At 33.2% G+C, this 144,179-nt stretch overlaps 8 protein-coding genes and 1 long non-coding RNA gene across 14 annotated transcripts; 4 read left to right on the top strand and 5 right to left on the bottom strand.

Moving 5' to 3' along the window:
- Nucleotides 1-9,782: 9,782 nt before the first annotated feature.
- LOC123193139 (probable beta-D-xylosidase 6) lies at nucleotides 9,783-13,556 on the top strand. Its single transcript, XM_044605933.1, has 6 exons — nucleotides 9,783-10,585; nucleotides 11,194-11,360; nucleotides 11,462-11,559; nucleotides 11,662-12,012; nucleotides 12,368-12,784; nucleotides 12,876-13,556. The coding sequence occupies exons 1-6, from the start codon at nucleotides 9,824-9,826 to the stop codon at nucleotides 13,469-13,471; spliced, it is 2,391 nt and encodes a 796-aa protein (XP_044461868.1). The 5' UTR covers nucleotides 9,783-9,823; the 3' UTR covers nucleotides 13,472-13,556.
- Nucleotides 13,557-15,540: 1,984 nt separating this feature from the next.
- Nucleotides 15,541-16,277, top strand: LOC123216847. The gene is made up of 3 exons (XR_006502360.1): nucleotides 15,541-15,725; nucleotides 15,916-16,000; nucleotides 16,105-16,277. It is a non-coding gene; the product is annotated as an uncharacterized LOC123216847 (long non-coding RNA).
- Nucleotides 16,278-22,433: 6,156 nt separating this feature from the next.
- On the bottom strand, nucleotides 22,434-28,706 carry LOC123218069 (glycine-rich domain-containing protein 1-like). Its single transcript, XM_044639281.1, has 8 exons — nucleotides 28,417-28,706; nucleotides 27,917-28,034; nucleotides 27,580-27,834; nucleotides 26,803-27,258; nucleotides 25,711-26,249; nucleotides 24,612-24,813; nucleotides 23,801-23,956; nucleotides 22,434-23,717 (listed from the first exon to the last, which is right to left on the bottom strand). Exons 1-8 carry the CDS (start codon nucleotides 28,578-28,580, stop codon nucleotides 22,632-22,634), a joined length of 2,976 nt encoding a protein of 991 aa, XP_044495216.1. The 5' UTR covers nucleotides 28,581-28,706; the 3' UTR covers nucleotides 22,434-22,631.
- Nucleotides 28,707-51,712: 23,006 nt separating this feature from the next.
- On the bottom strand, nucleotides 51,713-55,137 carry LOC123208649 (uncharacterized protein At4g37920). Of its 5 annotated transcripts, none has more exons than XM_044626187.1 (8): nucleotides 54,808-55,137; nucleotides 54,263-54,543; nucleotides 53,831-53,996; nucleotides 52,844-53,088; nucleotides 52,349-52,536; nucleotides 52,013-52,227; nucleotides 51,894-51,937; nucleotides 51,713-51,809 (listed from the first exon to the last, which is right to left on the bottom strand). In XM_044626187.1, exons 1-6 carry the CDS (start codon nucleotides 55,025-55,027, stop codon nucleotides 52,017-52,019), a joined length of 1,311 nt encoding a protein of 436 aa, XP_044482122.1. In that variant the 5' UTR covers nucleotides 55,028-55,137; the 3' UTR covers nucleotides 51,713-51,809; nucleotides 51,894-51,937; nucleotides 52,013-52,016. The 5 variants fall into 5 exon arrangements, with proteins under 5 accessions (XP_044482122.1, XP_044482127.1, XP_044482114.1 ...); XM_044626192.1 differs by having other exon boundaries at nucleotides 51,713-51,803; XM_044626179.1 differs by having other exon boundaries at nucleotides 51,713-51,937.
- A 10,507-nt stretch (nucleotides 55,138-65,644) lies between these two features.
- LOC123208732 (ABC transporter G family member STR2-like) lies at nucleotides 65,645-68,447 on the top strand. Its single transcript, XM_044626251.1, has 3 exons — nucleotides 65,645-66,127; nucleotides 66,642-67,384; nucleotides 67,468-68,447. The coding sequence occupies exons 1-3, from the start codon at nucleotides 65,645-65,647 to the stop codon at nucleotides 68,444-68,446; spliced, it is 2,205 nt and encodes a 734-aa protein (XP_044482186.1). The 3' UTR covers nucleotide 68,447.
- A 2,111-nt stretch (nucleotides 68,448-70,558) lies between these two features.
- LOC123194366 (nodulation receptor kinase-like) lies at nucleotides 70,559-76,654 on the top strand. The gene is made up of 15 exons (XM_044607557.1): nucleotides 70,559-71,248; nucleotides 71,603-72,119; nucleotides 72,682-73,163; nucleotides 73,245-73,395; nucleotides 73,472-73,543; nucleotides 73,665-73,733; nucleotides 74,001-74,072; nucleotides 74,182-74,247; nucleotides 74,356-74,528; nucleotides 74,667-74,890; nucleotides 74,995-75,121; nucleotides 75,205-75,273; nucleotides 75,362-75,551; nucleotides 75,635-75,767; nucleotides 75,856-76,654. The coding sequence occupies exons 1-15, from the start codon at nucleotides 71,152-71,154 to the stop codon at nucleotides 76,213-76,215; spliced, it is 2,802 nt and encodes a 933-aa protein (XP_044463492.1). The 5' UTR covers nucleotides 70,559-71,151; the 3' UTR covers nucleotides 76,216-76,654.
- A 7,176-nt stretch (nucleotides 76,655-83,830) lies between these two features.
- Nucleotides 83,831-84,672, bottom strand: LOC123194385 (protein BRICK 1). Its single transcript, XM_044607577.1, has 2 exons — nucleotides 84,413-84,672; nucleotides 83,831-84,161 (listed from the first exon to the last, which is right to left on the bottom strand). The coding sequence occupies exons 1-2, from the start codon at nucleotides 84,543-84,545 to the stop codon at nucleotides 84,037-84,039; spliced, it is 258 nt and encodes an 85-aa protein (XP_044463512.1). The 5' UTR covers nucleotides 84,546-84,672; the 3' UTR covers nucleotides 83,831-84,036.
- A 1,778-nt stretch (nucleotides 84,673-86,450) lies between these two features.
- On the bottom strand, nucleotides 86,451-112,311 carry LOC123194351 (transformation/transcription domain-associated protein-like). 2 transcript variants are annotated; one of them, XM_044607536.1, is made up of 35 exons: nucleotides 111,994-112,311; nucleotides 110,897-111,621; nucleotides 109,886-110,011; nucleotides 109,711-109,796; nucleotides 108,440-108,548; nucleotides 107,313-107,408; nucleotides 107,135-107,197; nucleotides 106,974-107,033; nucleotides 105,772-105,840; nucleotides 103,213-103,294; nucleotides 102,982-103,034; nucleotides 102,807-102,905; nucleotides 101,497-102,729; nucleotides 99,975-100,976; nucleotides 99,568-99,903; nucleotides 98,388-98,655; nucleotides 98,066-98,288; nucleotides 97,569-97,956; nucleotides 97,256-97,405; nucleotides 96,947-97,168; nucleotides 96,585-96,806; nucleotides 95,686-96,321; nucleotides 94,871-95,131; nucleotides 94,430-94,777; nucleotides 92,968-93,380; nucleotides 92,465-92,894; nucleotides 90,637-91,935; nucleotides 90,096-90,356; nucleotides 89,723-90,013; nucleotides 89,163-89,642; nucleotides 88,451-88,882; nucleotides 87,930-88,208; nucleotides 87,150-87,701; nucleotides 86,854-87,057; nucleotides 86,451-86,759 (listed from the first exon to the last, which is right to left on the bottom strand). In XM_044607536.1, the coding sequence occupies exons 1-35, from the start codon at nucleotides 112,049-112,051 to the stop codon at nucleotides 86,640-86,642; spliced, it is 11,676 nt and encodes a 3,891-aa protein (XP_044463471.1). In that variant the 5' UTR covers nucleotides 112,052-112,311; the 3' UTR covers nucleotides 86,451-86,639. The 2 variants fall into 2 exon arrangements, with proteins under 2 accessions (XP_044463471.1, XP_044463478.1); XM_044607543.1 differs by having other exon boundaries at nucleotides 98,388-98,646.
- Nucleotides 112,312-130,027: 17,716 nt separating this feature from the next.
- On the bottom strand, nucleotides 130,028-143,927 carry LOC123194376 (probable cytosolic oligopeptidase A). The gene is made up of 17 exons (XM_044607568.1): nucleotides 143,472-143,927; nucleotides 143,023-143,190; nucleotides 142,610-142,733; nucleotides 142,129-142,205; nucleotides 141,204-141,347; nucleotides 140,875-141,105; nucleotides 140,718-140,808; nucleotides 140,025-140,146; nucleotides 139,450-139,557; nucleotides 139,109-139,354; nucleotides 138,583-138,728; nucleotides 131,846-131,963; nucleotides 131,505-131,664; nucleotides 131,381-131,412; nucleotides 131,154-131,219; nucleotides 130,455-130,526; nucleotides 130,028-130,298 (listed from the first exon to the last, which is right to left on the bottom strand). The coding sequence occupies exons 1-17, from the start codon at nucleotides 143,910-143,912 to the stop codon at nucleotides 130,212-130,214; spliced, it is 2,433 nt and encodes an 810-aa protein (XP_044463503.1). The 5' UTR covers nucleotides 143,913-143,927; the 3' UTR covers nucleotides 130,028-130,211.
- Nucleotides 143,928-144,179: the final 252 nt, after the last annotated feature.

Raw genomic sequence — 144,179 nt, 5'->3', positions numbered from 1 at the left:
TGTAAAATCAAGGAAACGAGTTAATGAAAAACCCAATATGACGAGGAAGATGAATCATCTCTCTCTTTATCAACGAAAAGATGAAGATTATTTAGTTGTCTTCGTCAACAAAGTGATGGAGATGAAGACTTTGTCGATGAAGAGAGAGACAATTTGTCTTTGATAAGGGTTCATTGACAAAGACAACTAACACAAAGAGAGAGCCAACGGAGAAGATGGGTGGAAACACTAGATCAACTGAAGTGGAAATTGCCATCAGAGAAGGAATTAAAAAAAAAATCTTGAGGGAAAAAGTTAAGTTTTTAAAATTTAGGATGTAAAAAAATTGTTAATTTTTTAAATTTAAATGAGGTAAAAGACATAAAATTTATTTTTTTAATATTATAAGTTAAATAACAATTATACATTTAGAACTAACAATTTTTTGAAAATTAATAAGTATGAATTTGACAATACATTAAATTTTGGATAAAAATAAGTCTTTTGACCTCAAGTTTAAATTTCCCTCCTCTTTACTCTTGTTGATGTCTTTTTTATTATCTAGTTTACCATACTCCGATCATATTTCAAACTCTAATCAATTCTTCAATATCTATCATAATTATTTTAACCAAACATTATTATAATATGTAATTAACAATTCAATTCTATTATTTCTGTTATTATTATAATCATATTGTTAACCTTCAATCATTTCAATTGTTGTTTCAGAAAATTGATAATTTTCAATACAATTGTTAAGTCAATACAACATAATATAATATAAAAAATTTGGGTTAGTGTTGAGTTTTTAAACAAAAAGATTTAATTCGAGTCAACTCGATAGGATTTAAAATTAAGTTAGGTAGTGTTTGAATTGACGCAAAGTTAATTTAAGTTAACTCGAATTAATGCAAATATGTAGGTAATTTTTATTATAATAAAATTTGTTAGAGACAGATTGAAAAAATATTAAAAGACGAATATTAATAACAGTTAAATTTTTTACATATTATATATAATTTTATCTCTGTATAGTTATAATCATTTCAATTATTTTTGAATTTATCTATAAAAAAAATATATTAATTTTTTAGTAGTAAAAATGAGATTTGGTTTTTAATATGTGCTTTTTTAGACCATTTGTAAATAAAATAAAGTGATATGTATATTTTGATAAATAAATTAAAATGCTAAAAAAACTTATAACATAAATAATAGACAATTTTGAGTTAATTTAGATTGTGTTAGATCAATTCAAATATAGTTTGGTTTATATTAAAGTTGTAAAATTTTGACTAGATCATAATTTAAAGTAGATTAAAAATCTTTAATCTGAAAATTGAAATGACACGATATCAATATGACCGGATGAGATAAACTACCAACCTTAATATACCCTGCCTCTTATGATAGGAAATTCATCAACAAACAAGAATCCCTTCTTCATGACATCTTATTTAATTATTTAATAACAAACAAAGATTAAAAATGAAAAAATCAAGGCCAAAAAACTTCTTCCCACCCAATGTTTAGTGTATTGTCAAACTTTCATCCGTTAATTTTAAAAAAATTTAAATACTTATCCATTAGTTGTTAAAATTAACAAAATATATTGTACTAAGTAGGGGTGAATGGATCCTAATACCCTGCACAAATTTGAGGAATCAAAACTGATCGATTTTCAAATATAGAAGCTGAAACCTGAAACCTATAAAATCGATTCCTATCCAGAAGCGACCTTATAGATTTTGAGTCCTAACCAGAATTTGTGTTATGTCAAATGGTCTAAAGTACTTTGATTTTTATTGTATAGATATACACAATAATAGGCTTCTGAAACTTAACATTTGTTAGATATTTTAACATTAACCATTAAAGCAATACGTCAATCCACCAATTCGGTGCTTGGCCATGTAGATGGAAGTGGCATACTGCTTTTACATTTATACAAACTTAATTTCAAGTCTTCTTCAAGGGAACTCATTATCCTAAAATGCGTGATGCCTTTATCAATGCATCCTGGGGGGATTTTAGTTTATTCGCATCATATGGGCTTTATTCGGCATCCTCACGGCCAAGAAGTGTTCTCCATGCATTTTTGAGTGAGCTTGATTTCATCTTTTATAGGCAAATTGCAAATTTCAGCTTGAGTGGAAGGATTCATAGCATGTATCTTTCTGTTGTGTAAAAATATTTGTCTTTAGATTTGTTCAAAATAAATTATTTATATTAATTTTCATGTAATGACGGGATATTAATTAAAATAGACACGAAAGTTTCCGCCTAAACCTTTTTAGACAAACTTTGAGTGATTTTTTTTTTTAAACAAATTTAATTTGTATTTCGATAATACCCCTTTTACCTAATTACGTCAGTTTGGTATAGTTTTTCTTCCTCTCTATCATCATATTGATAATATGATATAGTTGATAACTTATGATCTGAATATTCAAAAACTTATTCGAATACAGATAATTTTTGGTGTAATTGTTGATATTTACATATTGTAATGAAAAGATGAACATAAATGCATAGAGTGTGTGCGGGTGCAAAGAGTGCATGTAAGGTGCGGAAAATTGCGAGCGAAATTGCAATACAAAATTACATCCATTCATGCATAAGAAAATTGAAAAATTGAATAAAACTGTTATAAAACACTTGTCATTAAATAATTGCATGAAAACAATTTACATGAAGACAATTGATTTCATTCATTAATGATTTGAATGAGGTAGCTTTAGAGGCATATGAAAATATTTACTATATTAAAACACACTTCTTTACTTGTTTTATTCTTTACTTAATTGATTTTAAACAAACCATATTTCACTTGTTTTAATTGATTAATTAGAAAAAATGGTAGGAGTAATATTTATGCTTGAATTTAGTGGGCAATGGTGCAATGAAGGTGGTAATAATTTAAAATATATTGGTGAAGTTTAGACATTAGTTTTAGTCAATAGAAAAATCAATTATGATAGATTTATAGAAGCAATATCTTTTTTTTTTTGGGTATCGATCAAAGTTATAATAAGAAAAAAATTTATATGCCAAATTTAATGGAGTTCAGTAATTTACCATATTTATTAAAAAATGACTATGATATTTCGGTGATGATGAAGCTATCTAGGTTACGTAGAAAGTCTTTCTTATTTCTTGAAATAGTGACACATCAAACTAAATTTCAAGCTAATTATGAACAACATCTAGAACCAGAACAAAGGATTCACCAAGGGTTCATCAAAACTCATCCACTGAAGTTCACTCTATTGATAACATATATATGCAATTGGAAAGTGTACCAGAAAGGAGAAAGGTAAATGTAAACTTTGGTCATGACAATATTAAGATTAATGTTGGTTGAAATCCTTCTCAAGATTGGGCACATGGTGAAAAAGGCCTAGAACCACCATAAGGTACACTTGAAGGATGTTATCAAATGGGTGATTTACCAACAAATAATTTTCACTCCGATGACGAAGATGAATATCGCGGTTGTGATGATGATGGCGATAGTGATTATAATGGTGACAGTGATATTGGTGGTGTTTAAGGGGGTAATGATGTTATTGATGATGCAAGGGTTAGTCTATCAGGGATAACGCATGAAAGTTCAATTGACGTTGCTCCAATGCATCATGGTTCCAATCTATTTTTTGGTGGTCCAAAGCCTTATAGAGATGTAGAAAATGAGGGAATTGAAATTTACACAAGTACACCACGAGATAACATATTCAAAGTGAAAGATCAATTTGCTTCTAAACAAGTTTTAATAGATACCTTATATAAGGATGCATTGAAAAATAATTATCAATTCAGGGTTTCAAGTTCAAATAAAAAGAGATAGGATACAAAATGTGTGCATCAACAATGCAAATCAAAAGCAGAAGGGGTGAAATTAAGTAACAGTGACATTTTTGTGTTGTAAAAGTTAGGAGCATACACTTGTCATCGGGATGTCATAAGATCTCATCATAGAGAAACAGAGAAAAGAGCACTTGAAAAAATATTACAAATATTATTTACTATAGGTGACGATGTGTATAGGCCGAAAGATATCCTAACGGATATGGTGGATAGATATCTAATTGATATCTCTTATGCACAAGTTAACTTGTTAAGAATTGAGCTTTGAATAAGATAAGAGGTTCATTGAAGGAGTTATTCAGACTATTATCGATATTTTGTTACAATCTTGAACAACCAAACTCTGATACTGTTACACAAAGATACATTGACGTGGATAATCAATTTTATTTTGTCTTTATGGCTTTAAGATGCTCTATTAGAGCATGTCGTGATTATTGTCGTCTTATTATTTGTATTGATGGGGCATTCTTAAAAGGTTGATATTAAGGTACACTTTTTATTGTAGTGGGTAAGAATGAAAACAATCAAATTTATCTATTAACATTTAGTGTTAGAGGAAAGGAAGAAACGATAACTTAGACCCTGTTCCTCTGAGCGTTACATAGGTGTATTGGGGACCTCCTAGATTTAGCAATCATCTTAGATAGACACCACACTATCACTTGTTACATGAGAGAAGTGTTTCTAAATACACACCACGGTTGGTGCAACCATCATATAAAAGGGAATATGCATAGTTCGTATAAACAAATAAAACATATAGAAAGATTATTTTAGAGAGCCGTAAAAGTGTATCAAATAAAAGATTTTGAAGAGGTTTTATGAATGGTTAAAGTTGAAAATCCTACTGTAGTAGCTTATTTGAAAAGTATTGACTATCAATAGTGGGCTCGTGCTCACTTATCTGACATCCAATATAATATTATGACCATAAATATTGTTGAGTCATTTAATGTTTAGGCACAACATGCACATAAGTTGCTTATGATGATGCTCTTTGAATTTCTATGTTCGACCTTATAGAAATAGTTTTATACTCATTGCAATATGACATGTTCGATTAATTTTGTGTTTGATATTTGATGCTTATACAAATGCATAAATTACTACTATTTCTATGTTTAATTGATTATGCAGATGTTTGTACTTATCCTCTGACTCTGTGGACTGAAGAGAAGTTGGCTGGTCATAGTTGAAAAGTAGCCAATATGATTGTCAAGCCAATAATCGGTGACAGATATGAAGTGCATGATCAAGGTAAACTTGTTGCTAAAGTCAACCCTGCTACAAAAGAAAACAGTTGTAAGAAATTTCAACTATCACAAATAACATGCACACACGTTGCAACTATTGTCAGATTTTAAAACCTCTGAAATTGTTATCATGGGTGAACAAGTACTTCACAACTGAATATTTAAAAAAAAGTTTATAACAAGAGTGTATAGCCATTGTGAGATCCATCTGAATGGTGTAACTTAAAAAAATATGTATAGTCCATCTACCTCAAATAGAACGTCGATGTTCCAGCTGTCTTTTTGAGCATAATAAAAGACCATTGCAAGGGGAAGAAATATGTCAAGTTGAATGCAGTTAATGTCATAAGAAAGGTCATACACGATTGGTTTATACAAATCCATTACATGAGACTACTACATCTTCATCAGATGTCGGGTCTTCAAGAAGAGTATAATTTCAAATAATGTTATATTTCAAACTTTACAAGAATAAACATTAGAGAAGGTAATTTTAAAATTACTAAATCATGTATTAAATTAAGTGATATATTATATTATTATGTTGGCTCTGCTTCTTCTATTTGGTTTGTTGTTTCTGCTTCTGCTTATTCAGTTTGTTTTGTTATTTCTGCATCTTCTGTTTGAGTATATAAATGATTGTTTGGGTGTATAAATGGCTTTTCGATTTCCTGCTTTATTTCTTCTGTTTTATTATTAAAAAAAATTTGATAGCATTTCCCCTATATTTTTAGCATTTTCCTTCTTGTATCAACCAAATAACAAATAAAAAACACTTCAATATATACATTCAATCAACCCAAACTTCAACTACATCCAAACATCAACAAAATAACAAATAAGAAAATACTCCAATATATGCATTCAATCAATCCAAATGTAAACTTCATCCAAACATCAACCATAAGCAAACAAAACAAATATGAAAATGAAAACCATAATATAAATAAAAAACAATAATATAAATAAGTATAATATGAAAAATCATTTACAATGTGAATTGTCCTTATACTTCCATATCTTCGATGCTACAATGCAACACATGAAGGTAGCGTTTTTTGCTGTAGAATTAAATACGCGTCCAATGCAAGATACTCTAAAATATTAACTGTGAATATCCCACAATCATTAGATGTTGTGCCCTGTTGGGGTACATTCGTACATATTTTGATCGTTAATGGCTACATCTTTGGCTCTACACCTTTAACCTCCCAATAATTAGTCACACTGATAATGGATGGAAGGTGAAGATAATATGTCATCACTTGAGAGAACCTCTCTATAAAGTCAAAGAAAATCGTTGATGAGTCATAAACAGTTAAAACTCATGCATTTAGGTCCAGCTCACAGCATGCCAAATGCTAACAATCAAAATTGATTAGAATGTATACTTGTAAAAATAATAATAATTTCCTTATCATTGTGACTAATATGTGTAAAGTTAATTAAATAATATATTAATCAATTCAAATGTGACAAACCCTATCCCTATGAGCCCATTGGATATGACTACAATCTAAGGCTAAATTATTTATTCCTTCGATCGAGTCTAATAGTAATCGCAACCATTAATAATTATCGAGTCCATCATCTTCCTAATTCTTTATTTCACACAACTACCCATCGAAGGAAGTCTTAACGCAAGTCCATTTGGCCGATGGAAATACATGTCGTAACATGACTAAATAGGTATCAATGTGCTGCAACAACAATATTATAAATATAGTGAGAGAATTAATAATATAATAATAATATGATGAATAAATAATCCCATGTGTGGGTTTAAAATTACATACCTGATTTATTAGCTATTTGTTGTTTTCACATAACGTCTTCTACCATTCATTTTTTTTGCATGACCTATACAAAAAAATGGTTGCTATGGTGTCTTCAGAAGTGTCCCTATACAAAAATTCCATTATATTATCCTGCATTAAACGAATCCCAATCATCAACTATACTTAAGATGCGTTCTAATACGATTTTCCTATTATTTGCTCCCATTAGTCTGTAATGAAACAAATAGAGCACAATTATTTTCACTGCATCATCATTATTGCCCTATACCTTCTTTTTAAAAACTTTTCCTAGATCATCGTAGGATACATGTTTGACACTTGAAAAGTACCTCTCTCTTAACTGTGATTTTCCTACCATATCATTTCTATCCATCTCTTTACCAAATTTCAACCTTATTATTAGAGCAAACTTAACAGGGCCAAATCTACAGTCTACCCTATTCAGTCAAAACCAAAATTCCTCTCTTAGCACCCTCTTGTTAACTTGTCGAAAGAGTATAAAATGCATCAAATTGGAGTTATGTTTCAGAATTTTTAGATTCAAAAATTGTCCAAAGTAACTTTTTCTAAATAATTCTTTCTGGCCACGATTAAGTATACTTCTTATATGCTTAACTATTTCTACATGACTTCTAACTTTTACTTTAGCCATAAAACTATATGTATCATTATATTATCTTTCTCCAAACTGATCATTAATTGGAATTCCCTGAAAAATCCCCTGAAAACAAAAAAATTGCAATATTAAATCATTTCAACCCAAAACAAAATAATCCATCCAAAAAAAAATCTATCATGTGAATGCGAGTGTGACAAGTGCCTTTGGTGCAAAGAGGTGCGTGTAGGTGCGAAGAGGTGCGATGAGTGCATCCAGGTGCAAAAAGTTGTGTGTAGGTACGAATAATGTGTGCGGGTGCGAAAAACTGTAAAAGTGTGCGATGAGTGCAACCAAAAACCTTTCTTCTCCGTCAACAACAACACAACACAATCAAATCCAACAAAATACACTACATGATAATGAAACCTACAACTAAACCAAAATAAATCACAACTTACAACTCTAAACCAAATGCAACAATATAATCGAAACCGAAAATAATAACCATTTCAAACATCCCTAAATCGAGGAATAAAAACCTATTTAATCTTAACAATACAAAGAAATTAGACGTACCTCAAATGACTTAGACGACATTGCCAAATAGTGTTTGTTGACGTTTGTTATCTGAACATGAGTCGACAAAGTATTTCTTTGGTAAGAACAGATTGGTTAGTTTTTTTTTTATATATTGGGTCAAATGTCTTTTTAATCTCTTGCACCCTTCGCACTGAAATTGCACTCTTTTGCACTCGCTTTCACCCACACACACTGCACTCACCTGTATGCACTGCACACACTTGCATGCATCGAATGCACCCTCATGGATGCATACCCATTCTTCGTATTTATGTTCATCTTTTTGTTCTAATCTGTATTACACCAAAAATTTATTTGTTTCCGAATAAGTTTTTGAATATTTGGATTATAACTTAACAAACATAGAGTATGCTCTGGAAAGAAAGGTTGGCAAAAACAAACTATATCGATCTTATGTAATTAGCATAGAGGGGTATTATCGAAAACAAAATTAAATTTGCTTAGAAAAATAAAATTACTCAAAGTTTGCTTAAAAAGGTTTAGGCAGAAACTTTCGTGCCTATTTTAATTAATATCCTAATAATGACACTCATGTTGAGAGAAATTGTACCTATGAAGTATGAGGGTGAGTCATTATTTTTTCTTGACTGAAATAATATTTTGTTACTGATCCATAGATTTTTCACGGTATAAATTTGTAGATCTTGGTTTCAATTTCGGTTTCGGTTATTTACAAAGTGGAATCGAAACCAAAACTGAACATGGTCAATTCCAAAAATTAGGAACCAGAACCAAAAATCGAATAACCACGGTTCTGACTTCGGTTCGATTTTTGCTCACCCTTAGTATTAAGGATAAATTATCATTTAACTAGTAAAATTAAAAAAATAAAATTTTATCTTATTTCCTCACCTTAGTTTTAAAAACTTATAATTTCTCTTTAGTTAAGTTTTGAAAAGTTATATTTCCCCCCTAGAGTTTATTTTACTTTTCTATATTTTTCAACCACCAAAACCGTCTTTGGTCGTCTTCTTCAACGTAATCTCTTTCTCTCTCTTCCTGTATATCCAATAATATTCATGCTTCACCTATAACTTCTTCATCAATGCCAAGTAGTACAACTTGTAAAGCTTCGAGAGGCGTTTGATGTGCTGCCAGTGTCGCTTCAAGACCTTGTAATGAGAAAGGAATTTGGTGAAGGAGAGCATCGAGTTGTTGTCTGTCAATTCAGAAGAGGTGTCCTTCGTTAGAGGTGAGGACAATAGCAAAGGTCATCCATGACTAAGTCTGGAAACCACCGATTCAATGAATCAATGAGTGGAAATTTGTTGGCTTAAGGTTTTAATTCATGCTGGATTGGAGTAATTCTAATCAGAGAGAGAGTGTGTTAGCAGGGAGAGAGACTGAGCTTAAGAAGGCGACCAAAAATGGTTCTAGTGGTTGGAAAATATAATAAATAAAAATAAATTTTAAGGAGAAAATATAACTTTTTTAAAACTTAGTCTTAAGAGAGAAATTGTAAGTTTTTAAAACTAAAGTAAAAAAATAAAAAAATTATTTTTTAATTTTATTAATTAAATAACAGTTATTAATATTAATAGAATTTATTACCTCTTGTTAAGTGGTGGTTAGATATTTAAATTTTAAAAAATTAGTGAACGAGAGTTTCACAGTAAACTGCGATGGGGTGAGAATAGTACTTTTCCATTATTTAAACACAGCATAGTATGTTGGTCTTTTCTCAACTGTGAATTGAAAACACAATATCCCAACCACCATTCATGACTCCCAATCAACTTTTCATTTTGTTGGTGTTCTTCGTCTTCTTCATATCTTCCTCTAGTTCAATCTCCCAGACCCTAAAAAATCCCAACTTCCCCTGCAAGTCTCGTCAATTTAGCTCTTACCCATTTTGCAACACCTCTTTGAGCATACCCACCAGGGCCAAGTCTTTAATAACTCTCCTTACTCTCCAAGAAAAGATCCAACGACTCTCTGACAATGCCTCCGCAATTCCGAGACTTGGCATTCCTGCCTATGAATGGTGGTCTGAATCTCTACACGGAATTGCCATCAATGGCCCTGGAATCAACTTCAATGGCACCGTGCCTTCAGCCACTAGTTTCCCTCAAGTTATTGTTACTGCAGCTTCTTTTAATAAGACCCTTTGGTCCAAGATTGGATCAGCTATAGCTACTGAGGCTAGAGCTATGTATAATTATGGCCAAGCTGGGCTGACTTTTTGGGCACCAACTATTAATCTTTTCAGGGACCCCAGATGGGGCAGAGGCCAGGAGAGTCCTGGGGAGGATCCTATGCTTGTTTCTTCTTATGCTATTGAGTATGTGAAGAGTTTCCAAAGTGGGCAGTGGGAGGGTGAGGGCGGTGATGAAGGTAGCTTTGTATTTGGTGAGAAGAGGGTGTTGAAGGAGGAAGGCGATGAGAGTGATGATGGGCTTATGTTGTCTGCTTGTTGTAAGCATTTGATTGCTTATGACTTGGAGAAGTGGAACAATTTCAGTAGATATAGTTTCAACGCTGTGGTAAGGTTTTCTTCTTCATTTTCTATGAGACTAAATTTAACTAATTTTAGTTTGTTCAGATTAATTTATTAATATTCTGTTGCTCTTTGAAAAATGTAAAATTATGTTGGTTATGTTTATCGTATCCATATTTATAGTTTTTGGTCAGTTTGGGATCAAAATTTGGTTGTAATATGACATTCATTTGAATAGACTGCAAGCTAATAACTATGCTTGTTATGCCTCAGCTAGTAGGCCATTATGCCAATTCTGATTGTGGTTTGACATTTTTTTTAGCACTACTGTGTACACACAATTGGGTAATCAAATAATATATTATTATGTGATTGAGATATTTTATCCTTAATTCAAAATTAGTTAATAAAATGATATATCAACTGTGTACCCAATTGTGTACTCAAAATTATGTGTATATAGTTTTATTGTTTTTATCCTTTTAATCATGTGCTAGCAAAATTTTGATAGGGGTTTTGTATGCTTTATCTTGGTGTCCGTAGATTTTAGAGAATGTATTTAGTTCTATATAGGCCCTTTTCTAGTTATTTTCTTTAATATCATTTACTTTGAGTTAATTTGTTTTAGCTTAATCTGTTTTCATTTTGTCATAGGTTACAGAACAAGACATGGAGGACTCATATGAGCCGCCATTCCGTGCTTGTGTTGAACAAGGCAAGGCAAGCTGTTTAATGTGTTCTTACAATCAAGTTAATGGAGTGCCTGCGTGTTTGAGAGAGGATCTTTTTCAGAAAGCTAGAGATGAGTGGGGTTTCAAAGGGTAAAATTTTTTTATTACTATTCATACAATAAGATACGATAAAACTGAAACTTGATTATATGTAAGACTTACATGTAGACTTGTTTGTGACATGAAAACAGTTACATTACCTCAGACTGTGATGCTGTGGCTACAATCTATTTTTATCAGAATTACACAAAATCAGCAGAGGATTCAGCTGCTGATACTCTTAAAGCAGGTATATGTCATTATTTCATTTCTTTTGAATTTGTTGACAGTTTTAGCATTGAAAACAAACTAGTCTCTGGTTTAAAGTAATAATTTAAATAATTGTCTGTAGGAATGGATATTAATTGTGGAACATTTATGCTTCGGTACACACAGTCTGCTATTGATGAAGGAAAACTGCAAGAGGAAGAGATAGACAGAGCTCTTTTTAATTTGTTTTCGGTTCAACTTCGTCTTGGACTATTTAATGGAGACCCCAGAAAAGGAAGGTTTGGAAAATTGGGTCCTAAAGATGTTTGTACCTCAAAGCACAAGACTCTAGCGCTTGAAGCAGCAAGGCAGGGAATTGTGCTCCTAAAAAATGATAAGAAGTTTCTGCCACTGAATAAGAATGAAATTTCTTCATTAGCAATCATTGGGCCAATGGCAAATAATGTAAGTCAAATGGGTGGTGGCTACACAGGTACAGTTCAATAAAGTTTAAGTTTTTAATTTCATTTGGGTTTCTGTGCTTATATTGATGCTTGTTGCTTAGAACAATATGGTCAATTATCATCTTGTTTTGTTATTTGTATTTGAATCTCCATTTGGTCATATATAGCTTTGTTTATCACTCATATGAAATGTTTATCCCCCTTTCCCCATCTAAAGTGAACTTGTAACATGAATTGTTTCAAATAATTCTGAGTTATAAATTTATTGCAGTAGCTAATAATGATATAATTGCACTAAAATTTGGGTGATTGTGCATTTCACAATCTTTTAAAAGGCCTTACTACCAAATTTTGCTATAACTGATTTGAGTTTCTTTCTTGTAGGAACTCCATGTAGTCCGAAGAGCTTTTTTGAAGGACTTAAAGACTATGTAAAGAACATATACTATGCTTCTGGTTGTGTGGACGTAGCTTGTCATTCTGATAAGGGGTTTAATGAAGCAATTCATACTGCCCAAATTGCTGATTTTGTTGTTGCGGTTGCTGGGCTGGATTTGACGCAAGAAACGGAAGATCTTGACCGAGTTAGTCTTCTCTTGCCTGGTCAACAAATGGCCCTGATATCCTCTGTTGCCAGTGTTAGTAAAAGGCCAGTGATTCTAGTTCTTACTGGCGGTGGACCCCTTGATGTGTCATTTGCAAAATCAGATCCAAAGATTTCAAGCATTATCTGGGTTGGATATCCTGGTGAAGCTGGTGCAAAAGCACTTGCAGAAATCATCTTCGGTGATTTTAATCCAGGTTGGTGATGAAATAATTTTTAGTTTCATATCTTCAAGAGAATATTTTCCTTTTTGGAAATTTAATGCAACACTTGCTTATAAAATGACAGGTGGAAGACTTACTATGACTTGGTATACTGAGTCATTCACCAAGGTGCCCATGAATGATATGAGCATGCGACCTGATCCTTCCTGTGGTTATCCTGGAAGAACCTATAGATTTTACATTGGTGATCGAGTATACAGATTTGGAGAAGGCTTAAGCTACACCAATTATAGTTACAAGTTGTTGTCAGCACCAAGTATACTAAGAATAACAGGCTCTTTCAAAGCTTGTTATGGTTTAAATATACTACAAGAACGGTCAAGACTTGATTATGTATACACAAATGAGGTAAAATCTTGCACTTCATCGAGCTTTTATGTTCAAATTTCTGTGTTGAATGAAGGTGACATGGATGGAAGCCATGTAGTGATGCTGTTTGCTAGATTTCCAAAAGTTGTTAAGGGTGTTCCGGAAAGACAGTTAATTGGATTCGATAGAGTGCATACTTTTAAAAACAGATCAAAAGAAATAAGCATCTTAGTTGAACCTTGTAAACATTTTAGTATGGCAAATGAGCATGGAAATAGAATATTGCTGTTGGGTAATTTTAGTCTAATTTTAGGTGATCTGGAGCATTCTGTAACTGTTGAAACTTCTTGATGACATGGTGAATTCACACCCCATTTATATATTTGCTGCATTAATAAAAGATTCGCACTTTTGAAGTGTGTTTCTTGTTCCTATAGATGTTTGAGCATAGAAATTCATAAATACTGAATATCCAAGCTTGGAAATACGGCAAACTATCGTTAATGTGGAAATAGAAAATCAAATCAAGGGGTAGCTTTTGAGATTACAACAAAAGCTATGAGGGGGCAAAAAATAATCCCATATGGTAAAAAATCACACATCAAACCACGGGCTTCATTGATGCAACGTCAACACATATTTTCTTGCAGAGATGTCAACATTAAGACAATGAAAATAAGATAAAAATTGCATAGAAGACAAAGGTGTTTGGTGTTGGTGAGGCAGCCTACATCACCAAAGTTTTGTGGTTTAGGTAGAACAGGCCGTGAGGTTAATCCCAGTAATTAAGAATTGTTGCCCGCTTTAAAAGCATCACATTTATATAATATAATTAACTAGTAATTAAATTATATGTATATAGTATTGGAAGCTATGGTGAGCTATAAGTATAGATTCTTAAGACAGATGAGGAAGAAGGAAAAAATTAACTTCAAAGCTTTTATTTCTATATTTTTTCTTTGTATATACTCACACATAACAACTAATTACAAGTCTTTTTATATACTAAAACATCAGTTATTAACCATTAAAAAAATGTGTAGAATAAAAATATAATTCTAAACAGTAGATATTATTTCTGTATAGCCTTTAATAAAATAGTTATAACTTTTTTTAGAAAACTTCAATGAACCTAAAACTTGTGCCGTTTAAAACTAGACTTAATAGTTAACCAAAAATGACATCCGTTTGCCTTCCCAAAATGTCTCTTACATCCACCACAAGTTTCTGCCCATTGCTGAAGACAAGAAGTCATGTTTAATTTTTTGAAAAATTCTCAACATATAGTTACTATAACTCCATTGGCTTATTAAACAAACTAGATTTTACCCCATTTCAATATATAGAAATAGCTAACCCTGCATTGATATATATATCCCTTTGAAAAATGTATACTGTAATCGTGGGATTGCCTCACTGTCAAGGCTGAGATCGTTGAAAACTTGCCTTTCAATTACTCTATATTCCTCTCAAAATCCTTATACTATATCTTTTTATTCTAGCTTTACGTTGAAGCTTCATCTTTTTATTTGCAAATTTATGGGGCGAATAGAATATAATACCTTTCTTACACACAGAGGAAAACTTTAATGTCTCTCTATCACGGAAGCACAACTCAACTTGAAATCAAAAGATTGAATTGCCGTAGCATAAGGATAACTTTGTTTCAAGTTCTCTACCACTCCAATAATTACTATAAACAAAAAAAAAAAAATCAAAATAAAGTAACACTAAATCACATTATGATATATATAAATATATATCTATTTATATACTCAAAATAGGTATACATAATATTGCTCTTTAAAATATTATGTTGATGTTCTTCAAATATTTTTCCATTTTCGGTGCTATGGCTAAAAGGGTATCCAGCACCGAAAAGCAAGTTTTAAAGATAAGGGCAATTCCTTGGTTACCAATTTAGGAGTTGAACTCATTTGGCTTAATGAATTGTGTCAAATTGATGGTATTATTTGATATATAAGCATCATAAACAAATATTCCCAATCGATAAATTTGAACTTTTTTTCAGTTTTCTGTTCCAAAAATACGATGAGACATTTTGATTCTCTACCTCGTTGAATGTACAATGGCATGAATATAATGAAATAGAGATGGGATTTTATTTTCTTGATTCATCAAAAGTGTTGAAATAAAAAGTTTGACAAAATGCAGAACAGAAGAGCATTGTCAGTGAATAAATAAAGAGAAGAATAGGCATGCAAACAGATGCCTCCTGCACTTTTTGACTAATGGGGAACAACCTTTTCACATAAACCATCAACGAAAAAAGTTTTACAATTTGTGAAATACAATTAGCTTCTGATTTCCGAAAGGTAATAATAAAGGGAGTACCATTAAATTAGTAATAGCATCACATAGTGCGATTTGCTGAGCTGTTAGTAGGCCTGCTAATTAAGCAACATTCAGGCCCACCTTCTTTTGAAAATCAACAACTTTTGGCAGTAAATTCTCCTTCACAGCAAACTCTTCCCTACAATTAAATCTCTTCAACCATCTAGGTGCCTTTAGTAATCAGAGGCAAAGCTTGTTTCTTTGGAGAAGATGAGTGACCCCAAATATGCCTATCCTTATCCTGCTCAAGGTAACCACTTTGCATGTGTTTCAATCCCTTTTGTTATACTGTTAAAACCATGGATTTTTGTTGATTTTCAGATTCTCAACTTGGGTTTGGCACTTTAATGTGTTGATATCCTCTTTTTATGGTAATTTGCTTGTGGGAGTGTTTATTTTCATTATAATTTTGAGCTTGACTGTTTTTTATGGGTTTGCAGGTTATTATCAAGGGCCTCCAGTGATGGCTCCTCCTCAATATGCTGCTCCACCACCCAGGAGGGAGCCAGGTTTTCTTGAGGGATGGTAATAAAATTATATAAATATTCAACTTTTCTTTTTAATTAATGGGGTAAAATTAATTTTGTGACGTTTAGTTTAATATTTTATATATATATATGTTGTTGCAGTCTGGCTGCTTTGTGTTGCTGCTGCCTTATTGATGAGTGTTGCTGCGATCCCTCTATCATCTTTTACAGTTGATGATAATCATGTAATTTCACTTGTGTTTATGATTATGCTATGTAATGCCATTATCATATGGTTTAATGCCTAAATTAAGTTGTTGTTTTGGGTTCTTTTTAACCTTTTAGTGTCTATGTTTAAGAGTACTAATTCTTGGTAATGTTTATGATGTTTGCATCTTTTGATGTGTTAAATTGATCAACTGATCTATTTTAGTACTTTTTACATAGTTTCTGTTACTTGCAGCAAATACCTTCTTATCAAATCGTTTTTTCGCTTGTAAAAGATCATGGATTTGTAGGTTAGATAAGAATCTTAGTAATTCACCACCGGAAATTAGCCCTGGACTGTGGAATCAGCGCTGGGAAAGACATATTTGGCATCGGGACAGGCCTTTCCTGATGCGCACTTTGGTGCAGGCCTAATTTCTGATGGTGTAAGCATAGAAGATATGCAAATTTGTTTCATTTAGAATGGAAGATGAGTAGAGAAAATGACTTACTAGTGAATTTTTTTCATCCTTGTGGGGGGGACTGGTGATCACTAATTTCTGCAGTTCTGTGCATCCTGATGAGATCCTTTGTGGCCCAAAAGAAATGAATAATTCAACAACTTGTAAAAATTGAGCTAGCTGTCAAAGCCAACAATCTTTTTTTCCTTGTTAAGTATTTGAAATGGGTAGGGGGAAAGTAACATTGAGCTTTCTACAAGATTTGGCAGTAGGTTTCATTAAATCAAAGTATGGACTTTTTGTTTAGAAATACGTTGGAGACTTTCTTCAAGCGCATCTAAGTTATTTGATTATTTACCTGTAAAGACGGTTTGGACAAGCTTTAAGCCTAAATTACGCATCTAGGCTTCACGGGACATTTTAGCGGTCAATCAAATCAAATTATGTACGTAATTTTATATATAAATAATAATATATTATTATATAATTATATAATATTTTATCTTTAATTTAAAATTATTTAATAATATAATAATATATTATTATTTATGTAAATAACATTATTCTTTAGAATATCCTAGGAAGTGTATTAATTAGACCTGATAATTCGTGTCATAGTGTCATATTCATATCATGTCAATTTAAGTTTCGTGTCAAAGGCTTTTTAACTCTAATCTGATCTGAATTAGATACGTGTTAAAATTTTTTAAACTTTATCCAACCATTTAATATTTGAATTGACCCGAGCCAACCTAAATTGACATAAAATTATCTATTGTGTTCACTTTCTAAAATGTTTTTATTATTTTAATATATTCACCAAATTACTTCACCCTATCATTAATAAAACACACACTATAACAGTTTATCTTATCGACAAATGATATAAAAATTTATATAATAAGATTTTTAAAACATATCAATAATTTGACTAACCAAATCAAATTCTTACTATTTGATAATAAAATAAAATATTTAAATAAAAACAAAAATAATATGAGTAATTATAGTTATACAAAGATACAATTATATGTAATATGTAAAATTTTCAAATTTTTACTATAAAAATATAATATATAATTATAATATAAATAAGAGACTAATCAAATAAAATTCTTATTACTTAATAATAAAATAAAATATTTAAATAAAAATAAACAATAATATGAGCAGTTATAATTAGATAAAGATACAATTATATATTATATATACAAATTTCAATTGTGGTCGATTTTGTCTTTCAACATTTTCATAATTTATTTATAACAAATTTTATTAAAGTAATAAATCTCTAAAATATTTGAGTCAATTCAGCTCATATTGGGTTATTTTCGTACAAATCTTGACACTATTCAATTTAATTTTAAGTCGTATTGGGTTGATTCGAAATAAATTTCGTATAAAAATTTAACCTTAACTTGATATTTTTTGTATCATATAATTTTGAATTAATGAATCGTATTAAAAATTTTTTAGCTCTACTTATTAATAATAGTTGATTATTTTTTAACACAGGTATAAAAAGGATAGATTGAAATAAAGAAAATAATATCTTATTTCTTCAAACATTAGTTTTTGAGAATAATTCATCATAGTAATTTGAGGAATATATTTTATTTATATTTTCAATAAAATTAATATCAATAAAATTATATATACAAATAATAAAAACAAACTTTAATATAACTAATAATATATTTGTATACGATTAAGAGATTTTCAATTAAAAATAAAATAATAACTGAGTATATGGTGATATATCATCGATAGTATTTAAATTTATATATATTATTTATATATATAATTTTATTCTTTCAACATAAATATTTAAAATCACGTTCATTTACTATTCTAGTTAGCAAATATAGGAGTAAAAAAATGAGTAAGGAGATTATATCGATATGATATAATAAATGATAAAAATTATGTCCGTAAAAATAAAATCACAAAATTTGGAATCTTAATGTCTACATCCTTAAAACCTTCCAATGAGTAGGGCTGGACTCAAACCGAATTAAATTATATATTTTTTTAATTTGGTTTGATTTAAAATTTTTTCAAACATTTTTTTAGTTTATTTTTAAAAAACTAGAAGTGCACCCTTACATATTGCTTTATCACTTGTTTTTAAAGAGCAATTAAATTTTTTTAAGTAAAAATCAACTCTATCTTACACATTTGCATGCTATTATCTAAGTAGAGCCAAATCGCACCTTATCAGTATCAACCTAATGACGTTTGTCTACTTTAATTCTAATTTTGAACAATAGCTACAATATTCTTTGCTTTTAGAAATAGTAAACTACATGTTCCCATCCATGGTTTGACCTAAAAGACTTTGCCACCCCAAATTGACATAATAACACTTTTTTCACCCAAAATCAATTTCTATTGAAAAAAAAACTAATAGTATAAGGGTAAAATAGTAATTATACCATGTATTAATTTAAAAAAATAAAAAACTCTTTTACAGATTAGACCCAAATTTTCGAACATGACTATTGAACCCTGAAAAAGGTTTGAAAACTTATAAATCAATTTGTGAAATCTTTCGAAAACCTTAATTGTGTTACTGTTTTATCAGAAATTATTTTACTCACCCCATAAATTTTGAAAATACTAGTTTGGCTTTAATAGTTAGTAATATGATATTAACCTCTAATTTGTTTTGTTGTGTTGTGTTCAACTCTTTGGGTATGTAATTGTCATTTTTGAAACAATCAAGCATCATATCAAATTTTAAAAATTTATAAAACACCCTATTTTTTTTTGAATTACCAAATCCCCCTAAATTGCCAATTCACCCTCATATATTTTGAATATTGTTATTGTGGCTCTAACAGTTTGTAATATGACATTAACAACCATAATTTGTAGTGTTTTGTTTAAATTTTTAGGGTTGTAATAATCATTTTTGAAACTACAAAGGGTCATATGAAAATTCTAAAATTTTTTAAAACACTCCAAACATTTTCAAAATTTCAAAAACCTCAAGAAATTTTTATTAATACCCTTAACATTTTCAAAAACAGTTTGCCTCAACATACAATTACATATTGCTAATTGAAATCCTAAATTATGTCTAAATACTTTGGAATTTTTCCTATAGAATCTCTTGCTCTTTTAGCTCTTTCAATAAAAATTTTGTAATCGGATGTGCTCTACAAAATTCTTAAAATTCTCAAAACGGCCTATCCTCACTATAAACTATACTAATTGGAATCTTAATTTCCTAGGATACTTGACTTGGGATTATTTTGGAACTTATTTTACTTTAATAATTTGTTTCTGAATACCTTGCTATGTCCCTTCTGTTTTTTGTGAAAGAATTATGGACATATGACAAAAAGATGAATTTCCTTAAAATCGGTATTAGTTGTTTCTTAGTGTAGGTGAATTTTGGCAAGATGCTAGTTTCTCAGTCCAAAGGCAAATTAAGTTATTTAAGCTTCTTCTGATTTCAAACTTTTATGTAGATATAAGGCCAAATGACTATTTCCCACCCAAAGTATCCTCTTAACTCAATTCCCACTTCTTAACTCAATTCTCACCTTTTAACTTTGAAAATCTCATTTATTCACTTATGGACGGTTAAAATTAATGGAACTCTAACCCTTAAAATTTTATTTCTTCCCACACCCCTCACTCCCCCAAACCTTAAAAACTAACCATTTTCCCATTAGACTAAGTTTTAAAAAATAATATTTCCCCTTAAAGGTTTAGTTTTCAAACTCTGGTGTAATTATTGGCGGTCTCTCTCTCTTGAAGCTTCATTTCCCTCCCGTGATCTCTCTCCTCTCAATTGGATACCTGATTGACATCGAATGAAGTTGAGGAGATGAAGCTCTTCATCTAGAAAGATGATCGTTTTCTCAGAAAAAGACGTCTGGGAAAACAAAGAGCTTCGTCTCCCAATGAAGCTCTCAAACGAAGACAAAGCTCTCAAACAAAGGCTAAGATCTAGTCTTCATTCGGAAAGAGAATCGTTTTCCCAAAAGGATACGTCTAGGGAGATGAAGAGCTTCATCTCCCAATGAAGCTTTTTATCTTTCTACATGAGATCTTTATTGATCAATATTCCAAAGAAGGGGAGAGAGATAGTTGAAGTACGGTGATGCGTCAGAGAATCTCTGTCACTAGTGATGACATTGAATTTGACATCGGGGATTGAAAACTAAGTCCTAGGGGGAAATGCATTTTTTTTAAATTTGACCTAGGGGGCAAATTTTTAGTTTTTAGGGTTTTAGGAGGCAAGGAGATTATATTTTAATTTATTTTTAATATAACAGATGAAATGATGATTTTGCCTTTGAAATTAACAGACTTAACCCTCTATGGGTGAGTGTTTGAAATTTTCATAGTTAAAAGGGTAGAAACTTGAGAAAACAAAATACTTTGGGTGGGAATAAGTCATTTGGCTTAGATATAATTATATTTCTTTAAAATGATGCAAAAAGTTTCATGAATTTTTAATGAGAAACGAAATTATTTTAAATTGTGTCATGTTGTGTTCATCTTGGTTAGTACTCACAATGAATGGAAAATTATGAATTAGGGTCAAACTAAAATCTTTTGCATTTTGGGTTTTTGATTGATATGGTTGATGTAAATCAACTCTTACCTTTGGGCATGAGTGTGTATTTTATGAGAAAACCTCCCTTGTACTTGACGTGATAAAATAACTCATATATATGGATATCAGTATCTTACAATATATGATATACATTATATAATACGATACGATATGATACAGATAAAAAATAATACATACCATAAGGTGTATTGTAATTACGATCAGTAGATGTATTGTATGATATGATATAATATATATTATTAATATGAATCGTTACACTTTTTAGAGAAAATAATGATGTAGTAAGACTATATATAAACAATTTTAAAATTTAAAAATAATGACGTGTAATTATATTTTTTATTATTTTATTATTTTATTTCTTAAATATTGCATTATACGATACGATATTTGATATATGATATGTAAAATTATATTTTTAATATACGATACAATATACGATTTGATTATTATGCTCATATGTGTGGTAAATGAGACTAAGTGATAAATGAATGAAGGTAAATTCTAATGACTTTGTTGTGTGAAATATAAGAAATGTGCATTAATTATGTTATGGTTTTGAATTCATGTTTTGGTTTGGATTGTTCATATTTTTCTAAAACAATTAAAACCGAGTCACTGAGTTGTACTCATTAGTTTATTGTGATTTTTAGGTTAGCAAGAGGTTTGGTTTCGTTGTGGATTTGGCATTGGTTGACACCGTTACGTTGGTTCCTTTTATTGCTAGAATTCAAGACATTGAGATTTTTCCTTGTTAATTTTTACCTAAGTTTAACTTGAGTTTTGAAAAGAATTAGAAGTTAATGTATTATACAATACTATTTTGTGTTGGAATATGTTTTGGGGAGTGATTCCAAAAATATATAAGAATTCATAATCCCTAGCAAGTTTTCCAGATCATATCTCAGTCGCAGCAAATTTTGCCTTCAGTTGCAATTGAGTTGAGCCTATACAAAAATGAAATGGCACATGTAACTAACTCAAACTGAAACTCTTTACCCAGCCTAGAATTGAACAGCATACACTAAATCTTCTCCAGTATGGTTCGATTCATATATGTTTTCCCACCCCATTCTATTGTGGTATCTCATCTCTCTGATTGTCAACTGTCTGACAATTCCTTCATTCATTCTGACCACTTTCAAGAATAAATCACTCTTTAAATAATTGACCTACAATCTTTGTACGAGCGGGAGAAAAAGGAAAAAGTAATAGTCTAAATTCCAATGTGAAGAATAGAATGGATGTACTAACTTATTAACCGAAATTCGTCATTCATTTCACACCGCAGTTGAGAAACAGAATTCATTTATTTGATTAAATCTTAAATTCGGCTGGATAAGAACTGGATAAATAACTAACACGAGCCTTGATGGGTTCTGTTAAGATGTCTTTACTTCTTGCAGGCTTCCCAATATGAATAGAGATCAAGCAGCTACTGCCTCATTTGTGTAGATAGGTGTGTTGTTTAGCTGTTCATCTCCATCTCCACTCTTCATCATGTTTCCACAGCCCCCACCACAACCACCTCCACAGCCACTACTCTTCTTCATGTTTCCGTATTCCCCACCACAACCACCTCCACAGCCGCTGCCACAGCCACTACTCTTCTTCATGTTTCCGTATTCCCCACCACAATCACCTCCACAGCCGCTGCCACAGCCACTACTCTTCTTCATGTTTCCGTATTCTCCACCACAATCACCTCCACAGCCGCTGCCACAGCCACTACTCTTCTTCATGTTTCCGTATTCCCCACCACAACCACCTCCACAGCCGCTGCCACAGCCACTACTCTTCTTCATGTTTCCGTATTCCCCACCACAATCACCTCCACAGCCGCTGCCACAGCCACTACTCTTCTTCATGTTTCCGTATTCCCCACCACAATCACCTCCACAGCCGCTGCCACAGCCACTACTCTTCTTCATGTTTCCGTATTCTCCACCACAATCACCTCCACAGCCGCTGCCACAGCCACTACTCTTCTTCATGTTTCCGTATTCCCCACCACAACCACCTCCACAGCCGCTGCCACAGCCACTACTCTTCTTCATGTTTCCGTATTCCCCACCACAATCACCTCCACAGCCGCTGCCACAGCCACTACTCTTCTTCATGTTTCCGTATTCCCCACCACAATCACCTCCACAGCCGCTGCCACAGCCACTACTCTTCTTCATGTTTCCGTATTCCCCACCACAACCACCTCCACAGCCGCTGCCACAGCCACCTCCACAGCCACTACTGTTCACCATGCTTCCACACCCTCCACCACATCCACCAGTATGCTCATTATTAGCCTCATCCATGTTTAACTTTGCTTCAGTTTCAACAGACGTTGTCATGTTGGTTTGCACACCCTCATGGAGACCATTGACACACTCAGTTTCACAATTCACCACCAAATTTTCATTATTAGTTAGGAAATCATCAAATCCTCTCTTCTTCAGAGTATTATAAAGTATAAAAGCTGATATGATTGCAGGCAACACAAACCATTCTTCCTTTACCTACATTATTTTAAACGAAAACACGAACTGCTGTTAAATGAATTCTTCTTTAAAATTTTATAAATAACACGTTTAGATTTTACCTTGATGACTCCAGTTTTCAGCTCAAGCAATGCAATTGCTTTGCCATATGGATCTTCCGCAGAAAATTCAACTGCAGTCAAAAAATCTTCTTCAGTTCTCTTCTTCTCAGAATATTTAGGTTCATAGTCCAGCTTTCTACCCTGGAAAAATTTTATCTGTTTCAAAGAAGATAAAACCAGTCAAAAAGGTTTAAAGTCTTGGATGGAAGATCCACAATAAGCATACAAGTAAGAGCAACCGTGCAACAAAGCAAAGTGATAAATGAATTGACAGTTAGCAAAATTGGTAGAATACTAGAACTTCGAGAGAGAAGGTTTAGATTCGAGCCCTGGAGATTAACCATCCAACCAATCTGGATCGGGATCCCCAGGTATGGAAAAAATAAATAAATAAAAGTAACTCCAACCGACAAGAATGCATATAACAAAAGCTTGACTATCATATACCTTTTCATAAGAGATCAAAACTTAGCCGGTTAAAATAAAAACAATGAACAAAATAATGTGATTTAGCTCACATTTAACAGAGCCTTGCATGATTTCAAGAATGATCAAGGATGGTGAGTAAGCAAACTTTATAAGTACAAACTTATTTATCAAATGATACCATTTTGTCGTTTCTAATAAGCCTCTTAAATATATAGTGATCAAAAGTTCAGATTATTACTGCACAATCAAAATATTTGATATGTCAAGGAGATGATCTTGGCAAAAAGGCAACTATCAATGAAGAGTGAACTTCTAAAAAGTTAAAAAGAGCACAAAATGATGAGGCAAAGAGGAGAGAAAGAGAGATATGATCCATACACACCATTCTCCTGCCTCTGAGCTCAAGGATATGATGATATTCTTCACTGGATTTCTTTTTAAGCTGAAGACAGCTGAGAGAATCCATAAAAGACCACCCATTCTCAACCATCTCTGCAAGAGTATGTGTTTCCCCTGACTCTGTGATGCTGATGACTTGCTTTCTTCCAGTGCAGCTATCTTTTGCCTTCTCGATCTTGGTGTCCCTTAAATGCAACCAATGCCAGCAAACAGTAGGCTTCAGATCATCACATGAATGCCATAAAATGATGAAAAAATGAATGGTAAATGTAAATAGTGGGAAAACAGCTTCTCATGAATTTGACTATAACAGAAATAAATCTCTCGATCTAGGAACTATATTAATATCCCGGTAATATTAACTAATATATTCTTAAGTTAATAACAGTCTACAGAACTTTCAACCCTGTTAGATTAAAAAAAAAAATGATCAATTCTCAGTGGATGTATGGATCTGAAAACCATAAGATCCTTGAGGGAGAGTTCTTTCACAATTTTTAATAATTTTCAGTGGATGATGTAAAACTTTATATATTAGTAAATTTCAGAAGCAAGAGATAATATGGTGGAACAAACAAATTGAATACTCCAAGTGCAACTCGCAACCTGCATTGGGCTGTATATATACACTACACATTTGATGTCCACTAAGAATTTACCTTTGAAATATCTATAATACCTCTTTTTTGTATTCAGGGCTTCTCAAGAAGCAATTCAGTAAATGCTAATAATTCCAAATTGATTAGAGCCATAATACTCTCTCAAATTTTGTCCTATATTTTTTATCCTAAAGCAATTTGCCAACTGAGTTGACACTAATTTAAATGATGAGATGCTTTCATTAGTAATAAGAAATTGGCATATCAATTGCTACGTCAACTAGATAAAATTTGGGAATATTATTTGCTTGATTAATAATAATAACATGGTCATGATTCAACAGACTTGGATTTAATCATGCGACAAAACCACATGCACAAAGAACCTACAAATGTATGTGAAGATCCATAGATCATACTCAAAGACCAGGAAGGTCATATTAACAAACTTTCTAGCATAAAATGAATGATGAGTAGGCATACCTCATATGAAGTCTGATCACCTCAGAGTTAGTCTCATCAATGACACAGGCCCAGCTCTTTGGATGCTGAACCCTTCCAGTAATAGGGAAAAAGCAAGAACTCTTCGATAATGGCCTGGAACGAACCATGTGAAGCACATGAGGTGCCAGGGTTGGGAGAGTGAATGAGACAGAAATACGCAGACTGACTGGCTTTGAGCTCATGGTTCCAGAACTGGGCATTAGGTCAAACCATTTCTCCACTCCAAGTTTAGATACTGGATCCAGGAAGTTTTGCAGAGAGAGTGAAGTAGTACCCATAGTTTTTGATGCCCCTACTACAGGTAACTTAGAAGTTGAATGTGATGCAAGTTCGAACAAAAGTTCTCCTGTAGGTTCACACTGGAAAGAAGCAACTTGTTTCACCCCAGACTGAGACAAAATAGTGAGTTTCCGCTTGACATTAAAGAAAGCATCAGGCTGTGATTTGCTAAACAAAACAAAAAGGCTTCCCTTGTGACCCTCGGGTAAGTTTTTGACCGCAACAATCTCCAGAAGGACCTGACAATGGTATGGAGAGCATTATAGGAAGATCTTCAATGATTGAAAGCTAGCAATAATATTGATTCAGGTTGCATATGCTCATTCATTGATGCCTATAACGTATAAGCGGTATACTGTTTCCACCAAATTATATTTCTGACCAGCAAAGAGATTCTGCATTCTATTAATATAGACCTTCTTCAAAAAGATGATTGAGATTTCAACTTAAATATACCACAGTTAAAGCTACCTTGTTTTCAATTTAATCATGATGCTGTCCTCACTGACAACAAAAAATTGTTTTAAGCATATATATCTTCTTGTAGGAAGAACGTTCTACTAGGATACTACAATTCCCTGAAGCAACTTGTAATGAAGTAGCTTCTGAAATGTGGGTCATGAAACTATACATGTTAACCTTTGAAGTTTAAGATGGCTAGATATTGATGTCCATTTTCCAGGGTGATAATACAACAAAGGCAAGAGAAAATACTGACGTGTTTTTGAGCATGCAGCGATATAAATATAAGGATGAGTTATTAGAGAGATTGTAAAGGTGATCAGAAACTACCTCCATGACCTTCACCTCTGGAAGATTGATTATCTTCTTGTACGCTTTTGATGGAATTACCTCCATGTTGACAGTGTTAGATGAGAAGGGAACTGTTGTGAGTGCAGAAGGGGCAACACCTCTATACATTGCCCCCGCTTTCCAATACGTTAAACCATATGTCTCTTCCCACTGCTTAGTAGTTCCAGAAAACCCAGTATCAAGCTTCTTCCCTTTAGTTCTATCTTGGTCCATGTCATCATGCTCCAATACCTTGCCAAGCACTGCACTCACATCCATACAGTACGAAACAGGATGCAACTGGTGCGTATGCCAAATAAGATCAATGTCATAAGTTGGAACACAAAAGTGTCTGATTGATCTCTCCTTGTTTCTCTTAATAAGATACAGAAATCCCTTATATCTGGCCACTGCTTCTTCAAGAAAGATATCATTATTCACATGGGATCTGGATACCTGATACAAACAAGAGTAAGGAAAAAAAAAAAAAAGAGAGAGAAAGAAAAAGGAAGTGATGATTTGGAAGACAGAAATAAAAACGTTGAGTATGTTTTTGTATCAGGAGCAAATAATGTCAAAGGAAATAGAAAATGTTAAGAAAATCAGGTGCCAATAGTATATAGGAAGTCGGATGCACTTGCATGATAACGCTAACAATATTTATTCATGTAAATCTATAAACAAAAGTGGCAAAACAGTAGGATTTCAGCAAAATTTTATTGAAAACTAATCAGAGTAAACTCAAACATCGTGGCTTAAGAAGTAGCACCCATTTACCTGATAAAAGAAAGGCCTCTGTCTACTGACAGCTGAAAATAGATCATATTTTGTGTACTTTTCAAGTCTGGAAAGTTCAGGTGAGGAATCCCCCAAGAATGCTTTTGTCAAGTCCAAGTCATAGGGCTCATCTGGATACAGCCTATTCCACAATTCTTCAGTTCCTTTCTTACAACTACCTTGAATGGAAGATACAACATTGAAGTTGTCAAGGATCCTCCCATATAGCTCCTCACAATCAGTTTTGTACCTTACCTGAAAAAAAGAGCCAAGAAGACTGCTTAATGCCCAACATTACCTAGCAAAGAAACGTGCATGATCCAGTCAAAATACTTACAGGATTGAGTCTGTGACAGTGCCAAATCCATTCACAATCAAGAGGAACAACAAGAAAACCTTCAGAAATTTGTGATTCAGAGTGTTTGGCAAGCAATGGAAGCCAACAGGCATTGTACCTGAAATTAGCATTGCCAAAATTCGAATTTAAAAATAATTGATTTGATAGGCATATAAGAAGAGAATCCATTAAACAAGCCTTTTTAATTTACCGAAGCTTTCATAGTAATGAAATAACCAAAATCTATACAGTTGATATTGAGGATTAAAACCAAAACCAGTAGAAAGTTTCATCCACAATGCCATTTTAGATGTATGAACCAGTAATACGAGAATTTTCACAGTAATCATTTTCATATACCAAGAGATGCATCATGTACATCAACAGCCAGTTCTACAAAGAATAAAACAGAATAAAATTGATTTTATGGTTGTGACCGTCTACGGTTCCAAACAACGAATAAGCAATTTAACAAACTAATCAAATTGTAGAGTGATTACCGATAAATGGCCCTCTGGAGGGCAGGGCCTTCATAGAGGCAACGGTTCTTATCAACAGCAGCGAGAAACTGAAGCTGGCGTTTGGCTGCAGCCACAAGATCTACACTTATCCCAATCTTTTGCGCTTCAAGCCACTCTAACTCTTGTTGCTTCTCCATCTCCATGACTCACCGAAGAGACAATCTGATTTATCAATTCAAAGATTATCAAGTTCATCATACATATATATATATTCAGTCTTTGGAATCAAGTTATTAGCCATTTAGTCTTGGAAATTAGGTACTAGTTTTTACGTGAAGCAAAAGAAGACCAATATTTCGGTACCATTTGTCCACTCATTAATCAGTAAAATAAAGAAAGAATTTACAAAATCAGACGTTTATAGATGGAAATTAAAAATGCTGATAAGAGAAAAAATCTAACGATTGTTGCGATGAAAATGACAAGTCAACCAGAGAAAGAGAAAAGAAAATCCTTTCTTCAATCGTGCCTGGTGAGAAAATTCTAAACGAGGAAAAGTCAAAACATAAAAATGGATATAATTTTCCCGCAGAGAGAGAGAGCAACCAATAACATCATGATAAAAAAGTGGTAAAAAGACAAATACCAGAAAGTGCTGAATGCAAAGTGAATGCCACTACTGTTGAATCGTGGGTATTTATAGCTGATGTCTGATTTGTGCAATTACTAGCTTGCCCTCAAATAATAATAACTTAAAGCGTGTGTTAATCTTTTACCACAAAAAAACTGTGTATTAATTTGTAAATTAATGATGTGGAGTAGATAAAGTACGGTTAGTACATAACTTATGCGCAGTACAGAATAAAAACAGTTGGTAGTACATTATTGGCCTAAAAACTTATCCCGGACCCAAGGTTTAGCCGACGTGTAAAGTGATTTTTAAATTTTAAAAATTTAAATACTTATCTATTATCTAAATTTTATTAATATTTGTTATAAATTACAAAGATAAAAATATTATTCAATTAGTAATACTAAAAAAAAAATTTTATTCTCATTTCTTATTCTAATTTTAAAAACTAATCATTTTCTTTTTAATCACGTATTTTTCAATTAAAAAAATAGTAACTTCCCTTCCTCTTTCTTGTATTAGAGTTTTATCTTTTTTTAGTTTTTTAATTTCTCAATTACCCTCAAATTTTTTAAAAATTTTGTTTCACCCCAATGGTTTGTACATCCTTTTTCAACGACCAAACTCCTCCATATTAGATTACCTTCTTTGTTTGAGATTACGTTGACATTAACCTTACTTTCACTCCAACGCTTAAGCTTCTTTCTAATGAAAAAGTCACAGCAACACAACAACATGATTTCCTCTTGTTTCGTTGTTGTCATACCTCTTTTCGTCATTGACAACACAACTATATAAAGAGTGTTTCATGTCATTGTCATCCCCCTGTTTCGTCATGCCTCTCTTCATTGTGAAGAAAATCTTTCTTTACAATTCCAAAGATTTTCTAATGCAAAAAGAGAACATCAAAGAAGATGTTGATCTGTACAAAAAAAAAGTATCAGAGGAAATAAGTGATAATAACAGAGATAGAAAAGAATGTCGATAGAGATAGTGAAAAAAAGATAAAACTCTAGGATGAAATGTTAAGTTTTCAAAACTTTAAAATTTTATTTTTTAAATATTATTAGTTAAATAAACAATCATACTTTAAAACTAACAAATTTTTTTAATTTTATAGTTAATGGGTGTATTTGAGTTTTGAAACTTATTTGTTGTCACTTTAAAAAACTAAACATTGGGTGGGAATAAGTTTTTTGCCTACATAATTTATGCGCCGTACGAAACAATATCAGGCGTCAGGACATGACTTATGTGCCGTACCAAGACATACTCATCAATTTCGCGTGAATTCATTATCTTTTATAAAGAATTTCGGAAAATTAATTAAAATAGTTTAGAAAATTTTCATCCAGGGAAATTATAGAAAATGCCCAAAATACCCTCCCACTAAGCAAAAATATTCAAAGTCACTATTTTCAAGTAAAAATGTCCAAATTTACTATTTCTAAGCAAAAATACCCATGAATTTTTCTAAAATACCAAAATTACCATTTCTCTCATTTATATAAACCTTCCTCACTCACTAAGAGGGGTTAAATAAAATTTTATTAAAATTAGGGGGTATTTTGATATTAAACATTATAAGGGCATTTGATATTTCTTTATTTCATAACTTTTTCTAAAATGTCAAAATTACCCTTCCCCTCATCTATATAAACTCTCCTCACTCATTTTTATTACACACACTTCTCATATCACTCAAACACTCACTCTCATTCTCATTTTTATTTAAGATCAATTAGTAGAGTTTCGTTCAAACGGAAGAAGGTCGTATTTTTAAATTCGATTCGAAAAAAGACTATTTATCAAAAAAAGGTATTTATACCAATCTTAGCCTAAAAACTTAATTTTATTTATTAAGTTTAGTTTATATGTCATAATATAAGGGTTAAAGGCAATGTTAGACAAATATAGGGGGTTAAATGTAATTTTAGATAAATATGGATTTTTTTTTATATTATACAATATATAAATGATTTATATAATATGTTAAGAATAGATAGGTATTGTTTTGATACAAGACAACATACAAGGGTGTTAAATAAAGAAAAAGATAATTGAGAGGTCAAATGAAATGTTATTAAAATTGGAGGGCATTTTGATAGTAAACATTGTAGGAGCATTATAAATGAAATTTTAGGTTTTTTCGAATTTCACCGTTTTATGATATATCAACTCGTGTTTTCCAGATTTTTGAAGAATTTATCGATTGTTGTCATTCTAGGATATTTCAACTTTTAGAATTTGAATTTTAATTCCGTTTTTTCGAATTTCACCGTTTTATGATATATCGACTCATGTTTTCTAGATTTTTGATGAATTTTTCGATTGTTATCATTCTAGGGTATTTCAACTTTTAAAATTCGAATTTCAGTTCTATTTTTTTGAAAATCACCGTTTTATGATATATCAACTCGTATTTATCAGATTTCTAAAGAAATTTTTTATTGTTGCCATTTTAGGGTATTTCAACTTTTAGAATTCGAATTTCAGTTCCGTTTTTTCGAATTTTACCGTTTTAAGATATATCGACTCATATTTTCTAGATTTTTGATGAATTTTTTTATTGTTGCCATTCTAGGGTATTTCAATTTTTAGAATTCGAATTTCAGTTCTATTTTTTCTAAAATCACTGTTTTATGATATATCGACTCGTATTTTCCAAATTTCTAAAGAAATTTTTGATTGTTGCCATTCTAGGGTATTTCAACTTTTAGAATTCGAATTTTAGTTCCATTTTTTTGAATTTCATCGTTTTAGGATATATCGACTCGTATTTTCTAGATTTTTGATGAATTTTTTTATTGTTACCATTCTAGGGTATTTCAATTTTTAGAATTCGAATTTTAGTTCTATTTTTTCGAAAATCACCGTTTTATGATATATCGAGTCGTATTTTTCAGATTTCTAAAGAAATTTTGGATTGTTGCCATTCTAGGGTATTTCAACTTTTAGAATTCGAATTTCAGTTTTATTTTTTCGAATTTCACTGTTTTAGGATATATCAACTCGTATTTTCTATATTTTTGATGAATTTTTCGATTGTTATCATTCTAGGGTATTTCAACTTTTAGAATTCGAATTTCAGTTCTATTTTTTTGAAAATCACCGTTTTATAATATATCGACTCGTATTTTCCAGATATCTGAAAATTTTTTTGATTATTGACATTTTAAAGTATTTCAAAGTATAAAATTTGAATATCTATTTGAAATTATAGATATTATAAAAACATTTTAAATGGAACGTTAAGAACAGATAGATGCATTTTGATATAAGATAACATACGAGGGTGTTATATAAATTGTTAAATAATTATAGGGGGTTAAATAAAATATTAAAAAAATATAAGGAGTTTTTTTTTTATATTAATAATTGTACGACTATTTTACATAGTTATTACAGATTTTTTTATTATAAATGAATAATTATTTTCAAAAACTTGTCATTGCAGGATTGATAATTAAAATAGATGGTTATGTATCGGTTCGTTATCAAGGAGAATGGATTCAAGGTGGCAACAACACAATGAAATATGTTGGAGGAGCCAAACAATTGATGAAAATCCCTTATGGAACAACATTCGAGGGATTTATTGAGCTTTTGAAGGAGTCTTGCGGTATTGATCCATTGAAAAACTACCTTCAACTATCAATAAAGCCAAGAAAAATTGAGCTCGACTGCCCCGTACAGATCCAAAATAATGAAGATGTCCAAGGACTTATTGATATGTCCTAGTACTTACAGGAATGTATTATTGTTTTTGTTACATGTACCACAATTGAAGGGCAGAAGGAAGAAGATGAAGAAGAAAATAGTGGGGTTAAAAAAGAATACGATTTGGAAAACTTGACTGATTTCAATAATGACCTGTTGTACATTGCAAACTCATGGGCTCATAGAGAAAAAGATAAAGTTCCCGACTGGGGTGACTTTGATGGAAATGATTTGCCCGATATTCCTTCGGAAGATGTAAAGCCTAAGTATATGACATCAGTTACCGAGGGTATGAATAGTTTACAGCTTGAAGATCCTATTTCAGGTGGTGGAAATTATTTTGGGCCATTTTTTGACAATGCCCTCATTGATCCATTTAGGTTGCTTCCTGATTTTCCTCTACAGCCATCAACATCATCAGGTGATTTCAGATCGATCCGAGAGGAGAATGGTGTAAAGGTTGGTGATATTTTCCATAATAAAGTTCAATTGAAAGACGTTGTGAAACAATTCGCCTTACTTAAAAGATTTCAATTCAATGTAAAAAAGTCTGATAAAAAATGATGGGAAATTAAGTGCAAGGTTGAAAATTGTAAGTGGTATATACATATAACCAAGTCCACAGTTGGTGACTTGTGGGGGATCAACTTTATAAATCCTACCCACACATGTTCAATTGATCAAATCATGTCACATCATAGATAAGCTGGGGCCGAGCTTTAGGTTAATTAATGAGATCAAAGTTTGTGATGATTGTTCGCATTTATCGTTATTAATTAACATTGCTGAGTCATTTAATGCCCTTGTCAGACATGCACGAGGCCTACCTATCACAATGCTCCTGGAGTTCATTCGTGGTACCATGGAACGATGGTTTACGAGAGAAAAAACCATGCAAGTAAGTATCAAATCGTTATTAATTAAATGTTTTTTCTCGTGTACTTTTTCCTCTTAGTTTTGGATATTACCAAATGTGTTGCTAATATTTTTTCAAATTATAGACGAATGTCCTAACTTTGTCACCCCTTGGGCAGAGAAGAAGATCAATAGTCGTCTATCAATGTTTGCACGTTTGGAGATTTAGCTGATTACACAGACTCGGTATCAGGTTATCAGTTTTGATGGATTCATGGGTATTATAGACTTCGGTGAAATGTCTTGCACATGTAGAAAGTTTCAGCTTTCACGTATTCCGTGCAAGCATGCCATCACCGTTGCATGACATATGAGGCTCACGAATGTCAATGCATGGGTTCATCCATTCTTTCGGACCGATATATACAATGTAATATATCAGGAACCTATCAATCCTCTTGGAAATCAATCTGATTGGTTGCACTCACCAAAAGGAATGGTTATTCTGCCCCCCTCCTTGATAGTCGTCGTCCGGGTTATCCCTCCAACAGAAATCGATGTCCTTCGCAGCCCGCAGCGTTCATCTAAAAAAGGCAAAGGGACAAGATCTTGACATTCGGTGGAATCAGTTTTGTTAGATATATGATTCATCATTGTTGTACTTCAGTTATATGTAACCGATGTATTTTTATTATTGTTTCAAATGTGTAATTGTATTGATATGTGATATAATAACTTTAGTACAAATTATTTCTTCATTTTATATTTGTTAGAATGAGTTGTTTGAGTATTTCTTTATTTCATCTAACATTTGATAGTAAAGAAATAGAAAACAATAAAAAAAAAATCAAATAAAGTACATCATACCCATTCGCACATAAAGTACATCATCCCCTCACTCTCACTCTCATTACATACATTTTTTATATCACTTAAATACTTACTTCCACTCTCATTTTTATTTAATATTAATTACTATGGGTTAATTCAGAAAGAATAAATTCATATTTTTGAATTCGAATCGAAAAAATCAATTCGTGAAAACTATATTGAAAATAACATGTTATGAATAAATAAATATATTGAAATACCTTAGAATGTCAATAATAAAAAAATTACTCAAAAATCTAAAAAACAGATCCAAATTTATAAAACTGCACGTTCAAATAGCTTATGAACGAGAAAACCAAAAAATCGATTAAAAATTTCGTAATTACATCGTAAAACGTATCTGAAAAAGCACATCATAATTACAAATATTAAATTTGAAAATGTCATATGAAAAAAGTCTAGTCCAATCACAAACAAACTCAAAATCATAAAAACCGAAAATTCTAAATTTGATAAAATAATAAAACTGCATAATACATATTGAAACAGTTTTATTTTGGCCTTCAAATTCGATGCAATCGACAAAGCTATGGCCATTCAAAGTCTCGTTTCGAGCTCCAAATTTGGTTATCGTTATAGAGCTTGAAATGAGCTTCGCGTTGATATATTACAGGCCCTGTAACTCCTCTCGGATCAAAAGTTATAGCCATTCAAAGTCTGTCTCATATAAACCCTATAGTTTTAAAAAATTTAATTTCCACCCAACCCACGGTTTTCAAGGCTTGCCCACTGTTCAGTGTAAAATTTCACATGGACCCCCGTAGATTTCCCCTTGTTCCCCTTCCCCTTAAAATTTTGAAAACGTTAAATTTTCCCCCCATCCCACAACAACGTCGCAACAGCCCACTGTCACATGGCAAATTTTAAAAACGTCCACAGTGGAATGAGGACTCTCACACAACTCCCTAATATTTTGAAAACACTAATTAAGCCCCCTAACCTACTATCAACAGTGGAAGAAATCGTCCGACAGTGGGAAACACTATTCCCACTGTCAGACTGTCGAACATTTCAGAAGGGATTTTCAGCCAAAATTCGTCGTTTCGGCCTCCAATTTCAACACAAATCAAATCTACATAGGCTATAACACAAAACCTCTCAACGAAATCAACCAAGAATCAAAACATTTTAAGCATAGTTCAAAATCGAAACCCTAAAGTTTCAAACCGTAAAATCTCACTCAAATCTCAATAATATGAACAATAACTTGATTCAAACAAGTTGACGGAAGATATGCTAACGTTTTGTGCCATTTTCGGTCGTTGAAAACGATGAAAATCACTAGAAATCAGGCTGACAGTGGGATAGGGGAAAATTTCGAATTTCCCCTATTTTTGAACAGTAAACTTACAGTGGGGACAGAGGGAATTTGTTGTGTTTATATATGGGCAATTTCAACATTTCACAAGAGTTAGACATTTTTGCTTTAATCTGAATTTTTTGGGCAATTTTACTTAAACCCCCTTACTTTTGCCTATTTTTTATAATTTCCCTTTTCATCCAAACCTTTTTTCTTTTTCATAAATCTTTAGTGATTTTATTTTTTAAAATAAATTTAATTTTTATTTTATTATTTTATATTTGGTACGATTTTTATTAGATAATTTTTTTCTTTTGTATCATTACATAGAGTATATAAATTAATTTTAAATTAATTTTTGTATACTTATTGATATTTACGAATTAAAAACAGATTAATTTCTGATATAAAAGTTGATATTTATAAATCATAACAAAATAAAAAACATAACTACACAGAGTATGTATAGGTGCAAAAAAGTGTTGTGGATGCGTGCAGATGTGAAAAGATATACACAAATACGAAAAGATATAAACATGTGTGAAAGGATGTATAAGGGGTATGTGCGATATATGCGATATTATATATAATATATAATATATAAATATTATATTATATAATATATATAAAATATAATATAATAATATAATATATATAAAATATAATATAATAATATATATATATATATATATATATATATATATATATATATATATATATATATATATATATATATATATATATATATATTATGTTATGTAACTATATATATCGTTTTCACCCTTTTATATCCACACGTACTCAGTGTAGTTATATTCATGATTTTAATAACTGAATCGGACTGACTAGTGGAATCGGACAAACTGTGAATTGGTGGTTTAAGCAATTTTGTTTTATAAAAAAATTGCTTTTACTTAAAATTCGAATTGAACTGCGGTTGGACCGACGATTATCTCTGGTTCAAGGTTTCAACCGGTTCATCTTTGGTTTGCTTCAATGGAAACATGAAATGGAATGTGCAAAATTTATGGAAAATTTTCCAGTGCACAAAACCCAACTTACCCAGTAACCTTAAATAACTAAACCAATTCACATTCTTCGCAGAATTCAGCCTTAAATTAAACGCATCCAGTTGATTCAAAATTCTTGCATTCAATTCAATTGGAACTTGAGAACTATTGACAAAAAATCTTATATCCAGCCGACGAAAACCGTTTGCCTCTTCTTATTGAAGTGTCGATAACCTCACTGTCACATGCATGGATGACTTCTAACAATAATGACGACGACGACTTCTATTGATAATAGTGATGATTTCTATGGGAGATTCTTAATGTTGATTAATTGAATATAATATAAATTTGTATTTTGATTTTTGGGTATTTTATTTTCAATATTTTAACATGTAAAGTGCTTTGAGAGTTAAGAGTGTTGTTTTTTTACTGGTAGTGTATTCATTGAATGTATATGTGTGAATTGTGTTACAACTGGGGTGGTGCATTTTGTTAAGGATTAGTCCGGTAAGAAAAACTCTTCATTTGGGGACCTTTTAAAAACATCCAATGCAATTCTCTCTGGCTTTAATATTTTAGTGTCATTCTGACATAAATTTATCAATTGAGAAAACATCATGCAACACAATATGTAGGATGTTTCGAGCTAGTAAATTTATCAGTGATAAAGCAAGAAAGAAAATGAATAAATTAGCAATTAAACTTGTAATTTATTAGAATCCAAAAATTTGAAGTTGCAAAAGTTATAAAACTAAAATTCCGGTTAGACCGGCCTATCAAAATGACTTGACCAGTTTGATCGGAACCAAACCTCAAAATGGTTCATCATCTGATTTAGTTCTTAAAACCTTTTGGTTATATTCATTATTTGGTTACGATTTGTAAATATCAACTTTTACATTAGAAATTAATTTGTTTTCTATCCGTAAATATCAATAATTTGATGAAAATTAATGTAAAATTAATCTATATACTTAATATGATGATATAAGAAAAAGAAGATTGTCTAATAAAACTATGTTGAATATGAAGTAATAAGGTAAAGGGTATTATTAGAATAAAACTTAAACTTGCTTAAAAAAAGTTTAACAAAAAAGGTTTAAGTGAAAAATTTTATGTCTACTTTAATTAATTTCCCAAGAATTTCCATGTTGAAATTAACGTTACATTGGTTATTACTAAGGAAAGGGTGCATCTTCCACTATCTCAATACACAACCCTTAAGAAAGCCAAACAGATTAAGTTTCTATTTGATTAACTGTGATTAAGTTTTTGTCTGATGAAGATAAAGGTGTAACAATATGTCAAATCTCATCTTATCACATATTTTTAGTGATACCACTTTGTAAAATATACCACAAGTTTTTTTTTTTAAATGAAGAATTTCATCCAAATTGAATTATATTTTTGGAACTAAATTAATCACATTGAGCAGATAAAATCTCAAGTATAATGATTGACTTTACAATTATGGTTAGATTTGAGCCAAGTTCGAGCTTGCTTAAACTACAGCTTGATTCGATTTAGTGGAGCTAAGCTCGAGTGCAAGCTTGAGTTTATTTCAAAAGTGTTTGACATATGCTCGTTTGAGAGGAGTCGAACTCTAATTTGAGTTTTGAGCTTGACTCGATAACTAAAACGATATCATTTGTGTATATTGATTAAAACAATGCAATTTTAGTTGATTTGTATTTAGTTTTTCAGGGTTGCAAGCTTTGTGAGCTAAAATCTCTAAAACTCGAACTTGAAAATATTAAAATCTCAAACTCAAGCTCACTTAAGTCAACCTTGTGTCGGACTCATTCAACCAAGCTTGAACTCAAACTCGAATAAGTTTAGTTCGAATCCAGTGTTACCCATAACAAACTAGATACGTCAAGAGTTTGATAAATATATCACAAGTTGATAAAGATATAACTGCAATATTATATAAACCAATGTTTTTAAAATTAGATCGAACTAACCAATTCAATCTGAATCTGGCCTATGATCAATTCAATTTTCAATAAAAACTAGGTTGATATAAGACACAATTAAGTCATGTCAAAATTGGTGAACTGATCAAAACCGCTAAACTCAGGTTTGACAAGTCTTGTTGCCTTAATTCCTGATTTTAATTTCTATTTTATTTTTAAAGGGGTTTTTTTTTTTTGTTTTAATGAATTAAATCTATGTTTCAAGAAAGAAAATATACTTTGTTGTTATTGATAATTGTACAAATTTATTTTTAATAAACTTCATATCATTTATGTTTAAAATATGTGTTAAATATTTAATTTCAATTAATAAATTTATTATAATTTGATAATATGATACATTGACTAGTTAACCGATTAAATTATAAATTAGTGAGACCATCAATCTAATCACTGATAAAATTTTAAAAATATTGGTATAAACCCAATGTTTATTTACAAGATATTATGTCTGGGTCCACCTATGGTGGGTTGATTCGATCTGGTTTACTTTAACTATCAAGGACAGTTGTGTGGAAGTTATTAATAGTTGAACATTTATTTAAATTTCTAAATTGCCTCCCCAAATGAGATGACGCTATTTTTAATAACAGAAGAAAAATTCTTCTTCTCTTTGAACCCAAAAACATAGAAAGATTATGTCTCTCAAAAGAAATATAGTATGTGGGCAAATGGGGTTGTGAAAATGACTTATGTCAACACCTTATATCATGTTCGAATGGATTTCATCGCAAACTCCAAGTCGGGTACACATATTTATATTTACAGAATTTACAGTATTCATAGAATATTATGTTTGACATGTTTAAATTACTTTCAACATTGGTACCAGAACCTACATTGCAAATATGTCATGTTTTTTGTGAATTAAATTACGTATTCTATTGAAATTATAATCTCAAATTTTGATTTGTGATTAAAATTATGTTTAAATTTGAATTTTGGGCTTGAATTAAATTTGGCCAAAATTACATGAAATTGGTGATAGAAAACATGTTGGATAGTTGCTTGGAATTGTTTTGCATGTTTTAAATTAAGAATCGAGTTAAAATAACGTTAGAGTCGACTGATTTAGAGCCAAATTCGAGACTAAAAAGGCATGTTTTTCTAGTCACTGTATCGCCAAAATTTAACAACTTTAGAGGATGTCGTTGGTCTAACACAAATGGCTAACTAAAGGGCTACAAAAGCCCTATGGTCTTATCATCGAAAAATCATTGAAATACAGTTAATTCAATGGCCAAAGTTGTTAGGGTTCATGCACAAATCCGATTCATAATTAGGTTGGAAAAACATGATTGTTGGACCTGTTTAGTCAACGAGTTGACTAGACTAAGTGGTCAATGATCAACCAGTGGTCGATTAGGTACACTCGCCTATTTAGGTCAAGTGATTGATCAATGGTCAAAGCTTGACCAATCACCATTGATCGACATATATGAGTGAGTGACATTCTTCCCTCGAATCAGGTTAGAAAAACATGATTGCTTAACCAGTTTAGTCAACGGGTTGACTAGACTGATTGGTCAATAATCAACCTGTGGTCAATCAGGTACACCCGAATTGGTCAACACCTACTTGGGTCAGGTGATTGATCAACAATCAAAGCTTAACCAATCATTATTGATCGATATGTGTGAGTGCGTGACATTCTTCCCTCGGTGCATGACGACACGTGTGTCTCAGTCCCAGCATGTGAAGGCGCATGTAACATCGATTTGATGTGTGAAGGCGTTTATGGCCATATTTTGGCATGTGAGTAACGCTTTCCAACATGTTTTGGCCTTGAAACCATGTTTCGGAGCGTGACAGTTGTGTGATGCTTAAATCTGTTCATTGAATGTGTTTCATAGGTTCTACAACACGTGAAGACATATAATACCTTATACTAACTTCTGGAAACAGATATTGGTATTTGAAAATACATGTTTCTAATCATGCAAGTTTGTTGACTAAGGACCATCACATTATGTATATGATGTGATTATCTGATGATCTAATATTATATGTTGAGACTATATATAATTAGTTGTACTTTCTTAATTGGAAAAGATAGTACATAGTCTAAAAATATCTATGTATGACTATTAGCCCTATAATTAATGATTTTGTTCGGGACAAGAATTCAAAAACTTTTGGGACTGAGTGGATATACTATAGTTTGCTAAAGAGCGTTACTTAGTAATGTACAAGAGAAAATCCAACGCTTTGGTGGTATTCCCAAATTAACAAAATATAAGATATTTGATACCGCAAGTTTTATAAAGACTTTTTCATGGATAAAGTGACTCTGAACAATACGAGTTGATAAAATGGTCCTAATCATTTTAAATGATGCATTTGTTTTATCATATATTTTATATATGTTAAATGTGAGAATTCTAAGATTGCTAGAATTTAGTGAAATTTTCATCCAAAATTAATATTGACATAATTAGATTGAATTTTAAAATGTTAAGTATTTGATCATGGAAGATGATTGGAAACATAGTAAACTTTTGATTTTGTGTCTTATATGAGATATTTTAAATTTTAATGTGTAATTGTGACAATGATATGTATTTAGTTACATTGATTGAGTTGTGTCAAATATATATCTTTGTAATCTAGTTAACCATAACATCCTAAGGCATGATGGCTGATTTGAATGAGAATGATATTGAATAGAGATAATTCCAATGTGTGACATTTAAATTGCATAATATCCTAGATAAGCAAAAGGCTTTAGAAGCCATCAATCAGGTTAAGATAAAGTTGCGACTGATTGAGGGATAAAAACCCAAATAGTGCTTTACACAAACGTGATATGGACGTATATGACGCATGTAATAAGCAAGACTCACTTCGTGTGATATCTTGACTTGTTCCATGAATAATGTTTTGTATACTAGTACTAGTAATGTTCAATTATGTATACCATAAGTATGGTTTTGATTGAAAAGTTTGGAGGAATTACAATCCCTAAATAAAGGCAGTTGATTGTTAAATTTGATAGAATGTTAAATATGATTATGAAATTGAAGTCAGCTAGATGCAACCTGACAAATGAATAATAGGTTCATTTAATAGGGCAATCTCTTCCTGAAAAATGAATGCATATAAAAGTACATGGTATACATGATTACCAGGTCTAGTTACCTTAAGGGCCTTTGTCCTTTAGTTTTATATGGCAAAAACTACTAACAAAAGTCCTTATATTCTCATTATAGGTCATATGCATGCTTCTATTGTAATAATTTATCTTGTTTTTATCTTTTCTTCTAGTGCTTTTGTCACTCTCTCGTTCAATTCCTTGTTCTTGTACTTGTTCTTTGAGCATTATACAACTTTTTTCCTTATTTGAACTTAAGGCAAAAACAAGAACATAAAGTGATGAAGAAGAGACAAAAGCAATGAAAGTTATTTTGCCTGTGAATGAATAGAGCTGAAAATGATATTGTCTTATTCTACATAAAGTGATGAAACTTCATTTTCTAGTACTATGATATTAATTGAGTATTTCCTTTGTAGATTATAGACTTAGAAGCCTTTGACCAAGTAGTTCATGATAAAAGATCTTTAGTAGATTTCTGCTGAATTCCAAAGAAAGTGCATTGGATGTATGTAAGCAACAATATAAGGATTATAGTAAGAGGAATAGCCACAAGCAAATGAGTTTTGCGAGGTGCTCGAATTCTATACTTATATGAAATCCAATATACTCTAAATATTCGATGAATCTTGGTCAAAGTATTTATTCTTCTTAAACTAGGATGTACTTTGAATTTCTTTGGGTGTTTTAACAAAATGCAATAGAATTGATTTTTATGAATTTAGTTTGTTGCTTGAATGGTTATACGGTGTTTGTCATCCTTCATTAAGATAATTTTAGTTTTTCGTTATTTGCTTCCTTTATATTTATGGATATGAATGCAAATATATGACATGCAAAATCAAGACACGTTTAGCTAAAATGGATTGAATAAATTGGCCAATAAAAGTTTATTAGGAATTTTCACATAAAATATAACTGTCCATGTGTGTGCATTGTCCACTTGGAAAAACTACTAGAAAACTATTTGACAAAACTACAAGAGTTTGACTTCTTTTGTAATTTATATACTTAGACATATGTTTTCCTATAAATGTAAAGTTTGATAAGGTATCTCATATTCATTACTTGTGTTGATGACAATGCTTGATTTGATTTTGTCTACTTTATCTCTCATAAGTTAAAAGCAATGGACTGTTTTAGATACTATATATATAATTGAGGTTGAAAATCAATTAGACAAAATGAATAAGAGTGTGAAGAATTGACCGAAGTCTTGAGTAGTTTCCCGAAAAGTTTGAGGAACTGTGTAATAAAAAAGAAATAGTATAGCAATTAGTAATTCTAAGAACTTCGCAATAAAACTATTGTGGTAGAGGAGAGTAATTGAACTCTATTGGAAATGGTTAGGTCAATGATGGTGCAAGTAAAACATCAACATCACTTTGTGATGAAATGACATTAACTGCTACCTATGTACTTAACCAAGTGCCTACTAAATCAGTTGCTCCCACTCCATATGAGTTATAGTCAGGGAGAAGCCCAAGTTAATTGATTACAATCTTAGTGGTTTAGCAATGTTTACCTATAGCTTTTCTTATGAGTTTGAAAAACTAAGAGGACAAAAAAGAAAGGAATTTATGTTTTTCAGATACGTAGAGCACTCTAAAAGGTATGTGTTTATTAGGGAGGATTCCACTGAAAGATTAACTGAAATTATATTATGAGATACTATATTCATAGAGAGTATTTTTCTTTATAGAGATGTCGTTGATAAAGGTTTTATCTAAATAAGATAAGAGAAAAATGAAGATAGGTACATCTTAGTGACCATTAGTTGAGACTTAAGAGATTATACCTACACTTATTCCAAACAGTGGAAGTAAACGCAATTAAGCTCTAACCTATTGTTGATAGTGGGAGTAATGATTATCGATAGCTTGCTTCATCCATTTTAACCTAATGAGAGCATTGAGATTAAGCTTTAATCTATTTTTGATAATGGGAGCGCTAATCCTCAATTACATAGGAGTGGACGTCCAAAAGTATTCTAGTGATGTTTTAAATTGAAAATGAGATTTTCGCATCCACTCCTCAAGAAGATGAAGAACCTAAATTCATAAAAAAAGTTAACTCATCTCTTCCTAAGAAAAATGTTGAGATGCATTGAAAGAAGAGATGAAATACGTTGAAAACAAACTAATTCTAAAGTTTGGTTAACTCAGGGCTAAGTTGAAAACCTATTGGGAACAAGTGGATTCCTTGAATTAATCGTAAGATGAATGATTCAATAATAGATGTAATTTCATTTTATTACAAAAAACTATACCCAATAAGTAGATATAGATTGTGAAGAATAACGTTTTTGTCATTTATAAGATATACTTTAATATATTTAATTTTAGCTATAATATCACATTTGAATTTAGAATTACACCAGATGAATGTCAAACTAACTTTCTTTAGTGAAGATCTTGACAAAGAAATCTGTGTGAAACAATATATAGATCTTGTTATTATAGGTTTGAAGCATAGAGTATGAAAGCTTCAAGAATGTTAAATAACCTAAAACTATCATCCAGACACTAGTACTTCAAATTTCATAAGTGTTAATACTTTATGACTTTAAAATGATTAATCAAAATCACCATGTCTATATAACGAAGTCTAATGACAAATTTGCAATTTTATCAATGTGTGTGATGATGTGTAAATAACTAGAAATGATTTAAAGTAAGCGATAATCATCAAAGTTTGGCTTTGTAAGTAAAAAAATACATTAGTTTCTTATGAAATACAATAATATATTTAAATTACTATTGAAAAATTGCATTATGAAATTAAAATTTTTAATTCAATTTAATTTTTTATGCAAAATTTGCTTTGAATGACACCATATTTCACTTATGACAAGTATTGAAAAAGAACAACCACAAAATCAAATAAGGTAACGACCTTTTTTTTAATGAGAAAAATGAATTTAGAGAAGAGTGGTGTGCAGTTGTGAAAGAGTAAAGCATCAGGTGTTGAGTAGAGAATAATAATAGTTGACTATCATTGAGTTAGGGGCAAATAAATGATGACAAACAGAGTAACTAAAACCAGAAGGTGAATAGGAGACAAGGGGTTGTGTTCGATAAGCTCAGTTTAAAGTTCTAACTGAGAGCAGCTCAAGCAATTGTGCACAGTAGGTTCTAAGTTCCAATTCGATCTTGGCATGTTCCATGTGAGTTGACAATTGACCATGTAGATTTAATTTGTTAGTTTTGCCACCTGGATTAGAAGTAGTATAAAAGGTGATGTAAAGAAATTTTTGTTGAAAAATTTTTCAACTCTTGAATAAAAAAGAAGAAAATTTTAGTCTTTTTGTGTTTTTGGTTGTCCACAAATATTGAGCTAGATTTTGTAGTTTTCTTTATAGAAAAAAAAAAGCCTCAACATTTTTTTATTTTTTCTGGGTGTACCTACGGGTACACTCAACTCGCCAGTAAAAAACAAGGTTGTATAGGTATATGTTAAAAAACTATAACCTATACCCACGAATAATACGGGTGATATGTTTATTTTGCCAGGTCTAGTTGTAACGTATCCACATAATCCCAATAATTTTTTATATTCTTGTCCCAAACAAGATTATGTATCACAAGAGTTTAATGGTTAGACATGAACATAAATAGACCATATATTATCTCTTTTCCAATAAAGAGTTTACAACTTACTCTTAACTCTAAATATTTATAATATATATAGTCCTAACATGCATCATTGGACTGTCAGATGCTCACATTTTATACTTCGTATAATAATCCTTAGTCATCAAATTTGGATGATTTAGAAACATGTGTTTTGAAACATTGTTATGTGTTTGTTTAAGCCAAAAAAAGGTTTCATGCATATTTATGCATTGTAGAACCCACTAGATTTGTTTCATGAGCAATCCGAGCATGAAAAAGTTGTCACACATAGTAAGAAGGTTTCATGTGCTCTCATGTATCGAAAACAAGGTCCCATGTGCCTTCACACACTGAGATAATCTCCTTATGTGCCATCACACACCGAAACCATGCTACACACACCGTCATGTGTTGGAACTAAGCCTCACACATCGTCATAAGCCTTCACATTCTACCATGGGCCATTACCGAACTTTAACCATTAGCTAGCCATTGACCAAACTTTGTTGATCGTTGACTAGTCATTGACCAACGATCGATCAACCATTGACTAGTTAACCAACTTGTAAGTGTTAACCGGTTCGGGTTACCTGATTGACAATACAGGTTGATCTATTAACTAAACGAGTTGGGTAATTAGGTTTTCCCAACCTAATTGCAACTTGCATCGCCATGAAGAACTCTCATTTTAACTAGTTCAATTTGTTGTCTTCCAATCATTGATCAGCCACAAAAGGATAGGGCTTTCGAAGAGCCCACATTGACAGTCCCAAATGGTCCAAGTTCTAGCTACAATGTGATTGGAATCCCATGGAATCACATCATAAGAGTCACAGTTTGGGTTTTGGTTTTGGCCTTTGATTCCATTGATTCAAGGTTGTTTTTGGTGCGATTTTCAATTCAAAATATGTAGAATAATTTTAGGCATCATCCTAACATTTTTCTAACTTCCAATTTCATGCAGTTTGTTTAAATTAATTCAAACTCCAACATTCAAATTTTGAATAATTTTAAGCAAAAATTTCATAGAATCATATTATACATATACAAAATAATAGGCATAACCATTAACCTAAGCTTTGATACTAATGTTGAAAAAAAAAAATGCCAATTCTGTAAATTCATAATACAGTAAATTGCATACCTGGATTTTGACTTTATATTCCAAATAAATATAATTCAAATGTGATCCGAGATTTGATGATTAATCATTTCCACATCATGATTTACCTGGGTATTGTATTTCTGGATTCTGTATTAATTTCTCTATATTTGGGAGATTTTATCTCTTTTGTTTTGCATATATGAGAAGAGAAGAAAAGAAAGCTTTTGCATTTTGTAAAATATGCATTAGTTGGGAATGAGACAATATTGAAACATTTAAATATGTGCCCAACTACTAATAACTGCTCATTCAACCTAACTGTTATATGGGTCGGGCCGACCTATCATGGGTAGACCTATACCTCATACATACAATACCTTTAGTTTACAAACTTTGCCAATTCCATTTTTCTCCTTAAACATGGATGGTATCCTCATGTATATCTTCTCCTCGAGCTTTTAAGAAGACATTTGATATACAATTGGATAAAGTCTTAATCAAGATTAGTTGTAATAGATAATACACTTTGCTACTAGTGCCAAGGTCTTTTCATAGTCAATCCCATAGGTTTGTAAAAAACCCTTGGGCTATCAAATTTGCTTTTTATCATTATACCACCATTATATTAATAATACTTAACAAATAATACCTATTTGTACCCCACAATTTTTATATTCTCAGACAAATCCACCATTTCTCATGTACCATTAAAAAGGATTTATATAGACCTAATGTAAAATTTTATAGTAGAATACAAGGCCAAAATTAATTTGAGACAAGATCCTATTGAAGTCTCTAGATCAAAGATTGACTTATACATAATAAGATGAGAGATTCATAATTCACCAATCTTTGACGACTCCACCAATATAGAAACTCTATTTCTAATCTCCCGCAAGTCCTTACAAGGTAGCAAGGCTCCTATTTGTCCACATGAAGGTGTCAAGAAACCCTTACAAATATGGTGAAGCTATTGAGGGACACACAAATGCTAGTTCATGTAAGATTAGAGAAATATGTGGTAATATTGTGTAGGGAAAATAGAAGAATAAAATTTTTTTCTTTTTTATGAACGTTTGCTCCAACAAATAAGTGGGATAAGTGTTTAATTTATATTAAACACTTGACCCTAATTGCCCCTTAGAAATATTACTTCCAATCCCCAATTTTTTGGTTATTATCATTTGACTCTTATAGACTTAAAATCTTACACTTAGGTCCAATGATAAGTATTGAATCCATTGGTTATAAATTGAACTCATCCAACTCATTAATAGAGATAAAATTAACATAACCATTTAAACTCTACATGATTTACTTTATATGTAACATGCTTCAAACTTCTCAATCTTGGTAAACAACCTCTTACTGTGTGTGATCCGAAGGTTCTTTATTATGTTGGTAGTGAAACAAATCATGATTAATCTATAATAATCAACCCTCTATTCACAAACTATGAGCGATCTCTAATAAGATATCATGGTCGCTTAAATAATAGAGACTTAACAAATTATTGGTTTTACTTTTCAATGATACGGTTATAATGCAATCAAATAATCTCATCAATTGATGTTCTTCAAGGATGATGCACAAAAATAAAGTTTACCTCAGGTCATCTTTGAATTTTATATATGATTTTTAAGGCAAATACCAATTATGATTAGATTTAGGCAATAACCCAAACTCATTGTAGTAATAAATTCTGGTAGTTGTAGTCATCAATCAAATTATGCTTTAAGATATCTTATCCCAAACTTGAGAGTGATAAATCTCATATTGATCTACTATAACTTTAATATACTTCTTGACATAACCAATTACTATCGTTGTAATTTCTCAAGTATGACATAAAGAGCAATTATGGTATTTTTATATATATTTATTTTTTAAAAAAATGGATAAGGATGGGAAAGCCACGTTTTGAACAAGCAATTGCTAATAATTTTATTTAAACACAAATTGTTGAGATTACGAAGATTTTCTTTTAACCGTGGTTTTTATCTATTTAGAGATAATTTTTTGAGAAAGAGAGAAAGGTATAAAGGAGCAAAGAGTGATTTTTGAAGGATTTTTTAGAGATCAAGCTTGCATCAAATCTTTTTGTTGGAAGAAAGGTAAGTGGAATATGCCCTTTTAGTAAATATTGTAGTGTCAATCACGTGAAATTATTGGTGTAGATTAATGATGATTACTAGATTTAGTGAGGATTTTAATTTTATGACTGAAGTTAATGTTGTTCTGTGACCTAGGTTTTATAAAATATTGGAGCATAAGCAAATATTTAGAATAAATTAATGCTTTGGATTATTAAGCACAAAATGAATAAGTTCGACCATTTGACTATGAAATTGAAGTCATTGTTGTGAGGGGAATAATATAATATAAATTATTGTATTGGAATGCTTGCGATTAAATTATGAGAAATTGATGAGAGGTGGCGGAAATTTTTATGCAAAATTTAGTTGATTGATTGATAAATTATTGAGAATTGATGTGAAAGAGTATGAAATTGGATATTGTTTCGCTATATAATATGTTATAAAATGCATGAAGTAAATATTTGGAAGGTTAATGTATGAAAATGATGGCTGAATCTCATTTAATATGCTGTGTTTTCTTTAAAAAAAAAAAAATTAATTGTCATATTCTGCAAAAACACAGATGGTTACAGTGTTGTATGTAATATCCCTAGGTAATTGTGAGAGGCATTTTAGTCATTTCATTTTGGTTCAACACTATAACTATTGCTTTATTTGTTAGTTATTATTATTATTTTTTTTTTGTGTGTGTGCCTATATATAAAGATTGTATACACTCGAGCGAGCTCGAAGGGGTGATGTGGTCTTTATGCTCAATGTTATAGGAATTTAAAGTTGTGATCTCTTGATTTTAACATTTGGATAAGTATAGGTTGGTGTTGCATGAACTTTGCGTTATATTTAAGAAGCCAATTGCGCGTTAAAGAAAAATTGACGCACCCTTTTTCATAATATACGACACATAGAGCAAACTGGGGAGAAAGTAGTAAGTTTTAGGAACTATGAAAGGAAGGAGATTGTCGAAAATCTAAAGATACATGAAGAGCCATGGTTCATCGGAGGAGAGGTAGGCATTCTCTACCCTCTTTTTTATTTTTATATTATATTTTAGGAATTATCTGTACAAATCATGATTTGGATCGTCGTTTGTTGCTTGGGTGATTTTGATTCAATCTTATGCCATGAAATTTTGTTAAATTGATTTTGGATTGGGATGATTGTTTTCTGGGATTAAGTCATATGCATAGGAACCTTAGAAATTGTAATTGTGTCTGTTTCAAACTAATAGTTGACAAGAGGGCGATGTAGCAGATGCTAGAACACCTGTTCATGGGAGGTGTTTGACTATGCCTTCTTTGGGTCACCGCCCGACATCGTGAAGGGCCAGGCCTACGCACTAGTGCCAGATGTGCAGCGCGCATGCCAAACATGTGTATAGCTAGGAGGTGTGTAGCATGCATGCAAGGCAGGGTGCAGCTACCAAGCATGCAACATTCATGTCGAGCATGCGTTCAGCTTCCTGGTGTGCAACGTGCACAACAACATAATTTGTGGCTGACCCGTGCGATCTATGAAGCACCCAGGCTACCTATGGCACACTTGTGTGCTCAAGGTACTCGACAGTGTGAGTCAGGTAGGCGCTCATGCACCGTGAATCTCTGGCACACTCATGCCTGAATGTGTCATGTCCGTGTCAAAACCCTAGAAAGTAACATTCACCTTATTTACAAGTATAAGGACAAGTTAGGTGACCGTAAGGATTCATAAAGGATTAGATTCAAAAACATAGTCATAATTGTGTACATAGATGGTTACAAGTTATGTTGTAAGCCAGTTGATAAGATCTCTCGGTTTGTAGTAGTGGATGTTGAGTTAACTTGATAGACAATGATGATGTAAGCAACATTTGAGACGAGCGTCCCTTTAGACCATTTCCACGGGGGAGGTAAGCGACACCTAAGATGGTGTTCATCCCAATTATAGATGTAAAAGGCATTTGAGATGAGTGTTCAATCCGACATACATGGATGTAAAAGGTTTTTGTGATGGATGCCCATTCCAACATGAAGGCATAGAAGACACCTAGGACTCGATCAAATTCATCTGGGACACGTACGATAGTGAAACTTTATCGAGGATATTTATAAAGAGCACCAAACTTATTGTGAATGTCTACTGAGAGTTACAACTCATGTGTTCTTGGTTTTGCAAGTAGATGAAACAGTGGGGCAAGTGGGGAAACAAGCAAAACAACACACTAAGCTATGTGCTCAACTATACTTATGCATTTGAGTTAGATTTCTTAGATTAAATGTACATTAAGATTTACAATAATGTTTTTGTATTATTTCCGTAAAAACATCTGTTGACATGTTTTTCATTAATAACAAATGCATGATGTTCTTTTATTAATTTATATTGACAATATATTTTCATATTAATTAAAACTAGATAACATGTCATTTCGGTATTTTGACCGTTTGACACAAATACCTAGAGTGAGATGTTACATTATATTTTGCTTCTAATTATAGTTTGGTCTACACATAGATGTGTTCTATGTTATACTTCTACTTGTGTCTTATGTCGCTTAGATATACGTGTGATGCTTATGCATCCTCTTTTTTGAATAATTCTGTAATTTTGTCATGATTTTGTGACCAAATTTCAAATTATTAATATTTGACTATGATAAATTAAAGGTATGAAGAGTATCGGGTCATGTTGCACGTAATTATTCGTGCAATTGAAATAATGTATATACTGCTAGATTAGGATACACTATTAGAACCTGAAAATGGAATTATAATGGTTTGATTTTGAATGAATGCATGATTATGTCATTTATGATGGACTGTTCATATAAGAAGATTATTTTTGCATATTAGTGCATAGAAATACTTACGATTATACGTCCATTCAATTTTATTGACCGTCTTGAAATGAATATTATGATTATTGAATCAAATTTTTATATAAATATGATCGAACTCAAGATTAGACATAAAATATTGTTTTCCACTCCACTGCTAATAAAGGAAAGGTCGTTTACCAAATCACTGACTGCAACATGCTTCTTTGAGGTAAAATCCAAGGAGGCTAAGCTAATAACATTTTTCTCATAAATTATACATTATGTTACACCATTCCAATCTGCAATATTTCTTGTCATCAAAACAACCAATACGCACCTACAACTTCAATACAAAACAAAACTGTGGATCATCATTTATGAACTCCACTCATGAAAGCTCCACCAAAACAGAACAAAGTAAATTTACCTCATCATCAATGAGGCACTGTGTTTTTGGCTCACAACCCAAAACTGTACCAAGAAACAACTTTCACCCACACTGCATAGGCAAACACAAGAGGTATTTTTAAGGAGGATAGGACATACTTTATTAAAGACTGAACTCTTCTGTTTGCACTTTTTGATCTTGATGTGTGTTTTTTTCCAAGTATTCTTCTTCAATAGTTTCCTTGAGGATGAACAACCTTTGGATAACTACTGGTTGAGCCATCTGCTTAGCTTCCCTAATGTCAGTTTCTTCCTTGTTCAGATGGTACGCATCAAGCATTATTGTAATCCATTTATGCAGCTCCTTGGGAGTGCTGCTCCAACAGGAATAAAAACAAAAATATAATGTTGTAATACTACAAAGACGTGAGTGTCAATTTTGAAAATCACCAAAAAATTGCAATTATAATTTGAAGAAGAAAGGGGCTTCCTTACGTGTATAATGCCTTAAGGTCTTTGGCTTCAGGTTCACTGCCAGGTGAAAAAGCTGTTGCCAATGCTGAGAATCGTTCTTCAGGGTCTGTGATGTTTAGTAAATACTTGAGTAATTTTATTTCCTTGGGCGCAATGCTCCTAAGACTGCTCTTTGTGGCTTTGTATAGGCAATACATAATGTCTTTAACCTGCACTTACATGACCAAGCAAAATGTGAATAACAAAAAAAATATCCCTTACAAATTTGTGAAGCCAAAACAATGAGTAGGTTCAAACAGAAAGCCAATGCTCAACATCATGAAAAAAGGTTTCAAGGGGATTTGGTATCTATATCATAAACAAACAAAATCAAGCAAAACTAGATGCTAGTACCTAAAAAAAGTTTCCAAATGCTTGAATCAACATAAGTCTCATGAAGTCACTGCTGATTTATGCTCAAATTCACAGCAGCAGGGGCACGTCAACATAGCATTAATTAAAGATGGATATCAATACCTCGTTCTTCATAGTTGTGGATTCTTTTGCAGAAGCCCAAGCACTATTAATCAGTAAAATCAATGAAGAGTCAAGTTCCTTTGCCTTGGCAAGGCTTTTGATCTTATCACAAGCCACATCTATAGATGGAGAGTTGAGGATATCATCAAATTTTGCCTGGGCAGCATCTAGTGTATCCACACTTTCCAGTGTGTTATCGTAAGCACTGACGGCAGACAAACATCTGGTTGCCAGTCTGGACACAGCTGCTCAATCCAATGAAAAGATAGAGATTAAACTTCTTTTTGTGACATTCCAAAAATAAAAACTGGGGTAAATGGAACCCCAGTTTTTTTCATTATACTAGTAAATTTCTACTGCTGTACTGTAAGTGCTACTTAAACCCTGGCTTCTCAAAACAGATTATGGATTAATGCAGTCCACACAAGGATGCTGGAAGAGTGGCATATCAGGTTTAAAGGTTGTTTCAGGCCATTCTTCCGGTTATGGTTGTTATTGTGAAGCCAAATCATAAAGTATGTCAAATTCATTCCTACAGCATTGCAGGTTTTAACACTATTAAATTTTAAGTCTTATTCCAGAGTATGACATATTTTAAGTTGACAATATGTATGCTTAACTACTAATACTAATACAATAATATACTAACTGAAAGATTTTAAAAAAAAAAAAAACCTTCAAATATAGATATCTTAGTAAACTTGATAGAATATCAACAATCTGTTGCATGAACTCTTTATTCATAAAAATTCACACAAGATGGACACCAGATGATACAACAATAAATACAAGATCTAAGAATATAGAAACTAAAAGAAAAGTCAAGAATTATATAAAAGCTAAAAAAACTTCACTAATTGCTATACTTCCACAAGCATAAGAGAAATCATATCAAAAGAGGCACTTTCACAGCATATTTATGTCAACAATTCATCATATTCCATTAAACTAACCCAATTATTGGATCATAAATTCTCAATCGATTACCATCACGATCTTCCAGACTGTCATTGGATTCTGAAAATAGAATCAGGTAGCGGAAAAAATCCCCTGTAAAGTCTTTGCGTCGCCTCGCAACTACTGCATTTATGTCAGTAGGGTTGTCTTTTATCTCCTTAAGAAGATCACTATGCCTTTCCATTTCATCATCAATCTGCAATGCTTGGTACCGATTACTCAAAACCGGAAGATACAAACCCAAAAGAGTTCACAACTTCAATCTTATATCCTTCACTTGCTAAAATGACAAAAAGTAGCAAGAGAAATGACATTAAGTTTGAAGAGGTTCACAATCATGCAAAAACAAAATTACACAGCAAAAGATTATCGCAATGCCTTTAATAAATTTATGTGCAGCAATTAAAAAAAAAAAAAAATCAGTTAATGAAATGACTGAATATTTAAGGAAATTTGTCGTACCTTCTTCACTTTGCTAGCCAGGGTGACCAATTTTTCCCTCATAGTAGGATTGGTTTCCTCGTCTGCCCGTGTTTGACACCGGTTATAAAAGCTCTCTCTATACTTGTTCCACTCTTCTCTAAACAACAAATACTTTCTCCATTCTTTAACTCTAGGCTTCTCATTCAAGAACACATCAATCATCTTATCACAAAATTGAGTTAAAGTGTAACCCTTAGCAACTTCCTTTTCTATCTGCTCCTCCCCCACTTCAGCATTAGCCACGCTAGATACATTAGTACCTAAAAGAACAATTTTTTTCATCAGAGATTCTCATAAACAAGAATCCAATAAGCCCCATATAAGCAAATGCTCTACTTTGTCCTTGGTTTTCGTGGGTATAAAAAACCCACTACGAAAGCGCCAAATTTTGGAAATTTCTAACATTGTATACAAGAAATCAATAACAGCAATCACATGCTTCGGATACAAACGTAGAAAGCTAAATATTCCATGAACCAAACATTGAAAAGAAATCAACACGAGAAAAATGAAGCAAAACTCACTGAAATTTTGGTTAGAGCGATGAGTCTTTGGTTTGGAGCAGTAAGTTGGCTGCCTAGTTTTGAGGTTGGAAGAGGAAGAGGAAGTGAAAGGAAGTATGGGCGTTGTTAAAGATGAATATTCACAAAAAGGAAAGAGAAGAGGGCGGTGGTTGCTGTCGGTGTTAAAGAGAGATGGTTTAGTGGTGGAAATTGATAACTTAGAACTTAAAAGATTGGCCATGGCGTTACTCGGCTGTTGAGCAGAGAAGATATCCAAATGATAAAGCAAAGAGTAACCTACTGTGCTCAAATTTCACCAGACCAGAGGATAAAATTATTAGTTGACGAAACCGACGTTTGTTTTTTGTTCAGGCTTTCTAGGATTTTGTTTTAAAAATATATATATTTTGAAAATTAATTTATGTAATATAATCTAAATACAGTTTACTCCAATCTACTTGATTATCTTTTAATTAATGTGATGTGGATACATTATTAATAATAGAAATGTTTTAATTGTAATAATATTGGTTAAATCTGATTTAGGGCTAAATTGGATTGGTTTATTTCCTTCAATTCTCATGAGTAACTATACCTAATTTTGAGAAATGACTAGAAAAAACACTAATTCTAATAACAAGAACCCTACTACTGATTTCCTACTCTTTTTCCACTTTGAATCTTCCTCACTTTGCCTACCTTCTTTTATTCTTGCACCATTCTAATCCTACCGTAAATCACAATCTATGTAAATTCATAATTCCTCATTATAAAAGTATTTAAAATATTTTTTAATACCTAATATTCCACAATTCATATGTCATACTCTTGTCAAAGAGGAAATGAGGAAATTGCTCTTGAATGTCTGTGAGTACATCCCAACAAGTCTCAAAATAGGGCAAGCTATGCCATTTGATAAGAAATTCATACTTACCATTATCAGCAAAATAGACAATTGAAACATCGTCAAGTTGCAATTCTGATTCCATATTAATTTTTAAGGAAGGTAAAAATAGTTGAATTTAGATAGATTTACCCATAACTAATATAACTTGTGAAACATGAAAAAATGAGTCGAATTCGTGTAGTAAGTGAAAACTCTAGTCAATAGGCAATCTCCCTCATTTGGTCAACCACTTGATATGGTCCAAATATAGGCTAAACTTTTAATTAGAACGTTTAGCCCATTAAAGAAATCGGTGATATTGAATCTTCAGATATCCCCAAGTCCCTATTGAAAATTAAACTTTCCTGTTGTGATGATCTTGCCCTACACAAATAACCTTCAATTCATCCAAAATCATATTGTGTACTTTAATTTGCACATTGACTTCTTCCACAAACTCTAAATGGTGTTATTCCAGATAAACTATGAAATGTGGTATTCAACTAATATTCTACCTAATTGAGCCTTTTAAGTAATTGTCTAGAACGAGCCCTTAAAAGGAAATGTCAGTAAGCTTCTAAACTTTGATTGACCACTTTTATATGGTCATTTGTTTGGTGATGGTATACAAACCAAACTTGAGAGTAATACCATACAATTTAAACAATTCCACCCAAAATTGGCTCACAGATAAGTGATCATTGTTAGATACAATAGTACGAGAAAACCCATGTAAGCAAACAACTTCTTTCATAAAAAATTTGACAACCTTTCTTGTAGTAAATATGTGGCATAAAGGAAGTGGAAAATTTTAGTAAGTTTATCCATCACAACTAGGACAATATTTACTTTTTTAAAGTTGCACAACCTAGAAATAAAGTCTAGTGAAATATTCTCCCAAACTTGGGGAGGAATCGACAATAATTGAAATACTTGGGCTAAGCTCAATGATTGATACTTGTTTCGTTATCATGTTTTACAACTAGCAATAAAATCCTTTATGTCTTCTTAAGACTTTCCAATTAGAGCACTTACAAAATTCTTTGATAAGTCCAAAAAACTCTTTAATGACCTCTATTGATGTGATTTTTCTTCACTAATCAGTCTACGCATTTAAGGATCTTGCACAAGTTAGACTATGATAATAATTATTAGAACATGATAAGACTCTTGTGTATACTATGATACAACGTGAATGTAAGAGAATACAATAAAACATAATAAGACAATATTTTTAACGTGATTTAACTTAATGGTTGAAATGCCTATGCCTATGATATGGGTATTAGTTGATGTGTATTTAATAAAGGATAAATGCAACAAATGATATGTGTACTAGTGTGTCTATAGATAATACGTAGTCTCATGAGATATGTCCTTAGTCCTACACCTCTTCTTCTTCTAAGTAGTCTTTTATATTTATAGGATGAATGAGGAGAACTTACATTCAAATTAGGACAATCAAGCAACTCCTAATTCGAATATGTATATAAGGATTAATTCACTTTCTAATTGAATTTATACACACATACACACACAAAATATCAGATATATCTAAATTGGGCAATTAAAGATAACTTCCTTTTGTTGTCATGGGTAAGAAATAGGAAAATCTTTATAATAGATTTTGAATAAAATTCTTGCCAAATAGAGGTCTTCCTGGTGTCTTAAGCTAGAATATCTTCACACATCTTTTGTCATTTATCAAATAGAAAATAGCTAGTCTGATGTCTAATATCTTGTCATAGTTCCTTCAAAGAAACACTTTCAAAGAAAAATTTTGTGAGGTAGAGAATATCATATGTATAATCATTGTCACTCAATTATTGGAGTATAAAAAGAACTTATAGAACTTTGGTTTTTATTCTTCTTGTATAAGTTATTACCACTTGGAGATTACCATATTTTTGTGATAAGGAAATGATAGTTGACATCATTATGACTTTGTATGTTTTGAGATGCACACCAATCATATCATTCCACTTCTTCACAAAATGTTATTGGTTGTGTCTTGTATACATTATGGGATGGTCGACACATGTTTGAAGGTTGGATTGAACAACTTGAATTGATTATTATTTGCTCCCTTATTTTGGCTATTAAAGGAGAGGAAAGTTGGCTGAAGTCCCACAATTAACAGAGTCTTCTTCTCTTGCAATCTCTTTGGGTATTCTGATAGTCTTTCTTTCTTATTGATTGGAGGAATATCATCACTCTCAATCATGAAGATTCTGAAGTGCTATATTTTCTTTGTACAAGTGAGACTAGAGATTCTCGTTTGGACATGGCAAATAAGGGAAGTTTAGAGTTTAAGCTTACTCAAAAGGGAGAGGGACTGGTGGATGAGTTTCATTGTGGCTTTCTATATAAGTTAACAAAGGACCTAGTTAATAAAACACGAATTATTTGCCTTTTCATTTGCGTTGTCATTTAATTTGAGTTTTAAACATGTTGATATGAATTTTTAAACCAAAACAAATTAAAAACGTATTTTATATGTTTCTTATATTAAACGTATATTTAATTACCTTTTTTATGTTTACCTTTTTTTTATTTTTTAAAGGAAATCTAAAACGACATTGTTTCATTTGTTAATCCTAAAGTACAAAAGTGTTCCTTGCATTTTCAATGAACTACCATAATGTTATAACTATAAAAAACAAAAAAAGACCAAATTTTTTTTTTTATTCCCCAACCCCCCTCCCTTAGATGATTCTCATTCCAATCGTCCAACGAAACACCTAAACCTTCTTCTTCAATCTGAAGATTGTTGTTGTCACAGGCTAGTATTAAGGAATTCCAACCAAATTAGGTTCTTATCTTCTAGTTCCAGGCTCCACTTGTGTTTTCGTCAAGTAAACTTTTCTTTTTTGACTTTACAACATTCTAGTTCACATAAACTATTGTCTATTTTTTATTTGTTCATAAACTTGTGTTCTCTAATCAAAATAATTAGTAATGTCATTATGGTGGTGACAAAGTTGGCTCTTGAAAGAGAAATAAACGTTTGAAAGAAAAACACAATTGAAGGAAAATGTTATAGTACAGTTGTATAGGTAGTTGAGATGGTTAGCATTCCACAATGTTTTCCAACCATATATACGTAGCACCCAAATTTTGGAGATTTGGAAGATATTGTATGTTGCTCACATGGTCTTTTGTTGCATAAGACAAAAAATGTTTTTTGTACAAGGATGAAAATATGTATAGATTTAAAGAAAAAATGAAAAAAAAAAGTATTCTAGAAAAGCATTTCCAAAAAGAAAGTTGTAAAAGGGCGCTAAACCATAACTTGAGGGGTGGTGAGGACCACTTGACTTGTTTTCTGAAATGGATTACACTTGCCAAGCACATAGAAGATTAATTGAAATTAAATAAATATAATCAAGAACTTGTTATACTTGCTTTATGAGGATCACTTTTGGGATTCGACTTATAATATTATTATATTAGTTTATATTATTAGTAAAAGCAGTTTGATAAATTAGGACTTGTATGAAATATATATATATATATATATATATATATATATATATATATATATATATATATATATGAGAAAAATCTTTGTTTGTTTGCTTTGTTTTGCAAATTCAATTTTTTTTAAATGCAGATATTGTGCAAAATAAAGAAAAAATTTGAAAGCATGTCGAAGAGCTTAAGGGAAAAAAATGGAATTGTAAAACTTGTGAAAAAGTTTTTAGTAGTGAGACTTTTATAATTAAAACATATTTATTAGGAATAACTAATTGTGATGTTGGTATTTGTGGTAAAATCAATCTCGAGACATAAACATATGCATTCATAGCTATGTTTGGAGGTAATAAAAGATAAAAAACTTCAACTTGTTTTACTTTTACTTTAAACTCTAATGTTCATTAGTAAGAATTAAATTCACCATCTTTTAAAGGAGGTCAAAGACATTAATGTCAAGTATCTTTACTAGAACAAATGGATAAGAAAATAGATAAGGATTTTGTTGATCAAATGCTTGCTAAACATTTTGTGGTAAACAATATTGCTCTTGATATTGTTCAAACTAGTGTTTTTAATGATTTTGTAAAGGCAGTGGCTAAATATGATACAACATACAAGCTTTTATCTTATTCAACACTTTGAACTAAGTTAATTCTAGAATCTGGAAGAAGTGTTGATGAGTATGTTGCTATGGTGAAACATTCTTTGGTTATGTATGGTTGTTATATAATGTCTTATATATGGACTCATTTAAGGCACCAATTTTTTTATTGATCTTGTTGTATGTTCACCTAGTGGTGTAATGTTTCTAAAACCATTAGATATTTTCAAAAAAGAAAAATAAGGATTTATCTAAAAGGATATTGTGTTTTTTAGTGATTGAATGAATTGGTCAGGAAAATGTTATACAATTCATAACTAATAAAGGTAGAAATTTCACATCTACTAGTTACATGCTTATTGGCATGTATCCTCGATGAGGTCTGCTACTCATGGAATCCAACTTTTAAAAACCATGATGAACTTTATTAGGTGGAAGTTACCACTGATGAAACAAGATTGATAGTTATGTTCATGACATGGTACACAATTCTTCATTTAGTGATAATAGAGAACACCAAAGATATATGTAACACCCTTCTCTAGATATATACCCTTGATGGGAATATATTAAAGAGACATGCACAACTAAACTATTTAAAAACTTTAATGTATAATCATATTTATAAAAGCATGCAAAAAGGTAATGTAGTAAAAATAATTGTTTTATTAATCAAATTCATAAAATAAAAATATCTGAAATCTCTGTCATAAAATGACTGTATAAATTATTAATAAACCAATGTGTCTAAAAGTAAAAATGATAATAATAAAAAAGCTAAAAGTATGTCTGGTTAAACTAGAATGACTTAAACACCCTTCTTCTCATGCGTTAGATCGTTGGATCCTTACCTATCCTGTTATTCACATCTACCTGTAAAACATATAAAAAAACACATAAGTTAAACTCAATAAGTAGAGACCTTTTGACATCCCTGGATGCTAAATTATTCGATAATAAAACTCGCATTTGATTTGTAAGCTAATTATTGTCACACTACGACACCTCGGTACTCTAACATGGATCATCTATGAAAACTGCAGAGACCCAAACTAGTATCAACAAATCTAATGTCTTAGTGAAAGTTGCTAAGGTGTCTTGCACATATACTAATGACCTATTGAGCTATCTAATTGGAATACCCTAATCATATAGGAAAATCTCTAATAGTAATTATTTCTTTTACTAGATAAGTTGATTGAAACTTCTGAATAACTATTCAAAGATGACCCATATCTCGAGTACATATGTGGTGCATCTTACTGATCACATAAGAAATATTTGAAAGTCGTATCCTTACCATAAGCACTTGAACTGAACTTGGTGGCTAAGCATCTTGATGCTAAGTGCAAGATGCATCTTATAGGTATCTAACCCTATTGCTCTCATAAATATTGTCACTTATACACATAGTTAGTGACTATCTAGTTGTGTGACACGAACCTTAAGGTTACTGACTTTTTGACTCAGATTTGACTCAATCTGAGTTTGTGTCGTCGTTCACATAGTCAAACACCTTATCTATGTCTTTTTAGAATTCTTTATTCTCTATTGGCTCATTATTCTTTTTATACAACTCCTACCCTTCTTTTGCATATATCCTAGGGGGTATAATCATCTTTTAACTTTGTTTAGAGGTACACGATTGTGTGCTTCTCAACCTATGTCATGAACCTCTTTAACCACATACATGGGTGTGTGACACTTAGCACATGGTTATGTGTAGAGTAGATACACACAAGGAGTTAACCTGAACATACTCTCTTGTACTTGGATCCATGTGTACAATCACGTATCCTTTGGTGCACATCATCCATTTTTGAAAAGCCATACGACCGTGTATTTCTCCCATTAGAACAAGCGTAAGAGCTTTAAACTTTTAAATTTTTTGAAACAACACACGAGTTTGGATAAGACTATACACGATTGTGTGTCACAATCCAGAAATCACATCCTAGGGTTTCCATCCTTTCCGATTACAATCTCAGTGATACAAACACAAACAATACACAAAAATAGTCTTTAAGCATCCTAGACATATTATTTTCACTATCTTTTTAATCATAACACACATACATGAAATCTCATGGCATCAAATTTAAAAACAAAGATCTTTCAAGCCAAAACATATATTCTTCACATAATTTAGAAACTAAGCATGCTTATAACTTGTTCTATTCACAATCACATCTAAATCATCCTAAATTGTGTATTTAACAGAAAATGACATCGTAGAAATCATGATCAAGTAAGGGAAGCCATTCCACTTACTTGGTTTCTGACGACAATGTCTCCCTTGTATGACAATTGCAATTTTGGTGATCAATAGTGGCTTTTTAGGCAACCACAAACTCCTCTCTCACACTTTCTCACTTTTAAGCAGTTGGAAAGCAAAACGAATATGAGAAAATTATGATTGATCATGTTTTATTTTTATCTCTAAGATGCGATACATTGGCATGTATGGATCATACACGGTTGTATGTCTAGTTGCATAACTAAAACAACTTCTTATTTTGTTGCGATCATAATCTGATCCATTTATCGACTTCTGCTAACCATACATAGTTATATATATCTCTATATACGGGTGTGCATTATTGAAATTTAAAGAAATCATTAAATTTAAAACTAAGAAAGGAGCTTACTTGTGGGTGCCACAATAGATAATTGAGACAACCTTATACCACAAGATTCATTTCAAACTTTTTAATGCTTCAATTTGTGTTGGATTTGAATAATGAACTTTGCTTATTTATTGCTTCTTTTGAATGAAGAAGTTTTGATTATTATGAGACCAAATTAGGTGAAAGGGTTTCTAACATTGTTCACAGTGATTTTTGGGTTAAAGAAAAGGATGATATAAATATTCTTGAGCCATTGATTCTAGTTCTTGGTTTTGTTGATAGTGATAGATCTTTTTCTACTACATATATGAAGCAATGATGAGAGCAAAAGTTTCAATTAATGAACGATATAATAGTGCAGTAAACAAGTATGGACATATTTTGAAATTACTTGAAAATCATCTTGTTAACAACATTATTCATTCAAAACATTTTGTAACTACCTTTCTTAATCTAACTTACTTATTTGCTAAAAATTTTAAAAAGGATAGGGAGATGAAAGATGACATCAATTGTACGAATGAAAACATGGTTTTAATAGAGAAACAATTACCATTTATAAGAGAGGTTTAATTGTATCATAGTAAACCACATATATTATTTACTTCAACAACAAAAACAATGTTAGCAACAAGTCGTCCTCGTAAGATTAATAAATTTGAATTTCTTTTTTGTACATTGTTTCTCTCTTTGTATTTAAAAATGTTTCTATCATTTGTAGGAGTATAACAAGATTACAATGGGGATGATCTTCTCATGTTGAAAAAGTAAGAGAAATTGGAGTGTCTTTGAAGCTACTCAAACAAAAAAAGGAATAGATTGTTACATGAAGTGCAAGATATACAACTATTGGAAAGGCTTGGTTAAAATTAAAGATTGTTTGCTTAACTTAGGTATGCACTAGTTGTGGATGGTTGTTGACAAGTTGTTATTGTTCTCCAACTTTTAGCATGAGGACAAGGTGAGACTTATTAGGAGAAGTAATGATACAAACCTTATAACTAATGTTTATGCTCACAAAACCTAGGGAGAGAAATACAAGTGTGATCAACTAACGGAGAGAGTGGTCCAGAGTCTTCAATTTTAGTAGTTCAAAAGGGTGACAAGTGGCAGAATATGAGTGGAGAGAATAAGAATCAATTGTGGGATTTTGTATAAAAAATGAACTGTAGAAGGAAGTGACTGTGAAGAGAATTGTCTAGAGATAATATTTTATTGGGAGTTTTTGTATGAAGTATACTGACCTCTCAACATAGTTGGATTTAAGTGATTGATATTGAAACATTTTTCTAGTTTTTTATTAATAATACTATAATGAATTATGAGTGTATGAATATTACATTTGTTGAATGAAAGAATTTCCTCTCATTCTTTTATTTTGTCTCCTATCTTTTATTGTTACATTGCTTCCATTTTGGTTTTTGGTATTGTGTAATTGAATTTACTTTCTAGAGTAGTGATTTTGTTATGAACTTGTTGATTGTGTTCTTGTTTGTCAAGAATATATTAAGTCTATAAATGTAAAAGATCGAAACCCATATTGCACAAAACTAATTGACTTGTATTAAGGTCCAATCCACCACACTTATATACCACTCACTTTACTCACTTTTATTAGATGTAAGACTCTTTTTCTTTTAGTCTGCAATACCCTCCTTCAAGTGCAATCACCATAGATTGTTAGACCTATCATTTAGCTTAGTTTGTTTGTTGTTTGGCTTACTCTATTTTTGGATGAGTGTATTGTCACTTATATCTAGAAACACTTTAAGTTGTCGTCTGACTTGTGCTCTGATACCATGAGAGTAATGGTGATTCAAGAAGAAGCAAGATAAAATCAAGATTGGGCCAACAAAAAAGAAAACCAAGAAAGGATCGAAAAAGAGAGAGAATATAGTGTTAAAGTATTTTTTGTATCTTCATTAGATTTTGTTAACTAAACTAGAGTTAGTTACATGTGTTTTATTCTAGTCCTAGCTTACATGTACATAAATAGAAATATGCGTTTTGTAAATCAAATGTACATGATTTTACTTTTCTACCCATTGCTCTTTTACTGTTGTACCAACATTGTTTGGTAGAGGAGAAAGGGATTGGAGTGAAGAAACAAGATTGAGAAGAGAGATTGAAGATCAACTGAAGTTGCAGAGGTGTCATAAGAATTGTAATAGCTAATGTCTGTCGAAAAAACAATATCACACTGTAAGGTTGGTGGTGAGGGCAAAATTGTATTTAAATTAATGGTGTGGTCAAATAAATTTAGTTATTCAAATGTTGATCTTACTATAACCCCCTTAAAATATGACCATTTCAATTAATAACCTTATAAAAAAGAGAATGTTGTTAGAAATATAGCAAACTAAATCTGTTTGCTATTGGTTTCATGTATATAGAAACAAAACTACTTGATTTTGCTTTGGGAAATTCGTCTTGTGGATTCAGAGTCATATGCTTAACGACATTTTATTTTTTGGAATATTAATTGTAGTGAAGATAAAAGAAGAAAAATTAAAAGACTATTTAGTACTGTAATCGTACAAGAGAACAAAAGAAAAACCCAAAATCACCTACTGGTATATTCCTGTCGCTATAGGTTTGAGGAAACATTATCAAGAGCCCAGAGGTAGTAGAACACCACAACCTCCCCTCACATTTTATAAAATCATCATTTGCCTACCTTGATTGTGTTAATTTCCAAATTAAATTTCATGGTTAAGAGAAATAAGTGATAATTTTGTCAAATCAAAGAAAGATTATGGATGATTGTTCAAGCTTACAGGTTTTATTTCTCAAAGAGATTAGAGATAATTGCTCTTTCCAACGTCTATGAAGAACAGACTTTTGGCATTATAATTCCGAAATTCTACTACTAATTGGACTTAGAAGTGATAAGTATCCAAAATTATTGGTGAATATGCAAAAATAAAGCCAAAATTTTGGCATCTGCTTGCATGAAGTATATAATACTACTGCTAACAGTCCAAATACATGGATTAATGGCATGAAAAATCGGTCCTAGATACTGGATTGCACACACTAAAGCCAAAATTAGAGGATGAAGAATACAAGAAATTACTTATTGTTTTCGATCCCAACATACTTCAAACGGATTCCACAATGAAGAAAACTCCACCCAAACTTTGGTACAACCACCTCCATCTCCTTTTAACTCACCCTTCAACTCATCAAGACTCCAGTTTAAGAGACCAAGAAGAGCAAATCAACTATTAACTCTCTCTTCTGTCTCTTCTTTTGTTAGCCACAAACATGACTCAGCGGAGTTATGGAGATCCTCGTGATGCGGTGATCAATATAGGGAAGCCGATGAACATGACTGGTGGGCTTGAGTTTTTGAATCTCACATACACTGTGACAAAGAAGAAGAAGCTTGAGGGGAAATGGTTGAGTCAAGAAGTGGACTTACTCAACAAAATCACTGGCTACGCTCCAAGAGGGTCCATCACTGCTGTGATGGGGCCTAGTGGTGCTGGAAAATCTACGTTTTTGGATGGTGTCGCGGGCCGTATTGCGAGTGGGAGTCTCAAGGGTCGAGTGTCTCTGGATGGGATGGAGGTTAGCCCCAGCTTGATAAAGAGAACTTCTGCATATATAATGCAGGAAGACAGACTCTTCCCAATGCTCACCGTGTATGAGACCTTAATGTTTGCAGCAGATTTTCGCCTTGGCTCGATTTCTTGGTCGGATAAGCAGTGGCGAGTAGAGAAGCTCATCGATCAGCTTGGTTTAACAGTAAGTAGTTTGACCTGTAAGATTCACTTGACATCTACGAACATAAAATCATGTAACCCAAATTTCAAGATCGAAATATTTGACATACCATATAATTTAAATATCTGAATCCGTAAAGTTATCAATGTTACTTGAAATTACTAATGAAAAATCTGAAAATTTAGTAATGGAGATCAACAAATTATCGAAAAGTAATTGATCTTTCGTTTTTTAAACTTATTTAAATAATAATTTTCAATAAAAAAAACTATAATGTATTGGTTTCAGAAAAAGCTTAAACAATATATATTAAATTAGTAAACCTTTATTAAGATCTAATATATCTTATAATTTATATTAATGATATTTATCCAAATTATAATATTTTAAATATATTAGATCATTTAAGATCATTGCTGAACTATTATTAGAATATTTAATTACTCAATTATATTAAATTATAATTATAATTAATGTATGTTAGTCCACTTATTTGTATAATTCTGAGTCGTTTTATGTTCATGTTTGAGTGTAGTCAACAAGGAACACCTACATAGGGGATGAAGGGACAAGAGGAGTGTCAGGTGGTGAGCGGCGGAGAGTTTCAATCGGCGTGGACATAATCCATGGACCATCCTTACTCTTCCTGGACGAGCCAACTTCAGGGCTGGACTCCACCAGTGCTCACAGCGTAATTGAGAAGGTGCACAACATTGCTCGTTCGGGCAGCACTGTAATTCTCACAATCCACCAACCTTCATCTAGAATTCAATTGCTCCTTGACCATCTCATCATTCTAGCTCGCGGCCAACTCATGTACCAAGGAACTCCAAAGGATGTCACTCTCCATCTTAATCGAATGGGGCGAAAAGTCCCCAAAGGAGAGAACTCCATAGAGTACTTAATTGATGTCATACAAGAATATGATCAATCTGAACTGGGTGTTGAGGTGATGGCTGAATTCGCACGAACTGGTATGAAACCACCACCATTGTCTGATGAGGAAGTTTCTGTTTCAACAGTTCCACCATCTCCAATCCCAAATCGTCGTTCTCGCCTCGGCGTGGAAAGGCCTGAAGTTCAAGGAAAGAACAAAGGAAGACGTCTTCCCCTGCAAGCACATAATTCAGCTGATCTTGATTTTGATCATAGTCTTAGAAGCCCTTATAATAGCTCAACAAGGTCGCCTTGGAATACAAGCCAGAGTGGAATAGTTCAAACACTGCGATTCACGCCATCTCGCCAACTAAATGATAAAAAAATGCAGAACCCCATGAGGTAAATGTAAATTAATTTATGAAATTTCTTCTCTTTAAGACTTAAGTGATGGATCCTGTTATATGAGTTGGTATTTTTGGCAGTTCATCTCCAGGCTACTACACATACTCAAGTGATATCCTAGCTGGGACGCCAACGCCTCACAGCAGTGATTACACTGTGAATGAAAACGATTACTTGACCCCTGACATCGCCCCAAAGAATGCAACTCATCATCTGGGGCCAAAATTTGCAAATTCTTTCTTCTCAGAGATTTGGATGCTCATGCGTCGCAACTTCAAGAACATTAGGCGCACCCCTGAGCTTTTCCTCTCAAGGCTCATGGTCCTCACAGTGATGGGCTTCATGATGGCCACCATGTTCATGAGACCAAAAGTTAGTATGCAAGGCATCACAAATCGTCTCAGCTTCTTCATCTTCACAGTCTGTCTATTCTTCTTCTCCTCCAACGATGCAGTCCCGGCTTTCATCCAAGAGCGCTTCATTTTTATCCGCGAAACGTCCCACAATGCCTATAGAGCCTCATCTTACACCATTGCTGGCCTCATCACCTATCTTCCTTTTCTCTTGTTGCAATCCGCCGTGTACGCGGGTATTGTTTGGAAAGCTCTGGAACTTCGTGGGTCATTCATATATTTCCTGCTAGTGCTCTATGTGTCGCTTCTTTCAACCAACTCTTTCGTCGTCTTCGTCAGCTCAGTGGTGCCCAACTACATTCTAGGTTATGCAGCAGTTATTGCATTCACCGCTTTGTTTTTCTTGTTCTGTGGATACTTCTTGAATAGCCATGATATTCCGCCATACTGGAGCTGGATGAACAAGATTTCAACAATGACATATCCGTATGAAGGATTGTTGATGAACCAGTATCAGACTAACGAAACTTTTAGCAGAGACGGTGGAAATATTATAATAGGATTTGACATCTTGGATTCACTTCACATTAAGAAGGAAAAACGGGACATGTGGGAGAAAGTTTACGTAATGTTGGGATGGGCAGTTTTCTACAGGATTTTGTTTTACATAATCCTTCGATTCTTCTCAAAGAACCAGAGGACATAGAAGATGGGGGCTTTTTGGTTTGGTTGAGAGAATGAAGACGCAGAAGGAGAGAAATTAATTGGTTGATTAATCTAATGGATTAATGGTAAGGAATATGCTATCACTATTGTAAGCTAAACCAATAATAAATCATCACCCTCTCAACTTGTTCCAATTGCATGCATTTCCAAAGAAGAAAAATACCTAAGGCTGAATAATTATTTCTTTTTTCATTCAAAACACAGCCACAGCCACAGCCATTGATGTTTTAGGGGTGGTTTATGGCAAATTTCAGTGTAAATTTCTAACAAAATATGCTTTGTTTTGTATGTGAACCAAATGTCAGGTATCCAAAGGATTTTGACTAGTACATGAACAGGAATTATATATAATTGCCAACAAGACAAGTGTACAGGGTATTTAAACAATTTTATTTATTTAATTTAAAAAATTATAATTTTGGAAATTTTAAAAAGGAGGTCTGTCCAATTGTTTTTCCCTTATTTTTTTATTTTCCTTGGCTCAACTGACCCACTATCATTATTCTTTCCTTTTTACCCAACACTATCACTATTTTTTTTTTTCCTATTTTCCTTCCCTCCCTTCTTTTTCCTTCACATCATGACTAACAATTGATTATTACTTTTCTCTCCATTAAAATTAAAAGCAAAATATAAAATTAGAGAAAATAAACTGACCACACGAACAAACTCACCACCATTTAAATTTGTTATTTATTTATTTTTTCTATTTTCTTTGACTTTGCTTACTTTCTAAATTTGCTATTTGGGTTTGGAAATTCATTCTTTTGTTCTTTTAAGTCTAGGAATTAGATGAGGTTTTATGGAAATAGTGGCTGCATGTTTTTTCCGAGCACTCGAACAAAAAGCAAAAGGAGTAACTCAATTGATTCTTGATTCCATTCTTCTATTGGCACCGACCTCAATTCAATAGATAGCTATAGAATAGAAAGAGGATCAGAGCCCAGTTGACAAAGGAAAGTCTTATAGGAAGGAGAGCAAGAGCAGTTTCAAGGTCTTCGACAACGAGTTCCATTGTTGACCCAGATGGAGATCAAAGAGTTTCATCTCAATCTATGCAATTTCCCTATGTGGATTTAAAGACGAAGGATGGTGGGTTTGAAGTAAAAGAAAGCTAGTGAACTAATTATTGAATCAAACTCCAAAAGTCACAAAAGATGACCCTTGGAACAAACTCAAGGCCTAGGAAAGGGAAACACTCGAACAATCTTAAAAGGTGTAGGCAAGCTCGAACAAGATGACCAACTCATTTAGAAACAAGCATTGGAGCTAGAAGAGTTGTAGGGAATCCAAGTGCCCTACTAGAATCAAGCATTAAATGACGTCAAGGACTCCAAGTTGTTGTCCGAAGAGAAACACAATAAGGAGATAACTCTCCCGTCGTTTGTGAAATTCACGATATTAAAAACCTTGGCCTATGTACGCTGCTCTAACTGACATAGTTGTCATTAAAACCAACATCATTTGTGAAAAAGAAGACTAAGAGGTGAATCTGTGCAATAAATTATAAGAATAACTATTATATAAAGATTGAGTCGGAAATATTATCATAATAAAACCTATGATTATTACGTATAAAATTAGATGAACAAAATGAGTTGTCTCAAGTCAATTTAAACTTCTGAAACCCTGGGATGACTCAGTAAACAATGAAGAGAATGAGTATAAACAGGGATTAAGCTTTGGAAGAATCGCAACATTCCAGGATCAGGAATAACAATAATGACTACAGCTAGCTATTAGTATTATTAATAAAATTGAGACAAAAGGAAATATAGGTTAATTTGACTAACAAAAACGATGTCATTTTCATTACATTACAAATGGTTACAATGTAACAATTCTCTGTCCTGAGGTTGACATTTAGTAGTAATTGTCATTTTCCCGAGAAAATGAAGGAAATTTACAAGTGTTGCAAAGCCATAAATTTCTGGAGATATTGTCCCTACTCCCCTAGAAAGAAAGCTACAAAACCAAATATTTCTGGTTTATAATTAGTATTCGACTACTAAAGGATATTCCCTTTTCGTGTTTAATGATCTTTCACATAGAAAGTGGACTGCCAGTAAAAATTATTTGGCCATTTCCAGAATTTAAGTTCCTTAGTTTTTCAGAGCACTTCTGCCAATGATAATTAACCAACAAGCTTGAACAGGAAGATGCATTAAGAGTTTAAACTAGAGAAGGCAAAAGGGCAATTGGGTTGATGATGTTGAGAAGATAGTAACAGACAAGGAGAGGGACGAAGGAGGACAAAGATGAAGGATCCCTCCGCCTTATTATTTTAAACTAATAAGTTTTTAAAATATATAGATTGCCCTCCACCACCTAAACAATACATTAATACTAATTAATCTTAATATTATACATACAAATTATTATCAACTTTTGTATTATTCTAATTCATATGTCTCTGTCATCTTCCTCTCTATGCTCCTGTAATTTCCCATCTTTGAAGTCAAACACAACTTGTCACCAACCCTTTTTTTCTTCATAGCTTTATAGTGTCGTTTTTTATGCTCTTTCGCTGACAAAGATTCCTCTAGGATCAAGTCCTGAAAAGGTTTTGCAGGATTTTATGTTTTGGTTGTGATCAAGTTTATGCTTGGTGGAAGTTTACTGAGAGGCAAGTTGATTCGATTATGAATTTGTTAACTCAGTGGGGCCTGTGCCATTTAAGAAGAGATGATGATGGAGGGATTGGAAAGTAGATTTTCAAGACTTGTTGAATGTTTCACAATTTGCCTTATTATTCTGATAGGATCTACTTGTGCACAAAAAGGTCAGTACATAAACTTATATGTGCACTTTGCTGCTTTTACTATTCTCTTTTTTCATTAATTTTTGGTTCAGTTTGGTTGTATGTAGCTTGATCCCCAAGATTGATCTTGTTCTGTGTGAATTCTAAGCCTGAAAACCCAGGTCAATATTTTAGGTTGAGGCTGACAACTTTAATTAATTTGTATTCATTCTTAATCTGATACTAATAAAGGCGGATCTTATTTTTAGGGATGTAAATATAAGATTAAGATAACTTCATCTGCATGTTTTGGGCATATCAAATTGTCACAATGTTTCAAACTGATACCTACCGTTGAATAAACTGTCAAATCTTTTATATGTAATAATTTTGCAGGCATTTTGAGTATAGCATGCTGTGCTGATTCAAGTTCTAGCAACAGAAATATAAGTTGGGTACCCGATGATAATTGGTTTCCTGATCACACAAGTTGTAGAAGAATTACTACACCTGTGGTACACTATGCAACTTATGATAAAGTTCGTGCTTTCAACATCAGTACAGGGAAGAGATGTTACAATTTTACAACAAATAAAGATCAAGTGTATCTGATAAGGGGCACATTTCTTTATGGGGATAGAGAAGGGACACCTCTGGGATCATCTATCAATGTTTGGTTTGGTGTCACACCCTTAAGTGTGGTGAACTCTTCTGAGGACTCGGTGGTGGAGGGAATTTTTAGAGCTGTTGATGACCAAACTAACTTCTGCTTAGTGAAAAATAAGGGGAATCTTTACATTTCACTGCTTGAATTGAGGCCTTTGAATGAGACAGAGTACTTAAATGGGCAATCTTCTAGTATTCTGAAAGTTGTTGGTAGATTTGATCTGGGCAGAAGTGATAAGGAGAACAGGTATATTTTCTCTACTTTCTTTTAAGACATTAAGGAACAAAAATATTGAAAATGATCAAATTTTTCTTCATTATAAAGTGACTAAAATCTTAGAGACATTGCTATAGTTTAAATCAGATTACTGCTGCAGCACAGTTATAATTTTATAATAGCTTGCTTCTATTGCAATTGCATATATAGTTAGAGAAAAACAAGAGCACTAAAACTAAGAGAGAAGGAAACGATTTTATCTTCATTAATGAAGTTTCTCTAAGAGCATAAAAGGAAGATCAGTTCTTAAGGAATACTAATTTCACCGCCAAATCTCCAAGTGCAAAGATCAAAATTTGAATCAACTACTTTTATTACATAACCGTCATTCCTTATTCAAGATCGAAAATTTGTATTAGCCAACAAATTTTCTATCTTAATACAAGATAACTGTTCAATTATACCTACAGTTACAGTAAAATATACTCTAGAATGTCTAAGCTTATTACAACTAAATTGCTTCATTCGAAATTTATTAGAAATCCTTTTTCTTATTACTTTGACAATTTTAAAAATTGACATGCCTTTTCAGGTACCCTGATGACCCTTATGACAGAATTTGGATTCCAAAGTTAAATTCTGATCCAACGACCTCTAGCATATCCTCCAACACCATTATTTTCGGCAATGCTAGTACAGTTACAGTGCCTTTCCAAGTTCTACAAACAGCTTTAAACACCAGCTCCGATCATTTGACATTCCTCCAAACTGACCTTGACTTGGGGGAGTACAACTACACCATCAACCTCTACTTTCTTGAGCTCAATGACTCTGTTAAGAATTCAGGCCAAAGGATGTTTGATATTTACATCAACAAGCAGAAGAAACAAGGCAAGTTTGACATTTTGGCCGGTGGTTCCAACTATGCAAAAGTTGTTTTAAATGTCACTGCAAATGGGTATCTTAACTTGACCTTAGTTAAAGTCCCGAATGGGTCTGAGTTTGGACCCATTTGTAATGCCTATGAGATCTTACAGATGCGTGCATTGGTTCAAGGGACTAACGAAGAGGATGGTAATGGTTTAATGCTTTTGTTGTTGTGTGCAATCTTGAATATGTCTTTCATTCTGTTGTTTTGACTTGCTTTGTCTTCAGTGAATGTGATAGTGAAAGTGAGAGATGAATTAAAGATGGACAACGAAAAAATGGAAATGTGGGAGATTTGGTCAGGTGACCCTTGTCTTCCTATTCCATGGGAAGGCCTTACTTGCAACTCCATTAATGGCTCCTCTGTCATCACCGAGTTGTAAGTTCATATGCAGTTCTTTTTTTGTTTCTTTATTCGAGATTAATATCTGAATTAGGTATTAATTTGTTTGCAGAAATCTTCCTTCAAGAAAACTTCAAGGAGTCTTTCCTCCCAGTATCACTGAGCTGGTTCATCTAGAAAAATTGTATGGTTCCACCAGTGCTGGCTTCTCTGTTGTTGTTAATGTTGCTATTATTTCCATTTCTTTCTCCCTCAGGACAAACGCTAACTCAATTCATTATCTATTACCTGTTTTTATTTTGTAGGAATCTGAGCTACAATGAATTTACAAATGGGATCCCACGATTTCCAGCATCCTCTGTCCTGAGATCAGTGTAATTCTCAAACTCATTTTTAACCTGTTAGCCATCAAATGCCAGCTTATAAACTTCACCAAATGCTGTAATCAAATTATCCTGATTGAGTGCAGTTTAGAGACAACTTGATTTGCATTGCCTTATAAGATTAATATTTTAGGATCTTTTTAATCATCCATCACTTAAACTGCAACCTGCAAGTTAGGAAGCATGGATTTATATATAATTTGTTGATCTAAATTTTTATTTATATTTTTTATTGATTGATTTAAATCTAATTATCAGGGACCTGAGTCACAATGATTTTAATGGGAGTCTTCCAGAATCTCTCATCCTGCTTCCACATTTGAAAACATTGTAAGTAGTCATATACATATTGTTTTCCCATGAATGAGTTAAGATCTATATAGATTCTTTTCCAGAATATACAGCCAATAATTCAGGGCTAATGTCTTTGCTCCTTCAGATTCTTTGGATGCAATCCTCATCTTGACACTCCTTCAACTTTCAACAGCTCAAGATTTACTACAGAGTATGACATATATTTTCCTATGCCTTAAAAGTGCTTCATTATAGGATTGAAATAGAGAAGAATAAATAAAAAAGAAAAATGCTGAAATGTTGTTCATCTATATTTCAGCAATGGAACATGCAGTAGTCAAGGATCAACAAAGAAACGAATTATCATTGGCTCTGTTGCATGTGGAACCACGCTATTTACTATTGCAGTAGGAATTGTTTTATTTTGTTTTTGTAAGCGAAAACTCCTGGCTCGGAGAACATTAGACGGGAAAAGATACCCAATGACAAAGAGTGAGTAAAATCAAACGCGTCTTAACTCATTGATCCCACATAGCCTTTATGATGCTATTTTGAATTCACGAAACACTGTAATGAAATTTATGTTTTTGAGAAGTGGGATTTGAAACAAGATATACTTAAACATTGCAGATGTAATATTCTCACTCCCTAGCATGGATGATGGTGTGATGTCAATTGCTATACAGTCATATACTTTAGAGCACATAGAGAATGCAACACAAAAGTACAAAATACTGATAGGTGAGGGAGGCTTTGGATCTGTGTACCGTGGCACCTTACCTGATGGTCAAGAAGTGGCAGTGAAGGTTCGGTCTTCCACATCGACTCAGGGAACTCGAGAATTTGAGAATGAGGTGAATTGAATTAGTATGACATTTAGTCTACAGTTGTCTGTTTGGCTGCAAAGAAAACATATATGTATGCCAACTGACAAAGAAATATCAATGTTATTTTACAGCTAAACCTGCTGTCAGCTATTCGGCATGAGAACCTAGTGCCTCTTCTTGGTTATTGTTGTGAAAATGACCAGCAAATCCTTGTTTATCCTTTTATGTCCAATGGCTCTCTTCAAGATCGCCTTTATGGTAATTTTCATCTAAAAACTCATTTCTGTTGATTCACATTGTTATTATCACTTTCGGTTTTGGATCAACCTATTCTTTAACAGGAGAGGCAGCAAAACGGAAAACTCTGGACTGGCCGACCAGATTGTCCATCGCGCTTGGAGCTGCTCGAGGCAAGGAATTTGTTGAATTTAGTTCCTATGATATATTACCCCAAGTTTGTTATATACTGAGAAATAGAGTTTCTTTTTTGATGTTCAGGTTTGATGTATCTTCATACATTTCCCGGACGAAGTGTGATACATAGGGATGTAAAATCAAGCAACATACTTCTGGATCATAGCATGTGTGCAAAAGTGGCAGATTTTGGTTTCTCCAAATATGCTCCACAAGAAGGAGACAGTGGCGTTTCTCTGGAAGTGAGAGGAACAGCTGGATATTTGGATCCAGAGTAAGCATCAAGTTTTCTTCATTTGCTTGTCAATTCAATTGAATCATCATGAAATATGGGTTCATATTTTCTTTATTTTTCAGGTATTATTCCACCCAGCATTTATCAGCCAAGAGTGATGTCTTCAGCTTTGGTGTTGTTCTACTTGAAATCATCAGTGGTCGAGAGCCTCTGAACATAAAAAGGCCACGGAATGAGTGGAGTTTAGTTGAATGGGTATGATCTGACCTGATCTCATGTTTTTTGATAGTACAGAATCTGCTTTTTCTGAAATTGTTTTTATTGAGGATCAATTTACATGCAGGCAAAACCCTATATAAGGGAATCAAAGATTGAGGAAATTGTAGATCCCAGCATCAAGGGAGGGTACCATGCAGAGGCAATGTGGAGAATGGTGGAGGTGGCATTGGCATGTATCGAGCCCTTCTCTGCATATCGACCATGCATGGCAGACATCGTGCGCGAGCTGGAAGATGCTTTGATTATAGAGAACAACGCATCTGAATACATGAAGTCCATAGACAGCATAGGAGGGTACAGCTTGGGAGGATCCAATCGTTACTCAATAGTGATGGAGAAAAGAAGTATAATTCCACCAACTCCAAGTCCAACTGAACCATCACCTGTTAACACACAAGACCTGGCTCCTCCAGAACCCAGATAGTAAAAGGTGGAAGAGATGTTCATAATCTAGCAAATCACCATTTCAACCATTTCATTTGATAAATTACTAGAAGAGAATGAGGAAAATTCCAGTGTTATTTGCTTTTTATTCTATAAACTTTAGGTTACAGAATCAACATTTTACTAAGGTTTGATGGATATTGAAATGGGTATTGTTTTCTCTCTCCTATTTACCCAGCTCAGTTGCAAATACTGAGCCAATTCCAACCCGGAAGATCTACGTGAAGACCTAACTTCACAATTGCATTCGTGCAATGCCGGAGTTCAATATTGAGATAAAGACTGAAGTTGAACAGTTTTTTGTAATTAATTAGATGATGCTACCTGTCCAGAGGAAACCTGGACATTACAGGGTGTGATGCAGATTGAAATTTCTCTCTAAATTCAAAGGCCAGTAGTATCAACTCCCCTTTATTTAATTATTCAGGCTTGTTATTCTTCTAAGAAAAATAGTAATACATACCTATAATACAGATAATTATGGCAAAGCCAAAGCAGATAGCAGTCTAATCAGATATATATCTTTCACAAGCTAGATTGCAGATCTGAGGGTTAGCTTGAGGATAGAGATGGTTCAGTTATATACTATCCATACAAATGTGAAGAACAGGAAATTTTAGGTTGTAAGTACTGAGGACAAACCATTCTTATGCTACATTCCATTTCTGAGGGAGAGCTTGCGGAAAGAGAAGGTTTGATGACATTACTGCCCACACCAAAATAGGAATAGGGAATCCTAGGCAGCAAATACAGAGATTAAACCATTCTTGTTAATTTTATAGCTTCAGTTTGCAACTTGGTAATTAAAATCTTTTCATTGCCATGAAGTGTGTTCACATATACCTAAGTCACTGTCATGATCCAGGAGTAAGAGGACCAATAACTTCAAAAACATTCTAGGAGGCATCAAATTACTTCGTATGGCAAACCCACAGGAAAGATTTTTGTTAGGCACTATAATTGTTCAACTTGAGAAAACTTTTGCAGTAGAGAAGTCTAATTGGCAAATTCATACAATATTGTAATGCTGGTTAGCATTATGTCATTCCAAGGTTGTAGGGAATTCCTAGTTGGACACACCAAATTGATTGAACAACTACCCTGGCAAAAATGACTGCCTTGTTCTAGGTAAACATTCATAAGACCTACTCCTACTTGCCTAAATCAGAGACACCAATGATCTTCCATAACCATATACAATTACCCCTAGGTGCTCAGCACACAAGAAAACCTTGGTTTTGAGTTGTAAATAGATTAGGAAGTAATGAATTGTAAATAGATCAGGAAGTTTAACTTGAAATCCCTTAAATGGAGGGATTAAGTTAGATTAGGAAATACCCAATTTAAAATCTCTTGAATAGGGGGATTAAACAATTTTCCAGATTTAGGAGTGATTTAGTTTCCTATTTTTCTCTTGTAATCTACTATATAATATTATGTAATATCAATTCAAAAATCAGAATAAAAAATTCAGAATTATTTTTTATCTCATATTTCATCACTTGGCATCAGAGCCTAAGATTTTTTGAGATTTTCTCTTTTTCTTCTTCAAGCAGCCTTCATTGCTGTCATTCCTTCTGATTTTTCTTTTCTAATTCCTGTTTAGGCAGCCTTAATTGCTGTGTTTTATTTTTCACCATGTCAGCCTCTGAAATCACTGTCTCTAGCAAGTCTAACCCATCCGAAGAATCTAATTATGTTCAGAAAATTAGAGATTTACAGAATATTCGGGCCTCCTATAGGCTCAATGGGAAGAACTACCTCAAATGGTCTCAATTTGTCCGCACACACCTAAAGGGCAAAGGAAGACTTAACCATCTTCTTGGAACAGGACCAGCAAAGGATAACCCAACGTTTGAAGCATGGGAAGAGAAGGATTCCATGATTATGTCCTGGCTATGGGATTCCATGGATCCCATGATTAGCGACACATGTATGTTTTTTTCTACAGCAAAGGAGATTTGGGACTTCATTCGCCGCACATATTCGAAGGCTCGTGATGTTGCTCAAGTGTACGATATCAAGGTCAAAACTACAGCTACCAAGAAAAGAGACAAGTCTGTTACAGAGTATCCAAACCTACTACAAAATCTGTGTCAAGAACTCGATCATTATCGAGTTTTCGAGATGAAATGCCCTGAGGATGCTGCCATCTTGAAAAGCTTCATTGAAAAACACTGTGTCTATGATTTTTTGGCTGGATTGAATCCTGAATTTGATCAAGTCAAGTTATAAATCCTTGGCAAGGAGGACACACCATCTCTAAAAGAGACAATTTCATTGATTCGAGCAGAAGAAAGCCAAAGGAGTGTTATGGTTGAACCACAAATTGTGGAAAGGTCAGCCTTAGTAGCAAAAACAGATCATCAGGAGAAAGGAAAGAGTGATCTACCTAAATACCCGGGGAGAGAAAACCAGTGGAAAGAGAACAAGGACAATCTCTGGTGCACCCATTGCAAGAAACCAAGGCACACAAAAGAGAAATGTTGGAAGTCGAATGGTAAGCCACCAAGCCGAGAGTGGAGAAACCGTGGGGGGCAATAGAGACCTCAAGCACACATGGCAGAGCAGCCAAAAACTGAAGAAAATTTTGCAACAGGGGGGTTCAACAGTGAAGAAATTGAGAAGCTAAGAAGTTTGTTGGGTTCTCTTGAGAAGCCTTTTGGAGCTTGTTCTTTGGCTCTTTTAGGTAAACCTTCGTTTCCTCTTTGCATGAATGCCTCAGATAAATTTTATATCAACTCTTGAATAATAGACTTTGGTGCTACAGACCATATGACCCCCACATCTCAACTCTACCACAACTATACCCCATGCCCAAGTAATAGAAAAATTGTAATGGCCAATGGTTCATTAACTACTGTTGCAGGGTTCGGAGATATATATATCACACCTACCCTTATCCTTAAAGATGTCCTCCATATACCAAAACTTTCAACCAACCTTGTTTCCGTTCAAAAGCTTACCCATGATCTTAAATGTTATGCAATTTTTTTCCCTTCTTATTGTATTTTTCAGGATCAGGGCACGGGGAGGAGGATTGGACTTGTTAAAGAAAGAAGCGGCCTTTACTACCTTGAATCATCTCAAATGGGTAGGAGTAATTTGTCTTTGTCTTTTCTCAGTTCCTCGAATAAAGATACCATTTGATTGTATCACCTACACCTAGGTTATCCATCTTTTAGGGTTTTAAAAGTCATGTTCCCTCATTTGTTCCAAGGATTAGATATTTCTGAGTTTCATTGTGACATTTGTGAATTGGCAAAACACACTCGTGTATCTTTTCCTATTAGCAATAAAAGTAGTTCTCATCCTTTCCATTTGATTCATAGTGACATATGAGGTCCTTCTACTATACCTAATGTTTCTGGAGCTCGTTGGTTTGTATCCTTAATTAATGATTGCACTCAGGTTACATGGCTCTTTCTTCTTAAACAAAAATCTGATGTTAGCATTGTTATACCTAATTTCCGCTCAATGGTTCAAAACCAATTTGGGGTTAAAATAAAAAGCTTTAGAACAGACAATGCTAGAGACTACTTCAACCAGCTTTTGTCACCTTACTTTCGTTCATAGGGTATTATCCATGATTCATCATGTGTCAACACACCTCAACAAAATAAGATAGCTAAAAGAAAAAAAGGGCATTTACTTAATACCACCCGAGCTTTACTCTTTCAAGAAAATGTTCTTAAGTCCTATTGGGGAGAGGTCGTTCTTACTACCACATACATGATAAATAGAATTCCCTCATGTGTATTAGACAACAAAAGTCCTCTAGAGATCCTTAATAGTTTCTACCCTCACTTTAGAATCTCTAATGGCCTCACATCTAGGGTATTTGAGTGCACTGCCTTTGTTCATATCCACGACCAACATAGAGGCAAAATAGACCCTCGAGCCATCAAATGTGTCTTCCTTGGTTACTCATCCACAAAAAAGGGATACAAGTGTTACAATCCTTCATCTAGAAAATTTTACATCTCTGCAGATGTCACCTTCACAGAAAATACACCTTTTTCTCCAAGTCCTCTCTTCAGGGGGAGATTTCAATGATAGATGACGATACTTGTGAGTCATTTGAACCTTTTAAAACCCTTGACCTTCCTCATGTTCCAACTAGTGTTGTTGAACTCGAGTGCTCTAGGCCAATCACATTTGAGTCACCTAATTCTGTCTCTAAGTCAATCACATCTGAGTTACTGTTAGAGACCTGAAGAGTACGTGGACTGCACAAGCTGACTTCTGCCTTCGATGAAGTGTGCGACCCAAAGTTCCTAGGAGAACCTAAGCTCACCTGTGGCTGTTGTTTGTTTCTTTGTTTAATGTAACAGTAAAAGAATGCGGAGAACAGAATAAAAATTGGTATTTTAGTTGTAATGAGTTGTGTTAATAAACGAGGACAAATCAGCTTGCATTTCTACTACCACTACAGTCATAAAATCAAGCAACACACACTCTTAAATTACAGACTAACAGTTTCCTCATAAAAGCAACATAACCAAGACTCCCAAAACGATTACAATGATTCAAGAAAAATACAGGAAAGATCAGTGCTTCTCCAACTTTCGAGAGGCTGGAACTCTCCCCAATTCCTTTCTACTTCCTTCAAAATGAATTCCCCCCTCCTTCCATTTCCAGGTCCCTATTTCTTAATTCCTCACTACTGCTCTCCCAATCCCTACCTGCCAGCTCAGCTCCCAATATCTTCATAATTTTCTTCTTTTCCAGCATGTCCCTAAGCTTTTGCTGCATGTCTACTGCCTTTGCCGCTTCTGGAGTGCTACCATCTGCTTCAGAATTACAACCCTCTGCCACCATAACTTGCTTTCCAATGTCTTCCTCTGCTCGTGCCTTAAACCTTGCTTTCCTTCCTCCTTTCTTCTTCTTCAATTATACCCGGGCTCTAACAGTTACCCGATTCTGTCACTAAACCCAAGTCATCTCTTATCCCAACCAGTGTCCCTCACAATTTTCCAACGTTTTCTCACGTGTATTCAAGGAGAAAGGTCGTTCCAGAACTGACACAGGTCCAAGAATCCAACTCAGACTTTGGGAATGAAATCATAGTAAGATCTGACCCACCTTTACACACAATTTGTTGAAACATCTATTGACCCAACAGATGACCTAGACGTTCCCATTGCTATTAGAAAAGGTACCAGAGAGTGCACTAAACGACCACTCTATCCACTATCTCACTATGTCTCTCTTAAGCGCCTGACACAAGCCCACAAAAAAATCATTGTAAGTTTAAATACCATATCTATCCCTAACACTATTTCTGAGGCATTGTCAAAAAGGGAATGGAAGGATGCTATGAGAGAGGAGATGAGTGCATTAGAAAAAAATAAAACATGGGAGATTGTTGATAAACCGATAAGGAAAAACATTGTTGATTGTAAGTGCATTTTCACACTAAAATACAAGGTTGATGGATCACTTGAGAGATAAAAAGCACGATTGGTGGTCAAAGGGTACACTCAAACTTATGGTGTTGATTATCAAGAGACCTTTACTCCAATTGCAAAAATGAATACTGTGAGAATTCTGTTATCATTGGCTACCCACTTCAATTGGCAACTCCTACAATATAACATTAAGAATGAATTTCTCCATGGTGACTTAGAGGAAGAAATCTACATCAACATCCCACCAGGATTTGAGGGGGACACAGGTAACAAGGTGTGCAAGCTAAGAAAGGCCCTTTATGGATTAAAACAATCTCCTAAAGCATGGTTTGGGAGATTCACAAAAGTCATGAAGGATTCTGGGTACAAACAAAGCCAAGGTGATCACACTCTCTTCATTAAGCATTCAGTTGTAGGGGGAATGACTGTTCTTCTAGTCTATGTGGATGACATCATAGTAACTGGGAATAATGAGAAAGAGAAGCATGAATTGAAACAGAGACTAGTAAGAGAGTTTGAGATAAAAGAATTGGGAAAACTAAAATACTTCCTCGGAATTGAGGTGGCATATTCCACACAAGGAATCTTCATATCTCAGCAAAAGTATGTGACTGATTTATTAACAGAAACAGGGAAGATTGGGTGTAAGTCAGTCTCTACCCCAATGGATCCCAACCATAAGTTGGGAGAAGCTAAAGGAGAACCAATTGTTGATAAAAGAATGTACCAGAGGTTGGTCGATAAACTCATATACCTTGCTCACACTCGGTCAGACATAGCATACTCGGTGAGTGTGATTAGTCAATTCATGCATGATCAAAGAGAACCTCATCTTCAAGCTGCTTACAGGGTGCCGCATTACTTGAAAGGCAATCCAGGGAAAGGAATCCTGTTCAAGAAGAACGATACTCTTACTTGAGAAGCTTACACCGACGCTGACTATACAGGTTTTCTAGTGGATAGAAGATCAACTACAGGGTATTGTACTTTCCTTGGAGGTAATCTGGTAACTTGGAGGAGTAAGAAGCAAAATGTGGTGGCAAGATCATCTGCAGAATCAAAATTCAGGGCTATTGCTCAAGGATTGTGTGAACTACTTTGGCTGAAAATTATCCTAGATGATTTGAGAGTCAAATGAGAAGGTCCTATGAAACTCTATTGTGACAAAAAGTCAGCTATCAATATTGCTCATAATCCTATACAACATGATAGGGCAAAACATATTGAAATTGATAGACATTTCATTAAAGAAAAATTGGAGGAAGGATTAGTGTGTATGTCCTATGTTCCATCAGAATGTCAATTAGTTGATGTTCTAACAAAGGGGTTAAACAGTTCGAGATTCCATGATCTTGTATTCAAGCTGGGAATAGAAGACATCTATTCCTCAACTTGAGGGGGAGTGTTGAGTTGTAAATAGATTAGAAAGTAATGAGTTGTAAATAGATCAGGAAGTTTAATTTGAAATCTCTTAAATTGAGGGATTAAGTTAGATTAGGAAGTACCCAATTTAAAATCCCTTGAATAGAGGGATTAAACAATTTTCCAGATTTAGGAGTGATTTAGTTTCCTATTTTTCTCTTGTAATCTACTATATAATACTATGTAATATCAATTCAAAAATCAGAAGAAAAAATTCAGAATTATTTTTTATCTCATATTTCATCACAATTGGCAACATTAACATGGTCCATGGAAGAAACAATGGCTAGCAGTCCTAGAATAGCATGCTTGTGTCTTCAAAACAGCTGGGATACCAAATCTAAAATTGCCAAATGGTGAGATGATAAGATAGTGTGTGTGGTAGATGTACTTGTACAAAGTCACAGGTGAGAGCAAGCAATGACAAGAGAGACTATCAGCTTGAGATTTCCAGCATTAACAATTAACATTGATGACAACATCAGCAGAGGAGTAAAGTTTCAGCTAAAAGAGTTCCATGGACAGTTTTAGTGGCTACTAACCATACAAAAACAAGTACCAAAGATATACTTGGGAAACATCATAAAGAAAACTGATAAAGCCAGTTAAGGGAATTGGTAACATGGTATTATTAAGTTGACTAAAACACATCTCTTGAAACAAGAATTAGCACCATCTAAATTCAAGGGGATCCTCTTGCAACAAGTTTAGTTTGCCAAAAATCACAGAACCAACAAATAATTGGAGACGCCGAAAAAAGCATACATCAACTAATATGTATTACATCCACAAAATGGTAACACAAATCAATACAAATTTCTGTTACACCAAATCAGGATAAACTGAATCACATGTAATAGAGGGATATAATACTTCACAATTGCATCAGAGACCAAGAAATCCATTCACAACACAAAAGAAGACGCTTACATGGAAGTTTCTTTTCTACAATCACATAATTAGAGGCATCAGGTGGTGAAAAGATGTGGATTTGCTGATGCAGTACCCACTTGGACTTCAAGCAATTCTAAACGACGCTCCAGCGTGTCAAGCTTCTCATTTAGTGAAGCTAATTTGCTCTTTGTTGTAGCCTCTGAAAGAACAAAAAACAACAGCCTCAGATGGTAAATTTGAAATGTGGAGCTAATAAATGAACAAACTTATGTGTAAGAAAGCAAAATTCCCAGCGAATCGGAATATTAATAAGAGCTAAAAGGAAAGCATTAAAATAGAGGCAAACTCAAAAGCGACAGTAATGAAACTATCAAGAGACCATAAAAACCCTAGGTAAATTAATTGGATTTAGTCATAGCTGAAAAAAAAAACAGGAGAAAGAAAGAGTACCAAATTGGACAAGGAATTCGAAAAGGCGACGAACGTTGAGAGAAATGTGAGAAATAAACTCACGATTTTCCCAATCAGCTTGAACAGCAATTCCGACATTCACTGCGTTTGTTATTCCTCCAGCTCTAGCCATTCTTTGCTCATAAGCTCAAACCCGAACCCAAACACATCTGATTATTTGTTGGTGGTTGTTAGGTTCAGCTACTTCTCTTTTTGTGCTTACTTCAATTGAAGGCAAGGCAACCCTCATTAATAAAGACTAATTATTCTATTACTTCATTTTTACAAGCATACCAGGAGTAACCATTGCACACCCGATTTACTGGCGATGTTTTTTTTTTTTTATAAATATTTTATTAGAACAATATTTGTTTGATAGATTAAAACTCTTTTTACCAAATAAATTAGAGATTTTTTATTATTATGATCTCATAAATATTTTATTTAAAATTTTTAGGTTAGTTCAAGTCAATTTTTTTAAGTTTTATGTCAGCTCAAACACGACTTAATTATTTTAAGCTCAACTAATTTTGATCTAAGTCACTTTTTATATCGAAAATTATAATATTAATTAGATTTATTTTGTGTTTTGTTATATCGAATTAACAAATTGCATTAAATTTTATATATAGTAATGTAAGATATATTTTTAAAAATATATATAATAAAATATTAATAAAATAATAAATTAATATATCATTATTTTGGAAAAATATAATAAACATTTCTAAAATTTAAGATTTTTCATATATACCTTTATTATATCTTTATTTTCTTAAAAGATATGTATTAATCTATATTAGTAATACGTATCATATTATATCGTACAATACGTTAATTATATCATATTAATTCAATATACTTTAAAAACACATTATTTTTCACTTGTATCATATTATATTGTAAGGTATATATCGTGTATTGTAAGAAATGATAACCATGTTAGTCAATAAATTTTAGTTTTGTTAGTTTGTTATAAGTAATCGTCGTATTTTACTATTTCAAACACATTATATCGAACCTAAAACATATAAAATACATATTTTATATGTTAATTGTATTGAATTCGTATGAAACATTTATGTTATATATTGTCATAATTTTTTAATTTTTTTTGTTTAACAAAGGATAAAACAATGACAAAATCAAAACTTTCTTCTTTAATTTCTATTTCTCACCACCAATTCATCATTTTATCATTCAATTTGTTAATGTTCAAAAATGATAGTTCACATTGGTAACTCGAACAAAAAAAGAAACTGATTATTTTGTCATATATATATTACAACAATCTTGAAGTGATAGATTTTGACCTTTATTGTTTAAAGAGAGTTTATACTTGCTTAATAAAACTTTAATGTTGTGTTTTTAATTTAACAATCATGAATTCATATTTTTTGTGGTATTAAGACCTTATATCATTCATGTTTGTAGGTTGATATAGACTATCAAGAGAGAGATAGGTATATATCTTGTTCATGCATTTATTAACCCTGAAAGTTCTATTTAGAGACATATAATCCTTGATTGTCTGGATCGCAATGGGTTTATACTAACTGCACACCATAAGAGTAGGGGGGCATGCATTACTAGTTATGTGGGGTTGATAGTGAAATCTTAGATTCTATATTTTGTTCAGCTAATTTTGGTAATTAGATTAAATTAATTAACCATGTTTAGATCTAATAAATTCAACTGCATTAAAATTAGTTTCCCTAGCTTATGTAGGTTTTTGAAAAAACTAATATTTAGCAACTCAACCTTTGTTGGAGCAATATCTTTTCATATTACTTGATCAACTCATGCACTTACAAAACACAATCACATTTACATGGGTAATACTACATATATGAAACATTGAACAAATTTATTTATGTAACTTAATATCCTCGCATCTGAGTATCTATACTGTGTTATTCAGGAAGCCCATCATATTATTATTATTTAATTCCACATCATACACTAGTCCACTGATTTTTGGACAGTGCTTGTTTCATTTGTGTTCTTCATATAAACTTTCACAAGTTAGTTCAACTGGTAATAACAAAGCAAAGTCCCAAGTGGTTTCATCTATGCAGGGCAGTTTTATACATAGCAAACCCAATCATCTCCAGTGATTTGCGGAAAGAGACTTTACACTAAACTTGTGGACTCAGATTCTTATATACAAAATTTTATTATCACATCATATCCAACATTGATTGCAAAAGTAATTGATAACTTACAATCAAAACCATGGATGCCATGTTGGATCCATCATACACAAGTTCCTGGGGTTCAAAGCGGCCTCAACCAACTCGGTCACACCCCTCTGTACTGATTGTGGTGGCTCCATGGCATCCTCTTCCTGAATGCCAAAACAAAACAAATCTCGTTAAATCTAAAATCACCAAACATCTCCAAATTCCACCAACCCGTGTGAAAAAGTGAGCTCGCGTTACCTCTTCAGAATAATGAGGTGCTATTCCATTGATCCGGCCAATAACATTCTCCACATTGGTGCTAACCTTGTGTTTGAAATCGACTGAGTTCAAACTCCCTCCAACAACAGAGGGGAGAGGCATCCCAAGTGGTCTTCTCCAAGACCATGACAGCAACTCATCACGGAAGAACATGGCTAACTGATACCATAAATGTTGGCTTTGCTGCAATAGAGCCAAAAGAAAAAAAAAAAAGTCAACATCTTATCTGTGGCCTAAATCTGTAGGCAAAACGAAACAACTTTCAGAAAAGTTACTTTAGATGAAACCACAGCCTGCGCTGCAGCACACATTGCAGACACGATGAGGCCTTCCACACCAAAATGAGAGAAGAATGATTGCATGTTCCTTGTCAGACGGAAAGGCACAGGCTCATTAAACTCAATCATTCCATTTGCATCATAAGCTGGGTGAAAATCTGTCTGGAATATCTTCCCAGTGTTCTTAGCAAACAAAATCTTATTTGGGGACCTTCCCCCGATTTGTAGCATATAGGACATGAAGCTTGACAGGGCTAACTGGATGGCAAATTGCTTCTTGAAAGCCCACATATGATTGCCACTCAGCAGTGTCTTGTACATGTACTGAGAAAAAATGCTCTCATTCACAAAATTCTTCGTTATATCATTATAAGCTTGGAGACGGAGATCTAAAACAGCTTCAGGTGTGATTTGGCCAGATATAGCTTGGTTTAACTGTTCCTTGAAAAAAGTAATAGGTAGATCAGCCTCTCGGTCATTCCTAGAACAATGGTTCTCATAAACCTCAAGAAAGGTGCTGTACATCAGATCATCTTCAACCATGCGAACCTGTTCATGCAGCATTTCAATTATTAGACCAAAAATTCTTTACATAACACTCTGTACAGGCTACTCAGCAATAATGAATGAACATGAAAATACAAAGGGAATGATTATCTTGGTCCAAGGTACATTCTGCATCCATCTCATGTTACATTAACTTGTATGATTCCTTGTCAAAATGATTATCAATTCAGAGAAAGAAAAGAAAACTAGAATGTTGACAAAAGCAAGAACCTGTGACCAAACAGGTATAATAATTGGTGTGTGAATGCATATGTGGCGGCGTCTTGATTCCTTGTGCTTATCAAACATTTGGTTCATCACCCTGAAAAGCTGTAATATGCGTTCATCACTTCTAGCATTAGGGGTCAAAGAAGTCTGAACAATGAAATGTCGTTGAGAGCCATCAGAGCCTATCAAAGTCAACCGTCGAAAACTGCTTCCATGCCTTCGCACTATTGGTATATCAGATCCAACCCTATCGAGCTTAACAGTATGATCAGGTGCAATTTCCTGAGAAGTTGAATAGAAAACTTCGGTAATAATAGCAACAAATACTTGTAAGGAATACAGCATTATTGTTATCTAACTTCAAGTTTTTAATAGTTCACTTCTTGGCAAATTTAGAGAGTTTGATAAACAGTGCAGCCATTAAAAGAAAATAATTTCCAACTAAGTTTTATGAACATGGCCAATGAACAATTCAACTGACCCTGATGCCAGAAATTGAATAACTAAATACTACTATAATTCACCTGATCACCAAAATACTGTCCAGGAATCTCTACATCAACCACATGGAAATCACGCAAAACCCTGCTTTCCTCTTCCAGTTTTAATACAGCTGGAAACCTGTCCTCAACATTGCTCTGGAGAACATTCTTCCAGTGTTTCAATCTTTCAGTGAGCTCAGAGAGGGTGACAGGAAAAGTAGCTGTACTTTCTGGATCAAGATCACGTTCAAAATCCTGCTTGTACTCTCTAACAAAGTCAACATGCTTGTTCACAGCATCTGCAGAGAAGCATGCCCTGCAAACACCAGAAAGCTCCTTCTTTAGGGACTGTGGAACCTCTGCTGTTGTAGCTGTAGGGTACTTGTAACAACGATGCAGCAGAGCATTTACAACTGCCAGGAGCCTCTCCTCTGGCAGAGTAACAAATCTTGAACCAATCTCGGTAAGTAAACTCTGCAAACAGATTCAGAAAATAACTCTCACATTTAAAGATACTTGCGTTATCTCATCAATTTCATGGCAACAAGCAAAATGCTGGCAGTATCAAGAAACAATTAAGATACACACTAGTCATGTTTCTTGTTTTCTAAATTTATTATTCCTCACACTGAGAAAAAAGCATAGTATGATTTTCTGGTCTAGCAGTTATTTGCACTTGTCTAGTATAGCATCCTCTAGATACTGTACGAATCATCACTTGAGTAAAACAAAAAATTCAGGACTGAAAGTTCACCTCGAGTTCACTAGCCAGGTTTGTGTGCTTGCTTCTAAGGGTCTCCATTATATCCTTTGCAGCATCAAAAGCACTGGCAGCAGAAGCTACCACACTTAAAGCGCCATTACGCCTCATTGCATTTTGACCACCTTCATTGGTGGCAGAAGAACTTTGCTGCACAGGTTGATCGTTGGATGTGTTCACACTACTTTCTGCAGTTGTTAGCCGCTCGGGTTCAAGCCCATGAGAATTACCACTATCATTAGATACAATCCCACCAGATTGAGTGGCTTGATTAATCATGTTGTCTGGAGGTAAAATACCCCCACCCTGATTCTGTGCTCTTGCAATTCCATCAGCCAATACAAGAGAACCAGCACTGGCAGCAGAGGTGTTTTGCTGAATTCTTTGCTGTGCCATTTGAATTCTACCTAGTTCAGATTTATTTGCTACATCACGGCGTTCAAGCAAATATGTGCGGAGCCAGTAATACAGAGCCTGATAATTCAAAACATGAGAGGATCAAGCTTACAAAAATGAAAAAACCCCGTATATATAACACATATAAGGAAATCTACCTGTGGGTACACAGAGGCAATTTTTAGTAGGACCAGTTTGCAATGAGGTGCTTCTGTTCTCTGCAGTGAAAGTAGTAGCTGTGGAATCCAAGAAAGCCAAACCCAATGGGGTATTTGTTCCAAATACTTATCAAATGCCCTACCCACAGGCTCATTGGGAGTATCAAAGCTCAGAAGATATAGGACACGAGCTAGATGGCTTCTGGAATTAGAAACGCCAAATTTAATACCTTGAAGAAAGCAGCTAACAGCATATTCTAACCAACCCTCATCATTGCTCTCTTTATACACCTGTAGTTACAAATTGGAAAACAGATCAGTACCAAGTTTGAGTCACAGATGAACTAAAGGAAAAAGCAGATCATTTGATTACCATGTCACAATAATTTCCCCAACTTATCCACCCTTTCGGCAAATTTTTAAAAAGAGTGATAGCATTGGAATAAGCAACATTAGCTTCTTCAGTGTCATTTAGCTTTAACAAGAAATCCCCCTTGAGACGGAAAATCTCTGCTTTGTGTTTCACAGGAAAATATTCTAAATTAGTGCTATTGATCAAATTCAGACCACTGCTAAGTTCCCCCTTCATCTCCAGGTAAGCTTTTGCCTGTTCTCTTATCTTAACAAAGGCTTCCTGCAATATGCAACAGAAACAGAAATTAAATAAACATAATTAATGATTAAAGACAAGCTCAGGAGAGATTAACACTAAGCCTCATCACAACGCTCACAACTAATTATATTTTGAAATTAATTTTACTAATCTAGAAATCCTACTGCAGAACTATAATCATTAGTATAACTACTAGGTTCCTTTGTAAAAGAATATTCTATTTTGAAAATATTTGAGAAGATGCCAATAGTTCTTTTATACTTCCCTAGATGACATAGAGATTCTTTATAGCATCCAATACCTGTACTTCCATGGTGGCATGGCCATACATCTTTTCTAGTATAGTCACACAAACATCATAAAGGCCTTGTTTACGAGCAATGCGAGCAAGCTTATTCACATTCCAAGCTTTGTCACGATAACCAAGATGATGAAGTTGTGGATTTGAGTTTCCAAAATCTTTGAACGCATCTATGACACAATTATACATTTCATTCCTCCACTGAAGCAAATCATACCAAACAGATATATTATCCCACTCATTTGGAGTTCTAAGCCTCCAAGTCTCTAGAATGTCCTTGAGATCAGCATAAAGATTTCCATGTACCGAAACAACAGAACCACTGGAAACCTTGTTCCCATTGGAAATATCTGTAAGAATTCTAGCAGATTCTTGAACCTCAACTAGCTGCTGGAATTGCTGCAAAAGAGGAATCCTTGCATGAACTGACATTTCAGGCAACTGCCACCACTGTTCTAAAGCAATATCAACACCTTTCCCCACAATGCTTTCGGCATCCGCTACACCGTTGATATTTCTGTCATGTAGGGTAAAAAAGGCTTGAATCAAACTAAGTTTTGGAGTTTCCTCTACTTGTGCCTTTGGGATTACATGATCCTTCATATATGCCCAATCAGGCAATTTCCACAGGCTGTCAAGTAGTATTTCATAATTCTCAATACTCTTTCCAAAGTCCACCAATGCATCCCACTGACTAAGTTGGCAAGCACAGTAAAGCCATTGCTCTTCCCAAAGACACATTTCAGCTTTTGGCACCGTATTGTTATATGTTCCTTGAGTAGCCTTAACCATCGCTTGGTAAAAAAGATTTTGGGCCTGCTGCCAGTAACCATGCTGAACAAGTGAAAGTCCTGCCCTAGTTTCTGCAGTGATTGGTCTTCTCTTCCATAACCCACACCTCATATCTTCTTCATTGAGCAAACGGTACAGCTCCGCTAGAGACTCAGAGCACTTTGCGTCATTCATAAACAACATTACATGACTTTCAAGCAGAGCCAATGCTATGTGCCAAGCGTTGTAAGTTTTTCCTATGTATTTAATGAGTTCACTTGGCATTCGAGGTTGAGGATGGCTCAATTGGAGTCCTTCAAGAAGTGCTTGCACAACATTTGGTCTGCTCGTTTGCTGCTTCTTATGATAATCCTTTGACAGGAGAGTAATCATTGGTTTAGCTAGAGCGACCTGTTCTTCTTTGTGTAAGGTAACCCAGACAATGGGAAATACCAACACCCACAGATGGTATGCAACATTCGCATCAATGTGAGCTAGCTCTCTCAAAGGGATAATAAGATCAGCCACCTGGAAGAAGGAAACAAGGCAATTTTAAATGTGATATCCAAAATAAACAAACTTCCAACAAGCCAGTATGTGAAAGGATCATCAACAACTGCCATAGTCAGTGAAAAACAGAAATAAATAAAAGCAAGCAAATGTAACTATTTATCAAATGACCGCATTCTATTAGTTCATTTGACAAAGGAAATAAAATTGGGTACAAAAGAAATAAAATTAGGTAAAAACAAAAAGTCACAAAAATAAAGTCAATCTTTGCATTCTAACTACTGAGCTTTCCAAATAGAACAAGTTCAACTTAGGGCCACATATAAAGGCCAAGCCATGCACTCTAGTGACAAATAAACAAATAACAAAAACCTAATTAGAAATTTTTAATCTAAATAGTAATGCTTAGTATACAGTTACTACAGTATTCTTGAGATTCCATATCAAAAACACAGTTGACTTCAAGAAGTAATGAAGTTCAGCACTAGAACAATACCACATCACAAACAAGATCCTAAAAAGTAAATACATAAATTGCACAAATAACCTGAAGTTTGCTCATTTCACTCAAAAACTGTGTGTGCTTCAGAAGAAGGCTCTCTAATGTAAGAGGAGCATCATCAAGAGCCTCTGGAGCATCTATACTCTGATGCTGCATTGCCGAACTATCAGAAAGAGAACCTGAAACCAAAAGTGGGAAAACCCTTGCAGAGTTCGGAGCAAGTGTAATAGGCTTATTCTCAACCAAGATTGCTAGAATGAGATCAAGTCCCTGTTTAAGCCAGAAGACATCACTCAATGCTTCCCAGTCCTGAATTTGGATAATGTACTGCAGCCTTGTGAACAAGGTCTTCCCCAGAGATTCATCATACAGTGAGAAGAATTTCATCCTCATTTCAGGATCCTTTGCCCGTAAACCAAGCATGTATTGCCTTTCAACCTTTTGGAACACCTCTTGACGCAGAGCCAAGGGATATCTGAAAGTCAACCAATCATGTTACAAATATTTTAATCAAATATATGAAAATGAAGTCAAAGCAAAGCACATACTTATCTGAATCAGCACAGATTCCATAAAGAAGTTGAAGATATTTCCTGTCCAACTCTTCCATGGCAGAGGGCTGAAAGTTCTGTTTATCAACTTGAGAAAGCTTCTGAAGAAGAGACAATATTTCCTTGTGAGTCAGGAAAGCACTAGATGAGCCAGACATGCCTGGTTTGCTTAAGTCATCTTCAATCCACCCTTTCAACACATCAAGTATGCAAAGCAGCACACTAGGATCAGTACCCTTATCTGAAAGCAATGCATTCAATAGTTGAGTCACAGTTCGTTTGCAGTCTGGAACAAGCATGACTCTCTCACTTATAAGCTTCAAGACAGATTTTAGATTTGAGATGACTGCTCCAACATCAGCCACTTGACGTGACGAAGAGACGGCAGAATCTGGATCAGCTCGCTGACCCTAGATGTGAAGGATATCTTGCATCAATGATTTCAAGAAAAATAGATATAAAAAATAAATCGACTTTCATGCTGATCAAAATCACAAAGGACAATACACTATTACAGAACTAAGATTCTAAGCAGAAACTAATTCATGGGATTTGATTTGACATTTCCAAATGTGATTCTTCTTTACATGAACAAAAATTAGAAATGGACAAAAAAAGAGGACACGACAAGGAAAACAGTACAACATACAAGGTAAAAAATCATGATCAAATAATAACTGCTTTGTGCTCGAGGACATGGGTAATAGACAAGGGAAAGTACACAACAAAATATAACGAACTCTAGAAAAAAGAAGTGCACCCTCCTCTTGCCCTTCCAAACATAATATGTAGTTCATCAATGTTCTAAAAATTGAAACCTGCATCACCCAAAACAGCACCCTTCAACAGCATCACTATAATTTCAGGATCATGACCTCAGTACTTAATGTTTAACTAACACGAAAATAGAATCCCCACCATTAAATCCAATTAACCGCAAAAAGAATCAAATGATCTGACCAGAGCATAAAGAAGCAACAGAAAACATATTAGTATCATCTTGGAACAACAATGAGAACTGCATGCATTAGAAGAAAAAGGATTATTAGATGCAGCATATAAGCAGCTTAATTGTTGAGACAGAATAAATCCTATAGTGCATGTCATCAAAAATTAATAAATAAATAAAAGAGAAAAAGAAAAGCCAAATCAACATAAGAATTAACGAAAAACGGAATTTCATAAATTACAGAAATAAATGAAATTTTCTGCCATTTACTGATCATGTCTAGCATCACATTTTATCATCACTGAAATTCTAGAAATATGAGTACCAAAAGAAATCATTACCGTCAAAGACTGACAGCATATCTGTCCTCACCATCAACATTATCATATAAGGTATCAGCAGGAAAATGATAGACAGAAACTTAAAGCATGAAAAGAATTTGATGAGTGAGTAAAATGGGACTCTACACACACACACACAAAAAAAAGAAAAAAAGTGGGTTTAACATACTTGTTTCAGATGAGATCCCACTGAAGATCCCATATCTCGTGCCAGACGTTGGAAAATACGAACAAAAAGTGTAGGGTCAAGGAAGTTCTTCTGCACCTCTGCCAAGGTTTTGATGACAAGCAGCACAAAGCTAATCGAGTTAGCAGAATTATCTTCACCTGACGTCTGAGGAGCTGTAATCATATTTATATGCTTTTGTATGAGCTCATCGACCTTCTGATACAAAAGCTTTACATCATTTGGTGTGCTTGCTGCATCTAGAGGGAAAGCACTAAAGACCATCTTCAACAATGCACACAACGACTTTCCAGCATCTAACATTTTATACTTGAAACAAGGTTCAAGAATCTGAAAAATATAAAAATGATGATAAATGTGAAAATTTCAGGTAACTGCAGAGAAACTTGGGGAAAATCAGAGGCCTAATTCAAGGGAACAGACCTGAGATATCTGATTGATGTTATTTTTAATGAATAATCGTGGCTGCTCCTCCAGGATCTTGTTCATGACATCCAATCCCTGTGCAAGAGCTGTGGAAGGGTCCTTTGATTGAGTTGGTTGAATGCTGCCCAGTAACCTTTCCAAGTAATTAAACTTAACATTGGCATTTGGCCACACCTTCAGAGCTTGTGAAAGTAGCTCTAAAGCCTGCTTGTACATGATACTCGCTTCCTTGTCCTTAGGCTCTATGACCAATGCCACCTGTTTTCAGACAGACAAGACAAATGGCTTTCTTCATCAAAAACTCCACTAACTCTACCTCAAAATAAAAATAGCAATCGAACCCTTTTGCACATGAAGTGTGGCAAAACAAGATGAATTAGAAGCTTCGACATAAAAAGATCTGGTCCTGCAAGTATGATAAATGAAGACCAATCTGCCATAATCTTTCAGAAAATTGCATTGTAAGCATTTCCTACCCTGAAGTAGCACAAAATTGGACTAAAAATTATTTTATAATTTTTCTGTAACATAACAGGAGCATTGGGAGGTTTGGGTTTTGATAAAGAAGGTGGGGATATAGAAATAAATGGAAAATAGAAATATCCCACAAATAATGCCAAGCAATGTTGTAATCATACAACAAAATCAACAGCGATTTACTTCCAAGAAGCAGGAATCAAGCAAATCATCATTTAATCAGACAGCTCTATATTTATTAAAAGATAATAATGTGAAAGCAGGCTGCGAAAATTTTGAAATAATAACCTGGCCTCCTAAATAGATCTAAATCACAACTGTAAAAGAAGTCTCACTCTGATTAGAAAATTGATAATCATTTCTTCCATAGCAGCATTTGGCTTGAATTCTTCATCAGGTTGGCCAGCAGAACCTGGTGTTTCAACGTTAGGGATTGATGAGGCACCTCCAGGTGACATGACACATAGGGATTGAAGACCAGGTTCTACTTTAACAGAAGATGTGGAACCATCAACTGGACGTTTAAGGTCAGTACTAGAAGAGCTAGGATTGAATCCATCAGTCATCTGGTTGGACACATCACTATCAGTTACCACTTTCATTTCATTTTGCCTTTGTTTTTCCCAACTGACAACCAATCCAGCAAGTTCAATGGCAAGGCGCCTGTTTTCTGCTGCAGTATTATATGGCAATCCAAGTCGACTAAGAGAATTCACCATCTGTGGGACAAATTGTGCTCTGCAGCTGTAGAAGAGATCTGAATGACGTACAATGAGCTGGAAAATGTGAATCAAATTAGGGATTGAGTGACCCTCCTCAACCAAAATCTTTTTGGTGTACCGTATCCAAATTGGCATTCGAGAATCCCCAAGAGGCAACCTTTTTGGTAATGCTGGCATTAGTATATCAAGGGCCTGCTTAACCAACAATTTATTCTCTGGCTGGCAAGTTCTAAGAAGTGCAACAAAAACCTGATTTTCATACACCCATCAGTATATTTTTATTAATAGTACAATAAAATACTAAGAAAATGCTCATAGAGCCAATAATTTCGTATGAGTAACTTTTGAACTCAACCACTTGCAGGCAACAAAAATTCCTAGGAACTCACAATGGATTTCAAATAAAAGATAAATTGCCGTTGTATTTAAAAACTTGCTGACAAGGTTTTAACTAGTGAAAACAATTAAATGGGTATCATAGATCTATTTGTCCATGCACCATTGCAAGTTACCTGAAGAATAATTTTTTCTGGGGCTTGATAGGCCTCCAAGAAGTGACACACATTGACAAATGCCCACTGCTTACTAGCACTATCTTCCCGTTTGAGATGATTCCAACCGAATTTGATAAGTTCTTTCCTGTGCTGAACAAGATCATTCTGGAGATACTTAAGAAGTAACGTAGCAAGTTGCAAAAGTTCTATCCTCAATGGTTCATCATATTCAGCAGAAACCTGTGTGAGAAATAGAATATATTTATAAATTAAAGGCAAAGAATAATCAATACATAAGCGACAACATTATATGTATCTAAACAGAAAAACTGCTAAAAGAATTGCATTAACCAAATTCAAATTGCACAATTGGGGGTCACCTCTTCTGGAGGATCAAGAAGTTTGTCAACAACTGTTTTTATAATGCTAGGGTCAACAACCTCCCAACTTTGGCCATTCTGGAATGCGTGAGCTAACATTGGAAGAATGAGCATTTGCATCACAATCACCAGATGGTCATGAGCAAGTTGTTTAGTTTGGAAAAGGTTCAAAAAATGCAAGAGAAGTGCTTTCTTCATGTTGGGGGAATAACCTTCTGCAACCTAAAGAGAGTAACTATTTGTTATGCTGACACCAACAAACAAGCACAAGTTTAAATTCAAAATATGATTATACGAAAATTTAATTACCTTAATTATATAAAACTCTTTCAAGAAGGTGTAATCAATGCGAGTATGAAACAAGAAGATAGAAAGGATATCAAAGAGAACATTCACTTCAGTTCTGTCATGACGTAAGTAATTTAAGAAGCATTTGACAAGCCATTTGCTTTCTTTCACCTGCTCATGAGAATCAAGATACAATAGAACCAGGATCACATTTTAATCAACTCACACAGATATTTAATGGAAATATGAAAAGAAAAAATAGAGTAACCTCACAGCAGATCCTAAGGTAACAAATTTTAAAGCTAAATCAAGCCTAAATAGTGAATGGCTTTACCTGTACTAAGTTGAGCTCTTGTTCATTGTGCAAACGAGATATTCTTGCCGGTGATTTCCAGAGAAGAACCAAAGTATCAAACACAATACGATTACTCTGCAACCAGCCAGGTATTAACTTCACTAATGTTTTGACAAGTGCAAGACCCTGAAAATAAGCATCTGATGTTGCAGCAGGGGCTGTAGATGATAAATTAGAACTATCCTGTGGCAGAGAAGTGAGGCCTTCATCCCCTGTTAAAGTACTAGGTGGAGTTGAAGTTCCGGTAGTTGTTGCATCCGATTTTTGCATAAATTCAGGAAAGGCACTTCCAAGTATCTTTTGTGGGGACTTTGCAAGTTCATCTCTCAATGGTTGGCCAACATCTGATTGTATTACATACATAAACCTAGATGTTGGAAGAGGCAGTAAGAAAATGAGAGAAGAGGAAGAATTCTTACAAATCTCATTGATATGCTAGTAAATATGTTAACTTCAATCGAGCATCATAAGCTTACCGTCTAAAGTATTTAGGCTCACTTAATCGAGCGAGAAAATAATCAACAGCAAGTGTTGAATATCGATTTAAAAATTTTGTCAGTGGAAGACGATATGGACTATTAATCTCGCTGTAGAATTGTCCTGGGGGAAGAGCCCCTTCTAAATCAATGGTTAATGTTACAAGTTCATCAAGAAATTTCGATGCCGCTTGAGGAAGCAAGTGAAAAAGTTCAATGATAGCTGCAAAGAAAAAGAAACATAACTATGATCCCATTACTATGTGCACATCTAAACAAGTTACCCAAATTGCTATAACAGGACATAACTGAGACATCTTACCTGCAGCAATTTTGGGCTCTTCACCAGCTTTCCATGATTTCTGACTCTGAGCAAGTTTTTCAGGCTCCAACCATTTCTTAAGGTGCTCTAACAACTTTCCACCCAAAGTAACATTAAACCAGTTGGACAACAGTTCAAGTAGGCGGGCCAAACCTTGCAAAAGAGACATACTGAGATTCTTGGTATTTGCCAAGTTGACTAATATAGGTCTGAGGCTGTTCTGAAGAAGTTCTTTGGGCATCCTTTGCTGATTGATGACCTGAACAAACTGCGAAATATATAAGAAGAGCAATTAAAAGAATAACTAAACATAACACTGAATTTTTTTAAAAATGAAATGAAATGAAATGAAAATTGGTAGAAATCATATGGTCAATCTAATTTGTAGAACTATTCATAATGATCATGATATCTTGCTGAAAATATAAATATGCTCTAAGAAGAAAGCAGACTACTCCTCTCAGGAGTGCAATAAGAAAATTCCTACCCAAAGAGATAAGTCGAGAGCCACATGGAAATGTAGGAAATTCTGGTACATGTTAATAGTACATATGCAATGGCATTATAAGTTCTATTAACATTCCATGGAGTAAGATGCAGTAGCTGTAGTTGCTTCCCATGTCTATGTGTGATGTAGAACAATAGGGAAAGATGCAAAGGATTACTAGGGATTATCCCCATATCTTTAGGATTGAATCTTTTAATCTATTCAAATTTTGTTCAATTGTTTTAGTTTTTTTTATTGGATTAGAAGTTATAGCTTAGTTAGGATTAGAAATTTTTTTCATTGCTATTTGTTTAGTAGCCTATAAATACATCTCGTATTTGTGGGAAAATTAGATTTCATTGATAAATAAAATACCATTGAATTGCTCTTCATATCTTTCTAGCTCTTTACTTTCTCTCTTTCTTTCTGATTTCTCCCCTTAAGCCTCTAATTATTTTGTCTACCATAATTTCTTCTCTACCCTTCTAATACTTAATTTTCTATCTACTTCTCTTTTCTATTTCTTATATTTATCGTTTCTTTCTTCTCCTACATCAATATGAATAAATGCACACATAAAAACCTTAAATAGAATTTTAGATATCAAGAGAATTTTAATATGTTCAATGACAACAGTTCCATTATATGTAATTATATATGTCTGTCAAATAAAACTAAAGACACTCAACAAACCTGCCGTAGACCCTCTTTTGCAACAGCAACAATTTCTGATGTACGACAGGTCAAAGACTTGAAAAACATGGATATTATCTTAGCACGCAGATCAGAATGATTTGGTGTTTTAAAGTCTGTCCATGCCATTGTAGTACAGAGTAGCTCAATGCAACCTGTTTTAAGTTTAGTTAATGATGTGGCCACTCTGGGATTCATAAACTTCACGACCCACACTGTGTCATCAGCCTCTGCTATTTGCAATGCTTCTTGGAGAAAGTTCACCAATTCTTGAGTCAACTTGAGAAGAGGAGGCCTCAATGCTAAAATGAAATTTAAAGCTGTAACTGTTCCAACCTACAAGGAATCCAACAAAATAAGTATAGAAAACTGGTAAACTACACGTGAATACTAAAGGACATATATACCTGTTGATCAACAGTTTTTGACCGCAACGGACGCACTATAAGGGGCTGGAGCAAAGGTTGATATAAAGGCTCAAGCAGCTCAGACACCTCACTACCAGTCCGACTAGCCAAAAGGGCCAAACATGATTGCACATTCTTTCTCACAGTAATAGATACATTAGGATTGAATAACTCTGAAGCAAGAAACTCAACTACTCCTTGAAAACTTTGCCTGCGAGGCTCACTGTTTGCTTCATCCACATTATTCACCACTCGAAGAACCTGTGTAAGAACCTGACTTGTATCTTCCTGCTCTTTGGTGGCATAAATAGGTAGCTTTTTAAGCACATACACCAGACTCCGAACAATTCTAACTTGGAAAAGGCACAAAGTCTCAACAGTAACCTTTCCAACCAATGCACCAAGTCCCATAACACCTCCCATTTGTGCTTGCCATGTACTTCCATAACAACAATGCAAAAGACGGGGCAGCAGTTGCTCAAAAACTGGAATGCGCACGCTGGCAGGTGGTGAATATACAGGATTCATTGATGGACTGGAGACAATCATAGGAGTACCCGGGCCTCCTCTTGACATCAGCATGTCAGCATGCTTTGAGCGAGCAAGAAACAACAGTGTTTCAGCAAACACATTTAGAGCATCAAGAGCAGCTTTCGCATGGAGCCTATTTTCATCTGTTAGCACATCAACCAAAGCATCTAAGAAGATTAAAGGATCCAACTCCTTTAGGTTGGAAGCAGTGCTACTTTTAGACCTGGAGTTAATGTTTCCATTTGAGGACAGCATTGGTCCCCCACGCCCAGCAGTAGGAACTGAAGCATTAGTTGAGGTATAATCAATGTGAAATATAATTGCAAAGTGGTGGCAAATATTAACAACAAAATTGTCCTTGGAGTCATTAAGATCTGGTTCTGCACTTGCAGCAATGACAGTCATTAATAAAATCTTGAAAACTGACTTTTCTGCCATAAGTTGGGTCTTCGTCTTCACTCCTAAATCAGTCTACAAAAATGATCCACTAATTGTCATTCAAGTATCAGAATATATATCATAGCATAATACAGATATGTTTCAGTGATTCGTAACAAATATTACAAATATTTAAGAAAAAAGGCTGACAAAGAAAAAATAGGCCAACAGATCAAAAAAGCTAGAGAATGCATGATATTACATACAGTGATAATACATGTAACTTCTATTGGCACTTCCGAAAAATAGGTTAATAATAAAAATGCCATTGATACAAGATTTTCTAAGAGTTGAACAAGTCTCTAGACCAGTCCATGCATTTGAAGAAGATACAACAAGTACCAAGTGAAAACATACAACTAGAACATGAGAGCTGCAAATGCTTGCAAATGATATTACTTCGTACTTTTAAAAACTGTATAATAAAATTTTGTACCTTATAACCAGAAAACATAAGCTACAGAAAGCACATACATGTTGTGCTTCAAATACACAATCAATTAAGTTGCTAACAGGTGCAATTTTCAGCAAGACAGTTCTACATTCAACTCACCTTCAAATCTGATGTCTCCGGCCTGGAAGAAGATGTATCTGGGGTAGAAACTAACAAAGATGACAATTGTCTCGGTGTGTACCCCTCATCAACAAAATTTCCTGGCAAATTAAGCTGAGAAGCCAAGCAAACACAAATAAATTTCAAAGCCTGCTTTCGGTAGAAAGCATCCATGCCACTTTTTTTGTGCATAACAGCTGCTACAGCAAGATTTATACATCGATCCAGTGGCACCAAGAATGGAGTTGAGGGCTCAAATGTAAGAATCAAGCGCAGCCCATGCTCTGGGTTCTCCTTGCATTCTAGTGCAAGGGGCTCCTTGAGAAATCTTCTGTTACGACCACCTAACTTGCCAAGTAATTGCAATGCTTTTCCACCCCAAGGATAGGGTGCAGGCCTCAGGTGAGACCATAAGGCTAAAATCACCTCTGACATCACATTAGCCATACTAGGCTCCAGAAAATCAGGATTCAAACTATCCACCCAAAACTCCAGAGTTCTTAAACCTAAGCTCACTAGTTCATCACCTCCATTGAGACACAAAACCAAAGGCTTCATCAGACGTGGAAGATATGGTAACAATGAACTTAACCGAGCAGGTAAGGTTAAGCAAAGTTCCAACAAGAGGTCTCCCATATCATTCCCCATTGGACCCTCAAGCATTGTTAATAGCATATTTAGGCAGGGTTGTAAAGAAGGAACCAAGTCACGCAATAAGAGTTCAAATTTGCATCCAGCAAGGGCTCTAAACATTGTCCGAAGAAGTTGCATATAACCAAGAGGCTTATCAATTTCAGTGGCATTTTTCATGCAAACTTCCATTATAACTGGCACATGAGGCTGCAATATACGTTCAAAATCTGCAGGGGCTTTAACAACAGCACCAAATATACACCGAAAGAGGTGCAAGACCAATTTTCCTGGAGGTGAATCTGGATGCTGTAAAACGTCGAGTTTATTGTTAACAAAAAAATTAACCAAAACATCTGCAAAAGGCCGGTACACTTTAGAAGCTTGCAAAAGGGAGGAAAATATATGAACAAGCTGAGTGTTGGAAATCATGCACTCAAAAAGCTCTGGCATACACAATGAGAACATGTCCATTAGATCTCGAGGTTCCATAATAGCCAAAATCTGGGAAAAGAGATTAAGCATTTCTTTCTCCTCCTCCTTCTCCTTGAAGAGAGCTAAGCAATGCACACCACTCTTTAATACACCAGAGGCTTTCCACACCTGCTGAAAGTCAAATTAAGACAAAGGCAATCCCACAAAGATACCTTTAATAGAAACAATCATCTTATGAAAAATACCTCATCTTCCCTCATCCCTCTGAACGCTTGATATGCTGGTACATTAGATGAAGATGAAGCAAGCACATGTTGATGGGTTCCATGAGCGGACGGAGAAACCTTTAAAAGCAGAAATGTTACAAGGAAATTAAGGTCAAGTGACATGAGTAATACAAACATTAAATCAGTGAAAAACCTGCGATCGGGGCAAATGTGCATGAGTGATGCTCCATATAATAGTCTTCATTCCTGAAAATGAATAAAGCCAAAGATTGGTCAGTTTTGACATGAAATCATTAACAATGGATTAACGCAGATTTAAGTTAGAGTAGCAAGTATTGCAGTTTTTAGGAACTCTGCCAATGCTTATTACCCAGTATTGCATCAAAAGAAAAATAAGAGAAAATAATAGAAAAAGATCAATTACCCATGACCAAGGTCTTAATCAAATTTTTACAGTCAGTAACTTCCTTTGAATGCTCCACAGGAACCTGTAAATTTAAAACTGCCTGCAACAAATGAATATATCCAAAATTTAGGAAGACAGTCTTGAAAAACATTAAATTTGATGCTTAAGTAAGGAAACAGGTAGCAAATTGAAAAAATGAAAAGTGAAGCGAAGAAAATGAAAAGTGCAGGAACATTGCAATGAACTATTCAAATTCTTCTCATCTTCTTCCCACCAGAAGGAATACTAATCCAATTTCAGCACTACATGACAAAAAATTTAAAAGTTGGCAAATTTCTTGATAATATAAAATAGCACAAGAAGCTTTGATTAGATCATCTTTTGAACATTGTCCTATAATGATCAATTTTGTTTTGGATATTTGAACCACCTTATGATTTGGGAAACCAAAATGTACTTTGTAAAGCCAACATTTTGCTTGGATCATCTCTCTTGGTAAAAGTAACACAGATGATATTATGCAAAGAATATTTCTGTAGACTGTTGTAGACAAAGGAAAGACAATTGTCAATTGTAAATGGGTTTTTACAGTAAAGTATATAGCTTATGGATCTGTTGTATGGTATAAGCACGTTTAGTAGCTAAGGGTTTCATACAAACCAATGGTGTAGACTAAGAGGAGACGTTCTTTCTAAAGACTAAGCTGAATACAATCAGGGTATTAATCTCTCTTGCAGCAAACTTAGATTGGCTTTTACAGCAACTAGGTGTAAAGAACATCTTTCTAAATGGTGACCTATCAAAGGAAGCATTCATGGATCTGCCTCTTAAATTTAAAGGACTACAACAAACTAGGTGTGTAGGCTAAGGAAGTTACATGGATTAAAGCAATCTCCCAGGGTTTAGTTTGAGAAATTCACTAAGGCCATGACTACGGTTTTGTTTAAGGTTAAACTAATCACACCCTCTTCTTTAAACAAAATGGTGGTAAGATTACTATCCTAATAGTCTATGTGGACGATATTATTCTTATGAGAGATGATCTTAGTGAAATACAGAAGGTGAAATGAGTGCTTGTGAATGATTTCAAAATAAACGACCTAGGGCAGCTGAGGTAATTCCTAGGAATGGAAGTGGTTATGAGCAAGAAAGGCATATATATATATATGTCACAAAGAAAATACATTTCAAATATGCTGCAGGAGGTGCAAATGTTATGGTATAAACCTAGTGATATACCAATTGAGCATAATCTAAATTTTGATAGTATCGATAAGGATGCACCTGGGGGTGGATGCGAATCGAGCCAAGCCCGAACACCCTTGGCTTGAGTTTGGCTCGAATTTATAACTCAAATTTATGGCTCGGATATATAGCTCAAATTCATGGTTTGAATTTGTGGCTCATTAACCAAACAACATCGTTTAACAATTATATAACATAATTTGAATCAAGCCATGAGTCAAGTTCGAACTGAATTGAGTAATCTATCCAGTTCATGAGCCAAACCGAATCGAACTCTCTATAGTTTGAGTTTGGCTTGGTTTTAAAACGAGTTGAATCTCTTAACTCGAATACGGTTCATATTCAAAGTAAATAAATTCGAATCGAACCTAATCGAGCCAAGCCAGCTTTCGAACCCGAGCTAGCTCAATCCGGATCCAACCTTAGATGCACCAATGAAGAGAGGTAGGTATCAAAGATTTGTTGATCCCATACAAGACCAGACAGAGGTTTGCTGTGAGTGTTGTAAGTTAACACATGTCCCAAGGAAAAGCACTTGAAGGCTATATTTCAAATATTAAGGTACCTTAAGATGACTACTGCTAAAGGTGTTCTTTTTCTGGAAAGAATATTGATTGAGAAATTGAATTATTCACTGATTCAGATGGGGTAGAGTCTGTAAGTGATAGAAAGTCTATTTTAGGCTATTGTAATTTTGTATGGGGTAATTTGGTGACCTGGAGGAGTAAAAAACAAGTTTTGGTAGCTAGAAGCAGCATCAAGGCTGAATTTAGAGCCATGGCACGGGGAATTTGTGAAGTAATATGGCTTATGAGACTTCTAACTAAGCTAAAAATTGTGAGTGACGAGCCTATAAAGCTTTATTGTGATAATAAAGCAACCGTTAGCATTGCACATAATCATGTGCATGATTACCTGACTAAGCATGTTGAAATAGAAAAGACACTTTATAAAGGAGAAAATGGAAGAGAGGATTGTCATGATTATCTACCTTCTACAAGTCAACAGACAATGGATGTCCTTACAAAAGACTGCCTAGACAAGGGTTTGAGCAGCTAACTTCCAAGCTAAGAATGTTGGATATTTATTCACTGGATTGAGGGCAAGTATATGAATTATCTAGTCAGGTTATAATATGATTAAGTTAGCTATTATTTAGTAAATTTTAAAATGTTTTAGCTTTATCTTATTCTATTGTTATCTACTTATTTGTAACTAGTCTGTACAAGGCATTGCAATGTAACATAAATAAAGTACAGCAATAAAAGCAAAAAACAAAAGAATCTACTGTTTTTCAAATCAGTTAACTAAAATCCAAGTAACCAAAACAACCTGCACCGGAAGTTCAAGCTTTGACCTCAAAGTAGCACGATCCTTTCCCTCCTCACCCTCCTCCAACAACTATCACCATAAAAGGGAACATATAAGTTGTCAGCACTGATAGAATGAAAATTCAACAAGAACCAAGAGACAAGCTTTTGAATTTTGAATGGAAGAAGCTCATTAGAAATAAAGAGAAAGGCACATCAAACACACATAATTAGATGCATTGTCAAACATAACAACATATAAATGATTTTATTCAACTACAAATTGCTCAATAACTTTCTAATAATAAACCAGTAAGTTATTGTTACAAATCCAGCTTAATATGCAACTGGCAAAGAAAAAAATAGTCTTCTTAAATGCATGCAATTTTGAAGCAAAATAAAGTTTCAATATAATTGCTTTAGACTTTAAGACCAGAAATTTTAAGGTTGTGTTTAATGCGTGGGAAAAACATGCGAATTGATTTTTTTTGTGGGATTATAATACCAATCCCAGGATTGTTATTGCACAAAGGGCAGGAAAAACTATCCTAGGTCCACCAATTAATTTTATGCACATAGGATAATTGATTCCATGAAAAACCATGGAATTTTGTCTTGCTATGCATTTTCTGCCAGTTAGAATAGCCAACTCTCATCTCATATTCATATATCACAAAAAAGGTAATAATTTTGTGTTGAAAACTGTGGATAAGTTCAGACATATACTCCATCTACTCTCCATTTTTATTTATTTATCGATTTTTTATAAGATACAATCCACTGCATATTTTGTAACAGATTTATGCCCATTCTGAACACTAAATAAAAAAGAACAAATACAAGCATCCCAATGAAAAAAACAAGATTTAATAAACCCCCAAAAATATTATCATATTTATCTAATCTGACAACACAAACTACACATAAGCTCCATGAAAGCATGACACATTAACCCCAAAAAGAAAATTCCCTTCAACTGCTTAAAGCATGTAAATTGTTGGCATTTAGGTTAATTTAACTAGTAAATACCATCAGCCAAGTGCTGTGAAAACAAAGCATTAACAATCAGAATTCAACAACTGAGCAAAGGAAAGCTCTCTAAGAAAAGAAATAAGGTCAGGCAATTCAGCAGATTTATATTTAAAAAACCATCACTGCTAAGCAACTAAATTATAGCAAGCATCACAGAAGCAAATAAAACCTTATATAGCAATCACAGATTACCTGAGGAATGGTACGCTTGAAAGTACTAAATTTCCCCACAAAAGCATCCAAAATGCGACCCTAGAGAAAATTATATGTCAGTCCAAGAACAAAACAACAGCAATTCACAGAATTTACCAATCAAGAGTTATCTCACAGAATAATCAGATTGAAACTCATACCAATAGAATCCGTGCTTCATCCATGGAATGCTGGTCAACACCTTTCTCAAAAATTGGCTCAACCTACATCCCAAAGAACACATTACATGAATTTATGTCTAAAAAGAATGATACAATATAAAAATTTTAAGTTTTTGTAAGCCAGTAAAGTATATAAGGAATAGAGTTTTTCATGCACCAGATTCAACATTAGCCGAGCGCAAGTAGTATGAATACTTAGTGACAATGAAGCATCATGCATGTTGCTTGAGAACAGATAAATAATCCGTGATAGCTGCAATACCAAAATACACATTTGTTAGCATTGTGAAAAAGACAATTCTGTAGGTAAAAGATCTGGCAGCAACTGATCAAAATGAGTTGTGAAACAGTCACCAATCAAATGCTTGCAATATATATGACAGGAGAAAAAACGCAAGAATACAGAAGACAAAATAGATGGCAGGAATGGCACATAATCATAATATAGATCCAGATTCAATCAACTGACTACCTCAACAACCATCTCTACTGTTCAGATTGCAACATCACTCAAAAGGAAAATTGAACTTCACAGTAGTAGTGTTTTGGATCACATTCAAGGACTTCTAGAGATCATACTTCATATATCTTTTTGTTTTAATGAGTAAAAGGAAACAAAATAGAAATATTCAAACATGAAAAAAATCAAATTGCAGATCAGAAACAGCATTCATCAAAGACTCATCACACATCTGTATTCCCTAACTAGATTAAATTAGAGGTTTGGACCACAAACAATTTTATGCCAGAATTCTGTAACTATGTCAGGAATCAAAGACAGATTCTTAATTGACGAAGATCAATTAAAAACAAGAAATATGCACCAGAAAATATGAAGATGCTATATGAGTAACCACATAGCAGCAGCTGATTATTATCTAGATTTTGGAACTGATAACTTGACCTAAACCATGCAATCAAAGCAACTCCTTCTCAGGAATGAAATACTGAAAGGGGGGTGGGGGGGTATTTGCAAAGAGCAGTGACTGGAATTGGAGGAACAAAATTGAGAGAAAACAATATTTACCTTAATAGAAACCTGAATTCATTTGTTTTAAAAGAGACTAGCCAAGGACAAAACAAACACACACGCCAGTGACATTAATAATGACAACAGTCCAAAAATCTTTTGAAGACATCAAATGAAAATAAACACCCCACACCACAACAACTTAGTTGAACTTGATACCTAAGTTATGGAACAATAGGAAAACAATATAAATGCCATATTAGATGAAAAAAGAAGCCCATAATTAGCCTTCTAACATCTCATAAAAGAAACACCTGTGATAATGTAAGGTCTCCCCGAACGTGGTGAACAATCTCTGCTAGTAGACTATAAGCCAGCGGCCTTAATGTCTCAAAACATGCGCGCCCAGTTCCAACAAGGACCCTGAAATGGATAATTAACAAAAAAATAATATTGGCATCCATCAAAACATGAAAAAAACCAGGAAACAGTTATTGGAAATATGCAACAGAAAGAAGCTTAGAGATTCACATCAAGCAAACAGAAATCTTTGGTGATATTAATTCTTCCTCATAAAAGAGTAAAATTATAGTTCGATGATTTGACAAAGCTTTTTCATGCACCCTTTTCAGAGTCATGAACAATTATGGGCTATGCAAAAGTATTGTACTTCCAGAAAAAGAATTACAAATTCTGGCAACTTGGACAAAACTTTTATTTAGTTATTAGCATACACCAAGAGTTACTCCTCTGGCATTTCCTTTATTTTGTAGTGTTGCTCCAATCACTGATATCATGTTTTGCAACCAACTCAATTTTAGCTTAACCATTTCTCATAAAAACCTTTAGCAACCTAAACACAACTTCGGGCAACAGATCAAAATTTGTATACTGTCATTAGAATAAACACATTCTTCCATTTATTTTCTGGAAACAAATGGCCTTCAAGGGGAGAAACTATTCAAGCATGTACAATTGATGCTTTTGCATAGAGCCAAATAGCAGATATAGACAACAGAGAAGTCCTGACTTCAAAAAAAAAAAAAAAAGAACAGAATGAGCTCAAGAAGCTAGTGTTAACAAACCGTCCCCAGTCAAGTTGAATAAAACATTTTTCTAATCATTCAACCAGCAACACATTTACACAAGAAAGTAAAAAATGAAATATAAAAATATAAATAACATGCAACAAAAAAATAAATAAGGTTCATCACTTTTAAAAATTACTGCTACAACGTTAAAATTCACCGATTCTTTCATATTAACCAACTACATTACATTTTCTTGAAGTGAGCTAAGTGGTTCATAAGATTACTTGTTTTACTATCCATCAATTCATTGTTCTAACTTGATTACTACTGCCTTAAACTTTAAGTGCAGTGAATGTCAGGGTAGAGCGAGAGAAATCCATAAGTAATAAGATAATCACAGTACTTAAGCATATAACATCTATTTTAACCTATTTTACTGACAAAATCTATTGGCACACTAAGTTATATTTCTCATGATAAAGAAAAATGAAAAAATAAAAATTCTTGCATTTAACAATTATTGTTTCAAATCATATCTTAACTGTTGAATTTACCTCTCTTCCAATAGTGTGTCAATCAACGGAAATAAACCCCTCTTATAATCTGTCCCCAGAACATGTTTTAAAGCTACTAACAATTCCTGCATAAAACACATTTCCATGCAAAACATTTAATACAATGGAGGAACAATTTGAAAATAATAAAAATTAAGGGGCAAGAAAACATTACCTTTCTAATAGACACAGAGTCTGAACATGTGACAAGCAAATTTACAATGCTTTTACATATGCTTTCTTCATGAGGCTTGATATAATCAGAAAAACTCTTCAACAGGTAAGTTAAAAAAGAAACTGTCTGCAACCTTGAAGAAAACGAAATTAGTAAACGTCCACAACCAGTAAAATATAAGCTATACATAAATATAGATATTTGACTGTGTGTGCTTAAATGGACAAACGGCACAAGCAAACAGAAAAAGTACTTTATTTCTTCCATCAGATCATGCGGGATTTATTCAACATCTTATTATTCAATGACCTTCTTGACTTGCCCACTTTTCAGGACACCAAGCCGTATGAGATTACACAAAAAAAATTTCACCAGTTTAGGTAATTATCCAGCCCATTTTGGTAGGGTTTCAATGAAAATTTTCTTTTAACCTTTTAACTGGCCAAAACAAGGCTTGAGAGGTTGTGTTCAAGTACTGTCCTTGGTGCACTACAGAAGTGTGTTTGAGCTTCAAGGATGTTACAGGATCCTTAGATTGTCTTAATGTGTACTGCTGACCTCTCCTCTCGTCTATAGACTAAATGGATAAAGGTTCATTCCTTGTGGATTATGAATCACTGGAAAGCAAGGCTTTACCATAATTCAAGCTCAGAAGGAATTATCATTAAACATAATGTGACAACTAAGGATGGAAATTCCCTTTACAATCACTAAGTAGGTCTGGCTTGGGAATTCCTAAAAGCATCTCGCCTTGCTATAGAAGCAATATGCAATACTTGAATGGCTTGATTTCCAATCTCGCTAACAACATCAATAATTCAAGAAAAATAAACAACTCAGTGATCACATAAAATTACCATAAAAGTAGTATCATCCCAGCACAATTAATCTAGATGTCCAAAAAACCAAGCTATAACACTATTATCTACTTAGGCCTCACCTCATACACAAATTTTAGTGCACTGAATAAAATGGTCATAACAAATAACACAATAACCAAGTATAACTCACCTTAACTTGTGCACCTTTAAGCTCAATAAAGTGAGACTTCAAATGGGGAGGAACCTTTTCAGGACCCGGGACAGATATAGCAGCAACCATTAGAGGCAACAGGTGAGGAATATTGGTTTGAACAAGACGACTATACAACTGAAATAAAAACATGACCACAAGTGGACTCTCAGTTATTATCTTGAACGACCTGCTACTTGGATTAAGTTGGACAGTCCCAGTGTACCCCCCGGCACCAGTAATCCCTTGGTCAGAAGAAGTAGAAGTATTCACAGGCTTTACATCCTCTACACCAGCTGCTCCATTCTCAAAGAAGTGACTAACTGTCAATCTAAAGTTCTGGTAGATTTTGCATACGAAATCTAAGAATGGCTGAACTTCATTTTCCAATGTAGGCCTAAAATTCCGGAGCAGATCAAATATAATACGAATACAGATCAATCCATTTTCTTCATTATCAGTGGTTAATACTTGCATTGCAACCTTCAAGAGATCCTGAACAAAAGGGCGAAGAACTTCACTGTGAGGAAGCCGATTGAGGATCTCCACAACAATGTTTCTTAGCTTGTGCTCAGGATTGTCTTGAAATTGAGGTTTCGTGATTTGTAAGAGAATCACAGAGAATGCACGGAAGTACCATTTAAGGAAATTCAAGTACTCTGCTGTGTGGGCAATCTCCAGACTGTCCCTTACCTCCATTGCCATCTGTAACCTCACTTGAATTTCTGTTTCAAAATCAAGAAGACAACGAATTATACCCAGAACTATAGTATAATGCACAAAGAAAAACCATTTACCTGAAAAATTAAGTTAAAAGACAGCATAAACAAAAAAAAAAAAGCAGAAAATCAAAATTTTAGTTTAAACTTATTTGACCTGGAAAAATAATTTAGCTTCTATAACAGCAGTTAGCCTCTAATACTATCATAGGTCATATCTTAATCAAAAATTCTCTATAGTGTAGGTTTCTGGTACTGTGGTACGGATAATTTCTCTTAAGAAACAAAAATGACACACTATTCTCGTTTGAATATAAGTTTCAGAAAACAAAATAGAGTAATAATTCAAACAGCAAGAGTGAGAGAGAGTGTGCATACGGAGGTCGGGCTCGACAAGGCGGCGCGAGTGTTGCTCGAAATTCTGAATAGGACTCATTTTGAGGCGGTGAATCGAGCGTAAAACCAAAATTTAAAACGCCTAGCTTTAAGTGTATTTAGCTTACACTTGATCGATGAACTGTAGTTGGTGTGTTAAGTTTGAGTGAATATATGAATTTAAGCAGAACAGTGATCCTAAAATTGAAACCGAAAATTAGTTTTGGAGAAAGTGTGAAATTAGGGTTTATGAGAAAAAGGCGCTTTCTTTCAAGAGGGAAATTTCACCAGACAGGCCATCTGGAGAAGCCTCTGAGCTGGCGAAAGAATTGCTGGGAATTGCATCCTCCTAGACTAAATAATTAGGCCAAGGGTCTTTCTCCCACCCAAGGTATACTAAAAACTCAACTTATACCCATGAACTTTTAAAAACTCAAATATCAACCCTTTATCCAATTTCTAATAGAATTATGTATAAAACCGCTATTTTACTATAAATATTAAAAAATATATATTTTTATCACATTTTCACCTCACCAGTTTTGAAATTTGACATTTAACCCCAACCTTAACTTTTTCAATTTTGAAAAATAACATCTTTCCCCCCAAATCCTTAAGTTTTGATCTTCCTCTCCAGTGACAATCCGACTACAATAACTCATCTTCGACAACCATCCACCTATAGTGGCTCATCTCCAACAACCATCTCTTTGTCTATGTCGACAAAGAGATGAAGAAATGTTATCTTTCGTCTCTGTCAACGATAGAAGCTCGTTTGTTCATCGACGAAGACGAAAAGACAATTGCTGGAGATAAACTATCATAGTTTGATGGTCGTCGAAGATAAGTCAGCATAGCAAAATTGTCATCAGAGAGGAAGAAAGAAACTTAGGGATTTGAGGGAGAAAATACCACTTTTCAAAATTGGAAAAGTTAAGGTTATGGTGAAATATTAATTTTTAAAACTTGGGAGAATAAGAAAAATCATATATTTTTTAATATTTTTGATAAAATAACAGTTTTACCTTTGACTGTAATAGAAAATTCTAATAGAAATTAAGTGACGGAAATGTATTTAGATTTTTAAAAATTAACAAGTGTGAGTTTGTAATTTCATTATACCTTAAATGGGAATAAGTCTTTTGGCTAAATAATTATGATATATTTACTGTGGAAATTAGCTTCATTTATGTAAGTACATGATGTATGTTTCCACACCTAACTTAAATAAATATGTACGTATGTATAATAGTAGAAAAAGTGTTTAAGGTATTTAGCACAAGATGTTTATTCAATTTGAATAATTAATTCTATTTAATTTACTAATAAACAAATCATTTTGAAGAATGTTTACTTAAAGGTATCCTTCATTTGACTAGTCTTACATATTTCAATGTTTAAAGTAAAAATGTTTAAAACCAGTTAACCGAATAAATATGAAAACCAATGAGGTTGTGATTCCCATAAATGATGACAATATGAGAAATCATGCAGCGTTTTTAACTTATAGTAGGCCATTGTGCCTTAGTAGTGGTTTTTTTGAAGGTTTGAGCCTCAAAATACCACAAACCCTGCAAATGGCAATATTAAATGAGGTATCAATAACATGTTAACAAAATTTATAACTAAATATTAGGTGTTGGAAATAATATGTGTAATTTTGTGTATTCAAAAACAATAATTTTCCATACCAAATTCAATTTGTATTCCAGATATGATCCAAAGCATTCCATTTTCATGATTTTCACAACAAAACTTGCTCTCATGCACTTTGTATGGAATGTCAATACAGGGAGACCATTTATGTGTTTATTGTGGAGGAGAAAAAGAAGCAAAAATTCTTTATAATTTTTCATGTGTTCATCTATCTGGAAAGGCAGTTTTTGGACATACATATATCAATTAGATTGTTATTTAATTACCTCCAACTGCCCTTTGATAATCTAAAGTAATCGGTTTGGGTCGACCCATTATAGATGGATTGGGCTTAATATTTCCACTCACATATAACGAGAGATTCGAATTATATAGTTAGACACAGAAATCTTATATGATAGTACAATTCATATTTATGAATTTGATATGTGACCTTGTGAGAAACTTGTACTTGAGAGCTAATTATTATACATCTATCAAAAATAACAGTCACTTCAATCTAAATAAAACAAAAAAAAAAAATTAGTCTCATTGTTTTTTAAACTTATTTGATAACACTAACTATCTTTAATCTCTCAATTATTATTGTGTTATTTTTCTATATATTCATGATCAAGTCTATTTTCTCATTGAGCGACAAAATCGGTTGGTCAATGGACACATGTAATTTATATAAATTTTCCTCTTCTACTCACAATTCTCAATTTAAACTATAGTTATTTTTCTAGTTATGTTCCATAAACCAAATCATGTGTAGCCATAAATGTCAAGTTAAAATAGCAAACACTAAGAGTAAATATCAAATAACAGTAAAAAGTCTAAAAGTACTGAAATGAGGTAAACCTCATAAAGTCTCACACATTGAGAAAGTAAGGATTCATCCCCTCACGACTTCAATTGGTCAACTTACTTATGTACACATGATATAAACACATGCTATAGTGTGTATTCTCCATAAATGTTATTACATAAATATTGTATAGATTTTAGTTCAGTCGCTCTACCCCAATGCCAAACTTGAGTTTTTAAACATCTTTCCAAACTTTAAAGTATTTATATTTATTAAAAACTCACATCTGACATTCATAAATTATTTGAACATGGGAAATCCAAATAGATCATTATCAAATGTATCTATCTGTGATCTTATCTTGATTGATCATCAATGTGACATTTTGACTCTGACAATTCTTTTCTTGAGAAATTCGTCTCTTATTAGCACACTCTTCCAGTGCCACCTTTCTTAAGAATTATGTCTCATCTTGATTTGATCTCTCAATGCCAAAGACGATTGCTCATGTGAGTAAGTTAATTCTAATTTGTGTGATATTATAATATTGTTGAGTTTTCAAACAAAAATGATGTGTATACAGAAAAAACCCAAGAATTTTGAGATGCAAGTTCAAAATAGAATGAACTTGAATTCATAGTTTTTGATGTTGTGTCACTAGTATAATATATAAGCTTAACAACTTATCAATAATAGTCAATGCAATCCAAGAGATTTAACATATATAAGATATATATTTCTTGAAACAAGTTTGGTCAAAGGATCAATGACCATATAATGCGTAAAAATGTATTGTACACTCACTTTTCTCTTGGAATTGATGTGTCTTACAAAATTGTGTTTAGTGTCATATGTTTGGTTCTACTACAAAATTTAGGATTTTTTTATGAAAAGTTATCTCAACTTAATTATCATCTATACCCAAATTCACGAAGAATTTTCTTAACCAAATAGTTTCTTACACAATTACTGAATAGGTTATAAACTAAGTTTCCATTGTGAATAAAGTTATGCATATCTATTTCTTACAATTCTATGATATGGGTTATTTTGTAGAAAGAATGCATAATTAAAAGTATATTTACATTAGTCTAAATCACTTCCCTAGCTGGTATCTAAATAACCAATCAAACACAAAATTGATCTTTGATAACATAAACAATGATCCACAATGCCCTTAGATATTTTCAATATCCTTTTGACAGTCTTTCAGTGTTCTTTTCTAGGATTTGACTAATATCGACTAATCAGCCCAACAACAAAACAAATGTTTGGGTATGTATGCACTATGACATATATGTTAGACCTCCGATGGTATTTCAATACAATACTATTGACATTTCTTTTCTTTTATCTTGAATTTTAAGACATATCTCTTGACTCAATAATTTACCATTTGACATAAGAGTATCAACAAGTTTACAATTTACCATATTGAATCGTTTTAGAATCTTTTGAATATAATGCTCTTATAACATAGTCAAAAGTATCTTTGAACGGTTTCTCTTGATATTAATTCCTAATATATAATTTGTCATACCCTTAATCTTCATGTCAAAATTCATAGATAACCATCATTTCATAGTCATTATATACTCCAAATCGTTTTCAACTACTAACACATCATTTATGTAAAAAGATAAAATTGCAAATTTATCATTAGACTTCATTATATAGATATAATGGTCTTGTTTAGTCATCTTAAAGTTATAAGACGTTATAACTTTATGAATTTCAAGTACCACTACCTGTATGACTATTTTAGGTCTTATATTGATTTTTGAAGTTTTCACACTCTAAGCTTCTAACCCTTAACAATGAAATCTATAAGTTGTTTCATGTAGATCTTTTCGTCAAGTTTTCCATTTAGAAAAACTGTCTTGACATTCATATGATGCAACTATAAATTTAAATGTGTTACTACAAATAAAATTAAATAGATTAAAGTAAATCTTATAACTGGCGAAATTGTTTATTCATAATTTATACCTTTTTATTAAGTATAACCTCTTGCTGCAAAGTGAGTTTTATATCTAATTATTAAGCCTTTCACCTTACATTTGATTTAGGGAATTTATTTGTTCTTAATGGATTTTTGATTTGGTGGTAAGTCAGTCAAACTCCAAACTTGGTTTATTTCCATGTTTTTTATCAATTCTTCCAATGCTTCTTGTCATTTTGTTATCAAGGGATGTGTTTTTTAGGTTTTTCATCATCTTAAAGAGTGGTAATGAAAATCTTGTTGTCAATTTCAATGCATTATTTAGGTACTTTTGGATGATAACTTATATGCAATTAGGGATCATTTGCTTCTATTGTCTGAAATAGGTTTAGAGGTCAGTTTTATTGCTCCTACTAGGTTAAGATGAATTAAGCAAACAATTAAGAATCATTACTCTCATTATCCAAAACAGATTGGAGTTCAATCTCATTTGTTCCCACTGTTTAGAATAGGCAAAAGTACTACCTCTTGTGACTTAACTAATGGCCGTTGAGAAATACCTATTTTTATTCTTCTTCGATCTCATATAGATGAAGACCTTTATCAATATCATTTCTATTAAGAAAAAAATCTTCTATAAATATATTACATTTTAATATAATTTTAGTTAATCTTTCAAAAAAATCCTCTCTTACCCTTTAGAGTGTTTAACATACCTTATAAAGATACATTTCTATCATTTTGGTTCTAATTTTCCAAAAATTATGGAAAAAAGTCATGGATAACCATTGCTGACCTTTAAGGTCACAATAACTTTAAATCAGGTATTCTATCCATCCAAAACTCATAAGGTTTTAAAAGTAACTGATTTAATAGACTCTCAGTTAAGTACATAGGTTGTAGTTAACATCATATGATGTTGGAAGATTTATCTATGTCATCATTAACCTAACTATTTCCAATAGAGTTCAATTTCTCTTTTTTGCTACATCACTTTGTTGCAGAGTTTTTGGAATTATTCGTTGTTTTACTATTCTTTTTTCATTGCATAGTCTCTTGAACTTTTTATATGAATACTCAAGACTTTGGTTAATTCTTAAAGTTTTATACTTTTGTTTAATTGACTTTTAATCTCATTTATATGGTGTCTAAAATAATCTACTACTTTCAACTTATAGAAGATCAAGTAGATAAGAACAAATTGAGTATAGTCATTTGTAAAAGTAATGAAATATGAGATATCATATTTGACTTTACATTTATAAAAACACTTATGCATAAGTATACTAATTGTAAATGAAGTTAAGTTTTTACAACTTTGTCAAATGATTTTTTAATAGTTTTCTTGTTAGACAATGTTCACATGTAAGTAATTTAAATTATACGAAAGGTTTTAATAAACCTTCATTGACCAGTCTGTTCATTCTATTTTGGCCAATGTGTTATAATCTAGCATGCTATTTATTTGCATTTATATCCATACTTTTGGGAGTGACAAATAATCAAAAACTAACATTATCATTATCATAACAACAAGTGTCCAAACTCATAAAACCATCAATGACAAACCAAATCTATTGAAATCACTTCAATTATAAATATTTGACAAAATTCCTAAAGAAATTCAAATTATACCCTAGTTTAAGTATAACAAGCACCAAGACTAAAATTTGTCGAATATCAATAACATATAAGACTTTATGTAAGTATAGGATTCAGTCACCTTGCAAAACTAATTTGCGTTGCCTACATGAATCCATCTCGCCTCATTCAGAATTTGACAAAATTCCACAAAAGTTCCTTTGTCATAAGTTACATGGTCTGTGACTCATGAGTATACAGTCCATATAGAATAAAACTTAGTTAGTTGTACAGTACTGAAAATTAATGTTTTATCACTTAAAGTAGAATGAGACAATACCTTTTTTAACTCTATGTATTCATAAGCAAAATAACCCATGTTGCTATGATTGCAACATGCCATCTTGATTTTGTCTCTTTTTCTAGTACATTTGTCACTCTTTCATTTTAATTTCTTGTTCTTATTCTTGTTCTTTGAGTCTTGTACAACCTTTTTCCCTTTCTTGGACTTGTACCTCTTATGTTTGAAGCCATAAATAACTCTTGAAACTCAACTTTGCAACATATGCATAAGTACCTAGTCTAACTACCTCAAGGTGCTTGTCTTTTAGTTTAATGTGGCAAGAAATATCAACAAAAGTCGTTATATTCTCATTATGGGTCATATGCACCTTTATATGTTCCCAACTTTTGAGAAGAGATCGTTTTACTGCATGAACTTGTTATTCATTTATCAGGTTGTACTTGATTGACTTCAATTCTATAATAATATTTGACATGTTCCTTAAACATTATTTCATCGACTTGTTGGAGACCTTTTTATATGTTAAATTTGACGGTTAACTGCTTTAGTTTAGAGATTGTTGTTCCTTCAAACTTTTCTTTCAAAAACATACTTATGACATATGTCGTTAAACATTATTGGTATTCATATACCAAATCATCTATAGACCTATTCAAGATACCATACAAAGTGAGTCTTTTTTCTTACATACATGATATACGTTCACATCATATTTGTGTAAGATACTATTTGAATTTTGTCCCTTAGTCAATTGTGGCTCTTCCATAACCTGATTCATGGCCTCCAAGGTGTCTTGCTTATCTATGATATATTGTATTTTAGATGTCATACATTATAATTATTCTTATTCAGTTTTTCACCCTTATTCAAATACGTTATAATATTCTAGGATGCCTTAGTTAGTAAGATCACAAAGACATATCAAATATAGCATTAACTAATGTAATTAAATACACACTAATTGTCGCAATTATGCATTAAAAATTAAAATATCTCACATAAGATATAAAATTGAAAAGTTTATTGTGTTCCCAATCATTTTTCATGACTCAAATGTTTGATATTTTAAAATTTAATCCAATTACAGTAATATTTATTCTGGATGATAATTTCATTAAACTCTATTAATCTCAGAATTTTCATATTTAACATTTATAATATGTGATACAACAAATGCATTAATACTATGACTAGAACCATTTTATCATCTCGTATAATTTTTGAGTCACTTTATCTATAATAAAGTCTTTATGTTGTTTGCAATAGGTCAAACACCTTGTATTTCATTGATTTGAGAATAACAATAAAACGATGGATTTTCTCACATACATTACTATGCATCACTTTTTAACAAGTTGTAATGTATCAACACAATCCTAAGAGTTCTCCACATTCTTGAACTAGACAAGATCATTTATTACAAAAGTCCAATGGTCTAGTATGGATATAAGTAGACTATATATCATCTTTTTTTCCAATAAAAGTTTTTGACTTACTTTTTAAGTCTAAATTTTTATATTTTGTATATATAGTCTCAATATGCACCATTAGATTATCATATTATCACAACATATATTATATGCGATGGTTCTTAGTCAATAGGCTTATATGAATTAGAAAAATGTGTTTTGAGACACCAATACATGTTTGCATGAGTCGAAATAAGGTATTACATATTTTTACGTATTATAGGACTTATAAAATTTGTTCCAAGCAACGATCAGAGCATAACATAGCTACCATGCACCAAAAAGCAACATTCAAAATGGGTCAGTTAATCGGGTTTTCCACGCGCTATCACCCGCCAAACATGGTCTCACGCATCAAAACAATGTTGCACGTGCTTATCATGCATTGGAGCTAAGTTGCATATGCCTATACATGCCAAGAAATGGTTCGCATACCCGCTTACACTCTAGGAAAGACTTTTCATTGACTGATGAACAATCATTTAACCCATTAGTGTTGGCTGGTTTGGGTTGCCCAATTGACTAAATGAGTTGAGCCATTGACCAATGGGTTTGGGTGACCAGTTAACCAAACGGGTTAGTTAATCGGGTTTCCCCAACTCGTTTACAACTTGTAATACTGAAGAACCCTAATTTTCTTGTTTGTTCAATTTGTTGACTCTAATCGATAATCAGCTGCAAAAGTTTGGGGCTTTGGAAGAGCTCATGTCAATGATCCTAGACAAAGTATTGTCTTGTCTCAAAGTTGTTGGAATATGATGAAACGATGACTTAGGCGTCACTGTGTGGGTCTCGGTTTTTGGCTCTGAATTTGTCGATTCAAGGTTGTTTTCGACACAATTTATTCAACAAAATATGTAAACGATATCCAATAATCATACTAACATGTTCCCAAACTAAATTTCATGCAAGTTGCCCGATTTGATTCATACCTAAAAATTAAATTTTAATAAATTTAATTCAAAAAAATCCAATCTAGAGTATGAATATATAGAATCATAGGTCTGCATCAACCTAGACTCTGATACTAATGTTGGAAATAATATGCCTAATTTTGTGTATTTGAAAACAATATATTTGTGTACCCAAATGCAATTCTATATTCAAAATGTGATCCAAAGCGCTCCATTTTCATGATTTCCATAACACAATTTACTCTCATGCACTTTGTATGGAATGTCAACGCTAAGAGACCATTTCTGTGTTTATTAGAAAGGAGAAGAAGAAGCAAAAATTATTCTGTAATTTTTCATATGCGTTCATCCATCTAGGAAGACAATTTTTCGATATATATATATACATAACAATCCAACTGCCATCTAACCATTCCCTAACTATCCTTTGACAGTATAAAGAAATCGGATCAAATCGACTTGTCATAGGTGGACCCAAACTAATATTAGAAAATTGAACTATCTAGTTTTTTTATGTACACAATCTAAAAAATCTATGTCTAACCTTTGATGATGACTTTACACCTTCTAGAGCACGAAGAGTCTCTTAGAATCCCAAAGTTTATCTGTTTGGTAAAATTGGACAGGGTTTCTAATCATAATAAAAAAAATGAAGAGTCTTTTAGAACCTATGTCTTATATTTTTCATAGTATATAACGCTAATTGAACAATCCTTAATTGAGCAAAACGCTTGTCATGTTCAACCAAACAATTTTCCTTCACAAAGAAAAAAGAGGAATGAAAATTCCTTAATTGAACAAAACTCTTGTCATGTTTAGCCAAGCTTAAGAGATGGTAAAAAAAAAAAAATGATATTAATGCTTTACAAGTTTGAATGCTTCTACAACTATCACATCAAAGTTGTATAATGTGTAGTCCCTAGACAAATAAAACAAATACTATTTTTTAGACAATATTCTCTATGATAATAGGATTGATTCTTGCACAATTCATAAGATTCAATAGCTTAATTTATCCTTATACATAACACTGATTTAACATTAGTTTACTATAAATCATGAGATTCAATGACTTAATTTTCTCATTGTACATAGCATTAGTTTATAAAAATTATTATTTTTAATTGCACTCTCATGGTTATATATAAGCACCTCGTCTAATAATAAAATAATTATCCAATTTACTTTTTTATTTTTCATTTTAAACATTTCTTAGCCATGACTATAACAAATTTTCTCCATAGTTGATAACACAACATGATTCTTCTCCATATTTTTTTTTACATAATCTTGGTGTCTTTTTAGTCTTGTAATCGTTGAATAGGGAGAACTACTAAACTTAAGGTCGTGTTCAAATGATTGGAAGCTAAGAGCATACTTGACTTTATTGATGAGTTAATTCCTCAACCTCTTAAAACTACTCTAACTTATTTTCAATGGACTTGATGTAATAACATGATTCTTTATTGTCTCATCAATGTTGCTTCTCTAGATTTGCCAATAACATTATTTATGCAACCATAACTCGTGAGGTTAGCATTGACTTACAAGATCAGTTCTCACTGAAGAATACCCCTTGGATATTTGAGATAAGACATGCAATCTCTAATCATAGTCTAGGAACAAATTTTTATTATCACTTATTATATTGGCTTAAAATGTTATTATGATTAACTGTCATTATATTGGACCATAGTAGTCTTGTTCATATTGATAACCCCATGAATTTTCTCATGAGTTTCAATGATTCTTATAATGTTGCTTGCAACCAAATTTTTTTAATTGATCCACTACCACAAGTCAACAAAGTTATATCTTATTATTACAAAAAGAATTTCAAAGGTTCATATCCCAAACCCTTTCTATAAACATTGAGCAATCAACGATAGTTGCCTCTAATTAGACTTGCAAGTGCAATTCCCAACCTCATAACCATTGTAGCTATTATGACATTGATGGTCACAATGACTCTCAATGTAGGAGAAAACAAAAAAACATTCCACCAAAAATGAACTCATCCAAGCATTCCAATTCTAAGCCTCCACCTCTTATAGTTGCTATTATATCTTCATAAGAAAGTCTTAATAATGTCTTATCATTCAGTCTGAAGCAATTTTATCAGCTTCTTGCTCTCATTCCTTCTGGTAATGCCACCCTTTTAGCAAAATATTGCAAGTTCATTTTCTTGCTTCATATCTTGTATTTTTCCTAATTTATAGGTCATAGATGTACCAAATGCTATTTGGGAGAAAAGAGAAACATATAATTAGATGACCTTATGAAAATTATTTCAATGAAAAGGGCATTCCTACAAAAGCGAAACTACTCCAAATGAATGTAGGATTTGAAACATTGTAAAAAAAATTAACAATTTAATATTTTAAAAAAGAAAAAAAATCAATTAAGTCTCCTTGGAATTGTTCAGTTGTCTATTTCTTAGAAAAATATTAAGTTAAAAAAATGAATCTCAAGATTAGCAATAAATTACAAACCTTTAAATAGTACTCTAAAATGGATATGACATCCAATACCAAACATAAGAGAATTCTTACAAAAATAGTGCAATGCAAAAACATTTTCAAAATTTGACATAAAATCTAGTTTTTGACAAATACACATTAATCAACAAGATAGATATAAAGTTGCATTCACAATATTATTCAAATAATATGAGTGAAATATAATGTCATTTGGATTTAAAAAATGCCTTATAAAATTTTCAAAATGAATGAAATTTTTAATCATTATTCCAAAATTTTAATAGCATACATAGATGATGTTTTAATATACTGGGAAAAAGAACTATTTCCCACCTAACTTTTAGGTCATTCTCAAACCTATACTCACGGGAGATGAAAAATCTCTATTCCCACATATGACCAAACTATCATCCAAATTTTCAGTTAGAGACAAAGGTAAAATCGTTATTTTACCTATAAACTTTAAAACTTTAAAATTTCACCATTTTCCCCCTCCAAGTTTTAAAAACTAACACCTTAACCCATCTTCAAAGTTTGAAAAGTTTAAATTTCACTCTTATGGTTTGCTTCCTTCTTCGGCCAGCACCAACGACCGACGCATTCTATCGATCTCTCATCTCTGATTACAAAGGATGACGAAGGATGACCTTTCGTCACCCAAATCTGGACGATGAAGCATCATCTAGATCTGGAAGAACAGATGAAGGACGACGCTTCCTCGTCCTTCGTCATCGCGTCTGGATGACACGACGAAGCTTCGTCGTCTAGGTATGTTGCAAGTGAATTCTCGAAATCCAAATGCTCTTCCCTAGCTCCAAAGATCAATGAATTCATTTTTGAATTGAGAATCTTTCGAACAAACTCTAGAAGTGACTTTAACCATTATTGAAACAAACAATAAAAAGGAAAAGGAAAAGATATCAGAAAGTATGTTGCAAGTGAATTCTCCAAATCCAAATGCTCTTACAAAGCTTGATAAAATTCATTTTAAATATTTAAAAAAGGAACAGCAAAAATTGTTCTTTCAAAAAATAATGAAATTGAACCTACTATAATTCATTTAAAAACTCTAAAACTAGGAAAAGTAGTTCTCCAAAGAAACATCAGTAAATGTTTTATTTATAAAAGAGAAAATTCAAAACGAAGATAAAGTAATTTTAATAAAAAATGTTTATCCAAAAGGATTTCATTTTGTTTCAAATGATTTAAGAAATACTCAAAAGTTTTATGAGTTCATCTTAGTAGACTAAGACACTTGTGAATTCAAGCACTATCCAAGTAGAGAAAATCTTGATTTCATCAACCATTCTTGGCAAAATATCATGGATGTCTTCAATCTTTCTGAATGGGGTAAGATTCTATCAAAACCCAAAAGATTTCCTTAGATATTTGACTCTCTTAATTATACATACTCGGATTACTAAAAATGTTTGGTTTTATGTCATGCTATTTCAAAGCAATCAATTCAAACGCTCCTAAGTGATAAATTTCAAAAGAAACACTATATTTAAATTTCCTTATTGGTGTTTTTCAAATTAAAACTCGTGAAATCAAATTAAAACAATACTATTAATCTATAGAAGATTTTACAGAGTTTCTCAAAAGGTGTTTTTCAAAATAAAAAAAGGAATATAAAAATTCCCTCCAACAAAGCTCATTATAGCTCCATTCAAACATAAAAAAAAATTGCTCAGACAAAAGTTGTGAGATTCCTTGCAAAGCTGAAGACACAAGGCAATAATCAAGCTTCCATATAAGGTTTAAGACAAAATTCAATAATCAAAATTCTCCACAAAAGGTAGAAGATTCTCTAAAAAGATGCTTGTAAAATTCAATAAAGTAATAATTCTATGATTGATTTCAAAATAAAAAATAAGAGCAATACTATGTGTACCCACTTTGGATACACAAATGTATACACACTTATATGTGTCATCATATGATTGGTTATTGTTTTATTCTTAATTCAAAATCATCCAATCACATGATGACACATATAAATATGTATACATTTGTGTACCCAAAGTGGGTACACATAGTTTTATTGAAAAAATAATTGTTATAGCTCAACCATTGTAGTATAAATGGATGTAAATCTCTGAGGAGACTCGACAACGTTTTCATTTTAACAAATTTTTTAAAAGATTTCTCTCAGAGAAAAAACTGTTATTTTTTATTTGAGCGTAATTTTATTGAGATAAGAAGATATTGATCTGCAATAATTCCGTGATTTCGTAAATGATGGTCAAAGCTTTTTCAGCCCTTTTTTTTTTTCTAAATGAAGCGCGATTTCAAAATTAGACTAGACTGGTTGGTTCAACCAAGAATTGACTCTAAACTCGATTTGGTTTATACAAAAAACTAGTTTGACGATTGACTTGATCAAACTTGGTCTAAACTGACGAATCAACCAAACTAGCTAGAACTGAAAAAACTGGGTTTGACCAAAGTCAATGCCCTAATTAGGTTAACTTAAACGTTATTCCCCCCAAGAAAGAAAATTTCACCTATTAGCCTTACACAACGCTGCTAAAGTTCTCTTTCACAGTTTCACCTGTCAGCCTTACACAACGCAATCTCTCTTACTTTTTCAGTTTAGCTTCAATTTCGGGAGAATTTGTTGATGCTTTTTCAGGTTTTTCACTTGTCTTTCACCTTGTGTTTTTATTACTAGTTATACATGTCTTTGAGTATGTTTTATGCATTTTTATTAACTAATTAAAGAAATATGACTTGAGACAACATGAATTTACCTCTGTTATCTATAGTTCAAGTGTTCTCGTTCATTCAACTGATGAGAAATATTCTGATTTTCATTTTCCTATTAAAGTTTTTTCTCCCCTATAATAATGTGATTGGGTAACTTATTGCATTTAGAGATTGCTCTGCCTTTGCTACATGCAGAGCAGCAACTCTATTTGTATAGTTCTAAAATGAGGTCAACCAGAGAAGTAGTAGATGAACCATCTGTTCTTTAGATATGCAAAAAACACTTAGTAAATGCCAACATTGAAATGAGAATAGAAATTATAAAGTCATTATATGAACTTTTTATTTTTATAACAGATGGTTGTAATGTCCTTGCATAAAATCAAATTTAGCTTTTACCTAGTCCATATTAAATTGTTTCTTGCCTTCAAGCCCTAGTAATCTGAATCATTACACTCCAGGAATTAAGTTTAGCAGATTCTTCTATCATAGAATAATGCAATTGTTCCCCTTTTTTTTCCTTGGTGGATTGAGTTAGTCTTTTTTTTTTTTTTTCAGTTTACATGGTTATACATGTCTTTGAGTCTGTTTCATGCATTCTTATTAACTAATTACAGAAACATGACTTGAGACAACATGTCTTCTTAATTTTGATTGCATGATGCAATACTTATACAATAGTGCTTTAACCGTGAAATCAGTCAGATCTTATAGGATATACTTCTATTAATGATGTTGTTGGTTAAAGGCTTAAGAGATTATAAATTTGTAATTAATATTTCATGATTTATTTTGTAAAATGTTAAATTAGAAGATGTTGTAGAATTAAATGTAATGCTTTCTTTCTTTTCCCCTGTGAAATGGATAATATATCATCAAAGTCAACACCATCTTCTAAAGCAAAATCTAGAGAGCAAACATTTTCTGAATGTTCCATACGACAAAAAAAGGATATAACATGGAAGTATATCGATGAGGGAACTAATTTTAATGGGAAGAAAGTGTCAATATGTGGATTTTGTCAAAAACAAATAATAGGCAGAGGTATTAATAAAATGAAACAATATCTAGTTGGAGAAAAATGTAATGTTGATCCTTGTAAGAAAGTTACTAGAGATGTTTAATTTCGAGCAAAAAAGTCATTACAAAAAAATATTAAAAAAGCCAAAGAAAGAGGAGAATTATATAATGATAACGATGATATTCAAAAGATTCTTTCACATCAGTCTACAAGTTCCTCTAAAGGAAAAAGAAGAGCAAATGTTAAATTGACACATATTTCAAAATGCCTTGTGATCTTTCTCAACCTAGCATCAATGCACGCATGCCAAGTAAAAAAAGATGACATGACACTGACTTGGAAATTGCCTTATGGTTTTACGATACATGTATTCCTATGAATGTAGTGAATCTGCTTTTTACCAAACCGCAATAAGCAAGATAACAAATATGAGTCATGGATATAAGGGCTTATCTTATCATGTTTTATGTGTAAATTTGTTGAAAAACGCTAAGCAACATGTAAAATTAATTCTTGACTCTTATCAAAGCACTTGGGATGAAACAAAATTTTCCATTATGGTTGATGGTTGGACATATACAAAACAGAAGTCTTTAATTAATTTCTTAGTATATTATCTTAGATGGATTACATTTGTCAAATCAATTGATGCTTCAGATTTATCCACAAATGCAGATACTTTATGTAATTTGTTTGAAGAAATGGTTAAATGGGTGGGTCCTCAAAAGGTAGTTCATATGGTGATTGATAATGGAGTGAGCTACAAAGTTGTACGATATTTACTTTTTGAGAGATTTCCTCACATTAGTTGGTCACTATGTGCTACTCGTTGTATTAATTTAAGGGTAAAGGACAATTTTTCACCCAAATTTTAGCTCAATCTAAAAAATATACATATGACAGGTGAAAAACCCAAATACCAATCCATTCATAAACTGTCGTTAAATTTTCTGTTAAATACAAGGGTAAAATCGTTATTTAACAATAATATTAAAAAATATATAATTTTATCTCTTTTTCCCTTCATATTTTAAAAATTAACATTTAAGCCCATAATTGAATCCCCCCCCCCCCCCCCCTCATCCCTAATTTTTTCTTCGCCCTAAACCTCCTCTTTTCGGCTACTGATGCCCAATGTGGTTGGAGGTTAAATGACGAGCATCGTCCTTCATTAGACGATGGAGTATTATCCATTCTCTAGATGATGCTTGTCGTCCAGATTTGGATGATGCTCTGTCATCCAAAGATTTGGATGACGAAATATAGTCCAGATTTGGATGACACTTGTCATAATTGGACGATGATCATCGTTTAGAAGATAACCTTTGGACTAAGACTCTTCCACCATTGGTCGGCCATCGCCGAAGAAAGTGACTAGATTTCAGGGGAAAAAATGAATTTTTTAAAACTTAATTCAAAAGAAAAATGTTAGTTTTTCAAATTAAAAGGGAAAATGAGATAAAAATTTAATTATTTTAATATTACTATTAAAATGACGAATTTACCCTTTAACCACAACATAAAATATGTGGATGTGTCCTAACAAAGTAAACTTTGGATGGGTATTTGAGTTTTTCATCCGTCATGGGTATATATTTATCATTTCAACAAAACTTGGGTGAGAAATTGTCCTTTTCCCTTAATTTAATAATGAAGGACATATGAAAAATGTCTCATGTGCTTGGGCAATCTTGCTTCTAAGATAACAATTTTTGTTTATAATCATAGATAGACTTTGAATTGGTTAAGAAAAAGGCCTAATCAGAGTCTTGGAGCCACTAATTTTATGATTTGCAGGCTTTGATTATTAATGCAGATTACAAAAAATTTTTGAAGATGCAAAAGGGTAAAGAGGTTAAACAAATTACACTTGATGAAAATGACAAAAAAATATTGAAGAGTATAGAGGAGAACTTGATTATGATGAGTTAGAAAATATGTTTGATGAAAAATATCCAAAAGATATTGAAGAGTTATGTTCTTATGTTTCTAAATGCTGGTTTGAAATCAATAAGTTCCTTAAACTCATTTGTATTTCAAATTTATGTTAAATTATAATTTTATTATATTTTTATAGGTGATAAAGATGACAAAATGGTGACACTTGATGACCATGATAATGATGAAAACTGGTTAGAGTTTTTGTCGTAGAGTGTGAATTTTTTTATAAAGATATTTGAAATTGTTTTATTGTTTTGCTTCTTTTGAGTTTTTTCTCTTATTTCAATGAATTAAAATTTATGATTCCAAGAAATAAATATATTTTGTTATTATAGATGATTGTACAAATTTATTTTTACTGAGCTTTATATAGTTTATATTTAAAATACGTGTTAAATTATTGATTTTATTTAATAAAATTTATTATAATTTGATAATAAATTAAGTTGGCCAATTGAACTAATCAAATTATAAGTCAGTAAGAACTAATCCAATTTGAAAAATATTAGATTAAACCATAATATTTCAATTGATCAAAATCTATCAATTTTAATTGGACCAATAATGCTGCCAACACGGCACCTGTTTTAACGTTAACCTCCAATCAATAATGTCTGACCTACCGTTTTAAAAATATATACATATCATAGTAATTTCATAATCTATTCCAGTAAATCTAAAATTACCATACCGTGAATCAAACTTGCTTAAACATAAAGCTGTAGTAATCTTAGGATTTTGAGGTTTCAATGGCATTTTAAAGATATATGACGAAAACATTAACAAAATGGGATGAAAAAGAATTGTAAGGGTCAAAATCCCTCAGCGTTTGTTACTGTAGTTAAATTTTTTTTGGTTTCTCAATTTCTTTTTTTTTTTTTTTTTTTTTTTATATTTCGATCTCCCTTAAAGGATTATGACTAGTGGTAATGTATGCACCTTCTTCAGGGTTCGAGCAAAATACATAAAAAGATATTATGAAAGAAATATGTAGAAACATGGGTATTCATTTCCAAAACAAGCATAATAAAATTATGCATACGTATTTTTGATACACAATTTAAATACACAGATAATATATTATTGTGTGATTTGATTATTTTGAATTAAAGATAAAATAACTTTTACTCATATAATAACAAATCATCTGTGTATACAAATTGTGCAACAAAAAATTGTACGCATAACAGTACGCAAACAGGAAACAGGAAGAGGCCACAAGAATCAAAGTTAAGCAAGACTTGAAGACAGCATGTCCATAATTTTTCCAAGTGAATGTACCATAAAAAGTAAACATCTCCCATCATGATAATTTAACATTTAAATATAGCTTATGAGATGTGAACAGCTTTTCTTTGGGAGAAAAATAAAGAAGAGAGATGCTAGAAAACAAAGATAAATGTCCTCTCCGAACTCAAGCACTGGCTGTGGCTGACAATAGGCCATTGTGCCTGAGTAGTGGCTCCGGTGAAGGTTCACGCCCTCGGAATGCAATGAACACCTACATAGCAAATCATATGATCATACTAACATCATTTATCAAGGCAAAAATAAAATAACTAAAAAAAAGACATCATCCTTTCACAAATTGTTGAAAAAAAAAATGATAATAATAATAATAATAACACCCAGGATATTTAACAGTTGTGAGTCTAACCTCCAATGGCGGTTTTCCGCCCCCAAGAGCAAGAATGGTCTCTCGGAACCTATGCCCAGTATCTTTGACAGCCTGTTGTACATGATAGTCAATATTTTGTAAAGAGTGCAAAAATGAACAGAATTTTGAGATGCTCAAGTAAAGCTAAGAAAATTGTTAGAAAGAAAAAGATTGCTTTTATAACCATCCCTTGCAGCAACATTTGGATTCTATTTTTATGATGATGCAATCCGATCACAAATATAACATGCACTAGATATGTTTTAGCTAATTAGAATAATAAGGACCATACATAATGAAAATCTAAAACGCAACATATAAAATTCAACCAGCGCATGCATCCTTTCATACTTAGATTTCGAAAAACTTCAGGAACATTTCACCAAATTCACAAACCCAATCACTTGTGGCCAATTTACTCATAGAAAGACTTCACATTTCTTCATAATGACCCCACAATCTTGGTCATAATCACTTGACATGAACAAGTTTTGTTCACAATGTAAAGGGCATTCCTATTCCAAGTTTTATGAGACACTAAATGCATTATAAGTAAAATATAAAAAAATCAGCCAGATGCTAAACGGAGAGGATTTATAGTCAGATGCTAATTAACAAAGAATACAGGAGAGAGAAATGAAGCCAAGGTTTTGTGCAGGTCTATGGGTCAGTCCTTGACAGCCCTTGCCATCACCATACCTTGCTGTCATCCAATCCGGCATCCTCAAATGCTGAGAAAGCATCAGCAGACAACACCTCAGCCCACTGCAAAATTAATACTTCCATTTTCAGATTGCAGAGAAAACAATGCAGGAAAGGAGAAAAACAACGCAGATTTTGTTTTAGAACATGGGTGCACAATTCCAAACTTAGCAGGAAAAACACGTAAAACATAAAAACACAACAATATAAATTAAATTGATGACCTTGTAACTGTAATACCCAGCAGCATATCCACCTGATAAACACAAGAATTAATCAGTGGCTATGTTTAAGTGAAAAATTGCATCAGAATACAGCAGCAAGGTCAAATAAATTAAATATACAAACCTGCAAATATATGGTTGAAGCTACAAAGGAACCTATCCTCAGGTAGGGAAGGAATCACTTGTGTTTTCTTAGAAACCCTTTGATCAACATCATAAATAGATTCTGACCCACCAGGGACAAAACTTGTGTGCAGCTCCAAATCTAAACTTGCAAATTTCAACTGAAAAAATACATTCCAATGGGGAACAACCACGGCATATTATGTATCTGTATATTCACTTCACTCATCAAAATGTAAAGCACAAAATTATGATTTAGTTTTCCCAAAAGATATCCTATCACATCTACCAAAGAATGTACCCAAAAAAATTCCACGGAAAATTACTACATCTTCCACAAACCTGACGAAGGCTAAGGGAGCCAGCACGAAAAGTCCTTGCAGCAAGCAGCTTCTTATACACATCTTCTGGGAGACTCTCTCCAGTTTCGTAGTGCTTTGCAATGCTCATCAAAGTATCCCTGCAGCAAAAACATGTGAAATGTCATCACATCGTGTAAATCTACAATGATACAATCAAGACTATGAAAATTATTCTAACAATGCCTATATAAAGCTGACAAAAACAATTTTTCCAGTGAAAAATGAATCAATATTTCATACAACAAAGCAAGATCCTAATTAAGGATCATATCCTGAGGTCAACTCTTAGTAAAGGAAAAAAATCAATCTAAACAAATCAAATCAACAAACAAATAATTCTAAGATGTACACAAATTTACATCAGAATAAAAGGGAGAGATTTTAGGGATTTAATGGGAATGATTTCAGGAATCTCCAACAGTCCTCAAGCTGGAAAATGAATATCCTCCTCCCCAGCTTGCTTGTTATTTCCTGAAATCTCAAAGTGGGAAGGCCTTAGTTAAGACATCAGCTAGCTGGTTGCCTGAGAAGACAAAATAAGTGGTTATCAATCCGCTGTCCAACTTCTCCTCTATGAAGTGTCTATCAATTTCAATATGTTTGGTCTGGTCATGCTGGACTGGATTGTGGGCTATGCTAATTGCAGATTTGTTGTCACAATACAACCTCATTAGTCCACTTCTTTCAATCTTAAGATCATTCAAAATAATATTTAACCATAGAAGTTCACAAATTGCATGTCACATTGCCCGAAATTCAGCTTCGACACTTGATCTTGCGACAACGCTTAGTTTCTTACTCCTCCAAGTGACTAGGTTACCTGCTATAAATGTGTAATAACCTGTTGTAGACCTATTCACCACAGATCCAGCATAATCTACATAACTATAGGCTTCAACTATTAATTCTTCTCCCTTTTTATATAGTATACCTTTTCCTGGAGTAGCCTTCAAGTATTGGAGAATTCTTAGCACTGCTTGTAAGTGTTCTTCTGTTGGCTCATGCATAAATTGACTCACAATGCTTACAACATATGCTATGTTTGGTCTAGTGTGGGAGAGATAAATTAATCTTCCTACCAAACGTTGGTACCTCCCTTTGTCCACTGTACTACTTTCTCTATTTGCACAAGTTCTGTGATTTAGATCTATATGAGTACTAGAAGCCTCACAGAAAATCATTCCGGTATCCTTATGGAGATCAAGGATATATTTCTGCGATAGAAATATTCCCTGCTTGGAATATGCAACTTCAATTCCAAGAAAATATTTTAGTCTCCCAAGCTCTTTTATTTCAAATTCTTGGGTTAACTGATCTTGGAACCTTCTCTTTTCTTCAACATCATCTCCTGCAATGATTATATCATCGACATACACTAGCAAAATGGTAATCTTCCCATTACTCGAATGCTTAACAAATAGAGTATGATCACCCTGACTTTGCTTATATCCAATCCTTAACATTGCTTTCGTAAACCTTCCAAACCAAGCTCTTGTGATTGTTTTAATCCATAAAGGGCCTTTCTCAATTTACAAACCTTGTTGAGGCCAAATTTCATATCAAATCCCAGTGCCAATTCCATTAACACTTCTTCATCTAAGTCCCTGTGAAGGAATGCATTCTTCACCTCAAATTGCTAAAGATCCCATTCAAATTGTGCTACAAGAGACAAAAGAATTCTGACTGTATTCATTTTTACCACTAGAGCAAAAGTTTCTAGATAGTCGACTCCATATGTTTGGATACAACCCTTTGCAACTAACCTCACCTTGTACCTCTCAAGAGACCTAACAACTTTGAATTTCAAAGTATATATCCATTTGTAGCCAACTATAGTTTTCCCTTTTGGTCTAGTAATTACCTCCCAAATTTTATTTTTTTCCAAAGCATTCATTTCCTCCATTGCAAGTGCCTAATTTCTGTCCTTTAAGGCTTCCAGAAAATTTTTTGGAATTTCAACTTTATCAACAGTAGCAAGGAAGCTTTTGTGTTGTGGGGATAATCTCTGAAAAGAAATAAAATTGGATATAGGATTTTGTGTACATTTTCTGGTTCCTTTTCTCATGGCTATGGGAAGGTCAAGGGTAGGATCATAGACGGATTCAGGTTGGTCAATTTCATGATGAGTGCTTGGTTGATCATGTATTCGGAATGGTTATTTCAGTACCTGAACTTGGATTAAAATCTTGAATTTGCTTTGTCACTGGCCTAGATTGTACTCTCTTTGACTACTACTTCAACTATCTAGATGAAGGAGCTTCAGAATTATTAGAGGCCAAAAGACTTGTTCCCATCCAGGGTTAGATGTAATTCCAACATTTTACTCTCCAACTTTCAAAAACCCAAAGTCTCATCCATAAGCAAAATTCTGTTAAAATTAAGGGCAAAATTGTTATTTAACAAAAAAAATTTAAAAACTAAAAATTTATCACATTTTTACCCTTCAGTTTGAAAATCTAATAATTCCCCCCAATTCAAAGTTTGAAAAATAGCAATTTCACCCCTAAGGTTTTGAAACCATTGCCAAAAATGACAAACGCGTTTGTCCTCCCACCTGTGTTACCTCTCCCTGCCGACTTGTTTCCACCCACCGATTAAGTGATTACCTTCGACGAAGACAAGAGGAAATCATTGTCGTTGGTGGGTAGGAACAAGCTGGGAGGAGATAAGCTAAGAAAGAGAGCCAACGTGGCCGGAGACAACAAACTTCGCCATCTGTAGCAATGGTTTCAAAATCTTAGGGATGAAATTGCCACTTTTCAAACTTTGGGTGAGCAAAAATTGTTAGATTTTCAAACTGAGGGGCGAAAATATAATAAAACTTTAGTTTTTAAAATTTTTTTGTTAAATAACAATTTTGCTTTTAACATTAATTGAGTTTTTTAACAAAATTTTACCCATAAGTGAGAGTTTCCTTTTGAAAGTTAGAGGGCATGAGTTTGGGATAACACTTAACCTTGCGTGAGAACAAGTCTTTTGGCCTTATTAGAAATGTCCTCAAGTTTATCAGTCGGTGGCAGATCAAATTCTATTTCCATTTGAGAAGAAGGGGGTATGGTTCATGCATTTAGGATGGTAGTTTCAGCATTGGGATTTTCATTGTTCTTATTTGGAGTTGACTTGGACATAATTTCTAGGAATGGGGCTGAACCTGAATATCCTAAAGAACCCAAAGAATCTAACAAACCCTTATTTTCCTGGTAATTTCTCTCTCCCTAAAGATGAAGTTACACACCTGAGAAAAAAGGTTCAGCTTTATTAAATGTGACAATCAGTTTTTTGCTGAGGGATGGTAACATTTGTACCCTTTTTGGATGCTAGAATATCCTATAAAGACACTTTTGGGCTCTTAGATCTAATTTTGAACGATGTTGCTTATGCATATGAATATATCCAATGCATCCAAACACTTTAAAGAGAAGATTTTTTACATAAACTAGATCAGGGAAAAATTCAGATAACTTGTGAATTGGACTTTTATTTCCAAAGACTTTAGAAAGGAGTCGATTTATTAGGTATACATCAGTTAACACCACTTCACCCCATAAGAATTTAGGCACATTTGCTTGAAACGATAATGAATGTGTGACCTCTAAGAGATGACAATTTTTTTGTTTTGCAACCCCATTTTGTTGGGGTGTTTCAACACATGATGACTCATAAATTATACTCTCTTTTTGAAAGAAAGAAATGGGAAATTGATTAAAATAATCCCTAGCATTATCTAATCCAACTCTTCAAATGTTTTCTCTAAATTGTGTGCTGATCATTTTGTGAAATTGAGGAAATATGGAACCAACCTCTGATTTTTTTTCCTGAGGTAAAGCCACGTTGTACAAGTACAATCATCAATAAATGAGACAAACCACTGAGCCCTTGTCACATTAGAAATTTTAACTAACCCCCAAATATCCAAATGAATAAGAACAAATAGTTTATTTGATTTTATGAAGGTTGAAAGAAAAGAAACACGATGACTTTTAGCAAATTGACATACATCACAATGAAAATCACCAATTGAAAAATTTTGAAAAAGTGAAGGAAATAAATGTCTTAACAAAGGAAAGGGAGGACGGCCAAGATGTAAATGATGAAACTAGATCTCAGTGATTTTAGAATCAGGACCTTGAGCATAACAAGACATTTTAAGTTGATTCTTCCCTAGACAACCAAATAGTTCTTCAAGGAAGTATAACCTATTGCATTCTCTAGCAAATCCAATCATTTTCCCCAAAGTTAGCTTCTAAAAAACACAATGAGATTCATAAAATGTGATCTTACATTTCAGGTCTTTGGCAAGTTTATGGATGGAAATGAGATTAGTTGATAAATTTGGGACATGCAAAACATTCTTCAAAAAGAGTGGAGTTAATTTTATACTTCCCTGTTGCCCGACTTATAATTTTCATTGTCAACATTCTTGTTTCTAGTCTCATTTGACCTTTTTGAGATCAAACCAGATGTTTCTCCCAAAGAAGTGTTCATCACAACGTTCCTCCTATGTTCCTCTCCTCGGATAATAGGGAAAATCTTTGTAATTGAAGGCAACCGCTCTTTCCCTAGGATTTGGATTCAAACCTGAACATTCTTCAGGAGTTAGTCTAGCTAAAAATAAAAAAAATGCGGTCTTGTTCAACAAACTCCAATAGAATCTCTACGTTGTCACTGTACTTCATCTTAAGATCTTGGTAGTGACCCATCTCCAACCATAGCCTATTCATTAGGTTATAATAGTCCTGCATAGACATTGAACCTTGCTTCGTTGATGAAATCTTGGTTTGTAGCTCATAAACCACTGCCATATCCTGCTTTAAAAAGTAGTTCTGCTGAAGAGTGTCCCAAATGACTTTTGCACTTGGTAGAAACATCAAATTGTGGTTGATATCAAGCTGCATGGAGTACCACAACCATGTGTTAGGACCAACGTTTATGTCTCATGTAGGAAAAAAGAAAAGAAAGAAAGGATGGTAGTTGGCAGCAAACAGGAAGACAGAATGACCTCAACTCTATTAACAAGTCAACAACAGGAGAAAGGGACACGTGGCGCAACATTAGAGGAAAAAAAGAAAAGATTAGTTGAAGGAATGGAGAAAAAGGGAGCAGGTGTGCGTGCAGAAAAAAGAGGAGAAAAAATTGAAATGTTGGTGGGAGAGTGCCAGCTTCTTGGAAGCTGAGCAAGGAGAATGTCGGTCTACTGTGTTTTGGGTTTTTGGGAACTCTGGGGAACTAGTATCACTGTATTTTGTGCTTGTGCAAATTCCGAAAATCCTGTTACAGCTTGGTGATTGTTTGATGATTAACAATTGCAACAGCTGGGAAATAGTCATTGTATTGATGAAAGATTGCTGTAATTAAACTGATGAATCAATTAATACAATACATATTTCCTGCTTGATTTACAGATGCATTTTGTTCTTGGGTGAAAAATATTTGCTTTGCTTTGCCATCTGATTAGTGATTGTGTGGTTGAGTGTGGATCTGCCTAGAGTTTCGGAAGCACTGCATAGGTGCCTATCACCATGACATGATCATGAAATCCTTCTCATCCCATGCTGCAAATTTTGGATCAAATGGACTTGGACCAGTGCATTTAGATGGCTTAATTTTCCACGACCGTTCAGGAAAGTTTTGACAATTTGGCTCCATTGCAGGTAATTCTTCACATCAAGGTGATAGGAAGGATTCATGCTTTGCAGCTCACTATTTGACCCATTTGATGAGGATTCAAATGCAACACCAGAGGAATTTGAGGTGGCGTTTGAAATGGTAGACATATTAATACCAAAAGACTCTGAGAATTGGGGAATTGGGGTGTACTAGCAATGAAGGCTGAATTGAAAAATCAGCAATGAAGGCCGATATTAATGGATTGTTTGGCAATGAAGGCTAGGAAAATAATAATAATAATAATAATAATAATAATAATAATAATAATAAAAAGGTGAATAAGTCCTAGGAAAGAGGCTCTAAGACTAGGAAGGAAAGGATAATTTCATTCATACTTTCTATGAATAATTTTACAGTATTTACACAACAAAGCAAGATCCTAATTAAGGATTATATCTTAAGGTCAACTCTTAGAAAAGGAAAAAAATCAATCTAATCAAATCAAATCAACTAACAAATAATTCTAAGATACACACAAATTTACATCAAAATAAAAGGGAGAGATTTTAGGGATTTAATGGGAGTGATTTCAGAAATCTCCAACAAATAGTATCATAAGGGGGTAATTTTACTAAGGTTTCTAACTTTTTTTACTACTGAAAAAAAATGTGTGTGAGAGAGAGAGAGAGAGAGAGAGAGAAAAGATACCTATGATTCTAAAAATCATCAGAATCTGTCCCATATTGATGCTACATTTGACAACTACAAAAGCTATCATAAACTTACTCTACTAAAAGCTTGCCTTTCAATGATGCATAGTTACACCACCACTTTCATAATCAAATATTTCATAACAGGTACTAGATTAAAATTACAACCTCAAATTCAAAACTAAGTAACAAAATACACCATATTTTATACAAGAGCAAATAAAGGTTGTAATGTCAAATAAGTAACTACTAGATGTAAATTGAATTGTAAACCCTTAACATTTTAAAACATTTATTCATCGCTTCTCTTATGTTAATATCAAACAACTTAGATAAATTTTAAAAACAACCCAAAATGCTTACAAAGATAATTACTAAGTCTTAGGTCACACGAAGTTACCTATGGTAACACCAGTTTTCCATGAATTGTGAAGGTAATTCAACTGCATCCCACTCAACATTTCGAATGCCAGCAACTAGGCCTTCATCTTGCTTGGTTAACATATGTTGAAGTGCGTGGCCAAATTCATGAAATACAGTCTCAACCTACAAACAATGCCATGAATCAATATGACTTCCAATAAAGTGTAAACCAGCAGCATGATTGATCCACACCACCAGGAAAATTTCTCATTCTAAATCATGGAACACTCATGAGTCTCTTGGCAGTGAAAAAATGTGAGGAAATGATGTCTTACGGTCAAAACTTTTATGGCGGCTCCATACTTGTTATTGATACACACAACAAAACATGAAGAATATAGAAGAGATAAGGTTTGGCTTCTTCTCTACATACAGAGACCCAAAGCTTCCCAGGCCTATCCATAGTAAGTATACATATACCAGCCTACTGAGTGCTCCTCTGCTGTCCTCTAAAGAGCCAAAATCGAAAGTCATGTAGACAAAAACCATGTGTTTAAACTCACCTCACGAAAGGTCATAAGACTTGGCTTGTCCCCAACTGGCGGTGTTTGGTTGCACACCATGTGTGCAATAGGTAACCTGGCAGCAACCCCATTACGTGACAAAACACGACTTCGAGCAACAACCTCATCCATCCAGGCACCTCCCCGTTTCTCAGATGGACGAGAATATGGATCAAAATAAAAGTATGCAATTGGACTACCAGAAGAATCTTTCACGCAATAGAATCTGACATCACTGTTCCAAACCTGTAACACAATAACCAATGGCAAACAGCATGTAAATTGAAATTGCAAGCTACAAAAGAAAAATGCGGAAAGAAATTGAAGCATTTGATTATTACAGGAGCAAGACCATCAACTGGTTCAATGTCAATTCCAAAAAGTGTCTTCGCAAGGTTGAAAAGGCCATCCATAACTTTTGGCAATGAGAAATAAGGCCGAAGTTCTTCCTGCAGAATTAAGCAGTAGGCCAGGTTAGTTTCTCCAAACAAAGCTAAGTGCAATAATAACCAAATTTAAGCCCAAAAAAATGAAAAAGTAAGTAGTAGAACACATATTGATATAACTTTGGTTGTTATAAGTTTTAAAAACACAGTTTAAGCAGGTATGTTTTTCTTATTTGAATGCACTAATATCCAAGAGATTTTATAAACTAGAACATAAATTATATCTTTAAAAAACTATAACTGAAGCAAAAAAAATTGTATAACTGGCTCACTACAATACATAAATGGAGATTGTATTTCAACTCAGTCATTTTTTTTAACCACAATGATACAATAAGCAGAAAAACTGAATTGATAACACCTTTATATAGGTTTTGAGGGCTGTGTTGATTTTAGCACGTTATGAAGAAGCATGTCTTCACAAAAAAGCATCGCTGAAAGACACACAGGTAGAGAGTGAGAGATTTAACCTCATTGATGTCATATTTTGATTCACGAAGCCTCTCACTCCAAAAATTGATATCCCAATTGCTTAAATCATTAGCTTCTGATGCACCTTGAGCTTTGGAGAAAGCTTTAAGGTCTTCCATATCTACAACAGAGATAAAGATTGATCAATCCATCAAATAAAGTTTTTGAATTTGAGCAGAGAGAAAACTTCTCCCAGAACGATATAACTTTGTTCTTAGAGAATCAAACATAGAAACATAAACATGTCTTCTAAGGAAAAATGTGGCCAAAGTTGTACGGCACTTGGTTAATTGAATTTGAGCAATATGTTCTTATATAGTGGGTGAGTAGATATATCTCGTATCTGCCTATTTATCTATAGCGAGTTATAAAAGAGTGTGCATGCAACACAACAAATAAGAAAATATACAGATATTAAATAAAAATTAAACCAAACAGCTTAATTTTTGAGAGTCAATAAAACAGTATTACATTTAGGGGTCTGAAATGTGTCAAACAAAATGACGAGGTTGCAATTGAGGGGCTAATTTGCATATAATAATATTTGAGGGGCCTAATTTACATTTAGAATATTCTCAAATGTTTAGAGGGGTTTCTACCACATAGATCAGCCTGCTTTTGATGATATCTACAGCCTAATATGAACAAGATCAAACCTTTGAATATCTTAAAAATCATATCTCAGGAGATACCTTGAACAGCAGGGTTCCAAGATGCACTACGAAGCTTTTCCAATAGCTCTATTGCTTTATCAACAGTAGCCATTTTGGTTGCCATGCTGACCTGGTTTAATATGCCACGGTTAGCCAAAAGAAAGGAAGTATATATTAAGACACAAAAGATTCATACCTCAGCATAATTATTGTAGCCAAGGAGCTTTGCTTTTTCCAACCTCAACTTCAATATTTGGTCAATGATTGGAGTATTATCCAAATCGCCACTCGAGGCACGAGTTATATAAGCTCGATAGATTTCTTCACGCAAAGAACGGTTTCGAGCATGTTGCATGACAGACATATAACTTGGAGCATCCAAAGTAATTATCCATGGCCCATTCTCAGCAGTTGCATTTTTGTGCCCCTGATATTAAATACATAAATAAAAGAAGAAATATGAAAATGGAAAAAAAAGCACTAATGTACCAGACTTAATGACTGAAAGATTTTGACATAAAATACCTTGGATACTGCTGTTTGAGCAGCTAATCCAAGAGAAGTAGCAGGCAATCCTTCAATTTCTTTCTTATCTGTCATCAATTTTTCAAACTTCTTTGTGGCATCCAGCACATTCTCTGAAAACTTTTGAGATAGTTTTTCAAGTTCCTGAACATTTAAGTCCAAACAGTCCACCACAAAATAGTAAATAAGTAAAACATACAGCATTTCAATTTCTATGAATAAAGAGGAACGAAGCATCTTCAACTTGCTGAGAGATTGAAGCCCACAGAAAAGTAAAAAGGCATACTTTATCCCTTAGATTTCATCCCATCAATATGCTCCTCTTCAAATATTCTTCTAGTTTGAACAAACAATAAAAATTAAAAAAGAAAAAGCCAATATGCAACATTTCCACAAAAGCAAAGCTTTTTACTCCAGGTTCATATTGACAAAAACACTAACTAACAAGTCAAGAATTTACAAGCTGATTATTGAAAATCTAGATTCCGATAAGCACAAAAAACATAGACAAATATTCTAACATCCAAGGACAATTATGTTATACACTTCTGTTCGCATGAGAGAAAACAGATAACAGAATGGAGAAAATTGAAGTAGGATTTTTTACATACATGAGAACATGCATATACTCAGGCGTTTATAAATATTAACAAAAAAAATCCTAGGATTATTGCTAGAAGTAGCACATGGAACCCAACTTCTACAAATTGTATTAGGACAGTAAATAAATTGTATAAGACAGCAGAGATCAAAGAAATGTTTCCGTGCTAATTTTATGAGTTATGGGTATCTTCCATCTTCATGTTATAAACAAATTCCTTGCAGCCTAGGTGCTTATGCAAATAAAAAATGGAACTGTACTTAAACCAATCCTCATTTTCAACTGGTTCTTACTTAAAATTGAATTATTACTATTAAAATAAACCTGTTCAATTTTGTTAAACTGTTCTCTTTTATCATCTTCAAGCGAAACACCATTGAGAACTGCTTCCTTTATTTGAGCTGCAATAGTGACAAATATAGAACACAAATCAGACTAGATGCTAATACGAAATTAGGAATGCACATTAATAAAGATGTGAAAATTTCTACAAGCTGACCAGAGAACCAAACTTATGAGGCCACAAAACAAAATGGAACAAACAGCCCATAGCACACAAAAAAAAGATGAAAAGAACAAGAAAAACCTCTGCATATAAATTAAAAAACAAGACCAGATGCTTTGCCTGTCAAATCAAAAAAAATAAAACCTACAATTTTTCTAGTTCCAGGACATTACACAACAGAATATAAGACTTTAAAGAGATGATAGGACTTAAAGCTTACATACAACTAAACCAAGTTGACATTTGACAAAGGCAGACCGGTGATTCTCCATAGACACAATAAAAAATTAATTTACTCACATTCCACTATACGTTTTTGAGCTTCACTCAATGAATGCCACTCGGGAGATTCTTGAATAGCCTTGAATGCAGTATAGATGGGTTTACTTTGTCCCAACCTCAGCTGAAACTTCACTTTTTCTGGCTGCATACAGAAGTAATATAATGTAATAACCAAAAGTGTGCAAAAACAATGATATCCAAATAAAGCACCAACTGTATTCAATTGAAATGAAGTCAAGACTATCAGTCATCTGTTTTTCTCAATACCACAACAAAAGGATTGAAATAACTTAAAGATAGAGTCAACCGAGACAAATGCAATTTCCACTAGTCATCCTGGCGCCAAAAATGAGAGATTACTTGATTTCTTATGCCGTTTTCAATTGTATGTGTGCATGTTTTTATGAATAATAGTGTCAAAAATCGCAAACCTGGACTTCTTCAATGGCAGAACGGAGTTCAGGAGTGTCCTTAACAGACTTAAGATGATTGATCAATCCCCAAACCACACTCAACCGATCTAAAATCTTCTCCAATGGCTCCACCAACTTAGGCCAGTTGGGCTCCACTGTTTTCTCCAGTTCCTCCAAATCATTTTCCTACAATCAAATCCCACAAAGCAAAAGCAAAGTTAATGATCACAACACCAAAATTGTATCTTCCGCCGAACATTAAACAAATAAACAAAACATTAACAAATCCAACGATATAGCAAATAAGAGGCCAAACAATCATAGAAGATGATTAAATCCTAACAACCCAATAAAACAGAAAATGCCCAAGAATCGATACACAAAAAAGGTTAAGACTTTCCTACCAAATCAATCAAAACAGAAGAAACCTAGAAACCCAAACACGACAAAAGATCAAAAGGCCATACCAGCTGCTTCAAAAGAGTACGAATCCCAGGCCTAACATGTTCGGCTTTAACGGCATCAAAAGGAGGAAAATCGAAGTCTTGCAACAAAGGATTGGCTTCAACGGACACGTCGGCCATCGGAGGAGTGAGTGAAGAGAAAGCAGAGAAAGAAAAAGTGGGAGAGGTAATTCTGGACTTGTGATTACGATAGTGAAGAGACTGGAGACAGAAAGAGAAACAGGGAGACCAGAGAGGACACAAATAAGATTTGTTCAAATGTTTAGGGGTCAATCGACAAAAAGGAGTTTTAGTTTTGGTAGGAGAGTGTTTTAGTAACGGATGAAGTGAGCGAGAAAAGGAGAGACGTGAAGCCATCAACATGATGAGTATAAGGAGAGTGGAGAGTGGAGGCCTGTTCGCCGAGGGTAGGGAGTATGAAATTACAAATTTGGTCTTCACCATGTTAGTTTTGACAGGAGAGTGCTGATTTTCGTTATTTAACGGAAATGGAAAGGTCATCTATTATTTGTTTTATTTATTGTCAGAGGAGTCTGTATTTGGTCGACGAAACTGGCAGGTACATGAAGTTCAATCTAAATATGTGATTTGAAATAATAAAACCCTACATCAAGTATGGAATAATGTTACACTGCCACTCAAAGATTTTAATTAGGCCAAAAGGTTTATTCCCACCCAAAGTTTTATTGCATTTAATTTTGAAAATCTCAA

This window comes from Mangifera indica, chromosome 1 (genome assembly GCF_011075055.1).
Source record: "Mangifera indica cultivar Alphonso chromosome 1, CATAS_Mindica_2.1, whole genome shotgun sequence".
Lineage (NCBI taxonomy): Eukaryota > Viridiplantae > Streptophyta > Magnoliopsida > Sapindales > Anacardiaceae > Mangifera > Mangifera indica.
The sequence above is the reverse complement of the archived record's forward strand: the minus strand, read 5'-3'. Positions and strand labels throughout refer to the sequence as shown.

Excerpts from the sequence above, each read along its gene's own strand:
- LOC123208732 (XM_044626251.1), top strand. The coding sequence starts at position 65,645 with ATGACTCAGCGGAGTTATGGAGATCCTCGTGATGCGGTGATCAATATA. Across the intron at positions 66,128-66,641 it reads TCGATCAGCTTGGTTTAACA|TCAACAAGGAACACCTACAT; the intron begins GTAAGTAGTTTG and ends GTTTGAGTGTAG. Across the intron at positions 67,385-67,467 it reads AAAATGCAGAACCCCATGAG|TTCATCTCCAGGCTACTACA; the intron begins GTAAATGTAAAT and ends TATTTTTGGCAG.
- LOC123193139 (XM_044605933.1), top strand. The coding sequence starts at position 9,824 with ATGACTCCCAATCAACTTTTCATTTTGTTGGTGTTCTTCGTCTTCTTC. Across the intron at positions 11,361-11,461 it reads GATGAGTGGGGTTTCAAAGG|TTACATTACCTCAGACTGTG; the intron begins GTAAAATTTTTT and ends ACATGAAAACAG. Across the intron at positions 12,785-12,875 it reads CTTCGGTGATTTTAATCCAG|GTGGAAGACTTACTATGACT; the intron begins GTTGGTGATGAA and ends ATAAAATGACAG.
- LOC123194351 (XM_044607536.1), bottom strand. The coding sequence starts at position 112,051 with ATGAGTCCTATTCAGAATTTCGAGCAACACTCGCGCCGCCTTGTCGAG. Across the intron at positions 102,730-102,806 it reads GAGGGATGAGGGAAGATGAG|GTGTGGAAAGCCTCTGGTGT; the intron begins GTATTTTTCATA and ends GACTTTCAGCAG. Across the intron at positions 93,381-94,429 it reads TGGGATCTCATCTGAAACAA|GGTCAGCGAGCTGATCCAGA; the intron begins GTATGTTAAACC and ends CTTCACATCTAG.
- LOC123194376 (XM_044607568.1), bottom strand. The coding sequence starts at position 143,912 with ATGGTGAAGACCAAATTTGTAATTTCATACTCCCTACCCTCGGCGAAC. Across the intron at positions 142,734-143,022 it reads CTGCCATTGAAGAAGTCCAG|CCAGAAAAAGTGAAGTTTCA; the intron begins GTTTGCGATTTT and ends TTCTGTATGCAG. Across the intron at positions 141,106-141,203 it reads CTCAAACAGCAGTATCCAAG|GGGCACAAAAATGCAACTGC; the intron begins GTATTTTATGTC and ends ATTTAATATCAG.
- LOC123194385 (XM_044607577.1), bottom strand. The coding sequence starts at position 84,545 with ATGGCTAGAGCTGGAGGAATAACAAACGCAGTGAATGTCGGAATTGCT. Across the intron at positions 84,162-84,412 it reads CGAATTCCTTGTCCAATTTG|AGGCTACAACAAAGAGCAAA; the intron begins GTACTCTTTCTT and ends TTGTTCTTTCAG.
- LOC123218069 (XM_044639281.1), bottom strand. The coding sequence starts at position 28,580 with ATGGAGATGGAGAAGCAACAAGAGTTAGAGTGGCTTGAAGCGCAAAAG. Across the intron at positions 26,250-26,802 it reads CAGAGGTGAAGGTCATGGAG|GTCCTTCTGGAGATTGTTGC; the intron begins GTAGTTTCTGAT and ends TACCATTGTCAG. Across the intron at positions 23,718-23,800 it reads TGAAAACTGGAGTCATCAAG|GTAAAGGAAGAATGGTTTGT; the intron begins GTAAAATCTAAA and ends AAAATAATGTAG.
- LOC123208649 (XM_044626174.1), bottom strand. The coding sequence starts at position 55,027 with ATGGCCAATCTTTTAAGTTCTAAGTTATCAATTTCCACCACTAAACCA. Across the intron at positions 54,544-54,807 it reads TCGCTCTAACCAAAATTTCA|GTACTAATGTATCTAGCGTG; the intron begins GTGAGTTTTGCT and ends TTGTTCTTTTAG. Across the intron at positions 53,997-54,262 it reads TGGCTAGCAAAGTGAAGAAG|ATTGATGATGAAATGGAAAG; the intron begins GTACGACAAATT and ends CAAGCATTGCAG.
- LOC123194366 (XM_044607557.1), top strand. The coding sequence starts at position 71,152 with ATGATGATGGAGGGATTGGAAAGTAGATTTTCAAGACTTGTTGAATGT. Across the intron at positions 73,396-73,471 it reads TCCTCTGTCATCACCGAGTT|AAATCTTCCTTCAAGAAAAC; the intron begins GTAAGTTCATAT and ends ATTTGTTTGCAG. Across the intron at positions 74,248-74,355 it reads AGCTCAAGATTTACTACAGA|CAATGGAACATGCAGTAGTC; the intron begins GTATGACATATA and ends TCTATATTTCAG.